The 144179-nt window shown below is 39.7% G+C and overlaps 1 protein-coding gene across 2 annotated transcripts; it reads right to left on the reverse strand.

Moving 5' to 3' along the window:
- Positions 1-24060: 24060 nt before the first annotated feature.
- PPP2R2A (protein phosphatase 2 regulatory subunit Balpha) lies at positions 24061-107967 on the reverse strand. 2 transcript variants are annotated; one of them, XM_040490236.1, is made up of 10 exons: positions 107657-107967; positions 105725-105799; positions 59547-59644; positions 41038-41203; positions 34785-34897; positions 33909-34086; positions 32115-32279; positions 31029-31198; positions 28325-28416; positions 24061-25064 (listed from the first exon to the last, which is right to left on the reverse strand). In XM_040490236.1, exons 1-10 carry the CDS (start codon positions 107661-107663, stop codon positions 24785-24787), a joined length of 1344 nt encoding a protein of 447 aa, XP_040346170.1. In that variant the 5' UTR covers positions 107664-107967; the 3' UTR covers positions 24061-24784. The 2 variants fall into 2 exon arrangements, with proteins under 2 accessions (XP_040346170.1, XP_040346171.1); XM_040490237.1 differs by lacking the exon at positions 107657-107967 and adding an exon at positions 71409-71547.
- Positions 107968-144179: the final 36212 nt, after the last annotated feature.

Here is a 144179-nt window from a genome sequence, read left to right on the forward strand (position 1 = left end):
GTTTTTATGGCTCCATATAAATATTAAAATGAGTTTGTCGATATTCACAAAATAACTTGCTGGGATTTTGATTAGGATTATATTTATTCTATATATTGAATGTATAGATCAAGTTGGGAAGCACTGTATTCTTGACAATACTGTCTTCCCATCCGTCAACATCGAATATCTCTTCATTTAATTTGTTCTTCTTTAGTTTCTTTCATCAGAGTTTTGCAGTTTTCTTCATATAGATCTTGCACATATTTTCCTAGATTGATACCTAAATGTTTCATTATTTTGAGGTGCTAAGAAAGGGTGTTGTGGTTTTAAATTTCAAATTCTTCTTGCTCACTGCTGGTATATAGAAAGTGATGGCCTTTTGTATATTAACCTTGTATCTCGCAATCTTGCTATAACTGCTTCTTAGTTCCAGGAATTTTTTGTGTGGTTATTTTGGATCACCTGCGTAGATGGTTATATCATCTATGAACAAAGACAATTTTATTTTTTCCTTCCCAGTTTATATACCTCTTATTTCCTTTTCTTGCCTGATGTCATTAGCTAGAACTTTCAGTACAATATTGCCTTATACCTGATCTCAGAAGAAAAGCTGCAAGTTTCTCACCATTAAGTATGATATTAGTTGTAGGGTTTGTGCAGATATTCTTTATGGAGCTGAGGATGTTTCCCTCTTTTCTTAGTTTACTGAGTTTTTATCACGCGTCGGTGTTAGATTTGGTCAAATGCTTTTCCTACATTTATTGATATGAGCATGTTATTTTTCTTCTTTAGCTTGTTGATCTTATGGGTTACATTACTTGATTTTCTAATGTGGACAGCCTTGCATTCCTGGGATAAATCCCACTGGTTTATGGTATATAACCCTTTTTATACATTGTTGGCTTTGCTTTGCTAATTTTTTTTTAAGACTCTTGTGTCTATCTTCATAAGAATTATTGGTTTGCAATTTTTTCTAATGTTTTTGTCCAGTTTTGGTATTTGGCGTTTGGTTTTAAGTCATGCTGGCTCATAGAATGAGTTAGGAAGAATTCTCTCTGCTTTTATGTTCTTATAGAGATTCTAGAGAATTGATATGTTTTAAATGCTTCATTTAGTTTACGAGTGAACCCATCTTGGCCTGGACTTTCTCCTTTGGAAGGCTTAATTTAATTTAATTTAACTTTGTTTTGTTTTGTTTTATTTTTTATTTACAGTTTATTTATTTACTTATTTTTTTTTTCAGGAGTAGAATTTAGTGATTCATCACTTACCTATAACAGCCAGTGCTCAACACCTCCCTTCCTCCATCAACCCTCAGGTTGTTCTGTATAATAGAGTCTCGTATGGTTTGTTTCCCTCTCTCTCTTTTTCCCTTTACCATATGTCCATCTATTTTGTTTCTTAAATTCCACAAATGAGTGAAATCATACGGTTTTTGTCTTTCTCTGACTGACTTATTTTGCTTAGCATAATCCACTCTAGCTCCATCAACATTGTTGCAAATGGCAAGATTTCATTCCTTTTGATGGATGAGTAGTATTCCATCGCGCGTGTGTACGCGCTTGCGCGCGCGCACACACACACACACACACACACACACACATACACACCACCTCTTCTTTATCTATTCATCAGTTGATGGACATTTGGGCTATTTCCATAACTTGGCTACTGTTGATAATGCTGCTATATACATCGGGTACATGTACCCCTTCAAATCTGTATTTTTTTGTATCCTGTGGGTAAATACCTAGTAGTGCAATTGCTGGATCATGGGGTAGTTCTACTTTTAACTTTTTGAGGAACCTCCGTACTGTTTTCCAAAATGGTGCACCAGTTTGCCTTCCCATCAGCAGTGCAAGAGTGTTCTGCTTTCTCTGCATTCTTGCTAACACTTATTGTTTCTTGTGTTGTTAATTTCAGCCATTCTGACAGGTATGAGGTGTTATCTCATCATGATTTTGATTTGTGATTCCCTGGTGATGAGTGATAGACATCTTTTCATGTGTCTTGTAGCCATCTGGATGTCTTCTTTGGGAAAATGTCTATTCACGTCTTTTGCCTATTTCTTAACTGGGTTATTTGTTTTTTGGGGTGTTGAGTTTGATAAGTTCTTTATAGATTTTGGATACTAACCCTTTATCAGATATGTCATTTGCAAATATTGTCTCCCATTTTGTAGGCTGCCTTTTAGTTTTGTTGTTTCCTTTGCTGTGCAGAAGCTTTTTATCTTGATGAAGTCCCAATAGTTCATTTTTGCTTTTGTTTCCCTTGCCTCCACTTACATATCTAGTAAGAAGTTGCTGCAGCTGAGGTCAAAGAGGTAGCTAGCTGCCTGCGTTCTCTAGGATTTTGGTGGTTTCCTGTCTCACATTTAGGTCTTTCATCCATTTTGGATTTATTTTTGTGTATGGTGTAATAAAGTGGTCCAGGTTCATTCTTCTGTATTTTGCTGTCCAGTTTTCCCAATACCATTTGTTGTAGGGAAGGCTATTAATTTTAGATTCAATTTCTTTAATAGACATAGGCCTATTCAGATGCTTTATCTTTTCTTGTGTGAGTTTTGGCAGATTGCATCATTCAAGAAATTCATCCATTTCATCTAGATTCTCAAATGTGGGCAGAGAATTGTTCATATTGTCCATTTGATGTCCATGGGCCCTGTGTTAATGTACTCTCTTTCATTTTTGATATTAGTAATTTGTGTCCTCTCTTGTTTTCCTTAATTATCTGGCTAGAGGCTTATTGATTTTATTGATTTTTTTCAACGAACCAGCTATTTGTTTCATTGATTTTCTCTTAATTTCCTGTTTTCAATTTCATTGATTTCTAATTTTTATTATTATTCTTTTGGTATAATTTGGGTTTAATTTGTGCTTCTTTTTCTAGTTTCCAAGGGTAGAAACTTAGATTATTTTTAATCTTTCTTCTTTTCTAATATGTGCACTCAATACTATAAATTTCCCTCCAAGCTCTGCTTTCACTATATACCACAGATTTTGAGAACTTGTATTTTCATTTAGGTCAAATATTTTTAATTTTCTCTCGAGATTTCCTCTTTGACCCATGTGTCATTTAGAAGTGTGTTGTTTAACCTTCAAGTATTTTAGGATATTTCAGCTATCTTTGTTATTAAATTCTAGTTTAATTCCACTATGGTCCAAGAGCAGTCATTATATGATTTCTATTCTTTGAAATTTGTTAAAGTATGTTTTATGGCCTAGAATATGGCCTATCTTGGTGAATGTTCCATAGGAATTTGAGAATAATGTGTATTCTGTTGTTGGATGAAGTAATCTATAGATGTCCATTATAGCCAGTTGATCAATGGTGTTGTTGATTTCTACTCTGTATTCAATGGTTTTCTGCCAACTGGATCTGTCCATTTCTGACACAGGTGTGTTGAAGTCTTCAACTATAATAATGGATACATCTGTTTCTCCCTGAAGCTCTGTTTTTGTCTGATGTTGTTTGGTGCATATATGTTAAAGATTGTTATGTCTTCTTAGAGAATCAATTCCTTTAATACTTACTGTGTAATGTCCCTCTTTATCTCTTAAAACCTCCCTTTTTATGAAGTCTTCTCCGTCCGAAATTAATGTGGCTATTCCCACTTTCTTTGATTTAGAGTTAGCATGGTATATTTTTCTCCATCCCTTTATTTCTAATCTATCTTTGTTTTTATATTTAAAATAAGGTTTTAAAAATCCTTTTTAAAAAAAAGTTTATTTATTTATTTTGAGAGAGAGAGCGAGCACAAGCAGGTGAGGGGCAGAGAGAAGGAGAGACAGAATCCCAAGCAGGCTCCACGCCATCAATGCAGAGTCCGATGTGCGATTCAAACTCACAAACTGTGAGATCGTGACCTGACTGAGATCAAGAGTCAGTCTCTTAACTGACTGAGCCACCCACATGCTCCTAAAATAAGGTTTTTATTTTTTTAGACAACATGTAGTTGGGTCTTGTTTTTTAATCCACTCTGACAGTTGGCACATTTATACCATTTATATTCAAAGTGATTATTGAGGGGTGCCTGTGTGGCTCAGTTGGTTAAGTGTCTGATTTCAACTCAGGTCATGATCTTGTGGTTCGTGAGTTCAAGCCCCGCATTGGGCTCTGTGCTGACAGCTCAGAGCCCAGAGCCTGCTTCAGGTTCTGTGTCTCCCCCACTCGCATTCTGTCTCTCTCTCTCAAAAATAAATACACATCAAAGTGCTTATTAATATAGTTGGATAAATATTTACCATATCTGTTCCCTTTTTCTATTTGTTGTCTTTGTTCTTATTTTTTCTTCCAATCTTTTTCTGCCTTATGTCATTAACATTTTTTTGTTTATTTATTTATTTTGAGAGAGAGAGAGAGAGAGCAGGAGAGAAGCAGAAGGAGATGGAGAGAGAGAATCTCAAGCAGGCTCTGCACTGCCAGCACAGAGCCTGACACGCGGCTTGAACTCATGAACTGTGAGACCATGACCTGAGCCGAAATCAACAGTCAGACACTTAACTGACTGAGCCACCTAGGCTCCCCTCTGCTTTATGTCATTTTAATTATGCATTTAATGTCATTCCATTTTCTCTCCTTTTTTTAGCATATCACTTATACTTTTCTCCCCTTTATTCAGTGATTGCCCTAGAGTTTGCAACGTACACATACAACTAACTTGAGCCTACTTTCAGGTAACACTATGCTATTTCCCAGGTAGTGTAAGCACCGTACAATACCAAAATAATGCTAATTCCTTCATCTCTTCCCTAATATCATTGTTATAATTCATTTTCTTTATATAGAAGCATATATATACATCGTTGCTTTTATTATTATTTCGAACAAACTTATCTGTTAGATCAATTAAACGTAAAAACAGTAACTTTTTATTTTACCTTCAATTATTCCTTCTCCAGTGCTCTTTTTGTCTTTTAGTAGATCTGAATTTTTGACTCACATCATCTTCCTTTTCTCTCAAGAGACATATTTCTTGCAAGGCAGGTCTACCGGGAACAAATGCCCTCAATTTTTGTTTGAGAAAGTTTTTATTTCCTTTTCACTTTTTTTTTAATGTTTATTTATTTTTGAGACAGAGAGAGACAGAGAAAGAACAGGGGAGGGGCAGAGAGAGAGGGAGACACAGAATCTGAAACGGGGTCCAGGCTCTGAGCTGTCAGCACAGAGCTCGACGTGGGGCTCGAACTCACGGACCATGAGATCATGACCTGAGCCGAAGTCGGACGCTTAACCGACTGAGCCACCCAGGCGCCCCTCCTTTTCACTTTTGAAGGATAGTTTCACAGGATACAGAATTCTAGGTTGCTGGGGTTTTTCTCTGAATCTTTGAAATATTTCACGTCACTCTCATGCTTGCATGTTTCTGAGGAGAAGTTTTGTGTTTAGATGTATCTTTGTTCCTCTATATGTAAGGTCCCCCCTCCTCCAGCTTTCTTCAGGATTTTCTTTTATTTACTGTTTTTTGAAAATGAGGTACCCAGGTACAGTTTTTTTTAATTATTTATTTATTATTTGAGAGAGAGAGAGAGAGAGAGAGAGAGAGAGAGAGAGACAGAGCACGAGTGGGGGAGGGGCAGAGAGCGAGGGAGACACAGAATCCAAAGTGGGCTCTGGGCTCCGGGCTGTCAGCACAGAGCCGGTCGCGGGGCTTGAACTCATAAACCGTGAAATCATGACCTGAGCTGAAGTCCAATGCTTAACTGACTGAGCCACACAGGCTCCCCATACTCAGGTATAGTTCTTTGGTATTTATCATACTTGGTGTTCTCTGAACTTCTTGTATCAGTGGTTTGGTGTTTAGCATTAATTTGGAGAAACTCTCAGTCATTATTGTTTCAAATATTTCTTTTATTCCTTCTTCTCTTCCTTCTTATTATGTTATAATCTTGTTATAGGCTGTATGTTTTACACTTTTTATAGTTGTCCCCACAGTTCTTGGATATTGTGTTCTGCTTTTTTCAGTCTTTTGTCTGTTGGCTTTGCAGTTTTGGTGGTTTCTATTAAGATCTTCTCAAGCTCAGAGGTTTTTTTCCCTCAGCTACGTCCAGTCTATTAATAAAGCCATTGAAGGCATTCTCCATTCCTGTTACAGTGTTTTTGGTCTCAAGCATTTCTTTTTGGTTCTTTATGAGCATTTCCATCTCTCTGCTTATATTGCTTGCGTGCTGTCTACTTTATCTATTAGAGCCTTTAGCATATTAATCATAATTGTTTTAAATTCCCAGCCTGAAATTTCCAATATCCCTGCCATATCTGAGGTTGGTTCTGATGTTTGCATTAGTCTTCAAACCATGTTTTTTTGCCTTTTAGTATGTCTTGTAATTTTTCTTTTTTTAACTGAGCATGATGCACTCAGCAAAAGGATTTGCTGTAAATAAGTCTTTAGTAATGTGCTGGTAAAGTGTAGGCAAGGGGAAATATTCTATAGTCCTATGATTAGGTCTCAGTCTCAGTGAGGCTGTGCTTCCAGACTGTAAGCTTCACACGTGATTTTCAATCCCCACTCCCCGTAGGTGAGACAGGATGGCTAGAGTGGGCTGAAATTGGGTATTTTCCTTCTCCCACGTGTAAGTCCAGAAGGGGCTTGAGTAGTTCCCATCCCCCCCCCCCTTCCCTCTAGCCTTCATGTAGAAGACTAGAGTCATCCGGGATTGGGTAGTTTCCTTCCCTGAGGTCAATTAGGCTCTGATTTTAAAAAAAAAAAAAAAAAAAAAAGACAGATATAGGTTTGGTTAAATAGTTTCTCCAGAAGGCAGACCTTGTTAAGAACAGAATGGTCAGGCATATTCTAAAATGGTTCCTCCTGCCCCAACCCCCTTGCTAGGTAGGCACAAGTGGATATTTCTCCCATATTCACTGTGAGAACACGGTAGAAATCCAGGAGGTAAAACTCACATGTGTGAGGACCTCCTAGTGATTGGTTTCCCTGGGGTTTAAACTCTCAGACTGGTCCACACTGAGCCTTCAGCATTTCATCAATTATGGTCAGGTTTTCCTACCCCCAGCATTGGTTCCTGGGAAAGTTTTAGCTCATCAGTTTCTACTCCAGAAAACTATTATTCTCTGTATTTGCCTGCCAGTCTCTCCAATTTGGGGAGCAGCGGTTTGCTCAGTGTCGTCACTTCTCTTGTGGATATAAGAATTGTTGATTTTTCAATTTGTTCAGCTTTGGCTTTATGATACGTATGGAGTGATAACTTCCAAGGTTCTTATGTACTGACCACAAACCATAAGCTGTGGGTTTTTTAAAATTGTTTTTTCTTTCTGTTCCTCAGGTTGGATTTCAGTTGACCTCTTTTCAAGTGTGCTGATTGTTTCTTCCACCTGCTCAAATCTGATGATTCTTTCATTTCAAGTATTGTACTCTCTAGTTCCAGGACTTTTGTTTTGTTCCTTTTTATAATTTGTGCCTCTTTATGATTATTATTATTTTAATGTTTATCAATTTCTGAGAGAGGGAGAGCGTGTGTAAATGGTAGAGGCGCAGAGAAAGAGGGAGGCAGAGGTTCCCAAGCAGGCTTTGCCCTGACAGCAGACAGCCTGACAAGGGGCTCGAACTCAAGAACTGCGAGATCTTGACCTGGGCCGAAGTCGGACACTGAGCCACCCAGGGGGTCCTAATTTGTGTCTTTATTGATATTCGCTATTCATTGAGATATTCTCCTTGTTCCCTTTAGCTCTTCATCTATGGTTTTCTTTAGCTCTCTGAGCATATGTAAAACAGTTTATTTAAAATCTTCATCTAATAAATTCGATGTCTGTGCTTCCTCAGTTTTTGTTAATTTCTTCTGTGAATGGGCCATACATTTTCATTTCTTTATATGTTTCCTAACTTTTGTTGAAAACCGAACATTTTGAATATAACATGGCAACTCTGGAAGTCAGATTTCCCTCCCATTTTAGGTTTTGTTTTGTTGTTAGTTGTGGACTCTAGCTGTGTAGTTTTTTAGTGGCCTTTAAAAATTATTTCTGTCAAGTCCATATTCTCTGTCATGTGAAATTTCTGAAGCCTCTGTTCCTTTAGCTTGAGATCAGTTGGTGTTTTGACAGCGATTTCTTTGAATGTCTAGAACCAACGAAAAAGAAAGAAAAAGAAGAAATGGGAAAAACATCCTCAGTATGTGTTGGGGGACATTCCTTCAGTGCTTTGACGGCCCATTTACAACTCTGAGCCTCTACTTCTTGCTTCTGCTGGGCCTAGAGATTAGCCAGGGGTGACAGTGTAGTGTCTTTCTAAGTCTTTTCTAAAAGTGGAGAGTCATTCTCATTCTGTTATTTAAAAAATTTTTTTTAAATGTTTATTTCTGAGATAGAGAGAGACAGAGTGCGAGTGGGGAGAGTTAGGGAGAGGGAGACACAGAATCTGAAGCAGGCTCCAGGCTCTGAGCTGGCAGCACAGAGCCCAACGTGGGGCTGGAACTCACGAGCTGTGAGATCATGACCTGAGCCGAAGTCAGATGCCCAACTGACTGAGCCACCCAGGCACTCCTTCATGTCTTTTCTAGGCACACATCCTGCCTTGGGCATATGCATGACTTTTTTAGTTCCTCAGTATATGTAGTCACTTATGAATGCCCCAATTAAAAAAAAAAAAAAAAGCCCTCTTCCCACTTTTGGCACATCTGTTGCTTGCTGCAGCTGTAATCTTTTGTCCAGGCAGCAGCAGTTCATTTGCCTTGCAACGATTATAAGTTAATTCTCTCTGTATAGCCATCTTTCTGCCCTGAATGATTTCCACGTCAGGGGAAACAAAGGCACTTTCAGGTAACCCCCACACAGGTTAAAACAGACAAACATATTTCTTCAAAAATACTGTGTGCTTCTCTCTCTCTGAAACTGAGGACCAGGCTCTCACAGTGGGAATGCAGGCTCTGCCATCAACAAGATCACTTCCGTGCCAGGGATGCATGGGGCCAGGGTGAGTAGAAATGCCACAAAGCTTTACTGCCATGTTTTGGTTGCCTTTTTCTAATTTGGTATTCCTTTGAATGCTGAATATTTATTATTATCCAGAGTCCTGAAAATTTTGATTCTGACAGTTTTTACTGGGTTTTCCATTGTTTCTGAAAGCTATTTTTGCTGGGTATAGAATTCAAGGTTTACAAGTTTTTCCCCCCTTTCTTTTCAGTATTTTTAAAATGTTGCTCTGGTGTATTCTTGTTTGCATTATTTCCAATCAGAAATCTGATATCATCCTTTTCTTTGTTTCTCTGTATAATGTTGTCTTTTTTTTTTTCACCGCCTTTAATATTTTCTCTTTATTACTGATTTTCACCCATTTGATTATGAGGCACTTTGATTTAGCTTCCTTTATATTTCCTTTATATTTCATATGTGTGGGGCTTATTAAACATTTTGGAACTCTGTATTTATAATTTTCATCAAATTTGGAAAAATTTCAGCCATGATTTCCTAAAAAAATCTTTTTTTGGTCTCCTGCTCTCTCTCCTTTACTTGTGGATGTTATTTTTTTTTTCAATATATGAAATTTATTGTCAAATTGGTTTCCATACAACACCCAGTGCTCATCCCAAAAGGTGCCCTCCTCAATACCCATCACCCACCCTCCCCTCCCTCCCACCCCCCATCAACCCTCAGTTTGTTCTCAGTTTTTAAGAGTCTCTTATGCTTTGGCTCTCTCCCACTCTAACCTCTTTTTTTTTTCCTTCCCCTCCCCCATGGGTTTCTGTTAAGTTTCTCAGGATCCCCTTGTGGATGCTATTTATCCATATATTAGGTTGTCTATATATGTCCAATATCCATATATTAATGTTGTCTTATAGCTCACTGGTATCTTTTCATTATTTTTTTTATCTTTCCTTTAGAATAATTTCTATTGGTATTATTTCAAGTTCACTAAACTTTTCTTTTGCAATATTTAATCTACCATTAATCTCATCTGGTGTATTCTCATTTCAGACCTTATAGTTTCTAATCCCTAGAAATATGATTTGAATCCATGTTATATCTTCCCTTAATTAAAAAAATTGTTTTTAATGTTTATTTTTGAGAGAGAGAGAGAGTCACAGCATGAGCAGGGGAGGGGCAGAGAGAGAGGGAGACACAGAATCAGAAGCAGGCTCCAGGCTCTGAGCTGTCAGCACAGAGCCCAATGTGGGGCTCGAACCCACAAAGATCATGACCTGAGCCAAAGTTGGACACTTAACCAGCTGAGCCACCCAGGTGCCCCTCTTTTTAACATATAAAATACAGATTCATGGGTGCCTGGCTGGTTCAGTGAAAAGAACATGTGACTCTTGATCTTGGCGTCATGAGTTTGAGCTCTACATTGGGTGTAAAAATTACTTAAAAAAATGAATAAAATACAGGTTTAAAAATTATTTTAATGCACTTTTATCCCCTGTGACTGTTCTTTGTTGACATCGGTTGGTTTTTCTCCTCATTATGGATTGTGTTTTTTCAACTTTGCATTCCTGGTCTTCTTTGACTGGATTTCAGACACTGTGATTTTTGCCATAGTTAGTGCTAGATATTTTTGCATTCCTATACACCTTCATGATCCTTTTTCTGTGATGCCTGTCTTTAGTATCTATCATTTTCTGATCATTTTGCTCTTTTTCTTTCTAAACATCATACTTCTTTTCCTCTGAATATTTTATATTACAGGCAGAACCCTCCCCCTGCCCCAAAGATGTCCAGGTCCTAATCGCTCGAACCTGTGCCTGTGTTATATTACATGGCAAAAGGGACTTTGTGAATGTAATTAAGTCTCTAGATGCACAAACAGGGATATTATCCTGGATGAGCTGAGCTGGGTGGGCTCAATCTGATCACATGAGCACTCAAGAGTAGAGAATTATGTCTCTAAAAAGGGATGAATCAAAAAAGTAAGTTAGAGAGATTCCAAACATTTCAGGATTCAATTTGCTATTTTTGGTGCTAAGATCTAGGCATCCATATGGGGAGAGTCCTCGAGGAGCTTAGGAAGGCCTAAGTTGCACAAGCAAACAAGGACCTGGATTCTCCCAGTAATCTCAGTGTATTTCAAAGATTCTTCCGAGAACCTCCTGAGAAGACCCCAGCCAGCCAACACTATGATTTCATCCTTGTGAGATTTGGAGCAGAGAAATTAGCCAAGGCCACATGGATTTCTGACCTGCACAACTGTGAGATGATAAGTTTGTGTTGTTTTAACCCCCTAAGATTGTGGTGATGTGCTTGGAAGCAATAGAAAAAGAATTTATTCTACATCATGCCTTAATACGATTTATTTAAAAATGAAGAGATCAAAACTGATACATTAAAATAAGAAATGAATGAATTTGAAACGTTTGAACTAATCCCTCTTACTATATATCTTTTCCTTTATATGCTAGTGGTAACATATTACAAAGTTTACTGTTATTCAGAATTTCCACTAAAATATGTGGTCATCCCCTTGATTGTCTTTATGAATAAGACTTTGTATTTAAATATCTAAATATAAAAGAATTATACAGCAAAAGTTGTGTAACTATGAAAGACACAAGTAGAAACTGCATCACTGACTGAAGGGGTGTATAAAAAACTTCTAGACAAAGTAAGAACATGGGTAGAACTATTTAAGAATAAGCTGCCAAAATTACACAACTGTATAATTTCATCATTCTGTGCAACAGTGGCAGACACACAAATTAATTTGGCTTATTCAGTTAATCAATTAAATCTGTTATATTTTGGAGTAGTCACTAGGACAGGATATAAAATTAAAAAAATTTTTATGAATCAAGGACTTCCACTCCCAGCTATCACAGAGTAGCAGGGACTAGACCTATCTTCTGACAATACACAACTAATAAACTGGATCAAATATACAGAACAATAATTTTCAGACACTGCTTAAAGTCCTATTGCACAATTGTATAGGACTTTGAAACATGAGAGAGAGGAAACAAGCAACTCCTGTTATTACCTTGGCTTCCCACTTGAAGGGAGAACTACAACAGGAAAGAGAATGGAAAGCAGAGCAAAGAAGACTTGATGAGGTGACGGTGATATTAACAGAGAGAGGTGAGTCCGGGGAGGTGAAATAACTGGCAGAGTTGGGCAGAGTTCTGAGAGAGAAAGGACCAACGCATGAAAAAGAAATCTGTGCATTGATCCCTTTTATTCTTTGCCTAATCCCAAGCCATGGAAGCAGAGAGTGATACTCTATAAGCTAAGAATGTATGGGAAACTGTAAGCTGAACAATTTCCAGGAATGTAAATTACTCAGGAATAGGATGTATTTAGGTTCTGATAAGACAGACTGAAGCGTTCTCATGGAACACTCAGTAAAGACCCTAGAAAGGTCATGCCTTAGAGTAGATCTAAGTTACCTCTAGAGTAAAAATATTCCAGGCCAGCAATTTCCAGTACAGTTGCTATTAGCTATATGTGGCTGTTGAGTACTTGAAATGTGTCTAGTGGGGCTAGGGAACTGAATTTGTAGTTTTACTTAATTTTAATTCATTTAAATAGTTTACATTGAAACTTAAATAGTCCCATGTGCCTAGGGACTATCATATTGGACAGTGAAGTTCCATGGCCAACCTCATGAACCTTCATAAAGATAAGTCTTGAGGAGACGAAATTGAACTGCAAATAACTGCTTGCCAGAATAAATCCCAACGCTCTTTAAGAGAAGAAAACAAAATGTGAATGTCCAACAAGTATTCAAAACGTCCAAAACCTGATGAAAACAATTAGTAGCTATGCCAAGAAGTAGAAAAAATGTGAGCCATAACTAGGAGGAAAATCAATCAACAGAAACAGATCCACAAGGGACAAAGATGATGGAATGAGTAGACACAGATGTCAAAATAATTGCTATAAATATATCCAGAGATTTTAAGGAAAACCATTAACATACTGAGGAGAAACATGAAAAACCAATAGGACCCTTAGGGATGAAAAAATAAAATTATCTTAAATAACAAATACATTGGATAGGTATTAAGGCCAATCAGATATTGCAGAAGAAATGACATAAACTTGAAGAAAGCAATAGAACCCATTTTTTTTTTTTAATCCAGAGAATAAGGATGAGGAAAGGAAATGAACAGTGACCTAAGGGATTTTATCAGAAAGTCTGACATGTGCATAATTGGAGTCCTAGAAGGAGAGCAGAGGGAAGGACAGAGAAAACCATTAAAGAAATTATTTCTTTGAAGAAAAATTTCCCAACGTGACACAAACTATGGTCTCATGCTTACAAAATCCTCAACAACCCCCAGCAGGTAAAACATGAAGGAAGTCCTACCAAAGCACATCACAATCCCATGGCAAACAAAACAAAAAACACAACAACAACAACAACAACAACAAAACACTGACAAAGAGAAACTCTTAAAAGGAGCAGCAAAAAAACCAAAAAAAACAAAGAAAAAAAAAACGACACCTAACTTACAGGGAGACAAAGAGGAGGATATAACAGACTTCTCACTGGAAACTATGGAACACAGAAAACACTGGAATCTCTTCAAAGTGCTGAGAGTGTATAAAAGTCAAGCTAGAAGCTATATCCGGTGAAAATTTCCCTCGATAAATATGTTACCAAACACCACTTAATCACTGGAAATGCCAACATCAATATAGCTACTGTTTAGTGCCATGGCCTATGCTGGCTACTTTACGTAGATTTACCTCAATTGATCCTCATTATTAGCATCACTTAACCAATGAGGGATCTAAAACTCACATCCGCGGGGTAGCTTGGACAAGGTTATAGAGGACAAATAAAAAGGCGACGATGTATTCATTCAGCCATTCAATAAATACTCTCTGAGTGTTTGTGAACTACCAGGCAGTTGAGGTCCAGGTTACCACAGTTAAGAAGTCAGACAAGGCCTCTGTTTTGTAGCTGCCTGTCTCACCAGCGAGACAGAGAATGATCAAGGGAATGGCAATTCCAGAGAGTAACCAGTGCCATGGAGAAAAGTGGAGGCCTGGGGATTGGTGACCAAGGCACACTGAGGGGGAGCCAACTAGGAGTTAGTCTGGAGAAAGCTCGAGAAGCAGACACTGAACTAAGCCATGCAGGAGGCATGTCCTTGCGTAACGCCCTTTACTCTTGTGGCAACGGAACCTTGGCAGGCCCACGGACAGGGACAGAGGGCCCAAGGGAAGAGTTGAGAAGGATGAAAAGGGAGCAGGAGACAATGACCTCCCATTTAGGGGTCTGTAAACAACAGCAGGCTTTCCTTGGTGGAGAGAAGCAGATTTCAGTGAAGGCCAACTGAATTACCGGGTAAAGCCTGGCTTTTTCCCAACAGACTTGGTAAATGTCCCTTTCCCGGGTTTATCTTTTTTTTTTTTTTTAATGTTTATTTATTTTTGAGAGAGAGAGAGAGAGAGAGAGAGAGAGAGAGAGGGGCAGAGCTCGAGAGGGAAGGGCCAGAGAGAGAGGGAGACACAGAATCCGAATCAGGCTCCAGGCTCCGAGCTGTCAGCACAGAGACCGATGCGGGGCTCGAACCCATGAACCGCGAGATCATGACCCGAGCCGAAGTCGGAAGCTTAACCGACCGAGCCACCCAGGCGCCCCTCCCAGGTTTATCCTAATGACATAAGCCACATGCAGGCGAGATCCTAGTGAGGGGCAAAACACGTGGTCTGGCTGGCCCCACTTTGGAAGAAGGCCTGAGCCGGAGTCTGTAAAGTGTGTTCTCCTGAGGGGAAATTTGCGATTTATATATTGAGTTAAACTGGGTCTGGACGTTAGAGAGTTTGTGCGAACTACATTTACATGTTATTTCCCCCAGTGCCTTTATTCAAAACGAATGAGATAATAAACCAGGTAGAAGAGGGGGGGTCAGACATTTATAATAGCGGCTGAAGTCCCTGTGCCCTTAATATACGCCAGACTTTGTAAGTACTTCATACAGTTGATGTTCTATGTAATTATCTCATGAGTTAGGTGTCTCTATTATTTTATAGGGAAGAAAACTGATACACGTGCAGAGCACCGCACACAAGATGGCAGTGACAGATATGGACTTGAATCCAGACCACTTGAGTGCAACGCACAGACCCACAGCTCCTGGGCTCCCCTTGCATTTTAACACAAACGTGGAAAAAGCGACTCGTGCGTTCGACTCGTAGTCTAGTTTCTCTGCTTCCAAGGCACTGTCTACAAAAATGGCTCTGATTGGGCCACACTCTTCTTTACCCAGATTCACCGAGATCCCACCTGGACCCAAGTTGAGTTCGCCATTTCACTTCCTTCATTTGTGCCGCCATGTTCACTTCCTTCAGAATCTCTCATTATCAGACTTACCACTTTATTTTGGGGCTTATGCCAAGTGCAATCTGTGAGGTTCAATTATTTAACGTTTCTCTTGTAGGAAAAAATGTTTCCTTTCAAGTGCTCAAAAAAAGAAAAAAAAAGTGCTGGCTGTTTGTGTGGTCATCCAAGGAATGCTCTCTCAAATTTCTCCTGTCAAGAGAAAGGTAAGAGCCACAATTATATCACGCAGAAAACGTTTTACCTTGATCTCTGAAATTTCACCCAGTTCTAGAACCTTGTACTTTTACTGCCCGCGGAAAAAATAAGGGCCAAACTTAATATAAATTGGAAAGGAAATGGACATTTTGATCCAAAATTTTGGGAACTGCTTTGGCACCTGAACACTGATATCTAAATTAGGGCCTTAAGCTTGTTTACTTTCTGACAAAGATTTGGCCACAACTTTTCTGGCAGTTTAAAGTAGTGGCCCCAGTTTAATTGTGTGGCCCCAGGCAAGTAACTTTACGAAAATTGGATGAGTTCATTTATGTAACATCTTTAGCACGGGGCGCCTGGGTGGCTCAGTCGGTTAAGCATCTGACTTCGGCTCAGGTCATGATCTCATGGCTCGTGAATTCAAGCCCTGCATTGGGTGAGCTCAAGCCCCGCTTCAGGCTCTGTGGGGACAGTGTGGAGCCTATCAAAGAGGCAGTGTGTATATTACACAAACAAAACAAAACAAAAAACACAGGGGACCGACCGGGAGTAAGAAAAACTGGGTCTGAGCCCAAGCTGACCAGTGGTGAGATTTTGTGCAAGTCACCTCCTCTGAGCCTGATTTCAAGGGCCAAATGGGGAGAGTAATACTCTTTCGCCATTTCAGAAATGTAGTTGGGATCAAGCGAGAATTTTTAAGAGGACTTTAGGGGCGCCTGGGTGGCGCAGTCGGTTAAGCGTCCGACTTCAGCCAGGTCATGATCTCGCGGCCCGGGAGTTCGAGCCCCGCGTCGGGCTCTGGGCTGATGGCTCGGAGCCCGGAGCCTGTTTCCGATTCTGTGTCTCCCTCTCTCTCTGCCCCTCCCCCGTTCATGCTCTGTCTCTCTCTGTCCCCAAAATAAATAAACGTTGAAAAAAAAAATTTTAAAAAGAGGACTAAAGAAGCCACGATATACCCTGCAAAGTATTTTCTTATTATATTGAGTGTTGACTTAGTAGCGTACGCAAGTACAAGTAATTTTGCCCTAATTCTAACGCAGGTGAGGTGCAAACTCAAAGAATCACAGAAGGAAGGGAAGTAACTAGACGTTAGTGGAATGAATGAAAGAGTGCGTGTTGGATGCCATTCTCATCTGATGACCACATAAACTTATCCGCAAGACAGGTCAGCACTTGGCCACCAGTTGAGGGAGTGAAGAAAGGGTAAGAGGAGGAAAACACTTTATAAGAATATTTTTGTAGTCTGGGTCCCTAGTGTGGCATCCCATCACATCCTAACTACCTGTCCTTTGCTGCTTAGGATCACAATTCTATAATCTCATCAGTAGATCTTTTCAGGCATTACTAAGTGAACTGCTGGGCAAAGAGTTTGATCTAGATTAGGGCCAAGAAGCAAAACGTCACCAGCCAAAGTTCAAATTACGGTGCTCCATTCTGCCGACTGCTGGGCAATTCAGAGAACAAAGTAGGAATACATTTCAATTCCCCCACAAGGGACATATATTACAGTTGTCTTTGTAGAGTGACTCACAGCCGTGTGACTCTTGACAGAACAACTTTATATCTGGCCATTTTTCAAATGAGGAGGTTGGCTTAATGAGGTCTGAGGTCCCTTTAAGCAATAAAGTACTTCTTAATTGATGTGTAAATCAAGATTACGCTCATAGGACATATTATTTGGTAATTTGGAGCCAATTCTTTACCAATAATAATTTTAACTACTATAACCTCGATGGAGTTCAGAATTAAGATAAGAAGGACCTTTTGGAGAAGGAGTGACCACCATAGAAATATCACCTTACCTCTTGTCGCCCCACCCCCACTCCACTGGAAGTACCAACAGTACTCTTGACTAAAAGCAGCAAAACCAAGGTAAAACACTGAGAGAGATGAGACCATCTCGTTTAATTTTACGAAGCTGGCCCAATCCTGACAAAATCAGCCACACGCAAGAACAAAAGATCCATGTCCTCTGGTATACAGAAGTGAAATTCCAAAAATACTATTCATCGCTTTAGTAGGGTCAAAGGGAATAAAAATAAACTCAATAGACAGCCACAGTATTTGATGTTATTACATTAAAAAAAAAAAAAACAACAAACTTAGTAAAAATAGGACCAGGGAGATTTTCTTAGCATGGTAAAGAGTATCTCCATCAACAGCCCACATTATACTTAATAACAAACACCAAAGGTATCGCCATGCAGTCCCGAAGAAAACAAACAACTTTGTATCTTTTATTTACCATTATTTTGGAAGTTTCCGCAATTAAAGCAGAAGAGAAAGAGGTCTGAAAATAAAAGGTTTCGCTATTGGAAGATAAATGAAATTATATGGAGACAATAGAATTACACAAAACGCCAAAGAGTCAAGTGACATACAAAGTAGAATTACTTGATGCTCTAGTTAACGGCTACAGGTAAAATATAGTGAAATTAGTAGCTCTCACATGTCATCATTAATAGAAATGAAAATGCAATGAAGAAGTAAAATGATTCATAATAAAAAACATTTTTAGGTGTAAAAGTGAACATAAAAGAACTTTTTCTCATTTTCTAACCCTAAATGAAGGGAAGGACTTTCTAACCATAAATGAAATAGACTCTTTGGTTTGATGACAAAAAAAAGGGAGGAGGAGGAGAAGAGGAGGGGAAAGGGAGGACAGGGACGGGGGAAGGAGGAATAAAAGCAAAAATAAGAAAAACCACAGTGTATGGTATTTTGTTATAGCAGCCTGAGCAGAATAAGATAAACAGAATGTTATGAACAACTCTGCTCATAAATCCGATAACTTAGATGAAATGGACAATCTCCTTGAAAGCCAAAATGCTAAAACTGAAGAAATAATCTGTAGAATTCTATTTAAAAAATTGAATTCAGGGGGCGCCTGGGTGGCGCAGTCGGTTAAGCGTCCGACTTCAGCCAGGTCACGATCTCGCGGTCCGTGAGTTCGAGCCCCGCGTCAGGCTCTGGGCTGATGGCTCGGAGCCTGGAGCCTGTTTCCGATTCTGTGTCTCCCTCTCTCTCTGCCCCTCCCCCGTTAATGCTCTGTCTCTCTCTGTCCCAAAAATAAATAAACGTTGAAAAAAAAATTAAAAAAAAAAATTGAATTCAGATAAAAATCTTCCAATAAGAGGCCCAAATGGCATCCGCGGTGAATACTACCCAACACTTAGGGAAGAAACTATATATGAATTCTACCCACATTCTTCCATAGTATGGGGGAGGAGGGAAACTTATTTTATGAGAGCAACATTACACTGACCAAAATGACATTAAAAGGTAAGGAAACTACAGATCAATATCCCTTATGAACACAGAGGCGAAAATAACAAAATACTAGCAAAAGAATCTAACAATATTCTGGAAATGCAAGGCCGGTCCTTCAACAAAAGACATCGTTTCAGTAGATGCAAAAAAAAAAAAAAAAAAAAAATCTGACAAAATCCAAAATCCATGCGTGATTAACAGATCTCAGAAAACCAGGAATAACACGGAATTTTCTCAGCCTGAAAAAGGCCATTTGCAAAAACCCTACAACTAACCTACTTAATGGTAAACAACACACTTAATGGTAATGGTAAATGAATGCTTGCTCCCTAACATTGGTGACAAGGCAAGGATGTGTCTGAACTGACCTCACCACTCCTTTGACCGTCAACTGGAAGGTCTAACCAGGGCAGCAGGACAAGGAAGAGAAAGAAAAGGCATCTGAAAGGAAAATTAGAAAGACTGTGGAGAAAGAAAACATTTGTTATAAATAATCTGCAGACAACATGGCTCAATAGAAAACTTCTAAAAATCTCCGTAAGTGAATTTGGTAAGATGTCGGGATTACAGGGTCTATATACAAAAATCCATTCTATTTCTAGATGTGAACAATGAACAATTAGATATTGAAAATTGTATAAGTACCAATTCCCCAGCATACATACAAAAAAACCCCATGAACCGGTAACAGTACTATCGTGCAACATCTGTACGCTAAAAACTAAAAACAGTGATAAAAGAACTCTGCAACCTACAGAAAATGGGACAATATGCTGTGTTCACTCAGATTGGAGGACAAATCCTAAAACGTCCACGTTCCCTGAACTGGTCTGTGCGTGCAGTGCCGTTATCATCCAAATCCGAGAGGGTGTTTTTGTTCGCAACAGGCTGGCTCTAAAACGTGTAACGGAAAGGCAAAGGAATTCAAATTGCAACACGTTTTTGAAACAACAAAGTTGATTTTCTGACTTACGGAAAGCGACACGAATCAAGGCAAGGCAGTGTGGATGAGAGCAGATACACTAATGGAACAGTTTAGAAACCGGCTAACACTGTGGCTGATTGTCAGCAAAAGGGTAAAGAAAAAACTTGATCTATCTGTGGTGTATAGGTTTTATACGTACCATATGTAAAAAGTAACTCAAAGGCATCACAGACCTAAATGTAAAAACTTAAAACTGTTAGAGTTCTAAAGAAAAAAAAAAAAATCTGTCACCTTAAGTTGGGCGGGTTTCTTGGATGACACCACAAGCGTAATCCATTAAAGTTGCTAAAGTGGACCTTGTGAAAATTAAGAACTGCTGATGTTCAAAAAGCTCTGTTAAGAGAATGAAGAAAAGACTGGCTCAGAATGGGAGAAAATATTTACAGAGTACATACGTGTCTTGTGTTACAGAAATGAGTTACCTGGCTAGAAATAGGGCAACACAAATTGGTGTACCATTTCTGACTTTTTCAAATTAATAAAACTGAAACATGAGATTTTGTAAGGAAGTGTGAAGATACGGGTAATCCCACACACTAGTGATGGAACTTCCATTTTTGGAAGGTAAATCTGACAACATGTATCGTATCTTAAATATATCCATAGCCTTTAACACAGTAACTGTGTTTCTAGGAATGTATCCTAAAAATCGGACCCATCAATACTTCTATTTGCAAAAATAAAAACAAAATTCAGCCCTCACAACAGGGACCAGTGAAATAAATAGTGGATGATCCACAAATGTGAGGCTTTGCACACAGGGAAATCTCGTATCTGATCTGGGACACTGCTCAGCACAATGTTGAGCAGAGAAATAGGACATTAAACTGTACACGATTCCATTCTCTATGGAAAGAAAAAAAAAGGCAACTATGTTTTCCCTGCATGGTAAGATTACTGGTGGGGTATTTTTCCCTTCTGTACTTTCTGAAAAACATGCATTCAGGGTCTAGAAGGTTTTTGTTTTTTTAAAGAAATGGTGGCCCAGAGTTAAATCAACATAAAACTCCTGGTCTCCTTGTAAATAAGAAAGCGAACATGGCACTTAAGGATCTGATTTTGCAAAGGGGTAGCTAGACTGTGTAGGCTAGGATTGAAACAAAGGAGTGCTCGACTCTTTCGTAATTTCACTTTTGCTGCTTCCTCAGTAAGAAAGGATCACAAAAGACCTCATAAGTGACATGTGGGATCCATTCTCTATCATTGGGCCTGTTAATAAGTACTGCTAGGTCATGTTGAATACTGGTTTTATTTGGACATAAGTATACCTTGGGCTTCCCCTTTATTTGGTTCCCAATTTAGTGTTTGATAATTAAGCTCTTCCAGTATAGGAATATAATTCTCCTGTTAATGAATTCTTAAAAATACCTGGTAAATGCTGTTCAGGACTTAACCATTGCCCCCTAGTGGGAAAGCCCTCAAATAACTTGTTGCTATTCACCTACTACTGAGCAGAAGCATAGAACTTTAAAAGAAACAAGTTTAGTTCTTTGCTAAATTTCTCCTTTTGGAGGCATCTTTGAAGTGCCTTCAGTTTGACAGTTACTGTGCCAAAGAGGAAGTTTTGGTGGGCGTGTCTTAATTCTTACGTAGAGATAGATTAAAAAGTCTGATACCACTATGCAATAAAATGGCAAGGCGACAAAACTAAAGTTATCACCAGCTTAAAAAATTACCTTCGGCATTTAAGAACACCCCCAAGGCTTTGTAAGCTCACCAAGCATTTGATAATACTAAACAGTGAGTGAGGATGTTTTGACTTCATATGCAGTTCTACAAAATGAAGCAGGGTCAGGTTCTAAGGTTTGGGGAAAAGGTGTGTGAAAAACTTTTAGTCACGGTCACACACACACACACACACACACACACCCCTTATCAACCAACTGAATAAATAAGACCCAAAAATAGTAATGTTCTCAAATGCTAAAGTAAATTGACTTGATTCTTGATTACCTAGCATTCACCTTTTCTCTTTTCTAGGCTTGGTTCTGTTCTTCCAGAAGTGATTATCTCCACTTGAATTTAAGTGTGATTTAAAGAAAAAAAAAATGCTGAAGCAGTGTTCTCCAAGAAGGTAATGATTTGTATTTCACTAAAAACACTGATCAGTAGTGTTTAGGTTTCACATATAAATTTTCCAAGACCAAAAAGATATTACTTGAAATAGTTACACACTGCAAGAACCTGTTCTCATACTTCTCATTTTCTTTAGGAGTATCTGTAGCCAGAATCCTCACATTTAAGGTTTATAAAGATCCTCACTAAAAAACAAAAACAGAAACAAACAAAAAAAAAACCCGAAAAACAAAACTTCAATTTGAAATGAGAAAAAAGTGCATGGATGTCTTTTTGGTTTTTTAAATAGGCTCCATGCCCCGTGTGGAACCCAACGTGGGGCTTGAACGCACCCCGCTGAGATCAAGACTTGAGCCGAGATCAAGAGTTGAATGCTTCATCGACTGCCACCCAGGTGCCCGGCATGGAGTCATTTATTCCAAAGGACTAAGGGCTTCACAGAAGACAGTTTAATGTCCAGTAGTTAGTTGTTACATGAACAGCTGTTCACCTAAATACAGAGATTTATAAGATGACTACTGCCCAGCCACTAAAGAGATCAAAGGAGATTAACAGAATGCAAGTTCCTTTTCCTACTGTAATTTTAAAAACAGGTTAAGACAGAAGGGATAGATTATGAATGTTTGTAGGTGTCAATAGAATACAAGCAACTTGACAAGACTAAGTTTATTCTAAGCAAAATTTTTATTAATAAAAAGATTAACCATGACCATATGAGATGAGTGGCTGGGCTTCTAATTTGCTACATCAAATAAGTAAAAATGGATACTTGAGAATATCATTACAATTTGTAATAGCATTCCTTTATGGAGGCATTTTAACTGTAGTAATGTTTCTCTTAAACATAAAAAACTAACCCTTAGTGTCATGAGTGAGAATCATTATAGCTATTGCTGAATCCAAAGAGAATTTCCAAGAGTTGTTTGGTGGTATTAATCTCAAGATCTACACCCAAACTTTAGGGAAACGATCTTCCGCGTAGATCTGGAAAGCTGCCTGATCAGAGACGAGCATCAGTGTTTGATACTGTGGCAGGAGAACATCCCACTCCGAGTCAAGTGTAAAGAATAAATAACAAATTAGGAATGCACCCAAGATCCCCAAATAAGTTAGTAAAAGTGCCATTACTTGAAGAATTTCCAGACATAGAACGTGTTTAAATACAAATTCCAATTTGTTAAGTCCAAAAGATACAGTAATTTTATTACATAAAATTTCTCCTGTGTGCTAAAAATGTTGACTTACAAGACATAATATTCGTATAAGTATAGAGGGAATTACGGTCGAATTGCTTCATCTTTCATTGATGAGAATAGAACCATAGGTAGTGGACATATATATATATATGTGTGTGTATATATATATATATATATATATATATATATATATATATATACACATACACGAAGCACTCAGAGTCCTCTAAAATTCTAGGTTGTCTATTACTGCTCATCCAAAACATCCTAACCATTCTCTAATAATATACATGCCTACTCAATTTATAGTTTTAAAAATAAAGTCCATTTTCTTCTCCATTAAAGCTTCTGCAAGACTGACAAAGGTACATTCTACCCATTAAAAAATAGGAGTACTCTTCATCTTTGGAAAAGGTATCACCACTTAAGGAAAATGTAATCATTTACAGATTACTAAATTTTTATTTGAGGCAGCTGTTGGGAGTCCATTAAGCACTTTCTGAACACTGAACCTTTAAAGTTTGTCTTTAATATTAATACTTTGGAAAACCAAAAATAGAGGAAAAACATATCTATGGCAAAGTACATTTCATTCAGATCTGATAGCAGGAAAATACAAAAAAAATATTTAGTGCAGTGTCAATTTTATCTATGTAAATCACTGGAGGATAGTTTTGTCATGTCTTATGAGTGAATGACAAAAAAAGTTTTAACCTGTTAAGAAAGTTTTTTAAACCTTTAACTTTAGTAAGGCAAAAATGAAATTAAGCACTGTAAAAAGTCTTTAAAAATGAAGTTCTACAAATTTGGTTCCCATTTACAACAATTTCATTAACAGATGAGTTAAGTGTAGATACAATGTATCCAATACTTATAACCACAGTAAAAAAAAAAATCTCTAATAGCAATTTATAGATTGTGAAATCCTTAGTAATACCAATATATATTCAAAACATGTTCATACAGAACCAAGACCCCTTCTTCTCCATGTAAAAGAACACTTGTTAAAAATAGTTAACAAAAATACCAATTAAACAATGGAAACTCATTTCATTTCACTGCGCCCAAAAGTATGACACAAAATATTGGCTTAGAGAGGTAGATTAAAAAAGAAAAAGAAAACCAGATTCTCCATTCTTTGTCACTTTTATTCAGTAGTAGTAGTTTTTTTTTTTCCTTATTTTCGGTGCCAGACACGGCAAGGAGTGATTACAGCCAACTGTTACTTAAAACATTTGTTCGCAACATATACCCCCTTTACCACTGACCCCAAACTGACTCATTTTGTGTGCTTTCGTTCTTTCTTTTTTTAATATACCACCACCAAGACTGGGTGGAGGGGCAGGGGTGAGAGAGACGGAGGGGAAGAGTCCAGGAGGCCAGAAGAGGAGGAATGCTACAAGCCACAGTAAGAATGAGCTGTGTTTAATTTAAAAAAGGGGGAGGGGTGTACCCCACAAATGATACAGTAATGAGGATACACAATTAAATCCCATAAGCATGACTGAAGGCTCTCACTGTGTTTGACGTCATCACAATGGAAGGCATAAAAAGTGGAGGAAATCAATGTTGACACAGTCCAATCTAGTCCATTAGGCAAGATGGTGCAAGAAGTCATTTAAATTAAAAGTGCCCTACCCTTACCTACATGGCTAGCAGACATGGAGAACACCGCGGGGAGAATCCACAGAGATCTCTCCATGTAGCTATAAAAAATGTGTTGTCGAATGGCACACTGTCAAACACTGGAAAGGGGCGCCACAATGGACCTCTCTCGTTTTTAGGTACGAATGCTAGATTCAACTATCTCAACTAAGCAGGAAGTGGGCTCTTCGGCTGGGAATGCCAACCCTAATTCACTTTGTCTTGAAATATATACAGATTGTTTGTAGTAGCTACAGCAATGATATTTTCCTTGGGGTGCCAGGCCGTATGAAGTATTTTCTTGTTGAAGTCTAGGCTGTCAACGCTTATTTCATCTTTCTTTCGCTTGCCACTTGCACAGACTTTGCGTGGCTTCAGAACCGTGCGAGGTTTATTGTTTTCCCGCGACGCTTCTAGGGTTATGTCTCGCTTTGTGTTCCTGTCAAACATTCTGAAGAAGTTATTGTAAGATCCGGTCATGACAACACTGCAAAAGCAAACAAGTGTGCAGTCAAATAAGTGAAAAGAGTTTATTTCCAGTACAACGGTTCAGGGATGAAACCCAGTCCAGTGTGCTCCACAGGAAATAGGGACTTCGAGCACGTCTGGATTCAGGAAGAGGGCTGCTGACACACCAACCCCGAGACCATCCAAACAAACTGGTACTAGTCTGGGGCTAGGGCTAGGGAGCTTGGTTTTCTGTCATCGACTCCTTTTCATGACTACCCAAACCATCACCAACGCGGGAAGCATTCTCAAGGGCAGCTTCTGATTACTAGTACTGACGTCACCTTTGTCGAACAATTTTGCCCCTACAGGCTGTTACGTGACTGACCAAACCTGTAGCTTTCTGAAGTACCAACCGTGGGACCACAGGTTCTGAAACCCCCAAACCGCACGGTATAAAACCGCTCATAAGAAACCAACGCTTTGTTTTGTGATTTAAATGATAAACTAGAGAACTTGTTCCCAGGATGCTGTCTGGCTGGGATCATCCTAGCTTATGAATGGTTTAAGAAATCAGCTTCTGAGAATACTGAGTAGCATATGAAGTTTTTATGAACAGAAAGTCGTTTTGCCTATAACATTAAATACATCTGAAGCACTTTTTTTGACCAATATTTTTAATGGCAGCCGTTTAAAGGATGCCAAATTTTAATCCTACCCAGGGTAGCTCTTTGTCAGCTCAACCTTCCATCCATCACCGCTCAACACTTACTAAGTTTTAAGTATCCCAGTAAGCAAAACCTAAGTTTGAAACCGTTCATTTGGAAAGGGTCTGGTGCTATTATTACTTCCCCCATTCTTCCCACATGGTTTAAATTATTATTGTAAATAAGATCACAGGTTATCAAGGAACTGTTTACCACTTGAAAACAACTCTGAGTATTTGCACATATCGTACGTTACACAGTACTGTCAATTCCCCCAAAGGACATTTGACAGCATTTTAATCAAACTTAAATAGGTGCATATACCTGAAGGTACTAAAACTGTATTTCTTTTAAAAGGATTTATGTAATTTAGACCGGCATCCTTGTATTATTTGAATCTGTGAGGTTTTAATGGATTAGGACACGTAGGTCTATTTAAAAGGTTTCGTTAGGCCAGCATTTCTGTGGTATACCTGCCAAAAATGTGTCACCTGAATCAAGTCCCGAGGAAACATTAGACAACACTCCAACTGAGAAACATCCTATAAAATCACTGGCCTGTTTTTCAAAAATGCCACAGTTGCAGAAGACAAGGAAAACACGAAGAACTACTGTTCCAAATTAAAGAAGACTAAGGAGATAGGACAACTAAATGTTACATATATCTTTGGATTGGCTATTTGATCAGATTTTTTTCCTCTGCTAGGAAGGACGTGACTGAGGAAGGCTGGGGCGGGGGGGGGGGGGGTTAATTTTTTTGAAGTTTATTTTTGAGAGACAGAGAAAGAGAGAGTGCAAGAGCGAGCAGGGGAGGGGTAGAGAGAGAGGGAGCCACAAAACTCAAAGCAGGCTCCAGGCTCTAAGCTGTCAGCACAGAGCCCCACGCATGGCTCGAACCCAAGAACTGTGAGATCATGACCTGAGCTGCAGTCAGAGGCTCAGCTGACTGAGCCACCCATGCGCCCCGAGGCTGGGGAAAGTTTAATGGGCTCTGTGGATTAGACAGGAGGACTGCACCAACGCGAGTTTCTCTGCTTTAGAGGACTGCCCTGCCATCACATGGGAGAAACTATTATGTTTTAGGAATACTTATTAAATTTAAATACTCATCAATTTAAATTTAAGGGCAATGGGGCATGTTTGGAATTTACTCTCAATTGGTTCACAAATAATGTGCGTCTGTTTAAATGTCTTTTTTTTTTTTTTTAGTTTATGTTTGTTTATTTCTTTTGAGAGAGAGAGAGAGAGAGAGAGAGATCCCAAGCAGGCTCTGCACTGTTGGCACAGAGCCCGACGCGGCACTCGAACTCACAAACCGGGGGATTGTGAACGGAGCTGAAATTCAGCATTGGACGCTCAACCAACTGAGCCACCCAGGAGCCCCTACCTGCATGTCTTTAGAGAGAGAGAGAGAAAAAAAGACCCAGCAAAAGAGAATGACCCAGCAAACAGTACCAGGAGAACCTGAGTAAGGGCTAAATAAGATGTGTCACCCTTACAAGTTTTCCGTAAGTTTGAAATCATTTCCAAAAAATTATTTTAAGGTTAAGGGAAATCAACAATTTAAACCGTGTGAGGAAGAACTAGTTGTAGCAGTGTGCCGTATTCTATTCTATCAGTGTCTTCTTTCTCTTCCTACTTGCTAATTTCTCCTTTCCTCTTCTTTTCTTTTTTCGAAACTTCTCGATGCCTCGGGGTTAGTGCATTCAAAGGCAAAGCTTGCTTATTCCTAGTCTAGGTGTACTCTGGTCAGCCTATTACTGGGTGTAATGTTAGAATCAGATAAAAGTACTTTTAAAAGTCATACCAAAGATAAACGATCTAAGTTCTATCATCCTCTTTAACACATTAATACCACGAGACTCAAATTTTATCAAGCTTCACCGATTAAACTAAAAGTACCTCTAATTACCTTGAAGGCAAGTTTAGGTAATCCCCAAATTATGTTTTCTTGTACCATGTTCTGTTCTATTGAAACTAAAACCTGAAAGATTAAGACTTATTTATCCTTGGAAATAATGATACACACATTCATGACATGGTAAAAATGAAGCATACCATGCCAAAGTTGTGGATTATAAAAATCCTAATTACTCATGGTAATATGGTTAAAATTACAGATGATAATTACCACTTCCATGAGATATTAATGTAGTGTCTGGAAAAACTGGTGTGTAGCATTCCAAACGAAATATTCACTGACTAAATATTTCTAAAAACAGTTTCATACTTGATGAACAAACTGAAATTTCACCATTTTAACTAATGACATGTCAAAAAATGTCATTGATCTGGTTCACAAAGGGAAATATTTAAAGACATTTAAGTCATAATTTAAGATCCTGAGACTTCTTTGTGCATTTTCATATTTATTAGTGAAACAGGTTTAATTTTTTTCTGCTGTTACTGCTGTAAGATTACTGAATTTATTTCAAGGAAACTGAAAGAAAATGAAGTCAGGATTTATAATTTGTGTCAATCTAAAAGAAGTTGTATTTTTAGTGAATGTGGCAACCATAGAAGCGAAATAGCAAATTTCTTTCCTCTAATGAAATGCACAATTGAATGAGAAGTTCAAATTAAAATCAATTACCTGTCAGATCCGTTCCAACAACATTCAAATTTGTCAAATATGCAGTCATTTTCATACAGTGAACAAAGTTTACTTCTGAGGTATTCATGAACCTGAGTTTTAAGTACAAATGCATTATTACAGATATATTTATTTACATCTTAATATCTGCTGATTGATATTAGGAAAACAATTTAACTAAATCCTTACTTGTTTTTTTTAAAAAAAGAAATATACAGAGATACATACACACTTTACTTAATCTTATTAAAATTCAATTCTCTTGGTAACAATAAAGGCAATAATTTTATTCTTTTACAAACAAATGAGCCCCTTTCCAAGAACACACATTTTCCCATTGTAGGACAGAGAAAAATACCCTTTGGGGCATGGCAAATGAACACTTTATAGGCCTGACTAATTATTCAGGTAGAGAACATTTGAAAATGGTACAGATAAGAGAATGATAATTAAAGACTATTATTATTATATCTGTAGTTGAATATGTTAACACTTGGTTTTCAATCCATAAATTACTGATAAAGAACTCAGTATTATGTTTTACTTCCTTTTTAAATAACTACTTCCTGGGCATAAATAACTGAAGCCCTATATTGTCATTACATACCCATACTATGCGCAGCATATGCGCCCCTGGTTTGGTGATAAATTACAACTGACCCTTGAACACCATGAGGATTAGGGGTGCTAACCCCATTGCAGTCAAAATCCATATAGAACTTTTGACTCCCCCAAATTTAACTACTAATAGCCTACTCTTGGCTGGGGAAGCCTTACTGATAATATAAAGTTAACATGTATTTTTTTTAATGTTATATGTAATATGTATTATATACTGTATTCTTATAATAAAGTAGGCTAGAGAAAAGAAAATCATAAGGAAGAGAAAATACATTTATGGCACTATACTGTTTTTATAGAAAAACAGTCCACGTGTAAGTGGACCCACGGAGTTCAAACCATGTTGATCAAGGATCAACTTCATATAGTTACTCGAGGTATGCATCACTAAAAAAATTGGTTATTACTTGATATTCCTTATGGAGTATCAAAAACTAATGAAGAGGTACTGGTTTTCTGAAGTATAATTCTGTATTTTACTCACTAGTATCTCACAAGGGTTATAAGCCAGAAAAATCATTAAATCTGGTATTGAAAAAGTATTCTGAGAAATGATGCATTTTTCTCAGTATTAACACCGTTAAATTACAAAGGACATTCCAAAGCTTTTGTTGTGACCAGAGGGAGGGAAAAAGGGGTCTCTATCTTACTGACTTTACTTAGAGGGCCTTATAAAATAAATAATGACAGAAAAGAGCAGGTACCTTCTAAATGCTTAGAATTCTCTATTCTTTACGAAACAACCTTAAGTCATTTTAAGTGTCCATTTCAATTAAGTACAGTGGAATGATTCAGCCATGTCTATGTGACATTAAGCACAAATTTGTTAACACAGAAGAACTGTAACTCATGTAGAGTTAGAAGGCAAAAAATTAATAAGCTCAAAATACCCTTTAGTCACACAGCTCAGAAAGAGGATTATATAAATTCAGTTAAGAGTTGAATCTGCATACATTACATTTGAGTATAACGTGACTCTACTCTGAATCACTAATTCAGCATAAGCAGAAAACCTGCAAATCTGGTAAAACGAGGTAAATCCTAACCATCCAACAAAGTTTTAGAATGCACATATAAGGGTTTCTCACCAAACAATTTTAAGTGTATGAAGTTAAGGTTCAAATCAATTACTCTCTATGGCAATGGGGTGGTGGTGGTGAGGAACCCCAGGAAATAGATTACAATCCTGCAGGTCACACAAATGTAACGTGAAAACAAAGCAGTATGTATTTGCTTTTGCTTCAACATAGCATTTATTTTAAAATTTCAAATACCATTAAGAAGAGTCTTAAGTAGTTTATGTTTGTCAAAGAGGATTAAAAAGTTAGAGAAACGTTGTTCTAATTTTATGGAAGACATATAACATAAAGAAGGTACCGTTTATAAGTTCTCTATTCATACAACTGTGTTAAGTGTTTTCTACACTGTAGCCTAGGGCTTCACCCAGGTTTTCTGCTTGCCCCCCACCCTGTTCCCAGCTGTGCACACCTTCATTCTCTTCTCTAGAAGAGACAGTGGATCAATGGTAGTGGCTGGCTGATGAGAAGAGAATCCAGACCTAACATCCTACAACAGATAGGCAACACCTAGAGCCGTCTGCTGGGCTTTCAAGCCCTTCTCCTTTAGCTTAAGACAACAGTTATCAGCCAAAAGGCAGAACGCCGGTCCACCTGACTGGGCACGCCCAAGTTCAGCTTCAGTTTTAAACTACTACTGTGCACACTCCAACCAGGACATCTCCAGTAAGACTGGCCATTCTCCCCAATCCTCTTCCCCACCTAGACATTAATAGAGAGCTTGCTCTCCCCTCCTCACTTTAAATGTAGACAGGGGTGGGGAAGAAAAGTTGTTACTACTGAACCAAACTGGTAGCAAAATCACACTTTAACTGAATAGACAACACAACCTACAAAAGTATACATAAAATTAACATTAGGCGAAGCAACATACTCAATGGATGTCTGAAGGAAAAAGCCTATGGGCTGACCATGCTGTACTGGGATTAACATGTAGTACAAAATCCACTATAAAGACTTAGAAGTAAACAAGGTATATGCTCATTGAAAGAAAAAACTGCAAATACCTGGTATGTTTCCACAGGCCTGTTTTCCATATTTAAGTCCCAAATTTTGACTGACAAATAGTCTCTAGTCATCATATATCGACCACTATGGCTGAATTTTACATCAGAAATAGAGGAGATGATTTCAGAAAAAAAAGACCTGTTACTGGGATCTTCAGGTTCTTCAAACACTAAAAACAAGCAAAAAAGGGCAAATTGTATAATATTCTGGCTCGGACAAAGCACTTGCTGAGACAACCATTCACAAACTTCCTACAAGTGAGTCAGAGTGACAGGCTAGTATATAGAACTGAAAAACCTCTCTCTGGCTACACGAACATAACCTCCCTGGAGGTTTCTTAGGAGTGATTTAGTGCCGATGTCGAAGACGCCCAAGTACATAGCACACACCCAGAGCCCTACGGCTGGTTTAAGGGAGCTAAGCTCCCCCCAGGGCTTCGGGCTCCAGAGTGCACCAGGTCTGCGGGTTCCGCATCCTCCACAACTGCCTGTACTGCCACCGCAAGAAACACACCGTCCAAATTCATTCCAGAGTCTACTGTTTTAGTGGCCAGGTGAAACTGTTTTGATAAAAGGCACGTACCAAATGAATTTCACATCTACAGTAACATGAAGACAATAATAATGTAAACCCTTAATTTTTTAACCTGGCGCTTTTTCATTTTTTTTGAAACCAAGGAAAGCTCTTCTCAGAAAAGTCTTCTGAGAAAACTCAAAATAGAAAGTGACAAAGGGAGGGCAGGGGGAAAAGAGAGAAGGGAGGGGGGAAGGGAAGGAGGAAAAAAAAACAACGATTACACTTGAATACAGAGTTGAAGAGCCTAACCCCAGGTTCCCAAAAAATCATATTCCATTTAAAAATATATCCACTGGGACATCGATAGACATGCTTCCAGGAGGGAGCTTCCAGTGGAGTAAGCTCCAGAGCCTCGTGTAGAGTCAGGCAGCTTGGCAAAGGGCACGGGAGACCCTGGGCACACAGATTCCCAGACTTATAAACCTACGTAAATGCAGTCACCACATCTGACACTAGTTTCAAAAAACCAGAAAATGTTATCATTTGAAAAAAAGACACAGTAAACTTACGTTTAGAATGCCTATCACAGAGGGCAGAGGCCCTCATGTCACATAAGCGAATAGTTCCTTTACTGCTGCTGTATACAAACGTGTTGCAGCTGTTCGGATGGAATTCTGCTGCTGTGATCACCTCTGTTAGCTCTTCCATATTGGCAGGCTTGATATCCACAATATCTGAATAGCATTTTATTAAGGAATTTCCACTTAGAAAAAAGGGCAAATATAATTTTGCAGTTCTGCAATCTAAAATTCATTCATAAACTTAATTAAGCACAAGTATTAATTCTGAATTGCATTCTACTCCTTAAAGGAGTATAAATCCCAGAGGGATTCTAACGCTTGGGGAAAAATCTTCGAAGAAACCATGGGTGAATTCTATATCCTGTTAGAATGTAGCAGGGCCTTTTTTTCCTGAGTGTGACACAAATCCCAGAAGCCACAAGGAACCGATTGATAAGTTATCTTCCTAAATATTGACAGGAGTTAGTGTACATTCCAAACAAAAGTAAAAAACTTCAAGGGGAACCTATCTGCACCACAAAAATGGAGCTGATGTACCTAACGTAAAAACTAGAAAAGAACAAAAGGAAACATAAGTGGTTGATAAACAGGACTTTTCACTAACGAGACTGGTAAAGGGACCAGACTGGAGGAAAAAGGCTCTTTTATACAATATGGGTAGAGTATAAATTCCAGTAAGGTGTTAATTTTTCAAATGAGGTCTATTTAAAAATACATACAATGATACTTGCGGTAATAACTGCTAACATTTACAAAACCTTAAAAAATAAAAGGAAGACAAACTTAAATATATTTATATACAACCCTAGATTTGTATTCACATAGTATGCTGTGTATGCCAGGTATGTATAGTATCATACACCTGTACAGAAAAATCTCAGAAGGATAATATGAACAATGAGAATGGCGTTGGGAAAGGTATTTCTATTGACTTTATACCACTATTGCATCATGACTTGTATGAATTTTTTTCCAACTCTAGTGAGCATATTTTTATAATTACATTTTTAAAGAATAATACTCCACAAATTTGTTTTTTACAAAAAACTCAACTATTAAAAACATTAATTTTCACAGGGACTGCAACAGTATTTAATATATAGCAAAGCACTTAGCGCTAATTACTGAACTTACTATACGTAATAGTACTTAAAATTCCAAGAATCCTATTTAAAATTTTTTTAATACTTATTTTTGAGAGAAAGAGACAGACAGAGTGTGAGCGGGGGAGGGGCAGAGAGAGAGGGAGACACAGAATCCGAAGCAGGCTCCAGGCTCTGAGCTGTCAGCACAGAATCCGACGAGGGGCTTGAACTCACGAACTGCGAGATCATGACCTGAGCTGAAGTCAGACGCTTAACTGACTGAGCCACCCAGGCACCCCAAACAATCCTATTTTTAAATCAATACATTATGCCCTTTATCAAAGAACTTCCCCCAGTGTTTAATCACTTAAGCACAAAGAAGAAATGCTATAGGGACGCCTGGGTGGCTCAGTTGGTTGAGTGACCAACTCTTGACTTCGGCTCAGGTCATGATTTCACAGTTCATGAGTTTAAGTCCCATGTCAGGCTCTGTGCTGACAGTGCGGAGCCTGCTTAGGATTCTCTCTTCCTGTATCTCTCTCAAAATAACTAAATAAACTTAAAAAAAAAAAGTGGTATAGTAAGAAGCTCCTATAAGCAGAAAAAATAAAAATACATGAAGGAGAGATGAATAAATAACTAGTGGGCACAACATGCCTTCTTTACCGAACACCAAAAAAAGAAACCAAATGGATACTAAAACTCCTGTCTGTAATCTCCAGATGCCAAAGATTAATCCGTAAATCATCTGCAGATAAATATGTTTCATAATCACTATTAATAGAAATTGAGTTGATGTGATATGTATGAGCATTGGCAAATATTCTTCGTGGACTGGCCTCAACCATTAGATCCATGGGCCTAAAGACTGGCACCTGTCAATACATGAAAAACAGTCATTACAAAATGCTCATTTATTTACAATGGCACTTAAGGTTCAGTTCTTTACTCCAGTTTTTGAGGGAACACTACAAATAGCACACAGATTTAGTTTTATACAGCAACTGATATTGATCCTTAAAGTGCTGACATGAGAAGAAAAATAATTTGGTCAATTTACCTTCTTTTTTTTTTTTTTTTTCAACCCTTCTTTTATACTATTAGAATTTGATGTGCGTTCTAGTTCCAATCTTTTGCTTGAAATTTACAAAGCTAAACATTTTCCAGTTGAAATGGCTAAAAAGGAAATTGGCCCAGAGCACCTAATTCTTGGCATTTTTCAGCAGGAACCAGAATATCTGGTCCATTTCTGCTTTTTTGATCTCCAAAGAAAATTAATCTTGAAACTTAAGGTTGTGTTAGCTAACACTCAAACCATGAGAGCAAAAGAGTATGACATACTATAAAACAGTCTTGCATTAGGTCTTGGGTCAGCCCCCGGCACAGAGAGACCTCTATGTGGGACATGGTTGTTTAAAATGGGAGTTTTTAATGTCCTACCTGGTTACAGAATTATTGGGAGGGGGCAGATTACAGTTAATCCTATTCAAGTTCTACTCAGGATCTAGCATATGTAATATGAATACAGAACACTATTTGTCATACCATCATTTTTTCGTTAAGTAGTACTTACTCGTAGTGTAGTGACTGTAGTAGGATCTCTATACCTTCCATCCTCCTCTTTCAAGTTATACCCTTCTGGTCTTTTGTCCCTTTCACTGATTTTCCATAATTTTATTGTTTTATCTGCAGAGAAAAATGAAAAAGTCCTCAAAAAAAGAGTAATACTAATGGAAGAAAAATATATAGGTACATTAAAACATGCTATTTCGGGGCACCTGAGTGGCTCAGGTGGTTGAGTGTCTGAATCTTGGTTTCGGCTCAGGTCGGGCTCTGCACTGACAGCGTGGAGCCTGCGTGGGATTCTCTATTCCTCTTTCTCTGCCCCTCCGCCCACTCAGGCCCGCTCTTTCTCTCTCTCAAAATAAATAAACGTTAAAAACAAATTTCCTATTACCTGATGAATAAAAACACATATTCATAGAAATACAATACAGAAATCACAAATTTATGTTAATGGTACTCATAAAGTACCATTTGATATTAAAATCAAGTCACAGCCAGGTCCTTTATCTTTTAAAAATTATTAAAGCTATGGGGCGCCCGGGTGGCTCAGTCGGTTAAGCATCCAACTTCAGCTCAGGTCATGATCTCACAGTTCATGGGTTCAAGCCCGGCATCGGGCTCTGTGCTCACAGCTCAGAGCCTGGAGCCTGCTTTGGATTCTGTGTCTCCCTCTCTCTGCCCCTCCCCTATCCACACACACTCTCTCTCTCAAAATAAATAAACATTAAAAACATATTTAAAAAAAAAAATTTTTTTTTTTTAACGTTTATTTATTTTTGGGACAGAGAGAGACAGAGCATGAACGGGGGAGGGGCAGAGAGAGAGGGAGACACAGAATCGGAAACAGGCTCCAGGCTCTGAGCCATCAGCCCAGAGCCTGACGCGGGGCTCGAACTCACGGACCGCGAGATCGTGACCTGGCTGAAGTCGGACGCTTAACCGACTGCGCCACCCAGGCGCCCCAAAAACGTATTTTAAAAAGTAATTAAAGCTAGAGGGGAAAAATTATACATCTATATATCTGTGCATGTAAACACATATATGTCTGTACATATATATACAAACACATACATATATTTACTTAATATTTAATTTTTAATAGAGAACAGAGTTAAGAAAGCTTATTATTTAGAATAAAAATGATAAAGGAATATCTATCTCCCTTTGTCCCATACTTCCTAGCAGATCTATCAAAGACTTCCCATGGGTGCCAGGGTGGCTCAGCCAGTTAAGCCCCTGACTTGATTTCTGCTCAGGAGCCTGCTTAGGATTCTCTCTCTCCCTCTGCCTCTCTCCTGTTCACGTGTGTGTGCGTGCACTCTCTCTCTCTCTCTCTCTCAAAAAAAAAAAAAAGAAAAAAAGAAAGGAAAAAAGAAAAAAAAGAAAAGAAAAAGACTCCACAAATTCCTTCACAAGACTGGATGCCTTTGTTTAAATCTATCTTCTCCCTGCTGTACTAGGGATTTAAGTCAAGTTGTTAACAGGACTGAAAAAAAAAAAACCGACCAATTAAAAGCTATGTCCCCAAGTTCTTCAAGACAAAATTCCTAGGTTATCAAGAACATAGAAAATAGTATTTTTTAAATAAATGCTTATTTTAAGTTCAGAGTTACAGTAAAGTTGCAAAGGTAGCACAGAGTGTTTCCATTATACCCTTCACCCAGTTTCTTCTAATGTCAACAACTTATGCAACCATGGTATTTATGCAACATCCTATTTAACCGTTTGTTACAATTAAGAAATTAACATTGTACATTACTATTAGCTTAAACTCCAGACTTTACTCAGATTTCACCAGGTTTTCTACTAAGCCCTTTCTACTCCAGGATCCAAACAACACTGTATTTAGTTGTCAACTTTCCTTGGTCTCTCTGACTTTAACAGTTTCTCAGACTTTCCTGATTTTTCATCTTCCTGACCATTCTGAGAAGTAGTAGTGAGGTACTGTAGAATGTCCCTCAGCTGGGTATGTCGGTTTTCTTTTCTCATCAGACTGGGATCACTGGTTTTCAGGAAGGTACCCGAGGTGAAGTAAGGTACACATGTATACATGATATCAACATGACTTTTCCACTGGTGATGTTAGCTTTACTCACTTGGCTAAGGCAGTATCTGCCAGGTTTCTCCACTGCAGTTACTCTTTCCCCCCTTGTCATACTCTATTCTTTGGAAATGAGTCTCTAAGTCTGGTCCACACTTAGAGAATCAAGTTACAGTTCCTGTAGGGAGGAGCATCCATCCATAGATTTGAAATTCTCCTGTAAGAAGTATCCCCTCTCCCTGCTTATTTATTTGACCAATCATTTATTTAAATCATTATGGGCTCAAGCACGTTTATTTAATACTTCATGTTATAATCCTAAAACTGCATTCATATAAATGTATCACATTCTTAATGGTCCTTTCATAAACAAATGGGTAAAACAACTTAAAAAACAATAGTGTATGGGGGCACTTTATAAAATTCTGTCACATACAGGGGTAGCAGGGACTCTTCTAGCCTCACCACCTCTCTCTGCCTGGTAGGGAAGTGTGTCAGTTACCCCTGTGGATGCCCTTTGCAAAGATGAAGTGTAAACAGAAAAAAATCGCTAATTTTGCTAACTTGTAATCTAATATTGCATCTAAACCCTAGTAATGTTTAGAGTTATCTTGCAGTTAAAAATTCTCTATGTGCTGTGTGTAAAATATATATATACTGTATATAACATATAATATATACTATATATAAATCTTATGTAAAGATTTATATATTTTAGGATATTTTACTTGTTCCCAAATGCATGATATAAATAAGTCAAGCCTAAACTCTTCATTTTTTAAAATTTTATTTATTTATTTATTTATTTATTTATTTATTTTTGAGACAGAGAGAGACAGAGCATGAACGGGGAAGGGTCAGAGAGACGGGGAGACACAGAATCTGAAACAGGCTCCAGGCTCTGAGCTGTCAGCACAGAGCCCGACGCGGGGCTCGAACTCACGGACTGCGAGATTATGACCTGAGCCGAAGTCGGACGCCCAACCGACTGAGCCACCCAGGCGCCCCAAGAAATAAATATTTTAAATATTTTTAAAAGCTTGTTCAGTTTTGAGAGAGAAAGTATACACGCACCTGAGCAGAAATCAAGAGTCATACGCTTAACTGACTAAACCACCCAGAAGCCCCAAGAAATGAAATACTTTAGTAAGTATAACAATTAAAAAAAACCAAAAACGAAATTCCTAAGCTCTACAGTAGTGACTTTTCTAGCTGTAGTTTTTGGCCTACTGGAGGTATGAAACAATAATCAAACTCCATAGAGCTGCATGCAAAATTATTTAAATATATATGCTTTTCTATAAAGAGGATTATTGGATTCCTCAAAGAAATCTGTCTTTTCTAAAAGGTTAAGAACCACTGCTCTTTGGTGGTTCCCTACATTGTCAATACTAATTAGTAAAGGGTGTTCCAGAAATCCCCAAGTCCCAGTGCCCCTCTCACCATAAAAAGAGGGTTGGGAGAGGGAAGACCATGCTACCAAGTTTCCTTTGTGGGAATGCAGCTTTATTATTCAAAAGCTTCTTATTAACAAGCTGTTAAAACACTTATTTACTAGTGAACTCTGTACTGCTCATATATTCAAGACTCATGGCCAACAGGTTAGAGATGGACATTTCTGCAACATGGAAGAATCGAGGAGAATTCAGAGAAAGCGAAACGAGATGAAAGAGAAAAAGAATAAAGTCACTTAAAGAAACATTAAAATGAACTGAAGTTATAAGGAGGGCACTATGAAGTGACTTAAGTAAGAACAATCTGGGGAACACTGGACAGTGTATGATGGGACCATGGCAAAGCAATGCAAAGATGAAAATGAGATTACTTTGGGTCAATCAAAGCTGCGATATTTAGTTCTATTCCCTACCATTCTCCCACAGTAGTTTCTCATCTTTTAGGAGAGTAAAGGCCCATTACAAATGGAGGAGGAGGAGGTATCATTATGCTTAATCTCACACAGACAACAATACCAAATTATATAAAGTTATTACTCAGAGTTGAGATGTTGACGTTCTCCCATGAGTACTTTCTTTTAAAAAGAATAAAGCTTTTCAGATATAGTTTGAGTTCTGCTCCTTCAATCCTTTTCCCATCCCACCACACCCAGACAAAGCAGTGTGTAACATTCCCATACCTGTTTTATCCTTCCACAGTGAGCTCTACTTTTTAGTACAAAAAAATAATGCATCCCCAAATAACTATTAGTACTCTTTAATAATAACGACAAAAGATACCTACAATGCACTGTGCAGTGCCCTTTAAAATAATGACTTTAAAATTTACTCAGTAAACCTATTTGGGAGACACTTGATTCTACAGAAAAATACTACATAGAGTCATATTCCTAAGACCCAAACACTGGAATCCCCAGTATTCTCCCCCTCCACTGAGCTTCTGTAAAGTTTTCTGTCTAGGATGGCTCATCTGATTATACACTGCTTTGCTTATGTCAAATCACAGAGAGTGCATGGAAGACACATGTGGATATCAAGTGAGAACTGAAAGATATTTGAGATTTATTCCATAAATGAACTGAAATGGGATTTGCTTCTGAACAATATTGAAAAGGAGAAGCAGAAGCACCTGAAAAAACAACTGGCTATGAACTGAGAACTGCTGAAGCTGGGTGATGGGTATGCAGGCTCCATTATTCTATTTCAACTTTTACTTTAAAAATCTCCCTTTATAAAAGAATAGTAATTTATCTCATAAGAAGTGAACTGCCATAATTATTAAGAACAAATATCCCAATATATGAGGTATGTATGCCCCAGCACACTTACTTGGGGCATTTACTTCCAAAAGTAGAAACCATATAAATGATATGATCAAGTATTATTTTGACGTGAAACAGCAGTATCTGAAGTGCTGTTGAAATAACTTAGTTTACATCTAAATTTAAAGTGAACCAAGATTAGAAGCCAACATACAACATGAATAAACACATTTCCTTCATCTATAATGCCCTAAGTTATAAGCTTTAAATCATTTTTATTTCTATTTATCTTTCCTTTAATAAGGAGAAGAGAGGCAAATGCAGTTTATGTGAGAAGAGATGGGGTAGAGGGTTTCAACGTGCTGGTTGGGGAGAGCTTTGACGATCCGAAAAGTGGTCACCTAAGAAGCAGCAAACATTTATGGTGTCAGCTAATGGCATCATTTTATGGAATGTATTTCTAAGAACTTGATACAGTGGGTGATAAAGCCTAAATTGGATGAAAGGGTCACTCAGTAATCTCCACCACATCACCCCAGAAGTCTCTTGACTTTATCATCTGCAAATGGGAAAGGACAGTAAGGTCTAGGTACTAAAATCTAATTTCATTAATAGTGCCTTATACAGCCTCAAGAAAGTTTTAATTTCAATTTTTACAGACAATGGCTAACTAGAACCTGGATGTACCCCCCTCAATCACTCTTAACGATTCTCTTCAGACCCAAACCCCTATGGATAAACCAAGTCACAACAACTTATATAAAAAAAATTTAGAAGAACAAAAAGAGATATTCTTAAATTCTGGTAGTCATTACATAATTCTAATTCTTACTTAATAACTTTTCTCGAGCAAACAAAATGGTGTAAGAAGAATCTTCTTCCATCGATGAGGCTTGTTGGGAAGAAGGCAGTATGTCAATTCCAGTTCGTGTCCTTAAAGAACAAGTATCAAGTAGAAAGAGTGCTCTCCCAAAAAGTATCCTGGAATGGAGACCATCCTTTGACAGATTGTGTGTATTTATACTGAAATACTCTTTGGAGAGCTTAGGCACACTTTAATGAGCACTCACTATGCACACTAAGAGTTATCACATTTAGTACTCATAATGATACTGTAACACAGATACTCCTATCTCCAGTTTGCCCATGAGGAAAACCTGACTCAAGTATTATGATCTGCTCAAGGCTACTAAGCCAAGAAGTGGCACAAACGGTACCTGATCTAAATCTAATAGTAAAGTCTTTATTTTTCTTCCCTACAGACTGTGTGTGTACTAAAAGAAAACTGACAGCTAAAGGATCTCTTTCATGGAATTTAGAGAAACTAAAAGAGAATACAAAAGGGAAGACAAAAAAGAATTTACACATTCCGTGTGGGAAAGACATATTTCCAAGTGTCTATTTGCAGAAATCTCTGAATTATTCTACTTTGTAAAGGTGAAAGTATCCTACAGAATAGGTGTACACAGTGGGCATATAAAAGGAAAAAATTTTAACACTTACCATTGGTAGACAATAAAAACTGAGCAGCATTTTTCTGGGGTAACCACCTAATTTTGTTGATCTTTTCTTCTATTTCTAAACTTTTCAAGTAGTCAAACTCTGGTTCATGGCTCTGAAAGGTGCTGTAAACATTATATTCTCCTCTGCTATGAGACTGGATTTTGTTCTAAAATGGAAACAAAAATATTTGGACGATTGTTGAGAAATATTTCAAAAAATAATCAAACATGTAATCAATTCCAACAGACCTTGCAAAATTCTGGTTAATTATCTGCATCTTAAATACAATTGCTTTTCATGTTTAAGGTCTTCAAGGAATAAATAAAACAGCTTCACCAAAAAGGAAAAGCTAAAGACTAATAATTAAGCCCAATATAATTGGAAAAGGGTACGGATCAATCTGATTACTAATTTACTGTTATTTAGCAAATAATAAAGGACTACTGGTAAAAAAAAAAAAAAAAAAATCTAAGCATCCTTAATGAGGGAGCTCATCCAAAAAGGGAAAAGTAAATAAAAGCTTATCAGAATCAGCTGGCTGAGGCACACTTTCTTTCTCTGCCCACTTTAGGGTCAATCCTCAGTTATTTAATATGATGCATTATTTTCCTCCTCCTCTTCCTTTCTCATGCCTGCCTTTAGGTCATTTCACCACTAAAAAACTCATTAAGAGCTCTCATCAATGTCATGGCCACCACAACTCCCACCCCAAGACCACTGTCACATAGCTCTGTTACTAAGTCCACATTCAGCATTAACCAGCAAACCACTCCCCACAAACCCATCAACAATTGTTTACGCTCCTTAAATTAGCCTTCTTATGTTATAAGCCTAGCACACACCGATGATTTATTTCATTTAGTATCAGTGAGTGAATATGGTTTAAGCTACTGGATAAAGAGACTGCTGGTGAACTTCTTTAGTTAACACTAACACCTTAGAAAAAGTCAGAGTTATAACCATGTTCAGAATTTTATCTTTTAACCTATTATCACATGATTAAAAATCTTTCCATCAAAAACACTGAAAGTTTAGTTCAAAGAAGAACCTATGGGAAAATAGTTCACAGGAACGATATTACTGATAGTCAACTATTTTAAGGTAAAACTGAATTATCAAGTGAAATGTTTAAGATTATCTAAAAATGGCTCATTGGTTATTATTCTCCATACAGAAAGCAAACCTTATTGAATCTTTTTTTTTTTTTTAATGAGGACATAGGTCTTCTTTAAAAAAAATTTTTTTTAATGTTTATTTTTTTTAGAGAGAGAGAGAAAGAAAGAGAGAGAGAGACACAGAACCTTAAGCAGCCTCCAGGCTCTGAGCTGTCAGCACAGCAACGCAGGGCTCAAACTCACAAACCACAAGGATCATGACCTGAGCTGAAGTCGGAGTGACTGAGCCACCCAGGCACCCCTTGAATCAACATCTTAAAAGCCTGTTTTGGGTTGTTTTTTTCTGGTAGCTTGATTACCTGGATCGATCATTCATGGTCACAGTTGTCTTTGTACCCTCCAGTAGCAGTATTAATTATTACTGAGTTTGCCAATATTAAGAATGCAGGGCATATGACAAAATATAATCCACATGGGGATTAGAACCTTGATCTCATTACCATAATCTTACACCAAATCAGATAACCCAATCCATTAAATAAGTATATGCTAATATCACTTCAGAAAAAAACATACATCTTCTATCTAAAATTACTGTTTCAAAAGGTTTGTCACGTTACTCTCCAAAAAAACTATCATAGCAATTCAAATTTTTTTTTAATGTTTTATTTTTATTTTTGAGACAGAGAGAGAGAGAGAGAGAGAGAGAGAGAAGAGAGACAGAGCGCATGAGCAGAGGAGGGGCAGAGAGAGGGAGATGCAGAATCTGAAGCAGGCTCCAGGCTCTGAGCTGTCAGCACAGAGCCTGATATGGGGCTCAAACTCACGGACCAGGAGATCATGACCAGAGCTGAAGTCGGACGCTTAACTGACCGAGCCACCCAGGCGCCCCATAGCAATTCAATTTTTAATATGAATGTGCTTTGAACTTGAGCAAGTGAAGTGCACATGTTTCCTACTACCTACAATAGAGAGATTTAATAACACAGATTCTCTACCTTCAAGTAACTTATGTATGTGAAACTTTAGTCAAAAGTAGAAATTAGGGCACCTGGGTCGATCAGTCATGTCCAACTTCGGCACAGGTCATGATCTCGCGGTTCTTGAGCCTGAGCCCCAATCAAAGCAGGAACCTGCTTTGGATTCTCTGTCTCCCCCTCTCTCTGCCCCTCCCCAACTTGTGTGTGTGCGCGCGTGCTCTATCTCTCTCTCAAAAATAAACATTAAAAAGTTATAAAAAAATAATTTTTTTAAAAAGCAGAAATAAGGTCCATTTAATTCAGGTAAGCAATATAGAGAACCAAGGGCAAACACATACACTTCTATATGCAAAAACTGGGTCTCTATGGGTCACAATATATAAAATGATAAGAAAAGCACAAACATAAACATATCTTCTAAAACAGGAAAAAAAACCCCATCATCCTGAAGACTCAGTAATTATTACATGGGTCTAAACATGATTACATGATACAAAAACAAAATCATGGAGATGACTGGCAGTCTTAATGGATTTTAAGAAGCATTTTTTCTTTACAACAGGCAAATAAAAACTACATCACACAAGAAGAAAGTTATGTCTACAAAGTTAAACATGGCAGGCTGGGCTCAAGTCTTAACAACCATATTCCTGAAACTCCACTAAAATTACAGTAAAATAATTTTTTTAATTATTTATTTTGTGTGTGTGTGTGAGAGAGAGAGAGAGAGAGAAAGAGGGAGTGAGTGAGCGAAAGACTATGTGGGCACGCACACGCAAGCAGTGGAGGGGCAGAAAGAGAGGGAGACAGGACTTGAAGTCACAAACCGCCAAGATCATGACCTGAGCTGAAACTGAATGTCTGATGCTTAACGTACTGAGCCACCCAGGTCCCTACATAGAAGAATTTTTAAAGACAAATCAACAAGAACAAAGAATAACAGCAGAGATGACAGCAGCAGTAACACACAGAAGAGGCCATAAAACAGATGCACGCACAGAAACTGACTTAGTGGATTCCAGAGAGCTGAATCTTTAGTGAGCAGTGAGATTTCCCCTAAAACTTGGGGAGGGATGTTTACATTATTATAATGATCATGACTGTGAGCAAGTACGAACTAAGTACTTTGAGCAAATATAAAGAAAACGAAACATAATCCCCCTGTCCTCAACACTGTGACACTTGAACAAGAATGCATCAAAGAATGTCGTTTTAAAAATTAAAAAATTTTAAATTTAAAAATTTAAAGAGTAAAGGGGACTCTTGATTTCGGCTCCTACCCAAGTAGGAAACATGCACTTCACAAAAGATAATATCCAAATGACAAATAAACGCATTAAAAGATGATCAATCAGTGCTAAAAAAAGTATAATATGACATACACAAAATCTCCAAAATATTTGAAAATTTAAAAAGACCGATAATAAAATATTGGCAAAGACGTGAACAACCAGAATTTTCATGTACTGTTCATGAGGATAAAATCGGCAAACCACTTTTTACTGTGCTGTCCACCTCATGACATAGTAATTTCATGCATGACTATGTGGACCAAAAAACATGATCAAGAATGTTCAGCAAAACTAAAAGGCGATAGAATGGGAGAAGATATTTGCAAACAACATATCAGATAAAGGGTTAGTATCCAAAATCTATAAAGAACTCATCAAACTCAACACCCAAAAAACCACAAATAATCCAGCGAAGAAATGGGCAAAAGACGTCATGAACAGACACTTCTCCAAAGAAGACATCCAGATGGTCAACTGACACATGAAAAAATGCTCAACGTTACTCATCATCAGGGAAATACAAATCAAAACCACAATGAGGTACCACCTCACACCAGTCAGAATGGCTAACATTAACAACTCAGGCAACAACAGATGTTGGCAAGGATGTGGAGAAAGAGAAACCCTTTTGCACTATTGGTGGGAATGCAAACTGACAGAGCCACTCTGGAAAACAGTATGGAGGTTCCTCAAAAAATTAAAAATAGAACTACCCTACAACCCAGCAATTGCACTACTAGGTATTTATCCAAGGGATACAGGTGTGCTGCTTCGAAGGGGCACATGCACCCCCATGTTTATAGCAGCACTATCAACAACAGCCAAAGTATGGAAAGAGCCCAAATGTCCACTGATGGATGAATGGATAAAGATGTGGTGTGTGTGTGCGCGTGCGCGCACACACACAAATGGAGTATTACTCGGCAATCAAAAAGAATGAAATCTTGCCATTTGCAACTACATGGTTGGAACTGGAGGGTATTATTATGCTAAGCGAAATTAGAGAAGACAAATATCATAAGACTTCACTCATGAGGACTTTTAAGATACAAAACAGATGGATATAAGGGATGGGAAGCAAACATAACATAAAAACAGGGAGGGGGACAAAACATAAGAGACTCTTAAGTATGGAGAACAAAGAGAGGGTTACAGGAGGGGTTGTGGGAGGGTGGAAGGGCTAAATGAGTAAGGGGCATTAAGGAATCACTCCTGAAACCACTGTTGCACTATATGCTAACTAACTTGGATGTAAATTTAAAAAAATAAATTAAATGAAAATACCAAAAAATAAAAATAGTGCTTGTCAAAATAGTAAAAATCCATCCAAATTAATATTTTTAAAAAATTTTAGATACCAACATAAGTGAATATAACTTATTTATCATATAAAAGCTCATTCGTTATCATTAGTCACATTGTATAGTATGGAGAACAGAAGAGAAAGTCACAAATTCGTATGAGGAATATGGTCTTTCCTATTCCAGGAATCAATCAAAATTATAAAGGAAATCCTGGTCAATGTGGGAGGTTGTAGTCAATAGTTGGATAGAGACAATTTATCCAACTGGTAAAATAGCACTGCTTTAAAAAAAAAAAAAAAGAAAGAAATCTACCAATCAAGCTGTTTGTGAAAAACAAGCCTTCTCTTTGTACTGCTTATAATTCTAAATACTACATCAATTAAGGACAGTAAAATTTCAATTCCTTTCTCTTGATTACTGAAGTGAAAATCAATCTCCAGTAGTGATGAAATTGTTCTGCCCACCTAACTATTCAACACCTTTCACTCTCAAAATAAAAATAAAAATGGCCTTAAATTATACTTTAAAATGTTAATTGGGTGAGTTTTAGGCATCCACCATGCACATTTTCATATTTTTAGTAACGCACTGCTTTTAAAAACCTGTATTTCTAGTAACATTTTAGTTTCTAATGTATCCCTGAGTTGCAGTTATTATGTAACTACTAATCACTCTGCTTAACTAACTTATTCAAGTCCACCTTTTCCTTCCCACCCCTTCCTTATATCACCAACGTCTTAAAACAATTACCTTTTGGAGCATTTTTATTAGTGTCTAATTCCCTCATAATTTTCAATGTGATCTTTGCTATATTTCCAATGTCATTCCTGTGATTGAATAAAATAGCCAGTTTTATTGAAATGTCTATTTTCAGACTCTCTGAGTTGTAAACATCCTCTACATTATTTTCTATAGAACAAATTTGTTCTTTATATAAAGGTGTCTCCAAAAATTTTTTAACAAATTCTGCCTTGATTGCATATAATTATGAAGAAAAAATATCAGACTCATAAGTTCAAATATATATATGGATTTGAGGTTCTTTTTACTGTATTTATGTATTTTCAATAAAGAAAATATGAAAACAAAACAAAAAACCAAACAACAACAAAAAATAACGTTCATAGACGCATTATTCTTTTTTTTTTTCAACGTTTTTATTTATTTATGGGACAGACAGAGACAGAGCATGAACGGGGGAGGGGCAGAGAGAGAGGGAGACACAGAATCGGAAACAGGCTCCAGGCTCCGAGCCATCAGCCCAGAGCCTGACGCGGGGCTTGAACTCACGGACCGTGAGATCGTGACCTGGCTGAAGTCGGACGCATAACCGACTGCGCCACCCAGGCGCCCCCAATAGACGCATTATTCTTAATAGCCACAAACTGAAACAACCAAAATGTTTGCACCTACAACATACCAGATAAATTGTAGTAAAGCAACACAAAAGAACATTCATTACATAGCAATGAACATGAGCAAATTATATACACACAAACGGAGTATTGAGCAAAAAGGCCAGATACACCCTTATTATGATTCCATTTATGGAAGGTTCTAAAAGTACAGATCAAACTCAGTGTTAGAAATCAGGCTTATAAATAGACTTTTCTTTAAGGGGAGAAAGGAGAAATTAATGACTTGGAAGGGGAGTGAGAAGGGTTATGTGGAAGGGTGGAAAGTTCTATTTCTTGACCTAGATGTCTGCTATGTGATAATGTACTAATGCTTTGTATGCTTTTGTGTATTATTTCAATACAGTGTAAAAAAATGTGGCACACAAAAGGTGCAGCCACTTTGAAAACAGTATGTGGGTTCCTCAAAATAGAACTACCCTGTGATTCAGCAGTTGCACTTTTCAGGATATATTTGAAAGAATGAAAACAGGATCTCAAAGAGATTGTTCACAATAGCTATGTGAATAGCAAACTAATAGTAGAAGCAAACTAAATGTCCAGTGATGGATACATGAATAAAGAAAAATGTGACATACAAACACACACGAATATTAGCCTTAAAAAAAGCCTATCTTATGCCACTATATGGATGAACCATGAAGAGATTAAGCTAAGTCAAACAAGCCAGTCAGAAAACGATAAATACTCCATGATTCCACTTACATGAGGTATCTAAAGTAGCCAACTTCATAGAAACAGCAAGTTAGAATGGTGGTTGCCAGGGGCTAGGAGGAGGAAGAGGGTAGGAAGTTGTTGTTCAGCGGGTATAGTGTTTCAGTTATGCAGGATTGGTGGGGGGAGGGCCGCATGGGGGGGTTGTCTAGCAATCTGTTATACAACGTTGTATATATGGTTGGTAATGCTGTATTGCAGACTTGGAAAACGGTTGAGAAGTTCCACCTTATATGATATTTTACCACAGTTAATTAATAATACAGCACACAAAAACAAAATATATATTTATAAGAACACATTTAAATCGTTACCTATAGGGACAGATGAATCTACCTCTATTGTTGTCTATAGGGAAAGGTACATGAAAGCATGTGAGAAGCAGTGTATGTGCACCTGCCTGCCTGCCTATGTGCACAGGTTTGGAGCTCATGAACTCAAGTATGCCCCTGAGGTTTAAACAAACCAAAACAAAATATAAAACCATAATATTCAATGGTGTTAGAACCAACCAACCATTTGGAAAGAAGATTGGAACTTTGTTTCTTATACACAAGTAAACTCCAGAGGGAGCAATTAAATGTTCAAAAATAAACAAAAGCAACAAAAGGTAAGCACAATGGTGAATTTCTATATATTTTAAAGTGAAAAAGAACTTCTTACTATAAAGACAAAAGTAAACAGCAGAGAAAGACTGACAGCTAACAAGATGGCTAGTATAGGCCAGAAAATTATGTATTATATAAGATGTATTATAAAAGGTCCTTAAAAATCACTACGAAAGGGGAGCCTGGGTGGCTCTGTTGGTTGAGCGTCCGATTTCCGCTCAGGTCACAATCTCGTGGTTTGTGGGTTCGAGCTCCGCATCGGGCTCTGTGCTGACCACTTGCTCAGAGACTGGAGCCTGCTTCGGATTCTGTGTCTCCTTCTCTCTCTGCCCCTCCCCCACTTGTGCTCTGTCTCTAAATGTAAAAAACAAAAATTTTTTTTAAATAAAAATAAAAATCACTATAAAAAAATATCAATACCTTTCCTTGAAAGATGACAAAGGTCAAAAGTTAGCAATTTATATAAAACATGGTCAGTAAATATATGTAGAACTGCTCATTATTGTTAGTAATCAAAATTGAAGAATAATGTTTGGTCCTTAGACGAATAAAAAATGTGATAATGACCATTGTTTTAATGATGAGAATATGGTTCAAGTCATATACTGCTGGAAGAAGTATAAATATTCACACAGCTTCTCTGGAGGATAATTTGTCAATACTTATTGAAAGCCTTAAAAAATGTAGATATTCAACAATTCCACTTCAAAAGTATAACCTCATAGAAAACCATGCCTGCAAAGATGTATGAACAACTTAATGCATAAACAACCTCAATATCCATCAAATCAAGTGAATTATGAAATACTATAGAGCCAATTACATTCAACAGCAGATCAGTGTGTCTCAACCATATTAACTTAATCAAGCACAATGCTTCCTGCTACTCGTCTTCTACAGCTCCCACAAGCTCCATGTTCATTTAACTTTTGTCACTAAGTTATAAAAGCAGACTGGACATGTTCTTCCACACTACACATGCACTGCTTTCCACTCAATTATTGCCCAGTTTCTTCACCTCCTTAACTGAAATTAACCTGATCAACATCAACAGATACAAAAACTTATGGAGTCGCATGTGCAACATGATTCTAATTCTGCAAAACAAAAACACCCAGAATGCACACAGACACAGATTGGTCTTTATTCATAAGATGAGATGATTCTGAATGTTTGCTTATGGGGGGGGGGGGAGGGGGGGGGGGCTCCCAAGTAGTCTTTGTGTTGACAAGGGGCTCAGTTCCATCTCACAAACCATGAGATCATGACCTGAGCTGAAATCAAGAGCCGGATGCTTATCAGACTGAGCCACCCAGGTGCCCCTGAGATGGGATGATTTTGGATTTTTATCTTTTTCTTTGTGAAAATGATACAGTTTTCATACTTTTCATGATAAACCTATTAAGAATAATCAAGAATTAAAAACAATCTCTGAAAGAACATCATTTGACATTCTGTAACAGCTAATTCTAAATATAAATAACTGCACTGTGCTTTTACTAATAACTTCCTTCTTTTAAAAGAAACTTTATGGGGGCGCCTGGGTGGCTCAGTTGGTTGAGCGTCCGACTTCAGGTCAGGTCACGATCTCGCGGTCCGCGAGTTCGAGCCCCGCGTCGGGCTATGGGCTGATGGCTCCGAGCCTGGAGCCTGCTTCCGAGTCTGTGTCTCCCTCTCTCTCTGCCCCTCCCCCATTCATGCTGTGTCTCTCTCTGTCTCAAAAATAAATAAACATTAAAAAAAAAAAATTAAAAGAAACTTTATGAAAATGTAGGATTTACTTTGCTCCCTGAACAAAACATAACACATTTTAGAAAAAATTAAAAATGTATTTTACCGTAATCTCATATAAGTGACAATGGATATTTTTTAAGCTGCTAAATAGAACACTAATAAAATTTAGTTAGTGTTTATTAATGATTCTTTAATCTTGTAATATATTTGTAACAAGCAAACATTTGCTTTTTATTTCAAAGTGGTTTAAAGAGTTTGACTCTTGTAGGGTGGCTGGGTGACTCATCGGTTAAGAGTCCAACTTCGGCTCAGGTCGTGATCTCACCGTTTGCAGGTTTAAGCCCTACGTGAGGCTCTGTGCTGACAGCTCAGAGCCTGGAGCCTGTTTCTGATTCTGTCTCTTCCTCTCTCTCTCTGCCCCTACCCTGTTCATGCTGACTCTTGTGTTCTCCCTCTCTCTTAAAAAAGTAAACATTAAAAAACTAAAAGAAAAAAAAAGTTTGAGTCTTGTGAAATGACAGAAATGGTAGAAAACAAAATCAATTCATATCTGATTAACAAACCACTATCAATGCAAATATATGGAACTTTCTAGAATAAAGATAAAACACAATCGATGTAAACAGAAAACAACAACAAAAAAAGAAATTTCTATCACTTTCTGATCACAATGATGGTGGTGGAATATTTCAAGATTTTTCAGCTCCTATTAAATAGTAAGTTGTGCCCCTTCGCTGAATGCCTATTATATACTATACTAAGCAACACACACTTTAGACAACTTAGACTCTTACGGAGTTGGTTTCCTCTCTAAACAAGATTAACAGAGATTGGTCTTTATTCATGAGATGAAATGATTCTGAATGTTTATTTTGAGAGATAGAGAGAGACACAAAATGAATCCCAAGTAGGCTCTGTGATGACACGAGGCTCAGCTCAATCTCACAAACCGTGAGATCATGACCTCAGCCGAAATCAAGAGTTGGACTGCTTAACCAACAGCAGATGGACCCCACATCTTTAATGTCCAATCGATCCACATTATTTAGACACAACATGATATGGCTAAACATACAATGGCCTGCAATCCAAAAAGCCGAATGTTAGTTTCTCAAATTAGGAAACCTGCAACACCCTGTATTCTGACCAAGTTATTTATTTTGAAAAGAGCAAAAGGAGTTATTTGAGAAAGAAACCAACTTCAATAAATTCTGAAACCTGTATATACAATTCAATTACAATATGGAAAAAATAAAAAAGATTAGTTCAACACACTTAAGGTACTGAAAAAGTAAAATACAGTAAAGACTAGATATAACTCTATAAAATAATGTTCTGTCTGATACAGATGCATTTAAAATAGTCATTGTAAAAAGATTATCAGTATGTATGTTGGAATAACCTGCCTGTCAGTTTGGGGGTGGGGAGGGAAGGTAGAGGAGGGGAAGATCTCTAAATTACATAAAGCAGAGTAATAAATTTCAATCAGATATTGAATTGAAATGGGAAAATATGAAATATGGGTAAATGTCTAAATAATTTAGAGGCAGGAAATCAGCAAACACAAACAGAAAAAGTAAACGAAACTTAAAGGCAGCCAATCTACAAAACTGAGAAACACAGCCTCCTGAAAGAACTTACTCTCCTCACAATACATGGCCTATAACAAATCAATTTATTAAATACACCATCAGAAAAACAGGACATAGAGGAAACAATTTTAATTACTGGAAGTATCAAAAGTTTAGGTAAAACTAAAATCCAGTAAAAATACCTTTTTTAATCACCAATTTGTCGATTTTATTTCTTCTCTGTATTTAGAAATTTTTGGTTCAAGTATAAATTCGTAAAGTTTACTGGAAGAGAATTGGCCAATACAACTTAAAAATGCTCACAACCTTAGATCCAGCTACTTAACTTCTAGAAGGTTCTAAAGAAGTAATAGGTGCTTCAAAGTTTCAACTACAAGAATGTTTTTATAGTGTTATTCATAACAGAAAAAGGAAAAAAAAAGATCAGAAAGCAAGAAATAAACAATCTAGGTAATCTCTAACAATAGAGATTACATTAAATAAACTTCAGTACGTCTGTAATGGACTATCATGTAATCATTAAAGATGAGGATTTAGAATCTTTAACATGAAAGGTCTTTACATACAGTATGTGAGGAAAAATAACATACCACCCTAAATATAATCTCATTTTAGAAAGACAAATCTTTAATATACACCAAAAGTGTTGGGTTTTGTTTGGTGGAGTTATAGGTACTTTCTTGCCCCCTGTCCATGTCTCCTAAATTATCTACAGTGAAAATGATGTTTTTAATTAAGAGGGAGAAATTACTTGTGAGAAAAATACAATTAAGAAGTGTTGTATGTGTGAGGTTGAGAAGATGGCAGAGAGAAGAAAAAGTAACTTCTAAAATTCATGGGTATTATTAGTTTCACAGATTTGGATCTGTTTTTTGTTGTTTGGATTCTGGGGGGACAATATAAGAAATATGGACAATTCAAATTTCTGGGCAACAGGTAAAGTGAAAAAATTACTTTAATATGTCAAAAACATCCTTTCAAGATCTCATCCAGTGTTATGAAAAATAACATTTAGAGGAATCCTACTTTGTCTAACAGTTGTTTAGTGACATTCATACTGGTAACGCTTAGCAATCAGAAATGGTACTTTGATACTTCACTTCTGGAAAATACAATTCTTTTGAATTTTGAATTCTTTGAGCTGGAACTTCAAAAGATTAGTAGGTAGGTGACATGTGTTTGACAGCTGGTTGGATAGAAATGTGGACAATAGACGGCTGAACAGGAGAGGTGGCTGGATGAATTCATGAACAAATAGAAATGAGGTATCTAGGGGCGCCTGGGTGGCGCAGTCGGTTAAGCATCCGACTTCAGCTCAGGTCACGATCTCACGGTCCGTGAGTTCGAGCCCCGCGTCGGGCTCTGGGCTGATGGCTCAGAGCCTGGAGCCTGTTTCTGATTCTGTGTCTCCCTCTCTCTCTGCCCCTCCCCCGTTCATGCTCTGTCTCTCTCTGTCTCAAAAATAAATAAATGTTAAAAAAAAATTAAAAAAAAAAAAAAGAAATGAGGTATTTAAACTCTCAATCCAAACTCTAACTTTTCCCTCAAGCCTACCACAGAGAAGACATCATTCGTTAATGGCTACTATTAAAAAGTCAAGATCAAGTATTTTCCCCATTACGATAAAGTAATGAAACTGATTTTCCTGTGTGACTTGTATCACTTAGGCTCATTACTTAGAGAAGTCAGATTTTTTTTCATATGTTAAACAATATGCAGCGTTGTGGATATTCATTCCAATTTATACAGAAATTAACTATTACCAACTTCACTAGCTATGTGATCTTAGAAAAGTTATCTTCTCTAATCTCAATTCATCCATAAATTGGTAATAAATTGAAACACAGGAGGTGTGCACACATCTTCATTATTTTGCTGTGAAGATTAAGTAAGATTTTGCGACTGTGGCAGAGAAACAAGACATGTGGATTCTAGAATTAAGGGTTCATCTCTTTATTAAAGTGTATGACTTTGGATGATTAAACCTATTGTCTGGGACCCCAGTCTTTTTATTGGTAAAAAGAGACTGCTTTACCAGGGGCTGTAAATTTGGGGCCCATATACTACCTATCCATGGATGAAACCCAGGGATTTTGTGAACCTGGATGTGGTGGAAATTTAAATATTTTTTCCTACTAATGTCTAGCTGAAATTCAGCATTTCTTTCATTTATGGATATAGGTGATAAAACACCATATTAGCAGCATCCATCACTTTGTCACTATAGACATGACATGTTTTTAAATCACACCCCAGTTGTTATCCACAAAAACTTTTGTTTTTAATTTTATTTACTTTTTCAATTTTTAAAATATTTTTATGTTTATTTATTTTTGAGAGACAGAGCATGAGTGGGGGAGGGGCAGAGAGAGAGGGAGACACAGAATCCGAAGCAGGCTCCAGGCTCTGAGCTGTCAGCACAGAGCCCAACGCGGGGCTCGAACTCACAAACCGTGAGATCATGACTTGAGCCAAAGTCAGAGAATTGATTGAGCCACCCAGGCACCCCACAAAAAACACTTATTACTCAGTAATAAGTGTTTTTAAAACCACTTTGAAACATATTTTTCAATATAGTTTCCTTCCTAATCCTATGTTATTATATACAATTAAAACATTCTGAGAAGTCCACAGAACTGACCAGGCTACTGACGAAATCCATGACACCAAAGGTTGAGAACCCCTGCAAAAGCTTATAAATTTTAGCACTTAGTTTCTGTGAATGCACCATATACAAATAAAGCTCAATATGGGCAAAACAAATTTCACAGTTATCTCTGGTAGAGGAGGGTAGTAGTAACAGGAAGGACAAAGAAGGCTTCTAAAGTGCCAGTAATATCCCATTTCTTGATCCAGGGAAGAATTACACAAGTGTGTTTGTTTTGTGAAAATTTATAGAACTGTACACTTGTGATTCTGTGCATTTTTCTGTATGTATCATGTGATCTATCTTAAAGGTATTTACATTTAATATATCTTAAATACATTTAAGATCTGTTTAAATGTATTTTTAGATATAAACTTGAAGCTGTATTATGGAGCTTTTATCCTTATCCTGGTACTGGAATGCAGAGAATTTCAATTCGACATTTTCTATCAAATGAGGTCCCCAAAGGACTTTTTAAAAAAGTAAAAGTGGGATCTCAGGCCTCCAGACATTCTGATTTAGTGGGTTTGAGACACAGTCCAGTAATCTGCATTTGAAATGCATGTTCCCAGGCAATTCTAACATTTTATTCTTTGAAAAACACAAAACTTAGATCAAAGAGTGAATGAAAAATGAAGACAGTTAAGCCCGGTAGCTAAGAGAAGAAACCTTATTTTATAGATACTTTGATTTAGAATAAACCACACTGGATTTTCTTGAACTTCTCATGTATTCTTTCTATAATATTCCTGACAGATGGGCATCCAGATCTTGTGTATTTATTTCCATATACAAAAGAAACTAATCAATTCTTCCCACATAAATCCCTAAATATCAAGACTACACAGTCTCTTCTCCTGGCTATACAGACTTGGTTCCTTTGACCATTTCTCACCAACACTGCTAAATTTGCTGTTCTGATTGCTGCTCAGTACATACTATGTAAAGCGAATGCTGCCACATCACCCTAGAAAAGTGGGTTCTCTCTTCACTTAAACATCAAAGTAAATCAACAACCCCTTTGTATGGATGATACCGAATCTGTTAAAAACAAATCTTGTTTTTTTTTTTTTAAGTTTATTTATTTTGAGAGAGAGAAAGAGCAAGTGGGGGAGGGGCAGAGAGAGAGAGACAATCCCAAGCAGGTTCTATACTGTCAGCACAGAGCCCCACGTGGGGCTCAACCTGATGAACCTCATGACCTGAGCCGAATTCAGGAGTTGGATGCTCCACTGACTGAGCCACTTGGGCGCCCTTAACAACATCTTGGTGATTTTGAGCTCCATTCTAGTCTTTCCAAATAATTTACAAAGAAAATACATATTAAACCCCTACCCATTTTTTTTTTTTTTTTTTTAATTGGAGAGGGAGAGAGAGGGAGAGTTGAGAGTGCATGCACACAAAAAGGGGACGGGGAGAGGGAGAGAATTTAAAGAGCAGGCTCCATCCATGCTCAGCATGGAGCCTGACACAGGGGGCTTGATCTCACAACTGTGAGATCATGTCCTTGAGCCGACATCAAGCTTAACAACTGAATCACCCAGATGCCCTAACCCCCTACCCATCTTTTGTGATAAACATGATTTCTAAGATTTCTTCTATATCTTGTTAAGGAGTTTTGGGAATGCCACGTTAAGAACAACCAAAAAATGAGAAAAAGCCTAGAAAGTTACTAGCACTCCTAGAACACAGAAAACAAAGGCTCTATATGATAATCTAGGAAGAAATGTAAAAAAGGAACATCTCCCTTCTCACCTTTCTCCTTAACTGTCCCTTTAAAAAAAAAATCTCCCCCCTACACACACTTTAACCTATATCAGTCAGAAAGCCTCAGAGAAAAGTGAAGGTCTGAGCAATCCAAAGTCAAAAGAAAAATCAGCAATTTCAACAACTGCCGCCCACCTAATTTGAATACCCATAAAACGAAAGATCCTTTACAAAATACAGAACACCAACACCACCTAGTCTAACAGTTACTTGGAATCTCCCAAGAAAAACTATTAATATTTTCATTATCAACAAGAATATATCCCGCCATCTACTTTGTTGTCAAAAGCTATTACATAAAAGTTATGAAAACAGCAAGACTGTTCACCTATTTTAGGACATGCTATAAACATTGGACTGGGTATCAACACTTACTGACCACAGGACAAGTGGAATGCCTCATGGAAATCACCTTACTCTTGGGCCTTAATTTCCCTACGCGACCTGCTTCTATCACAGAGATTCTGTCAAACAGAAAACTATAGGAACGTATTAGTTATAAAAATAGTATTAAATGACAGCAAAAAATGTTTTAGCATCACCAGGGTGAAATATACTCGAACTGAATCACAGCCCTCTAAATGACTGCCCAGTTTCTTTGTGGAACAGATGGACAGGCAGCAAGAGGTACCCGACAGGATGACAGGAAGGGGATCAGCCACACTTGAAGGGTAAAAGAAGTGAGACAGAACGGTGAGTTAAAGGTGTCAGTCTGCCGTGCCAGTCAAGTGAAGTTTAGAAAGGAACCCCGCCGGCCACCCAGTGAGAAGATAAAGCCACGAGAATGCAAATGCCACTGTTTTGTACACGGAGCTGGCATCATTATCAGACACTAAGAAAGGCTCACTGGACAGGCACCAGTGCTCCCTGGAATGTATGTTTAATAGCTGTAACTGTTAGAAGAAGCTGGACTGAAATTCGGAGATCTAAGTTCTAATTCTAGAGCTCTACTATTAAACTAAGCAATACAACCTTTTGATAGAAACCTTTTCTGGGATTATCTAAAAACTAGAAAAAGTTCATCTTTAAGTTCTCTCCCACTTTCCAAACTAGAACACTATTTTACAGATGTAACAGATGTGGATTCATAAAAATCTAATCTAAATATATTAGGTGCTGATATAAAGGTGCCTCTAGACGTAAGGCACAGACATTATCAGTGACGTAGGCAGTGAGTGTCCTGAAGACAGCCCTATACTACACGCTCCATATAAGACAGGGCTTAAAAATGTGGAAAATAAATTAGGTAACAGGCACCAAATTAATATTAACAAGATAAAGTTTTGAAGGAAGAAGTAAATTATTACCTCATCATTATTTAATCCATCGCTTAAAACATACTGATACTTGTACTAAGTAATTCTCAAGATACACTACTAACCTGAGGTTCTAGATAATGCATCTATCTTGAATTCTTAAATGCAGTTAAGAAGGTCAGACACATGAAAAAGGAAGTCCTTTTTTGGTACCAATGATCCTTCTCAAAAAGTCATTTTGCTCATTCCTTGTTATAAGGGTATGTATCTTAAATATTAGCACTTTAGAATCTTCAATGGAATTTCAGAAAAGAATCAAAGGAAACCTATTCCTCAAATCTGGGGCCTTGTTTGCAAATACAAGTAAAACGTTCGAGCAGTTGCAGTAACTCTGTGTTAGATCTTTTATTCCAATTTATCGTATTACTGACGGCCTTCGACTATTCTTTTGAGTACACTTATTAAACCCCTACTAGATTTACTGAAAGCTCCAAACACCTTTCTTTAAAACAAAAGCTAAGTTGTAGACAGTCATTAACATCCAGTAAAAAACCAAAACCAAACAAACAAAAAAACCACTCAAGGGCAGAGAATGCCAGCTCTAACTTCTGAATAACAAAATTACCATTCATATTTTGGTTATCTAAGGTGAAAGGCACCGAAGAATATTAAAAGATGACGCGTCAGAAGTTTTGAGTCCTAGCTGTTAGTTCTGCCACACTAATCAAGTGGTCTGTTAATATCCTAACTTTCTCATTTGTAAATAGAAAGGAAAACTGTAATGATCTAAGGTTCCATTTCAACTCTAAGTATTTCAAGATTCCTATGGTCAAGATTTTAGTTGCTTGAAAATAGGAACAGAAAACTGATTTTGCTTCCCCCCTTCCCATAAGAACAGTCTTTGTCAAGAAAAGCTGGAGTCTTTTCATATTGTCTTCCAACCAAAAATAAATAAATAAATAAAAGGAGACATATTTAGTGTTTGTGCATCTTCTAATCAGACACTATTAATCATTTCTTTTAAAATTAAATTACCTACCTCACTGGGGTGTTGTGAGGATTAATTCATTAGTGTTTGTAAAGCACTTTGAGATCCTCAGGTCAAAGGCGCTATAGAAGTGCAAAGTAGTAGTATTATTACTAGATTCTTTGCTTATTTAAGGAACTTCACAATCCTTTAAAACCTAACTCTCTGTTATGATTTAGACATCTATTTGTAAAACCCTGCAATTTATGCACATTACTTTTAACTCTTTTTGGATATATAAACAGGGATAGGATGTTTCAAAACAGAGGATTTTAAATAATGTCTAACTTTGATCTACGAATGGACAGAGAGAGTAAGGGAAAATCTAGTGTGACAAATTTTAACAGAAAATTTTAGTGAGAAATCTTGTCAATCGGATTTAGAAGTGTGCCTAAGCTGTACCCGAAACAAAACAAAACCCACTTTAATCTCAAGAGTCTGCAATGAGAAATTCCTTTCTTCAAAGAGAAAAGGAAAACAATTTTCAAATCAACTGTGCTTGAAAGGGGTACTGAGCTTATAAATTACATTACATGGGTATACATGCAATTGTCATTTAAAACAGTTTTATTTAAACCACAGTAACAGTATTAGTATGAACTGATGTCAAAATAACTCAACAGCTTTTTCTTTAAACTAGCCTCCCACCCCCAATTACACAAAGCAAACTAAGCATTGAGAAGAGATCAAAGCAATTTTGCTTTATGGGGTTTTAAGAGAAAAAAAAATGAGGGCCAAGGCTTCAAAACCAGTTAAAATCTTGAATTAACACCACTTCCCACTCCTTTCTCTAACCAAATCTAACAAAGCGCTGTGTTTTTATAGTCAAAACAACACACACGCGCACGCGCGCGCGCACACACACACACACACACACACACACACACACACACACAGCTAAGAGAAGCAGAGCCATCTATCCACTGGGATATTCTGCTTGATAAACATTAAGGAAAAAAAAAAAAGTCAAAATCCTCTGATGAAATACTCCAGTGCAATACAAGTTCTAGCCCCCAAAGCAAACTGAAATTTAGATATATTAAACTTTAAACACTTACCTCCTGCTCCTGCTGAAAGATGACGACTCTACCACCTTTATCTCCTGTTGCTAGTAATTCTCCAGAATGATTAAATTCTACTGTAGAAATTATATCTGCTGTATAATTGAAACAAAAACAAAGAAGAGATGATTTTAGTTTTTCTTTCCCAACTTACACAGAACTTAGCATGTTTTCCCTAACACATTCCAGGCCTACAGATGAACCTACCATCAGAAATAAGTAAATCTAAGGTTCTTTCATGAATATTTTAGTTCTCCAAAAACACATTCTCTCTAGAATAAATCAGTATGAATCTACTGTAACAGAAATACAAATTATACTTAAATACTAGTGGTTTACTGGTATTTCACTAAAATCCTGAGTGTAATCAACGATTTGTGAAACATTTTGTAACAGGACCATTAAACATTATAATAATTATCTTGATAATTTTCCTTCTTATATACTTTTGATAAGCTTCTTTATGCGAACCCAAAGGTGGCCTCTGAAACTAAAGCAGATATAACTAAAATGGGGGACATTTTTAAATGTAAAAGTAACTTTAGATGAAATTTTAACAGTCATAAATCAATAAATTCAAATTATGGCCTCTCAAACAAAAGTCTGCAAACAGAACACACACATATCAGGAACACTTTGTGCTATGCACCGTCAATATGCACAGCTCTTCTTGTGGCTCCCAAACACCACACAGGCTACTAGAAGCAGTCCTGTTACACCCGAAGTCAGTGCTAATTTCACAGTAAATTCAAATAAAATTATAGGGTATTTCACTTGCTTATTGACACCAGAGTCATTTTTCTAAGGGAAAAAATCTAAGTTACAGAATTAGGTATTAAGATAAAGCAACTACACTGGAAAAATTCACCACTGTTACTAACAAGTTCTTCACTATAAAGCATTACGCCAAATTAGGAAAGATTTCATCATATGCAATTTAAATAAACTTTTTTTTTTTTTTACAAGAGAAAGGCCATTTTCTGACCTATATTAGCTCACTGTAACAATTTAAGAATGTTGATTTGCTATAATAAAGACACTATACACCTCCAATTTTAAAAATTACTGACCAACGTATCTTTACTAATAACCTGTCCAATACTCCATTTTATAGTTTTCTTTTTAGTGATTTTTCCAAGAACAGCTTGATTTTGGAAAGCTTTCTTTGCTTCCTTCATTGTCTAGGTCCAAGGCACTTTACCTTTTTGGAATACTCTGAGAGCCTACTGAAAGTTACACGTGTCGTGCCAAAAAACTGCATGCTTATGTGCACACAAAAATGTGCATGTAATTTCAGAAGGTGTGGACAGCACCCCACTTCCAGATTAAAAACCTTATGCCAGGGGTGCCTGGGTGGCTCAGTTGGTCGGGCGACCGACTTCGGCTCAGGTCATGATCTCGCAGTTTGTGAGTTCGAGCCCCACATCGGGGTCTATGCTGACGGCTCAGAGCCTGGAGCCTACTTCAGATTCTGTCTCTCCCTCTCCCTACCCCTCCCATGCTCACGCTCTGTGTCTCTGTGTCTCTGAATAATAAATAAATGTTAAAAAAAATTAAAAACAAAAAACAAAAAAAAACACCTTATCTCAGAAGCCCACTGTGGTCAGCGGTATCAGGAGGAAAAAATAAATTTAGTGTTCGTATATGTAACATAAAAGTGTGAAACTGCATATATCAGACTAATCTGTAAAGACAAACATTTATTATTTAAAAAGCCATTCTACTTTGCTCATCAAGATTAAGTGTACTCTTAATCCCCTTCACCTATTTCATCCATTCCCCCACCCACCTCCCCTCTGACATGCTTTAAGTGAGTACCCTCAGTTATTTTTCTTTTTCAACAACATTTTTTACTTGAAGCATACTTAAGAATACAGGGTTCTAAAATATATAAATATATACTTTAAAATATATTTATATATTTTTCTAAATAATTTTTCTAAATATATAGTAATTTTTGTTAATTACTACTGTTGATATATACCATCTGTTAGTTTTCTGGCTGTACCCTGTTTTGTTTATTATACCACTTAGGAAATAGAGAAGTATTTTTTATTTATTTTTGAGAGAGAGAGAGAAAATATGAATATGAATGAATATGAGCAGGGGAGGGGCAGAAAGAGATGGGGAGACAGAATCTGAAGCAGGCTCCAGGCTCTGAACTGTGAGCACAGAGCCCAATGCGGGGCTCGAACTCATGAACTGTGAGATCATGACCTGAGCCGAGGTCAGACGCTGTATTGACTGAGGCACCCAGGCACCCCTCAATTTATAGATATTCTTTAAAAAAAAATTTTTTTTAATGTTTATTTATTTCTAAGACAGAGACAGAGCATGAGTGGAGGAGGGGCAGAGAGAGAGAGGGAGACACAGAATCCAAAGCAGGCTCCAGGCTCCGAGCTGTCAGCACAGAGCCTTTCAAAGCGGGGCTCGAACTCACAAACCATGAGATCATGACCTGAGCCGAAGTCAGTCACTCAACAGACTGAGCCACCCAGGTGCCCCCATTTATAGATATTCTTAATACATTGGTGTCTGTTATTTTTCATCTTGCTAAAAGCCAATGAACTAAGAGAAAATCTGAGAAACAGCCAACCAAGCCACTGCTTAGCTGAACAGTGTAAAGCAACAAACAACAAAAATCAAAGAACAAAAACTTCCTCTTTTAAGGAAGAAAAAAAAGATTATTTCCTATGGCCAATAAAATGTTATTTCACAATGAAAAAACTGTCCATGTTAATCTTTTTATAAGAACATCAGTCAATTGCCCTACTATGCCCGAAGTCAACACAGAGCAATTTTAGGCATAGATCGAATTCCAGGCAACAGCACTTAAAAGGCACAAATTTTTAGTAAGAAAACTTAATATACACAATGTTTTTGACTCGTTAAATCTTATAAAATCAAGGATTAAAATGTATTCTATAAAATGGAATTCTCATTTCTTCCAACCCTTTCCTTTCTTTGTAAACCACTGGCAGCCAGGTTTCATTCTCGGAAGCTGAAATCACTGCTTTCTTCCGGGGGCAGAGTGGTGGTTGGTGGTAGTATGAGTGACAACAGTAGTATTACTGGTCTGTTTCTATTTCACCAGGCACAACATTTGTTACCTGTCTTCCCTATTTCCTAAGTGGTATAATAAACAAAACAGGGTACAGCCAGAAAACTAACAGATGGTATATATCAACAGTAGTAATTAACAAAAATTACTATATATTAGGTGAGCAAATAATTATTAGCTCTGACATGTGGGTGAGGGTGAGAATGAGGGTTAGGAGTTAGTTTCTGCTTCTGGCCATGAGGGAGAGACTAAGACAATCTGGACGCATCCTCTTGCTGGGAAGGACTAGAAAACGGAACAAAAATGTTGTCGGACTGTGAACCCTTAGACAAGAGAAAGAAGTGAGTCATATTTAACGCCCTTTACCTTCTGGACAGGGCAGTCAGACAGACAGAGCAGCAATCTCACTTAGTTGTGGAGACAGAAACTGGGGGTTATGGAAAACAGAAATCAGGAGGAATTTGAAGCAGAGCACAGAGACAGGACACTTGGGTTCTTTAATTGAATCTGAGCATTTGTGGTGACACTCCACAAGGCCTAGAAAAGAACCACTAGAAAGCTTTTGAGGGCTCAGAACTATTAGGGGATCCCTACCAGCTGGAGTAGAGAAACCTCATAATTAATGAAGCACCAAGTAAAGTCTTCAGAAGAGCATCACCTCAGTAAGTGGAACTACATCAACACAAAAGACTGAATTTGTCCTAACAAAGCTAAAAACAGACTTTGAAAGAATCAAATGTATCTCAAGCAACTTAACTATGTGCTAGAACAAAACCCAATACTCAACAATGTAAATTCACAACGTTTGGCATCTAATCCAAAATCACCAGTTATGTAAAACAGCAGCAATATGTGACCCATAACCAGAAGGACCCGAAATGACAAAAATGATGATGGAATTAAGGTCCTATCAGACAAGAACCTTAAAACAACTATTGTAAATATGCTTCAGAACACAGAATGAATTATAAACATGTTGAGAAATGTAAAAGAAAAGACAAGGAACATCTAGAAATGAAAAATACACTACCTGAAATGAAAGATACACTGGGTGGCATTAACCAACTAGATACGGCAGTAGGAAAGATCAAGAACTCAAAGGGCTATTACAGGGGGGAGGAAAAAAAAAAAGCAAAAGCAAAGCAGGAAAAAAGAACAAAGACCTGACTTGTAAGATAATATCAAGTGTTCTACCATGTGGATCACTGCAGTCCCAGAAAAAAAAAAGGTGGAAAATACTGAAAAACAAAATTAAAAAGCCCCCCACCAATATGTAAATGTGAGCATGATGACACTCTATGTAGAATAATCACAATAGATCAGTTATAAGTGCAGACTTATACAGGTATACAATAGTGGTAACTCAAAAAACATCAACAGCCTTGCACTGGTGATGTGACTGGAAAATCATGAAGAATTCTTCGTAAAATTCTAGTATTTCAAAGTACAATGTTCCCTTGATTCACACAGCAAACATCAGTATATACATTAAACCCATGCAAAATAATATGTGATAAATAAAACAGATTTTAGGCTTAGAAAATATTAGTAAGTTTTTTCCAGCACCAAAAGCATTTGGCAGAATATTCTAAGTCATGCAGACCATGGGACGATTTTTTCTTGTTCAAGATTGTCCCGCAAACTGCCAAAGAGCTAGCACACTTGGCCCATGCCTAGTAAATGCCACTAATGCTTCCAACCACTGGTTAAATTAAGTGAAAAGAAATTCAGTATGACAGAGTTTATAATATGTATATAATGATAAAAAGTAAGCTAAAGACGTTAACAGCCATGAGTCTTTCCACATATTTTTACTATATATATTTTAGGGTTTTAGAAATAAAGGAATTGACAAAAATTGTAACTACAGCAGAAGACTGACATCCCTCTCCATGCCTGACAGATCAAAAAAGGGAGAAGGGAAGAAGGGGGAGGGGAGGAGAAAGTATACACACTTGAAAGATCAAACTGATACACACATACAGAGAACTTTATACCAATACAGAAGAACATGTATCTTCCAAAGAGCTATGCAATTAAAAAACTCATACACTGAGCCACAGACAGTCCCTTAAAGAATTCTAATTTCAAATTTAAAGACCACATTCTCAGGGGCGCCTGGGTGGCGCAGTCGGTTAAGCGTTTGACTTCAGCCAGGTCACAATCTCGCGGTCCGTGGGTTCGAGCCCGGCGTCAGGTTCTGGGCTGATGGCTCAGAGCCTGGAGCCTGTTTCCGATTCTGTGTCTCCCTCTCTCTCTGCCCCTCCCCCGTTCATGCTCTGTCTCTCTCTGTCCCAAAAATAAATAAAAACGTTGAAAAAAAAAATTAAAAAAAAAAAAATAAAGACCACATTCTCTAACCACAATAAAATTAGCTAAAGATTAAGAACCACTGATTCTAACTAACCACTTGATAATCTTACAACTCTAAGGCAAAAGATAAAAACCAGTATTGCAATAAAAATATTTAAAAAGATTTACAGGAACCTAAGTATAAAAATATTTGTTTTCTGTTTTTGTTAAAAAAAATAATATAGTGATCATTTTAACCAACTTAAAGAATAAAAAACCTGAAATCCCATCACTAAGAGATAACCGTAGATAATAACTAAACAGTCTTTCAACAAACATGTGCAAACTGTAAAACAGGTATAGATGTATTTATATGATTTGTGTAAGATCTGCAATGGGATTTAAGTCTTTTAATCACACAAACTGCTCTGTAAAAAAAGACAATCATCACTCTTAACCCCATTACTGATAGACTATGATTTTAGTATACATCCTTCCAAAGTTTGTCTATGTGTACCTTACATTCTCAGCACAAAAAAATAAAATCTATTTGTACTGAGAAAGAATGCTGCTTACATTATATCATGGAGATAAAAAAAGATATAAAGCATGTTTGATCCGATTTGTACACAACATAAATGAAACAATCAGAGCATTATGGAATTTGTTTCCAAAGCTCAAGACAGGGAGGGAGACCAGGTTAACATGCCTATAACCATTACCGTAAGAGTTAACATGAAAACCCTGACAACAGATGAATCTCTAAGTCATGAGTTATCACTACACACTATTTGAATGACTAAAATTAAAAAAAAAAAAAAAAAAGATGACAATGCCTGATAAATAAATATCACCTTTCCTCTCTCCCCAATCCTTCACCCCTTCTGTATGTAGTCCATCAGGGGGAAAAAATGTATATTAGATCTCTGGAAGGGTATAAATACATCAGAAGAAGCATAGGTAGATAGATAGATACATAGATAGATAGATAGACAGATAATGAAAGAAAAATGTGACTTTTACAAAATAACTAAAGACAAGTGGCTAAGAAAAATACCTATATTTCCAAAAACAGCTCATACAACATGGGGAAGACAATTCACAGAAGAGCAATACTGGTAAAATATAATAAAATATCCACTCAAATTAATTTTTTTATTTATTTTTGAGAGAGAGAGAGAAAATATGAATATGAATGAATATGAGCAGGGGAGGGGCAGAAAGAGATGGGGAGACAGAATCTGAAGCAGGCTCCAGGCTCTGAGCTGTCAGCACAGAGCCCGATGCGGGGCTCGAACCCACGAACCACTAGATCATGACTTGAGCCAAAGTCTGATGCTTAACCGAGACACCCAGGTGCCCCTCAAATTAATTTTTAAATAACACACCATTTTCTATCTCTTAAACTAGAGGAAAAATATAAATTGCTCTACCTGCACTGCAGAGAAGTATATCTTGTTATTTTGGAAAAACTATTTCATAATTTATACCAACAGCCACAAAGCATTCATTCTCTTGGAACTTCATGTCAGTTCCAGAAATCATCCTACTAAAATAATCCAAAAATTTTATTTTACTTTAAATTTTTTAAATGTCTATTTACTTCTGAGAGAGAGAGAGAGAGAGAGAGAAGAGAGAGAGTGAGCTGGGGAGGGGCAGAGAAAGAGGGAGACACAGAATCCAAAGCAAGTTCCAGGCTCTGAGCTGTCAGCACAGAGCCTGACGCGGGGCTCAAACTCATGGACCGTGATGTGAGATAATGACCTGAGCTGAAGTTGGACACTGAACTGACTTGAGCCACCCAGGCGCACCAATAATCCAAAAAAAAAAAAAAAAAAAAGTATAAAGATGCTCACTGATGTCTAGACCGTTAAAGAACAGAAGAATAAGAATAGAAGGGAAACATCAGATGTTCTTATTCTGCCAATATCTTTTCACATTTTGCTCTAATTTTTCTTTAAATCCTCCTCCCTTTTCACACTTTCCCTTGGCCCTTCATTAACTACTAGGTAAGAACAAGAAGACACCTGGAGATGTAGTCTCAGCTCTGCTATTAATAATTCGACCTCGAGTGGGGCACCCGAGTGGCTCAGTCAGTTAAGTGTCCAACTCTTGATTTTTGGCTCAGGTTATGATCTCAAGGTTTGTGAGAGCGAGCCCCACATCGGGCTCTGCACTGACAGCCCGGAGCCTGCTTGGGGTTGTCTCTCTCTGCTCCTCCCCTGCACCTCCTCTCACTCACTCATTCCCTCAAAATAAATAAATAAACTTAAAAAAAAATAATTCAACCATAAGTTAAGTCAATTGTGAACTTCAAAATTTGCAATGAAATTTCATTTGACAAGAAACACTGAAAGATGATTTCTCTCTTCAGAGAATTTATCTTTCACAGAGCATATATAACACGTATTCATACACTTAATACATTTAGGGGAGGAAGAAAACAGAACGATGGCTGGAGAAAAATAACGTGCTTTTATCAGGAAACTTCAAATATGGAAAATTAAAGACCTGTAAGACAACACGTCTGCAAAAACTGCGTTAACTCCACCCACGACCATGGATCTCTGTCAGGGACCTCACTCTGACAAAAATGGATCTCAGATTTATTTCTTTGTAACCTGGAATTCACAACAATAGTGACTTAATGAAAGTTACTTTCTGTAAGTCATAAGCCAATCAATGTGAAAACAGAATGGGACTGAAGCAATGAAGCATGATTCTGCTCTGCTCAACTCCTGCCACTGCTACAGCAGGAAACTATGGTGCTGGATATGCTCGTATCGTTGGAAACTACTCACTACACTTCTATGAGATAGGGTCTTTCTCACTTTTATACATAAAACTCACAAACTACTTAACTGCAAGTGATGATACATATACACATAGCAGAGAAGTTCTCCATTTTTCAAAACACCTGGGGAGTTTTCAAACATCACTGAACAAAAGCTACACAGCATAAGAATTAACTGAGCTGAATCTTTATTTTCCATAAATTAATTTTAGCCTAATTTTAGATTTACATTAAGAGTTGCAAAGACGGTACGGAGAGCTCCCATACACCTTCACCTTACATTGCTATGGTTTACCTGTCACAAATGAAGAACCAACACTGGAATATTAACTGAACTCCACACTTTATTCAGATTTCAGTCATCTTTCCCTAGTACCTTTTTTTCAGTTCCAGGATCCCATGTAGGGTTCCATATTGTATTTAGTCATCTTGTCTCTAGCTTCCTCCGGTCTGTGACACTTTCTCTTTGGTGGTGACCTTGACAATTTTGAAGAGTAATGGCCAGGTGCTTTACAGCATGTCCCTAAATTTGATATTGTTTTTCTCCTGGCCACACTGCCATTATGGCTTATTGGCAGGAAGATCACAGAGACGAAATGTCATTCTTACTACATCATGCGAAGGTACATCTTATCAATATGACTTATTGATGATAACCTAGATTATCTGGCCATGATGCTGTTTGCCAGGTTTCTCCACTATAAAGTACCCGTCCCCCAGTAAGGTACTCTGGTAGGAAGTCATTAAGCGTAGCCTACATTTAAGGGATGGAGATATTAAGCACTACTGCCTTGAGGAGGAATATCTACATATTCAGAATTCTTCTCTAGGGGAAATTTGTCTTTTCTCTCCCACTTCTTTATTCAGTTATCAGTATGAACTCATATTTATTTATTTCATATTTTGGGTTATAATCATACTATGAAGTTTACTGTATTGTTCAAATTATTCCAGATTTGGCTATTGAGAGCTTTCAGGTTGGCTCCTGGGTCCCTTTGTGGGATGTTCCCATCCTTCTGGGTTTTTTTTTTTTAAGCACTTCAGGAACTTTAAAAAAATGTAACTTTCATATATTCTGAATATTACCACAAATTAAACATGACTTCTAACTTCTTCATTCTATAGTTACATACTAAAGTTTAAGAACTGAACTTTCTCGGTGAGTTCTGAAGAGAAGAATAAACAATACTGGGAACAAAAGGAGTAAACACAGTAAAGGTCAGCACCATAACTAATTCTTATCCATGAAGTATCTGATCCGGAGGAAGATATCTGTGCTGAAACAGATTTCTCATTTGATCAACTGAGGTTCTAAAACTTAAATTGTATGTTAGCTTTCTTAGAAGTTTTAACATATGCCTGGCAACTTGAACCTCAGAATATTAATCTCCTGGTATTCACTGTTCTTTTCTTTTCAGATGTTGGAGAGGTAGGGATGAGAACACAGTGGGTATACTCATCACCTTTATCTCTGCTAAAGTCAAAATGTTCTGGCACACAATAGCACAGAAATTAATTCTCATTTTGATCTGATCTGCTTCAACACTCAGAGCTCCAAGCATGCTAATTTGCGGGTACCTGTGTGGCTCCGTTGGTTAAGCATCCAACTCTTGATTTTGGCTCAGGTCATGATCTCACAGTTGTGAGATCCAGCCTTGCACTGGGCTCTGCCCTGGACATGGAGCCTGCTTAAGATTCTCTCTCTCCCTCTGTCTCTGCGCCTACCCCCATCCCTTAACACACGTACCCTCTCTCTCGGAAAAAAAAAAAAAAAAGTAAATTAAAAGCATGCTATTTTGTCTGGACACAGTCTGTTATCATGATCTTTTCTCCTTTATTAGTTCAATATACCATAACACAGCAAACACTGAATTTTAGGAATGACCCCACAAAGCTATTAAAATATGATTAACCTAAATTTCTTCTCAAAGGCAACTAACTACTCTCCAATGTAAGAAAGTATTTTCCTGGATAACACATCTATAAAATGCTAGTTTCCTGCTGAAGGGGTAGACTAGCTTTAGGTTATTTCCCATTATGATGCTCCTTTATCACTGTTGACCTCTAGAGGGAGCTCAAAGTTTTTGTTACCTTTTCTGAAAGGTCAGGTCCACCCCTTCCACTAAAGTGCTATGTTCAAGACTTAAGAACATTTTATTTCGGCCTAAAAAGCAAGTTAAGTATGTGCCTTCCTTTTAGCAATCCCTTGCTCCTATGAAGTAAGTAAGGCTTGACCTACTCACCTGCTCTTGGGGAAGTGGGCCCCAACCATTTCTTCCTCTCTCCCTTCCAGACCATCCTGAAGTTTTCTTGCCTACTTGGCACTGACTAGGGGTTATTACCGTAACCTGAGAGGCTGAAAGGAGGATGGCTATAAGAACTGGCGCCTAATGTTCCCCCTTGCTGACTTGTTACTTTCAGTGGAGCAGGCCAGTGTGTCGATCTTTCTCATGTCAGGGCACACACAGAATACACTGTTTGTAAGGCACGCTAGTGTAAAGATAAGATTAGGCTGTTCATGTCTGCTCAGGAACTCTAGTCAGCTAAGCGCCCCCCATCCAGCTCAGCATGCACCCCACAGGAACTGAGGGATCACTGTCTTAGCATACCTGTAATACATTCTTGGGGACGTATCTATAAGAAACTTGTGCAGGAAATGAGAAGTCAGACTGGACTTTTCTTCACTTCACCTGCCTGTAAGACCCTGAAGAAGTAACTAAGGCTCTTAAAGATTCAGTTTCCTCATCTTTAAATACCTATCTCACAGAGTAGCTTTGAGGGCTAAACAAGCAACAGATGTAAAGAAATGAACCTTGAATCAGGCACGTGATAGGCAGGAGATGTTGGCTGGGCTTTGGGCTTTGGGCTTTGCTGCACAAAGCAGAAGCAAGCATTGTAACCTTATCTGTTTCTAGGCTATTGAGGCCAATCTAGCTTAGGTAAAGTTCTCCAAATGGTCCAGCAAAGCTCCCTGGAGACTGAGCCTGAAGCCCTAAGTAGTAAAGTGTCATAACTGCCCTGCTTTGCTGCTTCTTTGCATATACAGATACTCTCGACCTAAGACGGGGTTACAGCCCAATAAACCCATCATAAATTGAAGTGCACGTAAATGCACCTAACTTACCCCACATCGTAGCTCAGCCTAGCTTACCTTAAATGTGCTCAGACCATTTACATTAGCCTATAATTGGGCAAAATTATCTAATTCCAAGTCTGTTTTGATAATGTGTTAAATAGCTCATCAAGTTATTGAATAACTATACTGAAAGTGAAAAACAAAATGATTATATGATAGATACGGAATCACTGTTAAGCATATTCGCTGTTTACCCTTGTGATCACATGGCCAACTGGGAGCAAATACCCTACCATCTATTGCTAGCCCAGGAAAAGATCAAAATTCAACATACAGTTTCTATGGAATGCATATTGCCTTCGTACCATCATAAAGCTGAAAAATCGTAGGTCAAACCATCATTAAGTCAGCGACTGTCTGTACACTCAAGAAGCCTCAGGCTGCAGGTTAAGATTCTGTACTCCTAGGTCTCTGGACTAAAATATCACTTTGATTATATTATGATTTTCAACAATAAAGTAAGTGCTAACAGCCTTTTTAAACACCTTTTTTCAACCTCTGACTCAGTGAACAGGAACATGTTATGTGATAGCCTCAAAAAGGACCACTGGCTATTGATGCTCATACAGAACCTACATTGTAATGTTGCCATGAGAGTCAGGGTCCATAGGGTAATTTCCAGAGATGTGTTCTGGAACGAGTCTCCCTTCTTTTTAACTTGTTCCTGGATAATCTGATATCATGTTTGGATAAAATGGAATGGAACCATACCCTCCTGCAACAAAGAACAGAAAGATAAACAGTTGCTAATACATTTACTCTATAGGTGTGATCGTAACAAACAAGCCTTGGTGTATTTATGTTATATATAATGTTAGAATGAAGAACTTGAAACTGACCATTCTAAACCTAAAGTGACCATCTTTATTAGATGTTCACTAACTTTTAAGTGGCTCATAATTCAAACCCACCAACTGTGAGATCTTGACCTGAGCCAAAGTTGAAAAGTGGCTCATAATTCAAACCACAAAGCAAATCACCTCATTAAAGTTGCCTTATCAAAATATGATGCAAATAGTTTCCATGGAGATTATACAGAGCAGTACTGCACAAAGCTTGTGCATCTATGTATGCATGCCTTAAGATATTTTTTTACTAGAATGGGCACCTGGTTATTAGTATCTGCCTAAAATATTTACAAACTAGGATTATTATGGCCATGCTAGAAGAACCAGAAAGCCCTTCACTGTCCATCTGTCTTGGCAGAGTCACACCCAACTCCACTTTGTTTTGACAGGATTCGTCCTGCTCACCTACAAACCCGGTACAAAGGTGAAGCCTATTTACAGAAAGAAGTTAGAGATCATTAAGGTATGTTACAGAAAATTTTACAGACTTTACCCCAATGATTAAAGGGAGCTCACTGTGCCGTTTTAAATACGAGTAATCCAATTAGACGTGCCTTTAGATTATTCGGACTAAAGTGAAGAGAACTGGAAACTGGGAGAAGGGTAAGCAGAGGGAAGTCTGGAGACCAATCTGGAGTCACTCCAGAAATCCGGGTAAGCAATGACAGTGATCTGAGCCAGGACAGTACAGTAACAATATTATCATAAGTAGCAAACATCTAAAATGCACTTATTGTATGTTAGGTATTTAACCCTCACAACAAACCTATAAAGTTGGTTTTATTAATATCACCTGTTCCATTAACTAAACCATGGAGATACAAAGAGGGGACAGAAGTGTACAGATTTTAAAATACATTTATGAAGTATACGATGCAAGGCTTCTCAAGGCTTGATCATTGATAAGGTGTGGAGAGCTAAAGATGAAAGCAAGAAGAATAATGTCCAGGTTCTCATGGTGGTTGAATGTACTTAGTAACATTAATAGACTGATGTTTGCCTTATATCAACTATCCTTTAATAGCGTGTAAATGGCAGGTTTAAGGAAAGAAGTTAACTTCCATTGGTCATGAATGATTTCACCAAAATTCTCAACCAAAAGGAATACATCACATACTATTACAAAAAAAAGACATTTAGTCCAGAAAATTCTTTTTCCCCATCTTTTCCCTTTTTCATCCTTTTTCTCTCAGCTGAGGCAGGTTAGTTTGTTTAAAGTGATACTCCTGAGCAGTGCAAATTATATTTGCACTGCAATTCATGGTCTCTAGTAAACTTTTTAAAATAATTGTAATCATGCTTTTCCAATGATTTGAGATTTTCACATGATTCCATTCTCAAAGACGCAATTTCTTTCATCAATCTCATTGAAAAATAAAGTTCTACATTAAAGGTTTTTCTCCATTTACTTGAACTAAAAATTTATTCCTCTAATTCTGGAAACTGGTGTTTTTTATAAATCTTGTGCACTTGTTGTTTTGCTAATTTTTAGGACGGTCATTTCTTCCACAATATTTGAGTGAGCACCTACCACATGCTAGGCACTCTAGGTCAAGCTAGCATTTCTAGCTGCTGGGGGTACAAGAGTAAATAAATATCCCTGCCTTCATGGAACATACATGCTAGTGACAGAGACGTATTATAAACAAATAAATATAAAATGTATCAGGGCAGTATAAATAGAACAGAAATAAAAATAGAAAAATACAAAGACCAACAAGAGAAGAAAAGTAATGAGGGTGGGGCATTATTTCAGGTAGAGTGGTCAGAGCTTTAAAGCCTCTCTGAGGAGGTAACTTAGGCAGAGACCAAACAGGGAATTAGTCATCCAAACTTGTAAAGGAAAGTATTTCAAGCAGGCAGCCTAAGTAGAAATGTTGCTATATTTGACAAGACTAATTACATAATAAGGTGGTAGAGGAGATGGAGCATTTGGCCGAGGCCAGATATACATACAGCCTCATAGGCCATGGGAGAAGGACTGTGGCTTTGTTTTAAGAATGAGAAGAAGTCCTCGCAGAATTTCTATCTTGTTTTAAAGTGATTATCTGTTGTGCGACTACAGCACAAAATGGGGGGTGGGGGTGGGGAAGGAGAATGGTTCCTAAATTACTGCAGTAGCATGAGCAAAGATGATGATGGTCTGAGCTAAGGTGGTGGCCACAAAGATGGATAGATTCAGAACACATTCTGAAGAGAGCACTGCCAGAATTAGCGGATGGATGGAGGTTCTCAAAGGAGGATTCTAAGGTCTTAGAACCCAACCCAATGGAGGAAAAGCAGTGTCATTTACTGGCAAGAGACACACCAGAAAACAGCAGGTTCTGGTTAAGAAAGGAGCCAAGAATTTCATTTTTATAACTTTAGTATGGATTTCAACCACACATGCAGTAGAAATGTCACACAGGCAGCTAGATAGATTTGAGAGCAGTTTAGGGAAGGAAGGAGAGACACAAATTAAGGCATCATCGGCTAACAGAAGGCATTTAAAGACTAGATATGATTTCCTGGTGAATGGTTACAGAAAACAAGAGGTGTGGCCTGAGGGCTGGGCCTTGAGCTCTCCCGCACCTAGCACTAAGCTGGCTAGTAAAGGACACTGCACAGGGAACTACCAGTAAGGTAGGAAGAGCTTTTGCGGAAGCCAGGCAAAGTGTTTCTAAAAGGAGGCAGGGATGAACTGTGTCCAAAAAGTGTCCAGATCAAGTAAAGTGAGGGCTGAGAAGTAAGCTTGGATTTGGTGGCATGAAGATTCTCTGTGCGATTTCAACAAAAGCGGTTTCAGTGGATTAACTGTCCTTAAAATAAAAGCTGTTTTCTGTGGCTAGCTCTGGAGTTGAGCTGTAGGAGGCTGTAATCATTGCTCTGACACTCTGAAATTTAGCTTATGAAGGACATTGTCTTCAGATCTGCCATGAACGGAGATTTTCCCTTTTATGTATCTTGGGTTATTCTGAGAAACAGAGGGTTAAACAAACAGGTCTCTGAAGCTGATTCATCATGCTTCTGAGTTGCTGACTTCCCAGCTGCCCGGATATACTAAGAGTAGAATTTTTTCAAGAAAAGTACTCGAGTGACACACTTTCAATCATTACAAGCCTGAAAATTGCCATTCTGTTATCCTGCCTATGTAAAGTTTTAGCAATTTAAGATTCTTAGGTTGTAACAGCTTTCTCCTCAGGGTTTTCTAAATGCCACTCCACTATCTTTCAGCACCGTGCTATCCAACAAAACTTTCTACTGTAACAGAAATGTTCTATTTTGCACTGTCCAACACGGTAGCCACTTGCCACGCATAGCTATTGAGCACTTAAACTGAGGAAATGAATTTATTGTATTTTACCTAACGGATTTAACAGCCACACATAGTGCTAGAATACAGAAGACAAATGAAATGCTCATCTGATACCTTTGCAGGTAACTTGTTTCTTGTCAGGATACTTGTACTATTTATTTCTATACCTTAAAGTTTTGAAATCTTTGAAATTCATTAGGCTATTCCTAGGTATGGATCTCATTTATTTTGCTTGGTATGCACTTTAATTATTTGTAGAAGAATATTAAAAGACCCTATCTCATGGGGGTTGTAGAGAATTTCAAGTGAGTTTCAATGTGAAAAATACTTGGTACATAATAAGTGTCCAATAAATGTTAGCTATATATTCCCTGAGCCCTTTTGACCTGTTCTCTCTAGGAAAATTTTTACTGTTTCTCTGACTTTATCTTTTATATGTTTGCTCTGATCTCTCACTCTGAACCTTTATTATAAATTGGATCTACTCTTTGTGTTTCTTATACTTATGCCTATATAATTTTCATCTCATTTTCTCCTCTGAACTGTGGGACTATTTCTAAAGCCCTCTGCTACCACTCCAAAAAGTTAACAGTTAAGAAGCACAAATTTCAGTTAAGAACTCTTTCCTTTTTTTTTTTCTTTTTTTTTTTTTTTGTTCAAGTGTTCAGGAGTCTCCTTGAGAACAGTAATTAGTTGTTTTTTAAATTGCAACATTTTCTCTTGTTTTTTGAAATAAGTCCCTATCACAGGAAATCAACTGCTCACACTGGTCACCTTCTTTTAGACTGAGCCTGTATGTGTCCACCTTTTCATGTGTTCATCTTTATAGAGAAAGGTCTATGTTTATGTAACATTTGGGAATTGTCTTAGGTTAATCAGAAAACATTTAGAACCAAGTTCAATCCTCTAGGGTGGGGGTGTGTGTGTTCACATGGTTACTTCCTGTAGTAGTTTCTCAACTGCTGCCTAACAAATTACCCCAAATTTAGCAGCTTAAAACAACAAACATGTACTCTACTCCCTCTGTTTCTGTGGATCAGGAATCTGAGTGTGGCTTAGCTGGGGGCATCCAGCTCAGGATCTTTCACAAGTCTGCAGTCAATGTGTCAGCCAGGGCCTCTATCATCTTCAAACTGGATGGTGGAAGGATCTGCTTGCAGTTCAAGTTCAAACACGTGACTGCTGGCAATCATCAGGTCTTCACTGACTGTTGGCCAGAAACACCAGCTCCTTGCCTCATAAGCTCCACAGAGAAGCTTACAAAATGGTAGATTGTTTCCCTCAGAGCAAATGAAAGAGGACAGCCCCACATGAAAGCCAAAGCCTTTCTGTAACCTAACCTCAAAAGTTTTGCCATCAAGTTAATCCATTCACTTTTGTCATACTTGGAGAAACCACCAGGTCCAGCCACACTCAAGGTCAGGGGATTAGATAAAAGACATTAATACCAGGAGGCAAGGATCATTGGGGGCAATCTTAGAGGCTGCCCGCCACACTTCCTTGGTCACCATATAGATTCAGCAATAAGTGGTCAAGTCACAGCCCTGCAGGCCAAATAAGGTCGCTTCAGAGCAGGAAGTTTCAACTCTGTGCTTCACAGTTAGTCTCTCTCCTGCAACCATGTGTAGCTAGCCCCTCTTTACGGATATTCTCCTTGGTGAGAAGCATTGAGTCACTTAGTTTTCAATCCTTGCTTCAAAGTACAAAATCTCATACCAATCAACTACCCTATGGACCACCCTTAAATTCTAGCTCAAAATAGGTCTTTCTTCATACCCCAGGATGGCTTCTCAACCACAAAAATGAACACCAAGCTAACCAGAAAGAACTTCCCTCACTATATTTCTTTCTCATTTGTACCTTTTCCTGCCAAAATTCTTTTTAGTTTAGTTATGGCATGCTTCCAGGGTTTCCAAGGAGACTGAACTCTCCCATTATCTTGTTGGTCATTTCGGTGTGTGTCTGTCTGTTTTAACACATGGACTTAGATCATCATCTTCCACCGGAAGTCAACACAGCGGATTTGTTTAAGTAAAGCACTTTACACATTCTTTAAAAGACTCTGTTTTGATAAATAGGACAGGAAATGCCTGTTGGTTTTCCTACCCATGTAATTCAGTTCTATTGTTGGATAAAACAAAGATGTTTTAATCTACATCATCAATCCCCAGGAAACATCCTACTATGGTAATTTAACTAAATTTTGACGATTTCCAAAAAAATGCAATGTCACCAAGCCTAGCACAGGAACACTTTAACAATATACCCATATAATCTTAAAAGGAATCAGACACACAGCTGCTCAGCAGCACAAACTACCACATCACACATGGTTGTAAAGAAGCCCCTACAACTACATGCCAGCAGTAGATACCTTGCACTGCGAAAAGAACCTTACATTAATCAAACACAAACCTTAAGTCAGAACACCAACAGCATTCCAGCATTCTAACTCACAAACCAAAATATCCATTTTTTATTTAACAATGTAAAAAGTTTCGGGGCGCCTGGGTGGCACAGTCGGTTAAGCGTCCGACTTCAGCCAGGTCACAATCTCGCGGTCCGTGGGTTCGAGCCCGGCGTCAGGTTCTGGGCTGATGGCTCAGAGCCTGGAGCCTGTTTCCGATTCTGTGTCTCCCTCTCTCTCTGCCCCTCCCCCGTTCATGCTCTGTCTCTCTCTGTCCCAAAAAAATAAATAAACGTTGAAAAAAAAAATTTTTTTTTAAACAAAAAAACAAAAAAAAAAACAATGTAAAAAGTTTCCCTACCACATTACTCCTTTACCCCATCCACACTCCCCTGGAAATAATTTATTTGCCCTATTTTCTTAGAATCCTAATAAACAGGTTAGGAGAACCAACAAAAACTAAATCAGATGGCAACAAATTTTCTCATCCGATGATATGCTGGTATAGGGTGTACTCTCTCCAGGATAATCAGACTTCAGGTTTCTTGTCCTCTGCTGATGAATATGCAAGAAACAGAATTAAGAAGGGACTTAACACAATGACATTAAGCACAAAAACATACTACTGCACGAGACCTAACCTACACAAGCAGCCAACCTGTACAGACAGGTAGGGCAGAGTGTCCGAGGGATAAACCCTGTATCTGAGCTCTCATCAGATTTCTAGGTGATACGTTCTTAGTCAAAGAAAAGGGATTTTCAAACATCTTAGCACTCTACTTAAGGAATACAATTACTTATAATCTCAGCAAAGTTGCAGAACACAAAATCAACACACACAACTCAACTGTGCTTCTAAACACTAACAATGAACAACCCCAAAAGGAAATCATGTAAACAATTCACTTTATGATAGCATCAAAAAGAATAAAACATTTATGAATAAATTTAGTCAATAAGGTGAAAGACGTATACTGAAAATTATAAAACATTGCTAAAAGAAAATTTAAAAATAAATGGAGGGGAGCCTGGGTGGCACAGTCGGTTAAGCGTCCGACTTCAGCCAGGTCACGATCTCGCGGTCCGTGAGTTCGAGCCCCGCGTAGGGCTCTGGGCTGATGGCTCGGAGCCTGGAGCCTGTTTCCGATTCTGTGTCTCCCTCTCTCTCTGCCCCTCCCCTGTTCATGCTCTGTCTCTCTCTGTCCCAAAAATAAATAAACGTTGAAAAAAAATTAAAAATAAATAAAAATAAAAATAAATGGAAAGACATCCCTTGTTCACGAACTAGAAGATTTACTACTGTCAAGATATCAATACTACCCAAAGTGATCCACAGATTTAATGCAATCCCTATCAATGTCTAGGTCCATTTATTGCAGAAATAGGAAAATCAATCCTAACATTTGGAATCTGAAGGGACCTGAACAGCCAAAACAATCTTGGGCAGGGGGAGGGGGGAGTTGGAGGTTTCACTCTTCCTTATTTCAAAAAACACTACAGAGCTACCATAATCAAAATAGTGTGATACTGACATAAACGCAGATACACAGACCAATGAAACAGCACCCAGAGATAATCACTATTCTATTCTGCCTATGGTCACATGGGCCCCCAAATATGGTCAAATGCTTATTGACAACGTCTTTTCAACACCTGGTGCTAGGAAAACTAGATAACCACATGCAAAAGAATGAAGGTTGACCTCTTATCTTACACCATTTACAAAAATTAACTTAAAATGGATCAAAGACCTAAACATTAGACATAAAATTTTAAGAAAACAGGGAAAAAGGCCTCAGGACATTGGATTTGGCAATGCTTTCTTGACTATGATGCTGAAAAAAGGGTAAACTGAACATCGCCAAAATAAAAGCTTTTCGTGCATCAAAGGACGACACAAAAGTGAAAAGGCAACCCATGGAATGAGAGAAAATATGTGCAAATCATATACCTGACAAGGAATTATATCCGGAATATATATAGAACTCCTGAAACTCATCAATTAAAAAAAAAAATTAAAAATAGGCAAGGGAATTGGAAAAACATTTCTCTTAAAGGAGATATACAAACAGACAAAAATACATAAAAAGATGTGCAACATAACCAGTCATCAGGAAAATATAAATCAAAACCACATCGAGACACCACTTCATATCCGTTACAATGGCTATTATCAAAAACAAAAACCAAAAATAGTGTTGGGGAGAACGTGGAGAAATTAAAACCCATGTACACTGCTGGTGAAAATGTAAAGCAGAACAGCCACTGTGGAACAGTATGGTGCTTCTCAAAAAGTTAAACACAGAATTAGCTTATGATTCAGCAATTGCACTTCTGGCTACAGACCCAAATACTCTAAGGGACTTGAATAGATATTGGAACACCAATGTTGAATAGCAGCATTATTCATGATAGCCAAAAAGTGGGAACAATCCAAATGTGTATCAACAGATCATTGGATAAACAAAGTGGTATTAAATACAATGGAGGAAGGAAACTGACACAGTCTCTAACATGGATAAGCTCTGAGCACTGTTATGGACTGAATGCTGAGTTTTTTTACCTCCTCCATTCTATATTTGTATCTTTTTTCTCCTGCAGTGAGAACCCTAGTTCCCTAATCTGTAGCTATCTTTTGTCAGAATATGAAGGTGAAAACAATCTGGACATTTGATGAAATAAGCCCAGAATTCATGTTGAAATCCTAACCCTCAGTGATATGAGGATGTGGGGCCTTTGTGAGGTGATTAGGTCATAAGGGTAGAGCCCTCATGAATGGGATTAGTGTCATTACATAAGACATCCCAAAAAGCTCTCTCACCCCTTCTGCCATATGAGGACACAGTGAGAGGACAGCCATCTGTGAACCAAGAAAGCCAGCCCTGATCAGATACAGAATCAGCTGGTGCCCTGATTTTGGACTTTCCACAACTGTGAGAAATAAATTGTTTAAGCGACCCAGTCTATGGTAGTTTGTTATGGCAGACGGAACAGATTAAGGTAAGGACATTATGCCATGTGAAATAAACCAGTCAAACACTGGTATATTGAAGACACACACTGTATAATTGCACTTTTATGAGGTACCTAGAGCAATCAAATTCACAGAGACCGAAGTAGAATGGGAGTTGCCAGGAATTGGGAAACAGGAGAATGGAAGTTACTGTTTAATGGGAATGAGTTTCAGTTTGGTAAAATGAAAAAAGTTCTCAGGCACCTGGCTGGCTCAGTTGGAGAAGCATGCAACTCTTGATCTCGCAGTTCTAAATTCGAGCCCCATGTTGGGTGTAGGGATTACTTGACAATAGAATCTTAAAAAAAATTCTGGAGATGGACGAAGGTGATGGTTGCACAATGTGCACATACTTAATGCCAATAAACTGTACACTGAAAATGATTAAAAAACAGTAAGTCTAATGTATATTTTATCACAATAAAAAAAGTTATTTGTTATCCCTCACAAGAAATCTCAGTATAGAGCAATTAAATGCAGGGTTAATCCACTGGTTTATCTCATCAAAGATCCAAATTCTTCATATTCTGACAAAAGATAGCTACAGATTTGGGAACTGAGGTTCTCACTGTAAGAGGAAAAAGATACAAATATAGGCTGGGGGAGGTAAAAAAAAGAACTCTCCGGTATTCAATCTAAATTGGCAGATCTGTAGAAATTAGTATTTTCCTAATTCCATCACAAACTATTTTAGTCATCTGCAACAGTAGGTAGAAAACTCAGGGTCACTCTTGTTTTATCCATAAAGCCATCCCATATTATTTTGTGCATATTCCAGATACCTAATTATTTCATCCATATTTCAAAGGTATCTCTAAAAGATAAAGGCACCATTTTTAATATAAGCAAACACTATCATACCTGGGGAAAAAAGGCAAACAGTACTTCCTTAATATCAAATATCCACGATACTGTATATGTTCAAATTTCTAATTCGTATGTAAGATAATTTTTTAAAACTTTTTTAGCTGTCTGAATTACAATACAGCAAGTTTTACAAACTACAATTGACTGATATATTTTATAAGTCCCTTTTGAAAAAACAAGGTATTATAGTTCATCCTGTACAAACTCAAAAATTAAAAAATGCAAAATCCTTTTAATTTCCTAGCTGTCTAGAAAAAAATGACATTCCAGTAGTAAAGAAAACACTTAGCACCTAAAATGGCTTCTAAATACCATTCCCTATTAAAAGAACCCAAAACTTCTTAGAAAAATATTGATTCCAAGTCTGAGGCAGAAAAGTTACACTCTTGAAACATCTTGTGTCAGGAAAACAGGGAGTGATCAAAGACTAACTTGGGCATGCAATGGGGGCACAGGAGGGACTTGATTGGTCTCTCTCACAGACCAAATTTAGGACCATTTAAGCATCAAAAGGAACAGTGGCACTGACAGATTAGGGGACATTAACAGATTAATACACAGAATAACAAAAGAACCTGTAAGTCCACAATGGTAATAAAAAAGGGAGAGAGTTGGGAGATTAGGAAGTTCTGAGGCACCAATGTAATTACTACCTACCTCAGGTAAGGACCATCAATGAATGCTTATTAATTACAAAAAAAAAAAAAGTTTTTGCTTTGTTTTTTTGAGAGATCTGGCAACCACTACATGATCAAGTGATCAAATTAACAATTTTCAATAATGGGACAAATTTACATGATTCGATGTTCTGCCAAGAATGTTTAACCTGGATTTTATATGAGGAAACAGCAAAATCCAGAAAGTATGGTATTTTAGAAAACAAGCTTTGACTCTTCAAATTTAACAGAATGCTTTGACTGGATCCTGGACTAAAAAAAAAAAAAAAAAAAAAAAAAAATTTAAGGACCGTTTTTGAGCCACTTGCGGAGGTTTAAATATGGACTATATAACAGAGAGCATTTATGTTAAATTTCTTGGGTATGATAATGTTATTGTTTAAGAGAAAGTCTTCTTAAGAGATTAATGCTAAGTTATTTAAGGGTAAAGCATATGCTGCTTCCAACATGTTTTCAAAAGATTTGGGGACAAGAATGCAGGTGTAAGTATGAGAGAAGAGATAAAGCAAACGTGCCAACATGCTTGTAATTGGTGAATATGATTAAATAATAGTTATAGTAGTATTTTTCAACTTCTTTGCGGGCTTAAAAATTTTCAGAATAGAGATGGCCTACTAGGTGGCTCAGTCGATCAAGCGTCTGACTTCGGCTCAGGTCATGATCTCATGGTTTGTGAGTTTGAGCCCTGTGTCAGGCTCTGTGCTGACAGCTCAGAGCCTGGAATCTGCTTCAGATTCTGTGTCTCCTTCACTCTCTGCCCCTCCCCTGCTTGTGCTCTCTCTCTCTCTCTCTCAAAAATAAACAAATGTTAAAAAAAAATTATATATATATTTTTTTCAAAATAAAAAGTTGGGACAAGGGAGAGACAGACTATAGCAGCTCTAGATATATTCTCATACATTACAGCAAAAAAAGAAAAAGAGAGAGAGAGAGAGAAAGAAAGAAAGAAAAAAGAAAAAGAAAAAACAGCAGCTCTCTTTGGGTTTCTTTTTAAAGGGCTGCGAAGCCTTTCAAAGAACCCTACCACCGCTCCACCCGCCCCGCCCCCAGCAAAGAGCTCTTCCTATATCATCGTATAGATCTAATATTATCTGTCTGACCTCATTTTATATTTAGCTTAGCTATAAAACCATGAATCCACCTACAATGACAAAAAATGTCAGAATGGACTTCTCCCACCTAGGCAGCATGTAAACCAAGATCTAAGCTGGCAAGTTCCTGCCAAACCATCACTGAGACAGATCATGTTCCCTATTGTTCTCCCATTTTGTTCTCTACAGTTATGAGTTTCTTGCTCTTTCCCTGTTTTGATGTGCTCATTTGTTTTGTTTCCTAAATCCCACATATGAGTGAAATCATAATGTATTTGTCTTTCTCAAACTGACATTTCACTTAGCATTATACTTCCCAGCTCTACCCATGTTGTTGCAAATGGCAACATATATAACAGGCTATATAATGGCACTCAAAATGGGGGAGGAGGATTCTTGCCTCCTAAAAAGGAGATGTAGGCCTATCCCGGCCAGCATCAAACAAGACACAAGAAAACTAAATTTGAAGCCATTAGTTGTTATCATTCTGTTACTACTCTAGAACCTATGTCATTATGGATTAACCAACATTGTATCTGACAATGAAAGGTGCAGTAACATTTTTATTCTTGAACTTCGTGAAGAAAATGTCTAATATTATGTACAGATGAAGTAGGAAGGAAAGAGCAATGCACTAAGGAGTAAACAGGCCTGAGTAAAAGTTCTAACAATTACTAGCTATAACAGAGACTATCCCTGCAACTGGCCATGCCCCCTTTTCTCCTTTTAGTAAAAAAAAGAAAGGGTCTCCAGGTACCCCTGTCCCTCAGCAAAACCACATAGTGTTTTAAAGAAAATGAGAGGTTAAAGAAAATTAGAAAATTCCTTATTTTAAAAAATTAGAAAATTTCCTAATTCTGACCATGCAGACAAGAGCATACTACAACACCAAGACAGAAGAAACCTGGGATCCTGGAAAATCACTGGCAAAGGCAGCTTATCCACTCTGGACTACTCTCTACCACTGTAGGATTACAGGAGAGAAATTAGCTAATTTGGGGAACCACTGTATGGGTCTTTTATAGCAGCTTGGCCTATAATAAATAATAGCTTGTAGGACTCTGGGCACTTCTCTGGGCCTCATTTTACTGGTTTACAAAACTGGAGAGAATGATTATGAGCGCTATAAATTCTTTAGCATACAGTATTTTCTATTTTAAATAAAAGTGTGTACATTTAGTAAAATTAAAGTCTCAAATATTTAAAAATGGGATGACATGTGAAAACACCTTGTTCAATTTACCTGCCCATTCAAAATATAATTACAAAATGCCCACTAAGTGCCAAATACTGTTATGTACCTGCAACTATTCAAAATGCTAAGAATAAAGTGATAAAACAAAAGTTTATTCCCTTGTGCATGAAACTGAAAATGTGAGAGGAAGCCTACAATATGCAAGTCAACAATAAACAAACAAGATTATTCCAAATAATGGCAAGAGTATTTGAAAAAGAAAAAAAAAGCAGAGAACACAGAGTTATTTAGGGTTAGGAGGGGAATCAGTTAATTTACACAGGGCCACACAAAAGTCTAGGTAAAGTTTATTCCAGATTTAAAAGGGCAAGTCTGAAGCCCTCAGCAAGAACAAGACGGTGTTTGTTCATGGACCACCAAGAAAGCCCAGGTGACTGGAGCTACTAGTGAGCAAGGAAAGAAAGAAAACATCTAAGGCAGGCAGAGGCAGCATGGTACTGGGCCAGCATTCGACTAGATCTCAGGGTCGTTAAGTTGAAACCACAATGGGTGTAGAGATCACTTAAAAATAAAATCTGTAAAACAGAAAAAGTATAAAACTGTTTTATTACTAATATCAGAGGATGAGAGCTCCCCCTGAAAAACAGAGAAAAATTATTACTCTATGTCTGGGCTTCAGGAACAATGGTAATTCCCAACAGAAAATTATGATCTTAGCTGCCCTGCAATCAGTAAGTGACTATAATCTTACATTCTACTTACAAATGTCTTTACTCATAAACATTTTAATTAATTAAAACCAATTTTAGGAGTAGAAATAAAACTTAAACTCATCTGCATCTAATAAAGCTAACACCTCTGATATTTTAAATACATGAATAAATTTCACATATGCACTCACTCAACAAATATTTCATGAGCACCTACTATGTATGCTACACATGGTGGCAAGTGCTTTATTAACAGTAAATAAAGATCCACCCTTTACAGAGCTTAACAGAATATATGTCAAAGTTTTAAAATGATAGTAAAAAATTTTTAAAAATCTCACTGCTTTTGGCTGATTCCTTAATGCCTAAAATTTAGGTTTGAAAGAGCAAGTTAGTGTCTTTTATTTTAACTTGTCATCCTTTGCTGTACTTGAGGGAAAGAATTACACAATATTTTAAAGTTTAGTATATTAAAAACAAATAGTACACAACCTTAGAATTTAGATCTAAGAAAAAATCGTCTGCTTTTATATAGAAAAAAACAAATACAAATTCTGTGAATTCTACTGTTTCATGGTAGACGAAGTGATTACCAAGTGTTCTGGGACATGAAGGAAAATCGTACTATAAACATTTTATTGATACACTTGTTAAACACAGAAATTCAAAACTCATTTCTCTCTCCCCTCTAGATCCCACTAAAATGACAATAAATGAATAAAAAAAAAACAGTTTAAGAGAGTAAGAACAAAGGAACGTTCAGGGAAACAGCCGAAGGAAGACAACAACAAATGTGATGGAAAATGGAAAGCAGGTAACTCACAGAATAAAATAAACTGAAACCTAAGAACGTATGGAAGGAGTTGCCAAGAGAGGCAAGCGGATTCACCCTGCAGACCCTGCAAAGGGTCAAGAAAGGACAACAGTGAGGAATAAGGCTCCAAACAGGACTACCAGTTAAAACATCTGTTTAAGATGCAAGAAGCCCCATTCTCAAAGAACCACTTTAACTTTCTGAACTGGCTGGATCAAAGACGGTAGTTGGGAGCTAAGGCTGATGGTGAAGTACCACACTGAAAACAAGATTAAGTTAGAGGGCACGTAAAACAACGAGCTGCTCAGTCATGTTCTTGGCTCCCAAAATATCCGCAGCCAGGGTTGAATATAAGTACCCCCCCACACACACACCCAACCCCATACAAGCTTCCTTCTGAGACAGGACCCTGGAAGTTCCCTCTCACTGAAACAGTGAGAGTCCCAGGTTTAACACCTTACTGTGAAGCTCACAGCTGACTAGATCTGTCAGTGCTCACGGCGTTTCCAGTCTATTTCTCAGCTCCTCATTCTTAAATGCTATGGACAACCAAGGATTACCAGATAGTGCAATCTGCTGACATAAATAAGAAAAAAGGAACGTGAAAGAAATGGAATGCCAAGATTAGAAAAAATTTAAAACATTAGTCTTCTCAGAGCGCCTCAGTGGCTCAGTCAGTTGGGCCTCTGACTTCGGCTCAGGTCCCAATCTCATGTTTTGTGAGTTCGAGCCCCACATCGGGCTCTGTGCTGACATCTCGAAGCCTGTAGTCAGTTTCGGATTGTGACTCCCTCTCTCTCTGTCCCTCCCCTGCTCGTGTGCTCACTCTCTCTTAAAAATAAACGACCATTAAAAAAAAAAAAAATCAATCTCAAAAAGAAAGGTTGCTGAAAAAGGAACAAAGGAGCTCTTAAAACATAACTGAAAATGTAAAACATCTGTGAAAGAGTTGAAAACAAAATTGACAATTTCTGGAACACAGAACAAAACATAAAGAGAAGAAAAAAATTGGAGGATCGGTGTAAAAAGCCCAAGATCCATATAATAGGAGTTACAGAAAGAACAAATAAAATAGAGAAGGAAAAACCTAAAGGCAAAGAATCCACAAGTTGAAACGGCCCAATGACGACTAGCCCAGTATCAAGGCACATCATCCAAATAGGAAAAAAGAAGAGTAAACAGCATGGCATCAGGCTTCTCAAATGCAGTGACAGACACCAGCAGACAAAAGAAATGCCTTTCAGGGTGTCTGGGTGGTTCAGTCGGTTAAGCATCTGACTCTCGATTTCAGTTCAGGTCACGAGCTCATGGTTCATGAGTCCGGTTCATGAGTTCAAGCTCCACATTAGGCTCCGTGCTGTAAGCTTGGGATTCTCTCTCCCTCTCTTCCGCTCGTGTGCACACACACTCTCAAGATACGTTAAAAAAAAGAAGAAAAAACTCCTTCCGAATTCTGAGGAAAAACTATTTCCAATAACCAGCCCAACTTTGAAGTGGGAAAGTAATGTAAAGACAACTTCTCCAGGCAAGCGAAATCTCCAAGCGTGTACCACCCATGAAATCTTTCTTGTGAAATAGTAGATGGTACGCACCACTAAAATGAGGGAGCAAACCAAAAAAGGAAGTTATGGAATCCAGGAATAAGGAGATCCAACACAGAAGAAGCAAAAGGAATTCCCATGATGGTGAAGTAAAAATAAGAACGAAAGAAAGGACAAGGACAACACCTGTGCAATAAACTTAGAAAAAAGCCAGGCCATATCGAAGGATAGATAGAGCTCAAGGCAAAAGTAAAAGTGATAGAACATCTGATGTCCTTCAATATACTGACAGGAGATTTAGTCACCTGTCAGAAAATCTAAGGTGGTTTCGTGATAGATTCACAGAAAACAAAGCAAATCACTCTAGACTGAAACAACAAAATGGAGAAAACACCAGAAGGTGGGTGTGTATGTACGTTATCTGATTCTTTTGACAATGAAGAAAATCATATTGAAAGGTGCAGAAAGAAAATAGCAGCGACAGACTAAAAACAACAACAAACTAAAATCAAGGTAATTATTAACTCTGGAGAAAAGAGCATAGCAGCACAGGGTATATGGACACAATCATGTCCACTCTTATATGAGGTTCCTATGGCTACTGTAACAAATTAGCACAAATTTGGTGGCTTAACAGCACACTGAAGTTCTGGAAGCCAGAAGCCCAAAACTCAGTTGCACTGGATTCAAGGTACGAGCCTGGCTAGGCTTCTTTCTAGAGACTCAAGGAAGAATTTGGTTTCTCTGCTTTTTAAACTCTGGAGACCACCTGCATTCCTCGGCTTAAGACCCTTCCCCTGTATCTCCAACCTCTTGCTTCTGGTATCACATCTACTACTTCCTCCTTAGATCTTATCTCCCTCTTTTCCTTGCAAGCTTCCTTGTGATTACATTTAGGGCCAGGATAATCTCAAATAACCTCCTTAGATCAAAATCATTAATTTAATCCCATCTCTGCTCCCTCTCCGGTGAAGTAAATTCACTTGTTCTGGGGATTAGGATGTGGGTTTCTTTGAGGGGCAGGGGAGAGCATTACTCAGCCTACCACAACACTGAACACTGGTTTAAACAACAATAATAATGGTATAGCAATATTGAGAAAACAGGAGCAGTAAGAGAGGCAGAACAGAACTCTTAACTACCATTTACTTCTGAGGACATCTAAAATGGATAAACAGCTGCTATGTACTTAGAAATAGGAAAATAAACCAGTTGAAAAGTGTGGGGAAGGGGACTCAAGGTGATTACAGGTTAAAGGGACAGGAAACTGGTTCCTTTTCCTCATAAGCATTTTGAATTTACCAGCTTGTTCAACTATGTACCTGAGCTACACAGATAAAATAAAAATCAACTTAAAATAAAACTAAGATTGGGTGGTTAGGAAGAGAGAAATCCTGATAGGAGACTGAAAAGGTACCTCCAATGTTAACAAAGCAAACAGAAAATCATAAAGAATTCAAAACTTCATCATTTATACCTATTAGAATTTATACTTATTAGAAATCTGTTAGCAGTTATAAAATAACCAATTAAGGCGTTAAAATTTTATTTCCTAAATTCATCTTTTTCACAGCACTAGGGGGCCAATCTATTTAAAAAAGCAAATTACTAGCAAAAGCAAACCTTTATGTATACTAAGATATTGGCCTGAGCTAAACTTGAAATACAAACAAATTCAATCTAACAATTAGGGATGGCTAATGTGCAGTACACTGTGATGCAAGCTGCTCTTTTAACAGCTAGTACAAAGCTCCCCAGGAGGTGTTTATTCATTTATTGAGCAAATGTTAAATGATGTGAGAACAGCACAATGAATCTATTCAGTCAGAAATGCTGAGTAAAATAATTAAGATACTACCGTACCTGTTCTCCCTTCCCCTACAAAAGGCTATAAACCAGCTGCCTTTCCCCTGGAAGTGTAGATGGTACACCAACACACCAGCAACAGCAGCAACATGGCCCTCACTGGAGTGGGTGAGAAATGAAAAATCACAGGCTCCACCCCAGATGTACATGCAGAATCATAATCTGCATTTTAACAAGATTTCGGGGAAATCCATAAGCACAGAAAGCTTGAGAAGTACTAGTATCCGCTAATAAAATTCTTTTGACAAAATAAAACACAGCACAACTTCTGAATAAGGAATCAAAGAGAGAAATAAGGGTGTTCACCGGTACAATAAAATGTGCTTTCTCTTCAGACTCCTGTAAAATTTTTTATGGGATCTACACCTACTCATCAGTCTGCTCAAGGTCTGGTAAAGAATTCAGATCATCATATAACACAACAGAAATAGAGAACATCGCCAAAGAGAGGCGGAAGAAAGGGCTTTTTTTTAAGAGCCTCAGCAGTTAAGGGTCAACACTTTTAATGGGATTTTCCTGAGATCACACTTTCAGGTGCTCCCAAACTCCCATTTCTTACCTGCTAGAGGAAAATGAAACCAGCAGCGAAGGCTGCTTTGGCTCTAGTGCATTCAAAGCCCCACCCCTCAAGTAGAGTATCCAATCACAGGAAAGAAAGAAAGAAAAAAAAAAAAAAAAACAATGGAGAGACTTGAGAACAACAGGAAAATGGAACAAAAAAAAAACCCCTAAAGAATGAGCTTGAACTTCTATTTTAAATTTCTCAAATAGTCAAAGTGCCAGACCCCTGCCTAACCCAAATTCTGATAAAACTAATCTTCCTACTTCTGTCTTTGGATTCCCCAAACTCCTAACTCAACCAAGCTAAAGCTGTATTCATTAATGCAACATATACTTACTGAAAGTGCCTGTATAACCTGCCCCAAATCTCAAAAACAACTAGTTTATCTTGATTTGTGGGCTTGAATAGGCATTTACTCCATTAATTTTTAATGTGTTATTTCTATTAATCATGCAATAAATAACTGCATCAACTAAATTTTCCAAGCAGTAAGTATATGCCAAAACTAAGCACTCCTATACGTTTAATCCTCCAAATAACAAAGCCAGTACTACTAATCATCCCCATTTGCAGATAAGAAAACTAACAAGTAATAGTTCTCAAATGTTTTTTTCTTACCCTCTGCCTTCCATTGCCTGGCAAGAACAAACAAAAAACCACTTCATTTAGAAAAGACTTTCCCATCTACTCTAGACCCAAATTACTTCTTTGAGCTTCCATACAACTTTCACTAGCTATGATGATGGAAGGTGGGGGCGGGGTGGGGGGAAAGTTTACCTATTACAGATGAATACGAAAAGTACCCCCAAAGAACAATAAAGGACAGGAACAGAACCTACATAGTTAAACATGCTCAAACAAATAAGTGGAAAAGATTTTATTGAATGGTATTATTGTGCTAGACGTTGTCAACAGGTTAGGAAATGGGTACTCCTATTCACTGCTGGAGGAAGAGCAAACCAACACCAACTTTCTAGGGCAATTTGGTAATACATTACATAAGCCATAAAAAGTTTGTATGTTTTGACCGGCAGCTCCATTTCTAGAAACATACCCTAAAGTATTAAGATTCTCACAAAGATGTTCATCATAAATTTACAACAGCAAAAACTGTAGAAAACTAAAATGCCCAAATTAAGTACAAGAGCCATTTATCTTTCTAGATGTTAAATAGAAAAAAAGCATTATACAAAACTACACATGTAAAACAAGTTTTTAAAATATATATATTCACAGCAGTAAAAGGACAGATCTACACCAAAATGTTGAGATGTTATCTAAAAATGGTGAGATTATGTGTGATCTTATTATTTTTTTTGTTTACTTTATAGTAGTTCTAAAGTGAGAAGAACCAAGGCTCAACCACTGGCTTCCCCACTTACCACTGTGGCCTTGATCAAGTTACTTTGTCTAATCCTTGATTTCCTCATCTATAAAATAAAAATACCTATCCTCAGAGGCTGGCTGAGAAGACTAAATGATAATGCATGCAAAACAACACTGATAGGCAGTTAGCTAAGTTTCTCGAGCGCTTATTTAAAATACATCAGACATGGGGCGCCTGGGTGGCGCAGTCGGTTAAGCGTCCGACTTCAGCCAGGTCACGATCTCGCAGTCCGTGAGTTCGAGCCCCGCGTCGGGCTCTGGGCTGGTGGCTCGGAGCCTGGAGCCTGTTTCCGATTCTGTGTCTCCCTCTCTCTCTGCCCCTCCCCCGTTCATGCTCTGTCTCTCTCTGTCCCAAAAATAAATAAAAACGTTGAAAAAAAAATTTAAAATACATCAGTTTATGTTTACATTCAGAGAATTATTTTTCCTTAAATAAAAATCCTTATTAATGTTAATAAATTACCACATAACAAGAATTTAATGAAACTGTATTCTCACCAAACTGAGCAGTGTAAAAACCGTCACATTTTGGCATTTGTACAATGTTAACAAAATTTCCAAGAAATTTGGTTGAGAATTAGAGATGGTAGACATAACAAGGAGCTAATGTATTTACCAAATAGTCAAAAAGACACATAAGGAGGGGGGAAAAAAAGACACATTTGGTATTTAGGATCTAGCCTACCAATGTCTAGTTTAGTCCTAATTAAATAATCACCAAAAAAGGATCTAGTCACTACAGACATCATTAGGAACGGTAAGATCTAGATAGAAAAATACTCAAGGTCTAATTTAATGAGGGATAAGACACAGACTTCAGGTATCAATGAACCCAAATTGTTATTTAAAAAAAAATATTTTTTAGTGTTTGTCTTATTTTTGAGAGAGAGAGAGACAGAGTATGAGAAGCAGAGGGGCAGAGACAGAGAGGGAGACACAGAATCTGAGGCAGGCTCCAGGCTCTGAGCTGTCAGCACAGATCCCAACATGGGGCTCAAACTCACAAACAATGAGATCATGACCTGGGTCAAAGTTAGCGCTCAACCGACTGAGCCACCCAGGTGCCCCCCCCCCCATTGTTACTTTTAAAGATTTGGATATGTGAGACATTATTACTTTATTATTAGACATTGTTATTTCACAAATTTTACTCAGCTTTAGAATCTACTGATTGCACATCTAGATGCACATCCCAAATATGTACAATCTTCTCAGCAACTCTTCAGTCTGAAGCTACAGAAACCACATAGGACAGTTAAAAGAAAATGGTAGCTACCTGGCAATTTTTTTGATCCTAAGACAAGGCCTATAAACCTTGCATATCATGGATTTCTGGAACGTATTTTCCCACTTTCAAATCTGAAATGATGAACATGCTCTGTTAAAGTTAACAATTCGCAACTGCGAAACACTTCTGAAACACATAAAAAATTCTGACAGTGTCTCTAGAGACACAGAACCTGGGAGAAGGGGGTTAAGAGGGAGACATACTTTCACTCTGTATCTCTTGCACTGTTTGGACTTACCATTTGTATGTGTAAACTAAAAAGTTTATTTACTATTATTCATTTGTCAGATTCAGTGCACAATTCAGCTTTTTTACTCTATTTACAAAACTGTGCAACCGTCATCACTATCTAATTTCAGAACATTTTCATTACCCCCTTAGAGAAATGCTGTACCCACTGGCGGTCACATCATCCACCAGCGCTACCAACCACTCATCTACTTTCTGTCTCTATAGATTTGCCTCTTCTGGATATTTCATACAAATAGAATCATATAATATGTAGTCTTTTGTGACCAACTTCTTCATCTTAGCATAATGTTTTCAAAGTTCATCCAAGCTGCAGCACCTAACAGCATTTCGTTCCTTTCTATGGCTGCATAATACTCCATTGTATAGATACACCACCTTTGCTTTATGCATAGTCAGTAGATCGACATTTGGTTTGTTTCCACTTTTCTGCTATTATGACTAACGTTGCTATAGACATTGATGTAAAAGTTTTTGTGCACACATGCTTTCAATTCTCTTAAGTATATACCTAGGAACAGAATTACTGGGTTCTATGGTTAAATCTATGTTTAACGTTTTAAGGAATGGCCAAACTGTTAAAATGAAGGTCTTGAAACACACAGGAAAGACGGAAGAAAGAAAAGGCTTATACACTACCATGGACATTTAACTTGGAGAGATCTTCAAAGATACTCATGAGTAAATTCGATTCACAGCTATTTGAAATCACTGAAAGACATATTTATGTCTTAGACTTGAGACAAAGATGATTCTTTCATTTAATTCCAAGAACAACTAAGTATTTGTACTACACATCACCATCTCAACGTCAAAAAGCATGTCAACTGAGGGGTGTCTGGGTGGCTCAGTGTCCGACTCAACTCAGGTCATGATCTCACGGTTTTTGAGTCCAAGCCCTGCGTTGGCCTCTGTGCTAACAAGGTTGGAGCCTGAAGCCTGCTTCAGATTCTGCTTCTCCCGCCCTCCCCCTGCCCCTCCCCCTGCTGGCCTGCATGTGCGCTCACGTGCTGTCTCTCTCTCAAAAATAAACTTTAAAAACAATGCCAACTTAGAAAAGGGAAAATAATTTCTTACATCCCAACATTACCTGTAAATTTTTTACATAGGATTTGCAAAGGATCTCCCAGTAACGTCAACAGGTTAATAATACCAAAAGCCACAAAGTTATGGAAAAGGCTTATTTTAATAATTTTGACCCTCCTAATACACCGGAAGCGATGGACCTGTTCTATTTCCTACACATTCTCTACAGCACTGGGCACTCAATATTACATATTCTTGTTCACTTGTGGATACTAATTAAAGTCTCACCTTAGCTCTCTACCCTTTCCCTATGAGAACAAAATATTTAAATTTGTAATCAAATAGTTATTTTTAAAAACTGAACCACAAAGAAGAAACATGGAAGCCTAAAAAGCAGAACAGTTTTACTGACTCAATCTTAGATTAACGACGCTCAACTCTGAGCTTCAGTGTCCTTGTGTACAAAATGGCAGTGTCTACCTCAAAGGTTGTTGTAAAAAATACAATCTTGATCATTCCTTGTCTACAACCCCAACCTCCAATCATTTAAAGAAAGTATTTCTGGAGCGCCTGGGTGGCTCGGTCAGTTGAGCGACCGACTTCGGCTCAGGCCATGATCTCAAGGTTTGTGAGTCCGAGCCCTGCATAGGGCTCTGTGCTGACAGCTCAGAGCCTGGAGCCTGTTTCGGATTCTCTGTCTCCCTCTCTTCTCTACCCCTCCCCCACTCATGCTCTGTTTCAGAAACAAACATAAAAAACAATTTTAAAGAAAGTATTTCTGTTGTTCCTTCCCACAGAACCCGAGCCATGTATAAAAAGACATCTATAAAAAAAGCACACACTAGCTAAGAGGTGGAAGCAACCTAAATGTCCATCAAGGTATGAATGGATAAACAAAATGTGGTATTTACATACAATGGAGTATTATTAAACCTTAGAAAGGAAGGAAATCTTGTCACGTGCTACAACATGGATGAACTCTGAGGACATGAAGTTAAGCCAGTCACAAAAAGACAAATACTTTTTTGTCTTAGGATGCATTTGTAGGTTATCTAAGGTAGTCAAATTCATAGAAACAGAAAGTAAAATGGTGGATACCAGGGGCAGACAGGAGAATAGGGAAGTGTTAACAGGTCCAGTTTCAGTTTTGCAAGATGAAAAAAATCTAGAGATAGTTTCACAATGATGTGAATAGTTAACACTACTCAAGTGTATGTTTGGGGCGCCTGGGTGGCGCAGTCGGTTAAGCGTCCGACTTCAGCCAGGTCACGATCTCGCGGTCCGTGAGTTCGAGCCCCGCGTCAGGCTCTGGGCTGATGGCTCAGAGCCTGGAGCCTGTTTCCGATTCTGCGTCTCCCTCTCTCTCTGCCCCTCCCCCGTTCATGCTCTGTCTCTCTCTGTCCCAAAAATAAATAAACATTGAAAAAAAAATTAAAAAAAAAAAACACTACTCAAGTGTATGTTTAAAAATCGTTAGTAAGGTAAGCTTTGTTATGTGGTTTTTGTTATCTATTTTTAACAATAAAAATGCATTAAAATTAAAAGTAGCTTTTTATTTTATAGGCTAAAAAATATTCCGTTTGAAGAACTGGTTCTGCTGCTAGAAAAAAATTAATTCTCCTTTTATGTTAAGGGGGAAAAGCCTACCAGTTCCTATAATAACCATTTTTGCATGTTGCATCCCTAGATAAGGAATTATTTATTGCCTACAATAGCTTTTCTCTCTTGAAATAGAGCCTTCCCAATCAACGAGTCAATAAAAATGTACTAACTATTCCCCTTATGTTATCTTAGAAACACATCTATTCCAGACCCACAGAACTCTTACTTTGTGGTAAGCTGGAAAAAAGGAGACGAAAAGGTTCCACTTTCACACAAAGGAGACCTAAAGCTCTACAATGTCAGGTTCTAGAAGTTAAAATTTTTCTGTATCTTTAGAAAATTTAAAAATATTTCTTACCAATCCCTTTTATCTACTTTGGTATCTCTCTTAATACAGGCTAATGAAGAATTTAGATTCCTTCTGAATGAAGTATAGAACAAGCAGCTGGTTCAAAACTCAATATAGTCCTCTAACAGTTTTACCCATGGTTATAGAGACAAGTTTTTGATTAAAAAAAAAAAAGAAATTAAGATGGAAACACACTAAAGTTGTCAAGTCCAGTACCTTAGAGAAGAGTCATCCCTCTAATATCATAGAAGAAACAGTAAGCACTGAAAGGATTCCTAAGAAAGAATACCCTCTTAACAGTCTAAAAGTTATCATTTCCATATAAAATATCCTCAACTCCTCCAAATTTCAGTAGGCATATAACCATAGGCAAAACCTGAATTAAAGCAAAGGTTCTTAAACACAGTCATTGGTCCATGAACCCCCACCCCCGAACTGTATAAAAGATATTATTCAAAGATTTCAGAAGAGAAAATCCCAGTTTTCTCAGAGGAAGTCAACCAAAAGAAACTAAAATTACAAAACTACAACTCCTGGTATAGTGGCTTATAGAAAAGCATTCAATCATGATTTGCCAAGGATTCTACATATGACATTGGCAAAGACCTAGATGACATTTCAATCAACTACTGCTAATATTAACTAAAAAATATATTATAAAAAATTAGTTTTCCTTTTTAATAAACCCAGCATTTGAACATGGAAGAGAAACTGGTGTAGCTAGTTTTAAAAGTCCTAAAGTTCTTTGACAAATGTTCTTTAAAGGGTAGAAAAAGAACTACAAAAGTACTGAAAATACTAAGCAATCAAGAGTTGATACTGAATTCTTAGAATGGGAAATTCAGCATCTATTTTAAAATAGACTTATGTTGTGCTTTCAAGTAAAATTTAAAGAAAACACCATTCCCTCTCTTTAGTAATAGAGTTGGTAAGTAGAAAGTTACCAAGGCAATTTTATGCCTTTCTTCCAAGAAAAAACAATACATCAAACTCCTACATGTTGGGCTCAGAATAAAACACAATGCCAGGGGCACCAACTCATTTCTAATAACCAGGCAGCAACCCAGAAATGGCACCATGCCAGTTTCTGAGGAACTCAGTAATCCTTCATTAAGTATTAATATTAACAGGACCTGAACAGATAGTGGGAAAAGACCTCAAAAACTTTTAAAGCTGAAGTATTTTGGCAAATATGCACTAGGATGTAATCTCTGTAAGGGAGGTTAAGTTTAAAAATACATAATTTTAAAGTCCTAAAGGTATCCTTCCTTCACCAAGATCACCAGATTGAAAGAGCTTAAGCAGATCTAACTTGGTATCCAAAGAACAGCAAGGGAGTAGGCTGAAACAATATCAAGTCACAAGAAAGCTTTTACGGGAAAGCTTTGGATATTTATGCACAAAAGCAGCATATTACTCTGATTACTTACCTAGTGGTCTGTGAGACTCTCTTAAAGCATCAATACAGTGAAATCTACTAACAGACTAAACCAACAACTGTCAGGTATTTCTGGGTGGCAGGATTTCCTTACAATTGAAATCTGAGGGTCCCCAAAGGCCTTTCAAATTTTAAAATATTTATCAATTTAAAAATATTAATGATAAGCCCTACACATTAACAAAAAAACAAAAAAACAAAAAAAAAAAAAAAAGAAAGAGATTTTACTTCCCCTGCTCCCCGAAAAATTAGTGAGAAGAATGGCACTGTTTTTACACTGCTGCAAATCTGGCTTAACAGAAGATGCCTGTTGTCTCTTGATTGTTTCTGCATTCAACACACCACAGTGTGTTGTGTTAGATATATGAAGAAAATCCACGTTCATTCAAGTACGTAGTTGAAAAAGGAGTATTTTAATAGGCTTTTCAGGTAATTATGGTTATCCCTTTGATACTACACCAAAACTGGACAAGCAGTAGTTTCTTAAAGGTTTGTGGAATCTGAAATCATATCAGCTGTCTGTTCCATTAAAATCCAATGCTGTGTCTTGCATTTTTACTCATACATCATTTTTTAACCTCACAAGCATTGGATATTTGCAAAACACTGATTCAGAGTTATACAGAGCTTCCAAATGTTGACACCTTTCATTACATAACATTGAAAAATTGCAGTCACTAATATTACTACTGATCTTATCTGAAAATTCTTTGAGTATTGGGAAGTTATCCAACTCAGGATGGCAGATACATGTCTTCCAATATTCTCATTTGTGCTTGAAAGCTCAAATTTTATCATGGGCAACAGATACTGTCCACTGAGGCAACAAATTCACTGTCCATTTGAGAAAATTTCTGCTGAATATCCAATCTGAATAATCATCACTTATTTGTCCATAGTTATTTCTAACAAAAATAATGTTCCATGAAAGCAGCAGCTAGTTCACCTTAAAACCCAAGTGACTGCACCGATGCTTTTCCTCCAGACAACCGCTGTGCTCTGGTCTGCAGCAGAAGTGCTTTGGTGTACCTTTCATTTTCTCACAAAGAATGTTTAACAGACATGTACTCAAGACTCAGATTTAATAAAATTAGTTTTTACTGCATCATCAAAGACATTCATATGTAAAATTGGCATTTTTAAACTACTGGTACAAGGTGAAGATCACCATGACTACTGGTACCATTTGGTGTCACAGCCTTCATTACACCAAGGCACCGGCAGATTTACCCACATTGCTTTTGTACCACTGCTGCAAATGTCAACACAGTAAAAAAGGCAAGCATCATATTATTATGAAAATAGTTTCCACTTCATAGACCTTCTGAAAGAGTTGAGAAGTTATCAGACCACACTCTAAAATAGCTGCTTTGACAATGGTGTGGACCTCTCTGATCAGAAAAATGCACGTATGTACAAGTATACACACTATGTGACATATGACCTCAGAAGATTTAAAAAGCCCTTATAGCCCACTTATAGAACATCCTAGCTTAAAAATTCCATTAGAAAATCCAGAAAATCTCCAAATTGGATTTAATTACTTCAAAACAACGTCTACTGGACATTACAAACAACTCTGTTAAACAAGTCACATTCCAACAACCTCAAAATACCCTCATTTAAACTAAGAGAAATAGCAAGCTTTTAAATTAAAAAATTACATTACGGACATTAGAAGGGAAATTAAATTTGAAGTTAAGAATCCCAGTTCCATCACCTGCTCAAGGATACACAATTAATCTTCCTAGCCTAGTTTCCTCATCTATAATCTGGAAAAACAACATCTACTTATTTCAGTTTTGGTGAAGATTAATGAAATATATAAAGCAGCTAACATAGTACTTGGCACATAGTGAAGCACCCAATAAATGCTGACCGCTGTGATTAAGATCACCAGGCCATCTCTTCCTCATGCTGATTATGTAGTGATAATAATCAAATTCAATTATTTATAAGAAATGTAATTTAAGTATCACCAAGACTTTCTCTTTACTACTACTAAAAAGGCACTTGTGGACCCTTGGTTACTAAATTGTATTTTCCATTATCACCTAAGGTAAAGAGATTATAGTTGAGGAGATTAGCTAAAACATCTATGTCCAGGGCACTCACTTCCAAATGTCCCCTCTCTGTAAAGAGAGCTTTCCTACTATTCTTCCTTTCTAATCTTACATTCTAATAAACTTTTGCAAAAAAATAACAAAATAAAAAATAAATAAAACATCTATGTCCAACCATTCAATTTTCCTATTAACAACAAAAGAAACTTAAAATACAGCTTATCTTTCCTCTTGCAACTCAACTAAGAAAATACAGATGTGCAAATACATAATATATGGGAATCTTTTTACTGACTTAATAACAAATTCTTTGCTTCAAACAACCTCTCATCATGCTGCTTATTCCACGATTTTCTAGAATTTTAAAATTTAGTTCACTAAGAGTATCAGAACATACCTAAAGTTCAGCTCAGGTCATGATCTCACGGTTTACAAGTTCCAGCCCCACACTGGGCTCTCTGCTGTCAGCTCAGAGCCTGCTTCAGATCCTCTGTCTACCTCTTTCTCTGCCCGCCACCACCCCACCCCCCCAAAATTAAAAACAAAACAAAACAAAAAACAAGGATACTGCCTAATGCTAGATAAATACAATCATTCACATTATTTAATGGGCAAATTTACGCTAAGTGATTTACTGCATGAGCACAAGACTTCTATCAGTAGTAATGTGTGTTAAGGGCAAGAAGGAGTATCATATGTGATACAAGAATGTTAAATAAGGCCTTTCCTACGGGTCATTAGGTTTTGGAATATAGCTTATGTGCCACTATTTTGAAATCCACCCATTTCAGGGTTCTACTATTTTTTCCTACTAATGGCCTTAGTGCCTAAATCTAACATGCATACTACTCTAAGAAACACATAACACAAATGATCTTAAATTGTTTACACTGTATGTAGCATTAGATATATGGAATGGATTTAAAAACATTAAATTTCATGTGGTATCTCAAAAATTGTTTTTCACAATTTTAGTTATATCTTTATTTGGGGAATATTTAGGCTCTACTATTGAATTTTTTCCCCCAAGAACCACTCTGTAAGTCTAAGTCCTACCAAAAGTAAACAGGAAGCCAAGCGTTGAAAAGATGCTATGCCTGTGGATCCAAGTTTCATAAAAACAGGCATCGTGTAATAAACTCATATCCTAAAACAATTTCCTATAAAAAATTAAGAATGTCAAATACGGAAATGAGGAAAATTATACTCGCATTAAAATGATGTATATTTAAAATTACCATTTAATAGTTAACAGTATTAACTATTAAATAATGAAAATTTACATTAAATTAAAGTAACCATCTTGAATGGTTAATAGTCCCATATTTTTAACCAAAAATTACAGACTTCAGATTATCCACATGTATTTGAATGTTTAATATTTCCACAAGTAAAATTTAAGCAAGTAACAGATTACCAGGTATTGCTACTGCAAAAAAAATTAGGAAAAATTCCTTACTGTTTCACTTTAAATGATGATCTTGGTTTTTCTAATTTGTTTAACCAGATTTTAAAAATACAATCAGTGTTTCTATTACTAAATACAGAGGACTAGGAATGGATCAAGTGATGTATACATAGGACAGCATGAGCCATAGGTTGATGATGCCAGGTGATGGGGGTTCAATATATATCTGAATAGTCGTAACAATGTGAACACTAACTTCTTTTTTTTTTAAATGTTTACTTTTGAGAGTGAGACAGGCAGAGCATGAGCAGAAGAGGGGCAGAGAGACAGAGGCAGGCACAGAATCCCAAGCAGGCTCCAGGCTCCAAGCTGTCAGCACAGAGCCAGACGTGGGGCTGGAACCCAGGAGCCGCAAAATCATGACCTGGGCTGAAGTTGGACTCTCAACCAACTGAGCCACCCAGGTGCCCCTGTGAGCACTGACTTCTTAACCCATAATATGTGCTATAACGTTGGGGTATGGGGGTGATAATGACAACAGCTTAATCTTCATCTACTAGAAAGTCAACTGGAAATGTCTAAAACTGATGAGAAATAGAAATATCATTTTATTCACAAAAATTAAGCACTAAGGAATACAACTAGAGGAGTTCAATTTAATTGCCTTCAGAAGGACGAGGGAGGATTAGAGAGTGGGTGAAGGTGGGGATGGCCAGTGTTCACTCTAAACCCTTTTTAGAGTACAGTATTGATTTAAACACACACACACACACACACACACACACACACCCCCACAAACATACACCTTTTTGGGTGAAATCTAACAAACACACACAAATCACAAATCAACAGAAAAATGACCAGGATAATCAGTCAGTACAATCACCACCCAGGTCAAGACACTGTCTCCATGAGGCCCCCCCAGACCCTTTCAAGAACGACTCCCGTCCATCACTTAAAGGTAACCACCACATACTGGCTTTTACAGCAATTATTTTGTAGCTATTCTTCAAAGTTTTACCAGTTTAATATGTGTCTCTAAGGCTATGGTTTAGTGCTGAATATTTTTTGAGCTTTATATTAGTGGAACCAAAGAATATGTATAAATCTCTTCACTTTGGCTGAGGAGAAATTCTTAGTAACCTTTAAGGACAATCCCCCAGTTTTCACATTCTCCAACTCTTCCTTACTTACTGTAAGTGTTCAAATAATAACAGCTAAATCCTTTATAACACGCTTACTATGGGCCAGGTTTCTGTTTTTTGGATATTAACTCATTTAATCAACAAAACAACAGCCTAAGACAGATTTTACTGTGATCTTCATTTTAGAGAGAGGAAAACAGGCACAAAGAAGTGAGTTACCTTGCCCAAGATTACACAGCTAGTAAAGGACTGAGTAGGATTCGAACTATGTAGCCTAGAACTGGTGTCTATGTTACCTATAGTCTCATGAGACAAAGTTGTCAGTGAAGGAAAATTTTCAAGTATAGATAAAATGTTACTACTACTACCACAAAGATTAAAATGAAAACTGCAGGACAGGAGACCATCTGAATGATAGAGATTTTAGTACCTCACCCTTCTCTCTGACAAGAAGCTACACCAAAGGTAAACCACTTAAAGTGCCCAAAAAGACCTATGCACAGAAGAAGTATCCCAAAAAGTGTCTACGTGGGCCAAAGGTCTATAAGAGTATCTGGTCAAACATTAAAATTCTTAGTTCTGCAATGTACATAATGAAAAATTCTAAGCCTTGATTAAGTAGAGACTTCTTTCTAAATTAAGGCCCCCAAAGAGCCCAACATCTCACACAATTTAACTTCGCAGTAATAATGTCGAGCTGCTTCTTTTCTAAAACATCTTTCAGAATTAACTAGACTACAGTATAAAGAACAACAGAAATCATCTAATCCAGTCCTGTCACCTTAAGGCTAAGCTTACTGGAACGCAGAGAAGCACTTATCCCAAGTGACATACACTAGTTTGTCACCAGGATAAAAGCCCAAGGTCTCCTGACTTCTTTCCATTACACAGCTGTAGAACATCAATCCAGTTACAAAGCCTGCTGAGTAAATACCTCTACGATTTCCAGAAGCATGTCTCAATCATCTTTTCACCCCATCTCTTTCCCCTTCAAAGCCTCCTAACACTCACATTCCCTCATTCAACAAATACTCAACACCTACTGTGTGCCAGGCATCGTTCTAAGCACAGAAGTTTGTATAGGACGTTCTGCACAGAGCACAAAGATGCATTAGTCCTGCACTAAGTTTACAGTATAACCGCAGAGGTTTAGGGTAAATTATAAATACAAAGTGCTATAAAGAAAGACTGTAAAAAATATTCCCAAAAAAGGAAGAGAAGTAAAAGAGTTACAAATGTGACTTGAAGGATTCTGATAAGCGATGAAGTATGGGAGGAGTGTCAGGCATTCCAAGGTGGGAAGAGCAAAAACAAAGACCCTAGATAGAGTAAGAGCGCACAAAATTTTTTTGAAGAACAGCATCCACTGAGCTGGATCATGAACTGTATCAGCAATGAACTGAGAGAAATAGGGGTCATACTGGTGACAGGTCTGGTACTCCAGGCTGAAATATTTGAATGTAACCCTGCAGATGCAGTGACCACTGAAGATTTCTGAGGAACATAAAACTGGGATAGCATTTAAGATCAACTGAGAAGCAAAACAAAGGACGAGAAGCAGGAAATTTTAGGAAGTTTAGGAAATTTAGGAAGTTACTGCAACCTGAAAAGAAAGATACTGAGAACCTGAACTAAGCTGAAAGTGGGTATGGAAAGAAGATTAAAGCATTACAGAAGTAAAAATGGTATGCCATGACAGCTAACTGCATGTAGGAGGAAAGACAATTTGGAGCTTTTGATGGTAAAGAACTTCCAATGCATCATTAACAGAAAACAGGCAAGCTGAACTAAATATTTAGCTAGATGTAACCTGTTTACAGATTACGGTCTAAACCAAAGGAGAAAACATATTAATCTTATTTTGGAAAAGCAAATCTTCCCTTAGTAACATAAACATGATACACTATGACATGTAAGCTGCCGTATGCAAAAATCCCCAAATTGACGGAGTATCATTTGAAAACTGGGTGCTTGTTATGCTTAATACACTAGCATACACACACGTGCTAGAGTAAGTCGTATTTTTATTAAAATGTACATACTAAGCCTCAACATGGTAAGATGATGGGGTTGTATGTTAAAGTATTATTTAACAACCTCAAAAGAAAATTATTTGATGAATCAATAGCAAAATACAGCTCCTAAGCATTAGGAGGAGAATTACAACTGATCCCATGATACATAGCACAAACTAGCATTTGATTCAGTTAGGTTAAGTTTGGAACCATCAATTTCTTCTAATTAAATAAAACTCATGTGGTCTTTCTGCCTACCATTTAACAAGTAAACTGCAAGCTCCTTCAGGGCAGGGTTTATGTTCCAGACACCTCTCAGCCCCAGTGCTCAACATTTAGGAAGCCCCCCAACAGATCTTTCATACAAAAATCAATGGCAATCAACAAAAGAAGTTTTCTAGTATACACCACTCTCATAACTTGGTGCATATTACACAACAGCACAGAATGAATGGTCCGATATCCGCTACTATTCAACAGGTAATGGAATCACAAAATGAGTCACATATGGCTCCTCCCTTGAACTTAGGATCTCTCAAGTCAAACACCATAGGCTTCACCAGAAAACCTTGATTTGTACCATTTGTGTGACCATCAGTAACTCTCTTAACTAAAGCGTCTAATTTCTCATCTGAAAAACAGATGAGGACTCATCAGAAATGTGACAGGGCTCTGTAAAGTATCACAAATATAATGGATACCAGTTGGCTCCCCAAAGGACCCACCAAACTGATCAGACACTTCTTTGAGAAAGACATGGGCACATGCAAATCCAAACCCTTCACTGGCTCAATACAAAGTTGTCATCCTATCATCAAAGAAATCCTCAAAACAAACTGCACTGTAGGCAGTAGGTGAGAAACAGAATCTTAATAGGACAATACTGTTTCGAGAAAGATGATTTATAAACTTTCACTAGACAAATTTTTTTAAGTTTATTTATTTTGAGAGTGAGAGAGTGTGTGTGCGTGTGTGAGCATGAAAGGGGCGGGGGGGGGGGGGGGAATCCCAAGCAGGCTCCATGCTCTCAGCGCAGAGCCCCAACACAGGGCTCCATCACACAAACTGTGAGATCACAACCTGAGCCAAAACCAAGAGTCGGACGCTTAAATGAGCCACCCAGGTGCCCCTAGACATTTTTTTTTTAATTAAAAGTACATTTTAATTCGTTTGAATTTTGTTCAAAAATTCCTACTGTAATTCAAGACAGGATACCATTAAAATTCAAACTTTAAATAATATTTCTGAACAATGAAATAACACAAATACTTTATGGGAAATAATGCCTCCAGCACCTAAGACCACCTCAAATGAGTGCAAAACCCTAACGTTTCAAAATGTTAAGCTTTTGAAATACACTAAGAAATTTGGGAGAAGACTTAAATACTTCAACCGATCAAACCCAGCTTCTAACTGCACCAGAATAAGCTCCCAGGAAGCCATGCTATATATCCACAACACTGTTGTTTTCTTATCCACCTAAATTAATCCTTACAAGACAATAAAATGTATCATTTGAGTCAGCATTTCTTCACAGAATGTCAACCAACATCACCCTCTCAAAGTACACAAGTTAAAAAACAAAACAAAACAAAACTAAAAATCTTCCTTCAAAAAAGATATTCATTTTTGAAAAATGTTTCCGAGCTAAATGCTGATACGTATTTCAACACAATTATCTAAAAATGATTTACAAACATGAAAATGCATCATCGTTTATTTATACGAGAAATTTATACAGCCAGGAAACCTTTATGATACAAGCCTTAGATTTTTCTTGTGACGGTTTTAAATACATCATCATCCAGTGCTCCTTTCATTTAATAGAAATAAAAAATAATGATACAAGGCATTAATAAAAAAAAAACCTGAAGACTATTTTCCAGAAAGATGACTTTAAAACTGTTCCTCCATTGCTTATGCAATAAACACAGTATGTTCTTAACCTGGAACAGACTCAGCTGCAAAGAAATCCTTCAGTAATCAAGATTTTGAAGATTCCATATTCAAACTTTGCATTATTAAATGCTTTCTTACCTTCTGCTACGTCATCATCTACTGCTCCTTTCACCTGAGAAAAACACCACTGAATATCATTCCCTCCTCCAGCTCCTGGAAAAAGAAAACATACCAATTAAAACTCAGTTCTGTTCATGTTTACTCTCGTAAACACAGAGATGGTATCCATGGTTGGCATGATACTAATAGCCTAGTACTGCCCACACATACAACCACCAGCCCAGAGCATTAATTCGGAAGGTTAGTCTCCAATAGCTGGCACTGCATTTAAGGAGAGACAGAGATCCCAGGTAAGAGATAATCTAAAGGCCATGTACTACCATTAACATTGCACATGTGTTCAAAACTTCCATTTTCCCTTCCCCTCAAAGACAGTGAAAGCCTTACAGTCACGCAAGACCTACCAGAGAAAAGTAAATACCACCAACTAGACAGTTTTCCTTTAAGCCTACAGAAGGGTTAATAAGGTTAAGCTACCATAAAACACGGAACGAAGAGAAAACTTCAGAAACATTACTGCCCGGGTGAGGAGTAATGATTCGTGTGAACCCAATCACCAGAGCACACACACAGCAAACACAACACTCACCACCCATTTCTTTGCATTTCATTACCAGCACATCACGGGCTCCAGACAGGAAAAGAAACCGAAATAAATGCTCAAGAGCCTGTCAGAGGAAGCTTGTCTTGCCTCCCTCCACCTTATCCCTCAGAGTCCAAAGGACCTTGCAAACAATTTTGCTCGTTTGTCATCATCTTGTGCAAAACAATTTTAATTTCACTTACTCGACAAGGCCAAAGGAGCAACTTGTTTACAGCAAACCCTAAGTCAATCCAACATGTTAACTTTTTTAAAGGTTTGATTATTTAAAGATTATCTAAATATTAGAAAACGCATGGAGAATTGGTTTAGTTCCTCAATGTTTCTATTTCACTTCCAAGCACTAAGAGGGAAATGCCCTGGCTCTATGAAGGAAGAAACTGAATCAAGAACTAGAACTGGTTCTACTAGAAGCAGGAAGATACTCAGCAACATCAAAATGTACAGAGATAATCCTCAAAGCAATCACCTTTTCCTTCCTTCACCATCATTCCTTGCTAAATATTCCAAGCCGGTTTTCTCCATGCATCCTTCCCCCCCCCCCCCCAAGCTTTTACCTAAATCAATCCCCTTGGCTATTTATATCGCTGAACTCCACAACTATTTTAACTAACTCCACGAAACCCTTTTGGGAAAAGGACATCTGCACAAAAACTAACATACAAAACGGAAAGTTTAAATCACATTTTTCATGCAACTTGGTGGATTAACAAGGCCTTGCACTCTTTGGACACGAAGGGTAAGAAACGAAAGGGAGCTGGTTCGAGACAAAAAATAAAGGTTCATGGTCTCAAAAATACATGTATCCACAGTGGGGAAAAAATGCACATAGGTCCCCATTGTATTTTAACTTGTAAGGCACTCTTCCCTCTCAGTACAAAATACATTAGTATAAACACCCAAGAAGGCTTGCAGCAGGAAAAAAAAAAATTGGAATTATATGGAGAAAGATCCGTATAAAAAGCTCGGGGCGGGGGGGGGGGGGGGGGACCCGGGGGCGGCCCCGGGGGGGGGAGCAGAGGTTACACCGGGTCCAAAGGAGTAGGAACAAATCTGCACTCGCCCCCACCCCGCCCCACCCACGCCTTACCCCTCGGCTCGCCAGCACACACCCCACCCCCACCCATGCCAAGGTTCCAGCCCTCATTTAAAAAGCCATTTAGGTATCACTGCCGCCCCTCGCCTCAACAAACCCTCCCCACCCCCACCCCACCCCACTTGACCAATTCCCTGAAATCCAAGGGGCGCCCCGTGGCTCTACGCGAGGCACAGACGGTCGCTAGGGGGTGATGGAGGGAGGAGGAAGGAAGCGGTGCCTTGTCAGTGGACGAGGGTGATTTCTCCTTTACCTGCCATGTTGCGCTGCAAATGGTGACCCTGCTGGGTTCCTCGGGGTCGCCGCTTCCTGAACTCACCCCCCTCACCTGGGGATGGGGGGGTAGGGAGGGCGGATGGCGGCGGATGGCACCTGTGGGGGGAGAGGGCGGGGGTCGGGGAAGAAGGAAGGAGGGGCGGGCAGACCAGTCAGGAGGATGGTGGATTTCACTCTGGGGCTTCCCCGCTCTCTCTCCTTCTCCAGCAGTGGCGGCGGCAGCTACGACAGGGACGGCGGCGGCGGCGGCAGGGGCAGGCGACTCTACTTTCAAAATGGCGCCGGCTGGCCTGGCCAGTGACGTCACCCAGGGGCGGAGCGGCCGGGCCGGGCCCGAGGGGCGGGGCGGGGCGGGGCGGGGCGAGGGCCGGGGCGGAGACCAGAGGGGGCGGGGCGGGGAGCGGCCGGCCCGGCTCCTGGCTCCCGCCCCTTCCTTCTCCGCCTCGCGCTGCGCCGGGGCGGCCTGGCCTTCGCCGCGCCCTGGTGCGCGAGCTGCCGGTCTGGTGTCTTGCCGCGCTCGTTCTCGTTCTGCCCTCTGTCCCTGGCCCAGTCCGCGGTCCCGCGCACATCAGTGGCCCAAACCTTCGTGTCTGTGCATGGATTCCCGGGCTGGCTCAGCCGTGCGGTTACCGTGCTCGCTCGCGGTGGATTCGCGGGATCCTGTGTCTTTGAGCATACTGTGTTTCTACTCAAAATAGTGACACTATGGCCGATGAAATAAAAGACCGGGTGGGGGGGGGGGGGTGTGCAGACTTGCGGCTCGGCCAGGGGAACAGTTCCTGGGTCTGAGAAAGACGCAGCTGGGCTGGTTCCATCTGGGTGAAATAAATTACCTTCTGATGGGCCCCGGCAACTGAGGCAAGAGCCCTTGGCGACTGAAAGCGGTTCAGTGTTTTCTGAACAGAAAACGGAGTTTGCTAGTAGCAGAACATGGCCGAAAAAAGCGGCCCAGGTCTGTCCTGCCGAAAAAGTGGAAGCGGTGGTTGAGGAAAGAACTGGGCCCCGAGGCCAGGCTGCCACATGGTGAGGCCGTGATGAGATGCGGGTAACAATCCTACCTCATAGGATTGTTTCTAAGATTAAGTGATTTAGAATACGTGATAAATGTTTGCTGCTGTTATTATTAGATTTGTATCGAAAGCATCTTCAGTAGTTAAGAGGTATAAGGAAAACGACCAGGAAACACTTGTCATCAGCCAAAAGGAGATGTATATGTACGTCATTGAAAGATGCATTAATGATGCACTCACTATAAACTGGACGCTTTGCAGATCTCCCTTAATCCCCACGATGCTCCAAGGAGACAGATTTCTACTTTGCACGTGAAAAATATCTGTAAAAATATCCAGAATTTGACCTTAAGGCTGAAAGGAGTGGTCAGGCATTGAGAGACCAAGGGGAAGTTTATAATTATTTACACCTTCTCTCCATTATCTCCACTCTCTACCTTGTTCTTGATTTCCAGAACAGTTCAGTTGTAGAATAAGTCTCAAAATGTCTCCACTCAAAAAAGCTGTACCATTGTATTATTATTCCTCCATTGCTATGTTAGTATTTCTCACTTAACCAAAGAACAAACCCAAACTAAAAACCCACCCTGTATTTTCATCTTTCAGCTACCTGTACAAACAGGTACAAAACTTTAATGCACTGTGCTGTATGTACTTCTATTTTGGCTGATTTTGTAAATGCATTTCTCTGCATCTGCCTTTTGTTACTTGTTTTCCTTTTTACGTTCTCTGCCCTTTGTTTAATAATTCAATCCGAGGCTCTCCAGTGAGCCTCAATCAGAACTAAGAGGGAGAGACAAAGAGAGAATGAGGGACTAGACCAATAAACCAGAGGATTGGAACCCCTATACGTAAGCCATTTTCTTCAGTTTTTGTCACGTGTAAGATTGGTATATTCACACTTCCTGAAAAATGATTTGGTCTACATAAATGATCTGTTCTTCTGGGAAGCCGGTAAGGCTTGCCTAGAAACTGAGATAATTACAACAAGTTCATATAGCACTATGTGCTGGGTACTGTTCTAAGAACATTGTATGGAATCTTGGGACAAGCTGAGATGGGTCCAGTAATCAAGGATCAGTGACCCTAAGCAGTAATTTCAGCGGGCCACAAGCTGCCTCCCTTTCTTCTGAATGGCTCTTGGGAAGAGAGGCCCAAATACCTATTAGCCCAAAGACAAGGGTTGCTACTGTAGTAGGGCTCTGTCCCTACCATTTCATGAAAAGGCACCAAGGTCACTAATGATCTTCCAATGGCTCACTTTGGTTTTCTCTTTCTCTGCTTCCCAGCAGCATTTGGAACCACTAACCATCCCATGCTTTTTTGAGACCCTTTTTTTGCGTGTGACAGGATTGGTTTACCTCCAGTCTCTCTATACACCCCTTTCAGGGCGCTAGCTCCTTCTCCCAGACCAGCCTCTAAATGTTAGGACGATATGTCTTCCTGGTCTCTGCCCTGCATATGCTTCTCTGTCCCAGGCAACTTCATCGAGTATTTATAGGTGTAAATACCATGTATATACCAGTCCCTGCCAAATCTACATCTCCAGCGCTGTCCCCACCCTGAAACTGCAGACACACACTTCTACCTGCCTGCTTGACATTTCTACAGATGTCTAATAAGCACTTCAAATAAGCACTGGCAGAACATAAGTCTTGATTCCATGTCTTCTTCATATCTAGGATGATGCTAGTTTTCCCCTGGAGTGTCACCATCTACTCACCACACCCCTGCCTCAACAGTCCCACTTACCCATCTCTCTTTCCTTCCTCAGCCAGCAAAACTCTTTCTGATTCTTTAAAAACCAATTCAGATGTAACTGCCTTCAGAAAGCTTTCTCTGATATGTTCCCTCATTCCCTACCTTCTGAAACAGTTTCGTAAAATCGAATGTACTTCTCTCTTACGAGATCATGTTAAAATTATCTAAATATGTGTCTGTTACTAGACTGAGTCTTTGAGGTAGGAAATATGTCTTATTCATCTCCATATCACCAACCACCTAATTTACTGGATTAACCAATGAATGAATAAATCTCCCTGGCTTGGGAAGGAAACCACTGAAGTGTCGCCTCCTTAAAGCTTACTATGTCGTGGGGTGCCTGGGTGGCTTGGTCGGTTAAGCATCCGACTTTGGCTCAGGTCATGATCTCGCAGTCCGTGAGTTCGAGCCCCGCATCAGGCTCTGTGCTGACAGCTCAGAGCCTGGAGCCTGTTTCAGATTCTGTGTCTCCCTCTCTCTGTGACCCTCCCCCGTCCATGCTCTGTCTCTCTGTCTCAAAAATAAATAAGCGTTTAAAAAAAAAAAAAAAAAAGCTTACTATGTCGTGAATGTTTTCACTCACCCTTCCTGACCCAGGAAATAAAAGGCATTTTACACATTATCTTGGTCATTCGGATCTATATCTGTTAAGCGTGGTTGGTTAAATATGTAAGTTGTTTATAGATAGATTCATCCCAACTACTTCGAACTGGTCCTTTGTCCCTGAATACATATCATCCAAGAGAATCCCATAGGACATCATTCCCTCATCCACATGATCCACACACATTCACGTAAACATTTTTTCACGTAAGCCCCTCACCAGAACTTCAACACCTAACCGTGTGTAAGATGCACAAAATAATAGTTCCCTGCAAAACTGAGTTCAGCCTAGGAACACCAAGAGGAAAACTCTTCCTGGTAAGGCCTCGGAGAATCTGAGTCTCAAAGGTGTTTTGTTTCAAATCTAAGCTGAGAGGTACTAAGGACACCCACAATCTCAAAAAAGAATGGAACTAATGGGATCTTGCAAGCTGGCTTTTTAAAGAATTTTATAGAATGAGGGGAGAATCACTTGAAAGTTGTGTGTTTCCTTGGAGTTAAGATGAATACAAAGTCTCCTCCACACTAAATGAGAAGTTCAGATGCTTCTCTCCTCTAGGCAGTTAGAATTAGGGGTGTCTACACCTGGGTGGCTCAGTTGGTTAAGCATCCGGCTCTTGATTTCGAGTCAGGTCATGGTCTCACAGTTTGTGGGTTTGAGCCTCACACTGGGCTCCACCCTAACGGTGTGCAGAGCCTGCTTGGGATTCTCTTTCTCCCTCTGTCTCTGCCCCTCCCCTGCTGGCATGCCCTCGAATGCTCTCTCACTCTAAAAGTAAATAACTTTAAAAAAATTAAAAAAAGGAGATTATCTCTCTGCCCCTCCCCCTTTCTCTCTTTCTCTCAAAAAAAAAAAAAAAAAAATTAGAGGTATCTAGGAAGGACCATGAACTCAAGGGTAAAAGGAGAGTGATACAATTTAAAATTTTGACAAACTACTTACAGCCATGCTTTCTAACATGGAATATGCTCAAAGGCTTTATAGGGGAAATTATAAGCAGATGTCAGCTTTTTACGTACGTCCTTAATATCTACAAATTTGGCCTACAAGGCAGTTTTCCAAAACCCTGCATAGTCTAGACTGTATTGACAATTCAGGCCACAATGTTCAAGGTATAGTATGCACTATCAAATCATGAAAATATCCTACACTAGCAGGTGTTCAAAAATAACAATAGTGAAGCCACCAGGAGGATTATTATGTAGTCAAATGTTTGTAAAACCAGAGGAAGTTGCTTATGCTTTAGGAACAGGATACAAAATACAGATACAATATGATCACATTTGTACAACAAACATACACAAAATACATAGAGCTGAAAAAGACAGGAAGGAAATGTACTAAGGTGTTCACCAGAAATGTCTCCAGGCAGCGGCAAACTGGCAATTTTTTTTTTCTTCTTTGACATTCGTGTTTCTCCAAATTGTCTATAATCAGTATATATTAAGGGAAAGAATAAACGGAATTTAAAAAGTCCTTTAAAAGTCCACTCTACTGCTGGTATAAGAGCCTGATGATAAAATCTATGTTATAGGTTTTCCACATTAAAGGAAAAGTTGCAGTCCATTATAGCTGTGTTCACAGATATGATTTAATTCATGGTTCAACCATAAAACAGAGAAAGAGTTTCTTTTCGTCTCTTAATAGTGTGAATATTTAAAGATGAAAAAAAGATCTTCGTGAGTAAACTCATGTCACTAACCTTGAGTTTGTAAATTGCAACTGAAAATGTTGTTTTATGCTTTTGTTGGAGATAGTCTATAGATATATAGCTGAATATCTCTTCGATATGAGATGCAAACTCTGTGAAATTAAACATTATCTCTGAAATCTATTTTCAGTATTGCTTATTAGATGATCATAAATGCTCTGCAATGTTGACAAACTATTATCTAAATGGCCTGTTTGTTTGAAGTATAAGTCTACTTCTGTGCTGCCGACTTTTTAGGTGGCATTTGAGTTTAGCTATGACACTAGTATGTGTTTTATGCCCAAATAACAGAAACATATGGACCCAACACGGGAAGGAACTTTAGGGATTAACTAGTTCAATCCTCACGATGGATGAACTCCCTATTCAACAGGCCCTCCAATGTTCATTCAGCCTTTGCTTAAAAATGTCCAATTAATCAAGAACTAAGATCTATTCTGATTTTAGACAGCTATACCCACTAAGTAATTCACCCCTATATTGTATAGAAATGCACTTCCTGGCAACTTTATTCTATAGACCCAGGTTCTCCCATCTGGGACATCTTTAACATGAATATGAAGGTCATCTGGATATTGGAATATAACTATGTCTCCCAAATGTTCTCTTCTCTACAATAATCACTCTAGCTTCCTTAAAGCTTCCTTCCTTGACCCAGCTTTGATCTATGTATCAATACATTATCTCATTCAATATCCTATTCAATATCCTAGACTATTCATACAGTCATGTTTTCCATTTTTTTCCCAAAGGGGGTCATATTTTAAATTTTAAATAAAACAGGCAAACAAGCTTCCAGGTGAATCTGATAGGTAGTCAAATTTGAGAATCACTGATTTAGTATATCCACAGGTTGGACTGACATGCCATAAATCGTCTGATTGAAGTCATCAATAACAAATGTTGAGAGACGGGATACTTAAGCGTACCCACAAGGCAGTGTTTTTCAATCTATTTTCCATGAAATATTAAGTACTCTGTGGGGAAAAAATGATTCTACCAGTCAAAAAAGTTGGGGAACACTAGGTATAAAAGGGTTCTTTACTATGTAATGTTTAAATGTACATTGTGAATACGCAGCAAATGAGATCTAACATGAAACATTCCCCAAGCTTATGGGACAAAAATCATTGAGCCACAAACCAGCATTATCATTCTACAGTTAAGTATTCACTTGAATGGAGAAGGACCTAAACCCACATTTCTCCATATTTTTTTTTCATAAATAAAAAAATATTTCACTGCTCTTCCTTTCTCTTTTTATCTTTCCCTAAAGATGCTCTGATGTTCCTTCGCTCATTGGCAATGGTGTGTTGGAGCCTCTCATATTGTCTCTCAAGAGCTAGTTGTTAAATTTTTAGGAATTTTGTGAGCCGGTTGTTAAAAACCAGACAATATTAAAAAAGAAAAATTGTAAACTGACAATCAAATTATTCATATTATAAACAAAGATAATAAAACACTCATCACTTCCTAATCATCTTGTCATTTTACTATTTTCTATGCTTTGGAGGTTATTTACATCTATTGTACCTGTGGGATAGAAATTGGGCATGATGAAACTATACCTCAGAAAGCAGCAAATGCTAGAAAGTAGCTCACCTCCCCAGACTCCTTAAACCCCTGCCCCGCCCCCCCCCCCCCCGCCAGAAGGCTGGTGATGAGATGTTTATTAGCACATCACCACTCATAGATTCAGTGACTTCCACATAAGTAAATGTCTTTTTCTGTTGTTGAGATGGCAAAACAATGATGTTAGAATAAGTGTAGTCATGACTGATGGCCAACCAACATCAAAAGAAATCTATGCTCACACATAAAGGCTGTTTTTGAGTTGCGATAAAGATCGATCTGGACATGCTAGAAGCTGTTCCATATTCATTTCTCACCACACTGTCAGTTAGGGTTCGCTCCTGTATTTCTTTCCAGAAGTCAGCGAACAACTCTGCCCCGATGTTTGGTAATACACTTCCGGGCTTACGCCGTTGTTTCTGTGCTTTAACCTCATACGTCCAGTATATGAGGTGTATTGTATCTTGCCATCACCCACTGGCTGCTCATTTCTAGCTCAAGGCATTCTGCACCAAGTCATGAGAACCCCTTCGGTGCGAATACTTCTTCCAGGCCTCCTGGCTGGGCATCCTGCATTGTCCTTCGTTATTCCTCGGGACTCATTGACAACAGTGATGAAACAGTACTCCACGAGTCCTTATCACACACCTTTCCTCCTTCACATATATTCTTAGCCTGGAACATTCGACCTGAAATATCAAATCCTTTGATGTGCCTCCACCAGACCTTCTATTCATCAGTTTTGCATTAGCTATTCAGATAAACTATTGGGTGTGAGTATATTCAAGAACCTAGGATTCCTCTCATATTGATGACTGGACCCTGCTCTGCTGTATCCAAGTCTGGTCCATGTTGTTTCCAGGCCCCTCCGAACGAGAAAGAGTTTGTCACTCGGCCATTCAGAAAATAGCCTTCGATATTGACACACACCTCGCAAGGTCTTACCTTAACGCACTTCTGAATTTGAAGCCTGGTCCAACATTGAGTCTGCCTGGGAACCCTGGAAGTCCCTGAAGAGTATGGGGGAAAGTGTATGCGGGTCTTCCTGTGTTCACCTCCCAAATTTTTGAGTGAGCCAAAGGTCTGCTCGTTTCAGTTTTTACCATAATTCAGGCTTCATACCTCATGTTATTATTCATGACAATGAGATCAACAATAGATTTCTGCATTTGGACAGTACGTTAGCTTTATTTATAACGTCGTGTACGTTATCTCAAAGACCTTTACAACATCAATGAGGACATTGGGTTTCTAAGAGGTTAAGGTGTTCGTTATTAAATGCCGGTCGCTTCCTTGAGGTCACCCGGGCTAGTTAGTGGAGAGTCTGGGAGCTAGAAACTAGTTTCTGGCTCTCAATCCACTCAGTATAGTGCTCCTTCCATTTTCCCACGAAACTACTGTTTATCTTGGTCATGTACCTTGACCCAGAGCACTTAGAGGACATAAGTCCTCAAACACACACACTTAAAAAAATTTTTTTTTAAGTTTATTTATTTTTAACAGGGACAGAAAGCGAGCATGAGCTGGGGAGGGGCAGAGAGAGAGAGGGAGACACAGACTCCGAAGCAGGCTCCAGGCTCCAAGCTCCAAGCTATCAGCACAGAGCCTGATGCAGGGCTCAAACTCACAAACCGTGAGATCATGACCTGGGCCGAAGTCGGATGCTTAACCGACTGAGCCACCCAGGCGCCCCCTCAAACACACGCATTTTAAAAACAATCAAACTACAGCTGGCTGGGTAAAAATTCCTTGGGGATGAAACATAGAAACCCATCTATGAAGCCCCCTAAATGTGGCCCGGTATGACCGTATCGCTCCTCCTTAGATAGACTCCTACCCCCGAAAAAGGTTGTGTATGCTTCCGCAAACACTTGAAGACAGCTTTGGAGAAAATTGAAAGCTTAATGAATCAAATCCAGCTCATATTTAATAGACCTGCAAAAACCTCTCTGACATGGTATGTTGGTAGCTTTGCAATAAAAATTTAAATTTAATAACTTCTTGATTTGGAAGGCAATAAAGCTACAACAGAAGTTAAACTTCAAAATTGCTTTCAGCGAGGCAAACAAGATAAGACGCCACTCAGCAAATGCTATTTGAGGCACCCACCTCCATGATTTTAAAAAAAAAAAATTTTTTTAACGTTTATTTATTTTTGAGACAGAGAGAGACAGAGCATGAATGGGGGAGGGTCAGAGAGAGAGAGGGAGACACGGAATCTGAAACAGGCTCCAGGCTCTGAGCTGTCAGCACAGAGCCCATCGTGGGGCTCGAACTCACAGACCAGGAGATCACGACCTGAGCCGAAGTCGGACGCTCAACCGACTGAGCCACCCAGGCGCCCCTCCGTGATTTAACCTCCTCCACCTCAGCCATCCCCATCAAGGTGCAGAAGGAAAAATGTGTGATTCTTTTGAAGGTCACGTGAGAATGCTATTCAGTGTCCCGCCTATGTTCCCTGCCAGAGTCCTTTCCAACCTAAGAAGACTTCTCTCCAACACAGGTATCTACCTCCACAAATAAGCCTGTCTAATCACTGGAGGCTTCATGGTCCCAAACAAATCATCTGAGGGAAAATACAGCTTGTGTTTGAAGAAGGAGGCTCCTAAAAATCAAGACAACATGAGCAGGTAGTGACAGTGCCATCAAAGTTGGGAGACAGGTCCTCAGCTAAAATCCTGTTATATCCAGGAATAAATGGGCTTAAGCTGCATCCACATAGCAAAAGTCTACAGTAACTGCAAACTGAGGGGTACCAGTGGTTGGCAAGCCACTAAGAATTAAGATCATTGTGGGCACCTTGGTGACTCAGTTGAGCGTCTGACTCTTGATTTCAGCTCAGATCATGAGCCCAGGGTGGCGGGATCAAGCCCAGATCCAGCCCAGGTCCACGCTGAGCGTGGAGCCTGCTTGAGATTCTCTCTCCCTCTCTCTCTGCTCCTTTCTCCTGCTTGTGCTATATCCCTCTCTCAAATTAAAATAATGATAATAATTAAGATAATTGAATTAATCAGCTGCTATGTTAAGAAATCGGAAAATGAGGCTACCTCAGCTGAGTGGACATTGGAGTATTGATCACTGAAATCTATGTATTTTATAGGGATTGTATTAACTTGACTGAGTCCTGCTCCTTATTGGTCCCAATGTTGATTAGAAATGGAGTCCTAAAATTTAGCCAACGTCAAGTTTTATAACAGGAATTCACTCTACATCAGTCCAGAGCGATTACAAAGGAGTTTACCAAGTATCTCAGAGTCTGGTAACTACCTTGGACACTTTTAGAAAAAAAAAAAAAAAAAGCAGAAGGTCCAGAAGACATTCGTAGTTAGCCATTTGGAAACCGCATTACTGTCACATAAGGAAATGTACTCTGTTCTTGGAAGGTCCCAACAGTAAATTTTTAACAGGCTAATATAAAAGCAGCACTTACAGAAAACTCACTAGAAATGCCGTTGTCATCACTGACCAATCTGTGGCAGATATTTAAACCCAGCCCTAAGTAAACAGGGCCTAATCGGGAAAGAGGGCCGGCCTGTCTTTCAACAAGCAAAAAGGCACAGAAATCAGAGCATTGCTTTCTCAAAAAGGAAAACCACTGGCGGAAGGAGAAATAGCACTCACCTGAGGGACAACACTATATCTCTGGGAGAGAAGTCAACTCAGAGGCTCCCCTACAAAGGCCAGTTTTCATACAAAGAAACTCTATAAGGAAAGAGGTGGAGAGTGAGGCGTAGGACACACATCTGGGGCCTTATTACCTTTGTAGGAGTGTTCTCTCAAGCGTCCATGTGTTACCCTCCAGGGATGCTAGAATCCAGATGAAAGGATGGAAAGATATAAGGAACAGGATTCAGAACCAGCAAACTTTTCTCTTTTTGAAATGTTTATTTTTGAGAGAGAGAGAGAGAGAGAGAGAGAGAGAGAGAGAGAGAATAAGCGTGAATGGGGGTAGGGGGTCGGAATGGGAGGGGCAGAGAGCGAGGGAGAGAGAGAACCCCAAGCGGTCAGGCTCCATGCTGTCAACACAGAGCCCGACGCGGGGCTCGAACCCACAAACCATGAGATCATGACCTGAGCCGAAATCAAGAGTCAGACGCTTAACTGACTGGGCCACCCGGGAGCCCCAACAAATGAGTTTTAGAGAGGAAAAAAAAAAATTTAGGTTTGCCTGTTGTCCTCTTTTACTCTCAAAAGTGTCTAGGTTTAGATGACAAAGTGGGCGGTCACCGTATTAATGAGCTCTAGCCATTGAAGATGAGAGAGGCCTGGCCATTCAGGAGGCCTGGGCCCATGCCTACCCCACCACGACCAGCTGAGAGACTTCAGGCAGAGACATCACCAACCCGGGTTGCTTTCTCACCTATAAAATGAAAGAAATAACTCTTGAGTATCTCAGTGATCTCTTCTAGCTCTAAAATCATGACTTTGTAGGAACTTTTTTTTTGGCCTACTCAATCCCACCTCCTGGTATTCACCTTATTCCTCACCTCTGCCGATGAAAGGAGCATCACTTTTGAGATGTTTCTGCCTTTTCTCTGGACCTCTCCACTCTTGCAGATTTAACTGAGTCATCTACCTCTTCAAAATCAGCTTGAGGAATTTTTTTGGGCCACCACCTCCTCTCTGTCTTCTGTTCTTTCAGTAAAGCATACCCATGAGGTTGGATGGAGTTTAACGATTCGGGGTAGCTTTTGTTTTTTTCTGCTTCTTGTTCTCCCCCATCATAACCTCTGAGTCAAACGAAATCTTTCTTAAGTGGTAGCTGAACAATACATTTCTCAGTGACATTCTAGATAACGAGGTGAAAGGCAATTATTAGCTTAAAGAGGAAATTGTTATACCCCACACAGAAAAGACACTGGATGTGTCACAGAAAGACACAGAAGATATAGGGGGTTGCAAGCGGCTGGAATACCCAGATTGACAGAATGATTCTCTCAAGTACGGAGGGGCAGAAAAGCAGGATTTCTCAACTTCGGTTTAACATCCAAATTATCTGGGAGCTTTAAATAGTATTGATGCCTTGCTCCTACCCTCCAGAAATTCTGATTTGATTGATCTGGGGTATGGCTTTGGGCACACACTGCGATTCTTAAAAATTCTACATATGATTCCAACATATGGCCAAGGCAGAGAAGCGTTGCAAGAAGAGAAGTTAAAAATAATGACAAAAATAGCTGGATCTCAAGTTTCACCTTATAAAGGTATGGCCCTAGAACTTGGAATCTAAAACGGTCACCATGGAGATGGGCCCCAAAGAATTGTGGAAAGAAGATCCATTCCAGATCTTTCTTTTTCTATCTATCCTATGTCTATAGCAGGGGAATTCTAACTTGGGGTGAATGAGCCCCGTAATACAGCCTGGAAAATATTCTATGCATATGTGAATGTGCCCTCTTCCAAGTGGAGGGCCCACAGTTTTCCTCAGGTTTTTAAAGGGGTCTGTGGCCTAAAATATTAAGAACCACTGCTTTATTGATGGGGGGAGGTCATATGAGATGCTTCAAAGTAAATAGTAAACATCCTTATATTGGTAGAATCGAGGCCCTTTAAGATTATTTCCCATGAATCAGCGCTCCTGGTGCAAAAAAGGTATCACTCCCAATCAAGTGTTGTATTTTTATTAGACCCGACACCCTGATGAAATGGGGTGAACACCACCTGTTCCGTCCCACAACTAGCAACAAATGTGTTGAAAAGATATCACTGCTGCAAAGCAAGTGCTGCTTGTCACCCTCATTCGCATTATTACAGCCCTACGGATGCAAGGTCACAATAGTACAATCGGATACATTAGGATGACCGTACTATAGTTGAGGGAACTGGAGTATGATGCCATAGAATGTGATCAATTTCCATTTATTTACAAAGAGTTTCCAGTCACTTAAAAGCTGCTGCTGAGAACACGACTGCTTCTCCCAATTGCTCACAGGAGACATATCTTTGAAGAAAGGGTGATGGTTACTCCAGACCTTGCAAATGACACGCAGGCTACTTTTGTTTCACGTGCAAGAGTCACCCCCGGTTTTCCTCATCCCTCTGCAGAAAGTCTGAGAGTACAGTCATGAAGCACATGCCATTTTATGCCACCCCCATCAGCTGGCGCCTCTTGAATGATTGCGTGCTCAATACAAGTCCTGCTGGTTACCAAAGGAGCCACGTCTTCCAGGTCGTGCTTGGAGGTGTGCTTCGCAGCCTTGGATCTCAAAGAAGGAAGGGCTTGGATGTCCTGCAGCGTGAGCTTCTGGTCCTTCCAGAGAAATCAGCTCTGTGGCCAAATCCAAAATGTCTATGACTTCCGTTTTGTCACTCCAGCTCCTAAAAATTCCTGAAAAGTGCTATGGGATTTGTGCACTGTCTCTTTCAATTTTTTTCGTCAGCCAGAACCTTGCAGTTTGGCATTTCCCTGTTAAATCCTGAGCTTTCTCGTGCAGCTCAATGGCAAGCACTCATTTTGCCAGTGACTCATTAGAAGCCCTCTCCCTAGCACCCCTGTGGGCAGTGGTGTTGAGGGATATCCCTTCCTCTGTCACCACACAGAACATCCCGGGGGACTATGCGACCAGGTCACTGATCTTGTCTGGCTGTGTTGGTACCAGAAGTCACATAGTGATATAGACAAAGCACAGGGGAACAGCGAGGCAGACATGTGACACCCTTACCATCCCGGAGGGGTTGAACATGTTTCTGCGCCAGAAAAGTTGACTGAATGGCCTAAATGTTGTCAAATGTCACAGGTGGTTTTTTTTTTTTTTCAGTGAGAGTGTCAAAGCCACAAAATTTTTCATCAACATAGGAAAGAAAAACAATGACAAGCTGGTGTAGTTCCACAGATGACTGCCGTGCCTTCATTGACCCATCCTTATTTAGCTGCTAAGAGATGCTAAGGTCTCTGCAGGTCTCCCTTGGACTCTTCCCTCCAGTACGTGGCTTCTTCGCAGATGCCCTGACTACTGAGTGGGAGGGAACTTGATCCAGTTAAAATAGACCTACTTCCCTCCTTCGCCCCAGCCTCCTCATCCCCAATTTGTACCGTTATATAACAGATGAGGACACTCTTTGACTTGGGAGAGAGAGAAAAAATATTTGTGGGGGTATAGAAGTGACCTTTGTCATTTGATTAGCATGTCCCAAATGTTAAGAGGACTATTGGGCCAGCCGGTCAGCATCAGTCTAAAAGGTGCAGTCAACCATCGCTGCAGTATAGTACAGTACTAGAGTTGAACGACCCCAGCCAGGTGAAAATACCAACTCGGTGAAATATTAAATGGGTTCTGCCACCACCAAAGTAGAGTGTGTCCTTGAAGAAATGCAAAACCCTTCCTGGTTTCTGTACCCCTGGTAACTTGAGGATTTTGTGGCACATGCAAAGGTCCAGGGGCAACTACTCAGGTCCTGTCTGAACCCCGAAAGCAGCCAGCTGATGGTGGTCTGAATAATGGACGTTTACCTGAAACAACTTATCTGAAGTTTGAAACTATGCTCTCTGCCTCCAAAGATGTTGTCTGGTTCAGAAAATCAGAAAAAAAAAATACATGTCATAAATTGCTTATTTTAAACAGAAAGACATATGCAATATGTATTTCTTTCTTTAAAAAAAAATGTGTCTCAGGGCACCTGGGTGGCTCAGTGGGTTAAGCGTCCAACTCCGGCTCAGGTCATGATCTCGCAGTTGGTGGGTTCGAGCCCTGCATTGGGCTCTGTGCTGACAGCTCAGAGCCTGGAGCCTGCTTCGGATTCTGTGTCTCCCTCACTCTCTACCCCTCCCCCACTTGCTTGCATGCGCGCGCGCTCTCTCTCTCTCTCTCTCTCTCTCTCTGTCAAAAATAAACATCAAAAAAAAACCCCAAAAGCGTTCCTCTCTAACTCCTCTGAACACAAAATCAAGCTCTATATATTCTCCTTATATCAGCCCAGCAAACTCCTCTGATGATCTGCATGCAGTCTTTTGAAACAGTCAAAATGATGTACCAAATCATACTACATGAGAACTGTTAGAAATATCTAACATAGTGAGGCCTGGGTTTTGTCCAGAATCATCTGGAAAGTCTTCTTTTTTTTTTTTTTTTTTTTTTTAAAGCTACAAATGTATAGATCCTATCTCAGACCTACTGAATCGTTCAGCAGGGGAGTCCAGGCATCTGTGTCTTTTAAAATCCCAGTGCAATTCTGCTGTGGCCCATTGGAGAACCAGGATTTGAGAACTGCTAATTTAGTCCACTGACCCCCCCTTGAACCAGCCTCATACAGATGAAGAAAGTGCAACCCAGGAAGGTCCCAGGGCAATCACTCAACACACGTTTAGGAGAGCCTGCTATGTGCCAGGCACGATTCCACGTGCAGAGGCTACATCAGTGAACAGAACAGGAAAAAAATCTACTAGTTTAATGGCTTATTCAAAGTAATTGATTAAAGTTATTATGCACCCACAACGTAGTTTGTTAAGCTATGTTCTGGAAATACAAAGATACAAGAAGCATTGTCCCTGCCTTCAAGAAGCTTATAGACTCTTGAGAGACAAGTATGGAGCCAGGTGATTATAACATAATAAGAACAAACCTAGGGGCGCCTGGGTGGCTCAGTCGGTTAGGCGTCCCACTTCGGCTCAGGTCATGATCTCACAGTTTGTGAGTTCAAGCCCTGCATCGGGCTCTGTGCTGACAGCTCAGAGCCTGGAGCCTGCTTCGGATTCTGTGTCTCCCTCTCTCTCTCTCTGCGCCTCCCCTGCTTGTGCTCTGTCTCTCTCTCTCTCTCTCTCAAAATAAAATAAAATAAAATAAAATAAAATAAACATTAAAAAATTAAAAAAAGAAAAAAAAGGAAAATCCTACAAAGTGGAGATACATACCAGGCAGGACAAAACCCTATGGGAATAGGGAGGTCTAGAGGTTATTTTTGCCTGTGATGCTTTTAACTTCACTCTCTATTCTTATGTAGTTTTATTGTTTAGTCAGTACAGCATTTAGTTAGTCATTTGGGAGCCGCTAATAAGATGTTCGCCTGGAATGCTGATTTATGTTTTCGGTGTGACTGACAAAATGAGGCCTACATGATTAAACTACACTATAACTGCATAAAATTAAGTGCTATGCTGGTAAGGTACTGATAAAAAGTGCTATTAAAGGGTAAGCAAATAGTACTGTGGGTTGGACCGGTGAGGGGGGGTGTCTAAGATGGGTGGGGTAGGGAAATGAACTTTGCATATTTACAACACTCCAAGCCCTTCACACCTGCTACCTTATTAAATCCTCACAAGAACCTTCAAGGCAGTTATTATTACCAGCCCTTCCTCCTTTTATAGAGGAAGATACAGAGGTTCAGAGAGGCCGCATAACTTGCCCAAGGTCACACAGCTGGCACTCAAATTCAGTCCTCAATACCAACCTCAGGATTCTCCCACTTCACCGCCCAAGGGCCCCACACTTGGCCGGGTGCAGGGTGCAGACTCAGACCCGTTTTTGGAAACGCTAAGTGCTACCCTCTGCACTTGATTATTCGTGGGGTGGTGCCCTGGAAAGGAACACGAACCATGCACGGTTGTCCGGAACCTCTCAGCACGGAGCTCGCCTGGGTGTTCTGGTCATCACCCAGGGTTCATTCAGCCAGAGGAAAGCATTGTTTGAGGAGCCAGGCGCCCACGATGGATGGATGGCCGGGGGGAGATAAGATTGCTGACGATGGCTGCGAGGCTGCAGCAGGGGCCTGCTCCATTCAAGCAGGAAAATGTGTCACTTCCTCCTGGCTCCTATATCATTTCTCCGCGGGGGAGGAGGGGGGGAGGGACCCGCGCCTTGAAAGAATTTAGAATGGGTCCGGGCGGGGTGAGGGGAAGGCCAGTTGGAGTGGAAGGGTAGGATTTAACCGGCTCTGGCTACACCCTATTTAAAAGCCCCAGCATATTTTTACTTCTTGGCTCATTTTCAGCCTACCCTTCTGTGTCCTCATTCTTTTTTTAATTCAGTGCTGGAATCTCAGCGCATTTGCTCCTCCCCCACCTCCTCATATGCAAAATCTCACTCCTCAATCTTCGCTGCATCTATTTTCCTGCAAAGCTGAAACATTTAGAACAGGCTGAATGCTCTTCCCCTCTACAGAGCCCCACCCAATAGAAATGTACACACACAATAGAAATGTACACACACACACACACACACACACACACACCGCACCTAGCGCCTGATTCCCACAGGCGACTTATTTTAAAGAGTCCTGGCTTCGCTCACGGCCGCACTCAGCCACTTCTCTCTCCCTGTCCCATTGGAAAAGTCATGAAAGGAAGGAGAAAGTGGGGTTAATGCTACACCAGTCTGAGTTGGTGAGGGAGCAGCAGTACAGCCGGTCCCCGACTTGCCATGGTTCGACTTCGCATCTTCCCACTGTACGTATTCCACACGTAGAAACCATACTTCGAATTTTGAATTTGGATCTTTTCCCGGGCTAGCAACGTGCCACACGATCGTGTCTCGTGATGCGGAGCCGTGGCAGCGAGCCCCAGCTCGCAGTCAGCCTCGCCATCGCGAGGGCCAACTACCCGGGTACTCGGAACCCTTCTGCACCCATAGAGCCGTTCTGTTCTTCACTTCCGGGACGGTGTTCAATCCATCCCACGAGCCGATCAACAGTCTGTTACCAAACGGGCTTGGCGTGAGCCGCTTTTGCCCGGCTGCAGGCTCGTGTCCGTGTTCTGAGCACGTGTCAGGTCAGCTCGGCTGGGCGGTGCCGGTCGGTAGGTTGGGAGCGTTAAATGCATTTCGACCTCGCGGTGTTTTCAACTTAACGATGGGGTTTCCCCGGGACGTAACTGCATCCCAGGTCGAGAAAGATTTGCGACTTAGAAATGGAAGAGCTTATTGTGCTCTTAAGCACTTCCTTTCTGCAGCTGAGAAAACTGGGCCCCCACACAGTTGGAAGACTTACTCCAAGTGCCCCACAGCTGGTTAGGGGCAGAACCCAGGCCGTGACCTGAGCGCCCTCGGTGGACAGGGCAGTGTCATGCAGACGGGGCCAGAGGTGGCGGCCTCACACAGGCGTCTCCAGTGCCCGCAGCTCTTCTTCGCTCTTTTGTAATCCACCACGTGTGCATAATTGCACCACTAGGGCTTCCGTGGCATTTAAGGACCTTCTCGGGGACCCCCCCCCCCCCTTAACTCACTTCTTCCCTCAAACATCCCAGAAAGCTGGCCTTGCCGCTCAGATGCACGGCGAGTGTCACGGGCAGCAACTCCGCTCACCTCTCCGGCTCTAAAGCCACCTAGACTTTCGCAACCACCGGCTTCCCTATTTGCCTCGTTCCTTATTTGGAAACAGCTGAGCTTTCCCCAAAACATGTCGGGACAGTCCTAATTGGCAAGGTGTGTGTCAACACTTCTAAACTCACCGGCCAACTCACATTGTTCGCCTTTCAAAGTGGTTCCGGGGGAGAAGCCGGCTCCCTTCCCTAGCCCTCGCTCTCGATGCCACACACGCCCAACCCACGGGATCAGAAGGGCTTGTGCGGGGAGAATTTCCTGTTCTGCTGACTCATCTCCTGCAATGACACGGAAGGCAAGATTAGATTTTCTTTTCCAGCTTTTAAAGGGAAATGGGAGTCTTGCAAGGTCAGGTCTCTTGGAGATGAGATGATGCGCCAGCAACGCCTGGCACGTAACTACATGAGCGGCGAGTGTATTTCTGGTGGCCCGAGAGCCCACGCAGAGCGGTGCGGATGGGGTGCAAGGCTGGGTGGGGGTGGAGCACAGCCAAGGGGGCTCTGAGCTGGGTCTTGGAGGGAGGCTATTGGCCAGGAGGGCAGTTTGAAGGGGGCAGGCCCCGATTTCACTTGCCGAGTGGGTAACAATGCAGCAGTCAGACTTAGAATCCCATATGCTTTCTGACTGAGAACAAAGGCATTCCGTTTCTGGCCAAACCTAAATCGAGGGAAGGATGATTCAGCTCAGTGTAGGAAACAGCCGGAAATCCGTCAATAGCATTTACATTTGGGAGGTGATAGAGCCAGATTTCTGCCACACGAGATTGGAATTAAGGGAAAAAAGGGACCTGGGTAAGATTTGTGCATTTCAATGTATGTACATTTTACTTAAAAAAGTATACGTATAGGGGCGCCTGGGTGGCGCAGTCGGTTGAGCGTCCGACTTCAGCCAGGTCACGATCTCGCGGTCCGTGAGTTCGAGCCCCGCGTCGGGCTCTGGGCTGATGGCTCAGAGCCTGGAGCCTGCTTCCGATTCTGTGTCTCCCTCTCTCTCTGCCCCTCCCCCGTTCATGCTCTGTCTCTCTCTGTCCCCAAAATAAATAAACGTTGAAAAAAAATTTAAAAAAAAAATAAAAAAAAGTATACGTATAAATAATGGAATAGGGGGTGGGAATGATAGAACATGGGAGTCCATTATGATATTCTATTTACTTTATAAATGTCTGAATTTTTCATAATAAAAACATGTTAAACACTTGGATCCCATGTTTGGCTCTAATTTTCAATGTTTCCTTATGCTCTTTATTTCTGTACTTCAGAATCTTCCTTTGTAGTATAGGGATACCCGAATGTGTCACTTCTTGGTTCATGGGTGTTTGGAGTATTTGTGCAATCACGAAAGTCCTTTGTAAATTATAATGTCCTACTGAAATGTGGTGGTTAGAGACAGCTCATGATCACTTAATCATAATAAAGAAAATATAGACACCTAAGGGGCACCTGGGTGGCTCAGTCGGTTGATTTCGGCTCAGGTCACCATCCCACAGTTCGTGGGTTCAAGCCGTGGAGACTGCTTAGGATTCTCTCTCCCTCTCTTCCCCTCCTGCACTCATGCTCGCACTCTCTCTCTTAAAGAAATAAACGTAAAAAAGATAATATAGACACATAAAAAAAAAATTCAAGCCATACAAAGGGTATGACATTGAAAGGGTCCCTCTCCCAGTACTCTCCTCCACAAGCAATTCACTGTTGTCACAGGAATTCTATGGGTATGAAATTTCACGGTAAGTAACTTGAAACTTCTAGGCCAAAGGAGTCTCAGACTTTAGAAAAGATTCACTGAGGTGGAACGCAGAACTCCAGGTTTCTCTTTTCCTTTTAAAATTTTATTTTGGGGGCGCCTGGGTGGCGCAGTCGGTTAAGCGTCCGACTTCAGCCCGGTCACGATCTCGCGGTCCGGGAGTTCGAGCCCCGCGTCAGGCTCTGGGCTGATGGCTCGGAGCCTGGAGCCTGTTTCCGATTCTGTGTCTCCCTCTCTCTCTGCCCCTCCCCCGTTCATGCTCTGTCTCTCTCTGTCCCAAAAATAAATAAAAACGTTGAAAAAAAAATTAAAAAAAAATAAATAAAATAAAATTTTATTTGGAAAAAGAGAGAGCATGCGCCAGCAGGGGAGGAGCAGAGAGAGGGGGGGACAGAGGACCCGAGCAGGCTCCCTGCCTACAGCAGACAACCTGGTACAGGGCTCGAACTCCACAAGCCACGAGATCATGACGTGAGCTTACGTCAGAGGCTTAACCAACTGAGCCACCCAAGCCTACCTGGAACTCCATGTTTCTAACCAGCCTTTTAAGGGCACAAGAATCCCCTAAAGAGATTCTTTAGAGATGCAGATTCTAGTCAGTACATCTGGGGTGGGACCCAAGATTCTGCATTCTAACTGGCTCTCACATGCTGCTGTTCCAGGATCACACTCTGTAGGTTTCTACTCTGCCTAGAAAACTCCTTAGGTTTATTTCCAGCACTTGCTGCAAGGCGGTAAAGCATATAGAATTTTAAGAATGAAAGCAATATTGAAAAATACCCATACATAGACAGACAAACATGCCTTCTAAAAAAAAAAGCAACTCAAACCTGTATCTCTTTGGTCCCGAGCACCAATGAACATCCCCTCAAAGAGGGCATGTTGTAATTTCATTTCTTCTGGGCTCTAGAATCTGGAGCAAAAATAAAATCCTCTGTGCCACCCAGCGGGTGCCTCCCAGGGGTAAAATCATAGCTTTGTGCTGAATGACAGCCCCCCATTTTATCACTTCGCTGCCCTTTGCTGATGACGACTGATCTCAGAGGATCTTTTGAGCTTTTACTCTCAGCTTTTTGTGAACTGAAACTGAACTACAACGTGAGGTTTATAATTTTGGGCCCCTTGCAAGGAGAGAAGAGGTTCGTTTGGCAGACATGGTAACTAACGTTTTGGGAAATATTACGAACTGCACCTTTTTAAATATTTGGAATAACGCTTAGGAAGTAGTCTAAATCGGACGGCAGTGGCATAAAAATTACTCTGAGCTGAAGACATCTGACCATCAACAGATCCAGAAAGAAGCTTTGTCTGACTGCCCGCCCTCCCACCTTCACACATGTATCTGACTAAAAGCGGAAACTCCCCGGAATGAGATTGTCATAATTCCCCCTCTTCTGGGCAGTTTGACTCCCAGGAAGGATATCTAGAATGAAATGATCATAAATCCCCTCTCCAGGGAAGATTCAGGCCCCAAAGAAGATAAAGAAGACCGCTCTCACACTTGCATAAATAAACATTATCGCAGACTATCTTATCTCCCTTTTTTTTTTTTTTTCCTACTAAGAGCCCATTTGTTTTTCCTAAAGAAACCATTCGTTTTTCCCCTAGGAGCTTTCTTTGACCCATTCCTTTCCCCTTGTTAAGTTAGGTACATAAACCCTCAGTTTAGTTTGGTTTCTTTGTGAGCTCTCAAATACCTATGTAAAGAAACATCATCTTTTCTCCTGCCAATCTGGCTTTTGGCAATTTAATTCACAGGCACCTCATACGACCCCTAAGAGGGTAGAGGAAAAGTTTTTCCTCTGTGACACCTATATCACTGACACATGATAGAAAATTCTTGATGGAGAACATGTATTACTTCATTTCTATTTCAAAATTTTCTTAAATTAAGGTAAAATGCACGTAACGTAAAAGTTACCGTCACAATCAATTTTAAGAGTGTAACGCAGTATTATTAAGTATATTCACATTGTTGTGCAACCAATCTCCAGAGCATTTTCATCTTGCAAAACTGAAACTCTGTATCCATTAAACAACAACCTCCCCTCCCCCCCCCCCCCCCCCCCGCCAGCCTCTGGGATCTCCCGTTCCACTTTCTGTGTCCATGAATTTGACTACTCTGGATTTTGCCTTTTTTTGTGTGTGAGTGGTTTCTTTCACTTTGCGTAATGTTCTCAAGGTTCATCCATCTATTTGAATTTTTTAAACAAAACGGATATCCATTCACAGAGATGTACCAGAGTGACACTTCCAAGAAGTTTCCTATTGTCAGATTTTATTTTCGTAGGGATAAGTCTTAACTTCCGTGTGTGCGTGTGTGCGCGCGCGCGTGTGTGTGTGTGTGTGTGTGTGTGCGTGCCTTGTGCCTGTATGGCTTGTTTTATATTTCCAGCCAAGACTGGTACTTCACCATCTGAAGGGCTTTAAGTGATTCATGTCATTTTACCTCACACTATTTCTGTTAAGTCATGAAGCCAAAATAAATAGACATTTCAGGAACAGTAAGTCGTTGGTTGAAAGTCAGACTCGAGGGCTGTTCTGTTTATGGCCCGATTGGCTGTAGTACCGTTCTAGGGAGATAAGTCTCGGTTGTAATCTCCGAGTGGGTCAGCTTTCTGGTGGCATGTGTGTTCTAGGGTGACAGCACCCATCTAGCCCCCACGACCCTCTTGATTCACAAGGGGACGCGTAACCATAGGAGGGCTACCTATAAAATTAGTCAAGGCCATGTCCTGTGGGCTTTGGGACAGTGGCATCATCTCCACAAATAAGGACACATTCGTGTCCCTGGCTTTCTCCCAAATATCCCTCAATTTCTGCCAGGAGGGACTGAGAGAAATGAGGCTCCACCTTCCTGGAAATTGCTTTATTTTTATCATTCTGAATGCTGATCCTCTGAGGAGGCAAGGCCAGCGGTCCCCCAGAGGGGACTGTAATGGAGAATGGTGGGAGAGGACGGAACTAAATCCTGGCCCTGGGGCTGCCGCTCATGCTCCTGATGGAAACCCACTGGGGGCTGTACCCCCGTGCCTGGGACATGTTGGGCACACGGTAGACACCCAACAACTACATAGTAAGAGTGAATTTTCCCACGTGACCTTGGACAAACCAGTTAACCTCCCTCGTCTTCAGTTTTCTTTCTGTCAAATGAAATAACGGGGTGCAATGCGTTCTGTCTTTCCTCTCAGCGTGAGTATTCTCTTATTTGAGGAAGAACTTTCCAAATTTCACTGTTATCACTTCTATGTCAGCATGTTCAGGGTAGGGATAAATTCCAAGAGAACGGTTTTAAAAATTTCTCTTCCCAGGGGCGCCTGGGTGGCGCAGTTGGTTAAGCGTCCGGCTTCAGCCAGGTCACGATCTCGCGGTCCGTGAGTTCGAGCCCCGCGTCGGGCTCTGGGCTGATGGCTCGGAGTCTGGAGCCTGTTTCCGATTCTGTGTCTCCCTCTCTCTCTGCCCCTCCTCCGTTCATGCTCTGTCTCTCTCTGTCCCAAAAATAAATAAAAACGTTGAAAAAAATTTAAAAAAAATAAAAAAAAAATAAAAATTTCTCTTCCCAGGGAAATAACATTGGTTTTCTCCTTAGGGTAGCACTTAAGAGTTGAGCACTTAACAGTTGGGTGGGGAAGAGGAGCAGAAGTTTGGACACTAGTTATCAACCTAGCCTGAGTCTATAGATGATTGCTTGTCACTGCCAGAGGTCATCTTTTGGGACATCGAGAATATTGTGTTAAGAAAGACACTTAGGAGGTCCTGTGTGGCTCAGTTGGTTGAGCCTCTGACTCTTGATTTTGGCTCAAGTCATGATCCCAGGGTCATGGGCTCAAGCCTGGCATCAGGCTCTGCAATGAGCATGGAGCCTGCTTAAGATGATCTCTCCCTCTCTCTCTCGCTCTCTCTCTCTCTCTCTGAAAAAAAAAAAAAAAAGAGATGGATGTTCTCTTTTTCCTTTGAAAGGTTCTAATTTAAAACTCTCATCATGAATGAGAGGAATCAATAATCCAACTATCCAAGTAATCCAAATTACCCAACAAGCATGACATACGATTATATGCATTTGGAAAAACACCATGACTTTTTACAGTTTATTAAATCTATCAGTTATTCAGGACTTTGATGTGTGCTTAAAGCAATTTGCTTTCAAAGGAAGCAAAAAAAAGAGGAAGTCTGTGATAGGCAAAGTTTTCTAGATTGTTCTGTGAAATGCTGGGTAACTTACCATCCTGCTGCCATCTAATGGGACAATGAGACAGCCTGTTGTGATCGTAGTTTACAGGGATATTTTCAGTATGGGCAGGTTCGGTATAAAATGAAAGTATAAGAGTGGCTTTGCTCAAAGTGATGCTATTTTCACTCCTGGTGAAGAGTGTGTACTTCTTACCAGACCCTGAGGAAGATATAATGAAGCTGGGAGTAAAGCCACTTGGGAGCCCTGATTTGAACACTATCATTCTCTGTTTAATTATCAAGCGATTTCATTATTTAAGAGCCACCGAAGGAGGCACACAATTTTGTCGGAAACATAGTCAAGACGCTTGGCACAGAGCCCACGCCTGGGGGAGGAAGTCAGTGACTGGGATACTGGAGTCGGGGTTGAGAAATAGAAACTTCGTTTTTATAATAGACGTTTTATATTTGAAAAATTTAAAAACCATGTGCATATAGCACATTTTCCACTCTCACAAAGGGCGGTACCTCATTACTCAAGCTGTCAGGATAAAGTGTGGTACAAACACATGGGCCAAATTGTCCACAGGCTAACATGTTATAAAAGCATAACAAAATGGTACAGAAAAGTTGAAAAAAACATCATGGCACGGTGAAACAAAAGGTTCAAATAGCCCTCAAGAGGGACTCTACTCCTGTCTAGTTTGCTCATCACAACAGGTTATTTCTCTTTTTCGGTCCCCAAATGCCCCATGGGATAAGAGGGGGGTTTGTCTAGGTCACTGGTGCTCAATCTCGGCTGTATAGTCGAAAACTAGTTTTGAAAAATTGTGCTGTTTTGGGGCACTTGGGTGGCTTAGTCGGTTGAGCGTCCCACGTAGGCTGGCTCAGGTCACGATCTCACGGTTTGTGAGTTTGAGCCCCATATCCGGCTTGCTGCTGTCAGCGCACAGCCCACTTCGAATCCTCTGCCCCCCCTCTCTCTCTGCCCCTCCCCAGCTCATGCTCTCTTTCTCAAAAAATAAATAAAAAACGTTAAAAAAAAAAAAAAGCGCTGTTTGGATCCCACTCCTGATGGATTCTGAGGTAATTGGCCTCAAGACACTGGCCCATCAGTGTTTCTCAACTTTGTGTTTTCGTTATTTCTCCCCTAAGATCCTTTTTTTTTTTTTTAATTTTTTTTCAACGTTTATTTATTTTTGGGACAGAGAGAGACAGAGCATGAACGGGGGAGGGGCAGAGAGAGAGGGAGACACAGAATCGGAAACAGGCTCCAGGCTCTGAGCCATCAGCCCAGAGCCCGATGTGGGCCCGAACCCACCGTCCGCGAGATCGTGACCTGGCTGAAGTCGGACGCTTAACCGACTGTGCCACCCAGGCGCCCCCGCTAAGATCCTTTTTAAAGATGGATTTTCCTCGTTACCCTCTGCCATAAAAATGTACCACCACCTGATATGCCGTGTGTATGTTTACGCGCTGTATGCGCATCTGCACTCTGTGCATAAAAGAGTCAGGTGGGTTTTTTTGCTCATGTTGTGAATTTACGTCCTACGTGAACTTTGAGTCCCCTTATAAATTTGAGAATTATATAACTCTCTAAACTGAACTTATCTGAAGTAACAGAAACGAGAAAGGGGCTACGCACTCCACGCATATTCCGACACCGTCTCTGATATTCAGGCGTACAAAACCCACATGGGTGTCCGTGCCCTGGTGGGTTGGACAAGACTTAGTAGGTCAAGACGTTCCATTCAGTGAAGGGAGCAGACGGGGGGGGGGGGGGCAAGTGCAGACAAATACCAAGAAGATTCCCACCCTCCCCCCGTGGGAAATTTCTTGACCGCCATAGCTAGGCATGGGGGGTGGGACTGCCTCCCACAGGGGTGATCTGCCCACGCTGGGAGTGGTCGAACGCAGGTCAGGTATGAAAGCAAATCCCAGAATTTGCTGGGAATTTGAGCCAAATAACCTTGAAGGGCCCCTTTAAACACGACTCGATGGCCGAAACAAGAGTGAGTAACTGGAATAAATGATAAAGCAGTCTCCCCTCCCAGGACTTCCCCAGTAGATGGATGTGTGTTAGGTCGTACTAACCACCTCCATTGGCACTGGTGTTATTTGTAAACTCTCTGGGGTCCTCCCACTCGTAAAAGGGGTTTAAGAGACAAATACCAGTGATAGTACTTAGTGAATGTGGAATGACTTGCAGAAAAATGTTTTACATTAAGCCCTTTCATTCTGAGGGAATCATTTACATGCAGGCTGGACCCCCCTGCAACAGCATTTGTTTCCTTTAACCACAACAACAAAAGGCTCAGATGAGCCTAAAACTTCCGTGGATGTGTAGATACAGAGAGTCCTTATTTTATTTTATTTTATTTTATTTTATTTTATTTTATTTTATTTTATTTTATTATTTTTTAATGTTTTTATTTATTTTTGAGAGAGACAGAGACAGAATGCAAGTGGGTTAGGGGCAGAGAGAGGGAGACACAGAATCCGAAGCAGGCTCCAGGCTCCGAGCCATCAGCACAGAGCCCAATGTGGGGCTCGAACCCACAGAGCTGTGAGATCATGACCTGAGCCAAAGTCAGGCGCTCAACCGACTGAGCCACCTAGGCTCCCCGAGAGTCCTAATTTTAAATATCAGCCTTGGGGCCCCTGGTGGCTCAGTTGGTTGGGTGTCTGATTCTTGATTTCGGCTCAGGTCATGATCCCAGGGTCGTGGGATCGAGCCCAGTGTTGGGCTCCATGTTGAGCATGGAGCCTGCTTAGGATTCTCTCTCTCTCTCTCTCTCTCTCTCTCTCTCTCTCTGTCCCTCCCCCTCTTTCTCTTTCTTTCTTTCTTTCTTGAGAGAGAGTTCAAGCAGGGGAGGGAGGGAGAGAGAATCTAAAGCAGGCTCCATGCCATCAGCACAGAGCCTGATGCGGGGCTCGAACCCACGAACCGCGAGATCACGACTGAGCCACCAGGTGCCCCCCCTCTCAAAAAAAAAAAAAAATCAGGCTTGATCTGAGGTGCTTACGATGCCATCATTTGAGGACATTGACCCTGAATGCTGGGGCTTCCTTTCCCTCTGGCCAGAGGGCAGTTCCAAATTCCTCACCTCACTTTCATTTGAATGCACCTGCGAAAACTCTTTTGGTCTAAATTTGAAGATTCAGGGTCAAAGGAGAGAGTGGGAAGTAGAGGGAGATGTCAACCTCAAAAATAAAAAAAAATAGCAAATAAAAAAAGTAATGATAACACTGGAAACTCAGGTTGGCCTGGGTGCCATCGAGGGTCTCCCAACACAGTTGGTAAATCCGAGCATTTTGAGGAAAAGCTAAGTGATAATACAAGGTGTTATCAAAGAGGAAGTACAGATAATAAGGAATTTAGAGGTGGGAGTGCTCCCTGAGATCTGGTGTCAGAGACACCGAGGGATGTTGGGGGTGGAAATATCTGCATATATAAAAGGCAGGAATAAAAGCCAGCTGGAGATTGAAAAGGAACAAAGTAAGTTGGGTTAAACTATTCAAGAGAAAGTTGGAAGTTTCTACTCTTAAGTCTGGTTCTTCAAGCCCCTGCCTCTGGAGCTGTTCTTCTGCCTGGTGGTACAAGTCCAGAAGAAGATGATGTGGTATAAAGGCACCTGGGCACCTTTTATGGCCTCCAGATGGAGATGGAAAGAACTCCCGTGCTCAAAATGAGTCATTAGCGACTTGCTGGTGGACATAACCCAGGACACGCAGCAGTTCTTGGGGCTAAATGTGACGGGGCAACCGGGTGCATCTCCTCTGGCAATGATGTAAACACCTCACTGCGGAGGACCCCATGTTCACTGGTCCGGCACAATGATGGGGAAGCCCGTCTGGGCAGAACATATGTAACCTACGGAATCAAGAATTGCATTCCTGACGTGGCATGGAAAGATATGGACTATGCCATCCAGGAGGCTTTTCAAGTATGGAGTGACGTGACCCCCTGCAATTCAGACAGATTAGCCCCGGTGAGGCTGACATTAGGATACATTTCACACAAGGAGCTCACACAAGGGGCTCCAATCCTTTGATGGCAGAGGTGGACCCATCAAGCTTATGGAGCCCGAGCTGGCATTCGAGAAGCCTTGCGTTTCGGTGAGGCTGAAATCTAGGTTAAACACACCAAAGGCATAAACATGTTTACTGCTGTTGTTCATGAGCTTGGCCATTCCAAAGATCCAAAGGCTATCGTGTTCTCCCTCTACAGTTACGTTGACTTTAACATATTTTCTCCTCCCTACAGATGACATCTGTGACGTCCAGTCTTTGTAAGGAGACTCAGAAAAGCACCAAGCTATGTCGCATCCTTACACTAGGGGACCAACCACCTGTGGCCCCCATTTCAATGTTGTTCCTATCACTGAAGTTGGAGGAAAAAATTTTTTCTTTAAGGATGGGCCCTTTAGTGGAAGTTTCCTGAGCTATAAAGCCACTTATGAAATTGGAACCAGGAGTCAAGTTTTTCTTTTTAAAGATGACAAGTACTGGTTAATCAGTGGTTTAGAACCACAGCCAAACTATGCCAAGAGCACATCCACTTCCTTCCTTCCACTTCAGCCCTTCCTCCTTGTGCAGAAACAACACGGGAGGTGAGACGAGAGGAGACAATTTGGGGACCTTGGTTACTCCATCTTGATTACTGAGGCATTTCTGGGAATTGGATCTATTCCAAAGGATACAACTGTTTCTTCCTAGGATATAATCACCTTGAATATGACAGGCTGTCCAAGCATGTCACCCAAAGGCTGGGAAGTGATTGCGGGTTTGGTTGTTGGGAATGGTGTAACTAATAGTGTGTCAACTGACTTCAGCTTATGACATATTTACTGCACGTAAGAGCTTTGTGCCTAACATGCCTTTATATTGTGGTATCTTCAAATAATAAGGTAATATTTATAGAGAGATCACGGATTACTGGTTATGAAAATATAAACTGAAATATCTGTAACATTTTTCAATTTTGGACACCCCCCCCCTTAGGATATAGTCTCTTCATTTTCAATTTTTCCTGTTCAGTTTGAAAATAGAGACCATCAAAGGCCAAGAGGATACCTTTTGGAGAATACTTAGTAAGCTGATTTTTAAAAACCTTTGGACAGAGAAATTACAACTGTTCCTCTCTTGCTTGCCCAAAATTAAGAAATGGCATTTGAATGACCATTACATTTTCAGCAGGGGCATCATTTTATTTATTTGTTTGTTTATTTATTTTGGAACTTTAAAAAAAAGTGTTTTATTAATTTATTTTCAGAGAGAGACAGAGCATGAATGGAGGAGGGACAGAGAGAGACACACACAGAATCTGAGGCAGGCTCCAGGCTCTGAGCCATCAGCACAGAGTCTGACGTGGGGTTCGATCCCACGGACCGCGAGATCATGACCTGAGCCGAAACCAAGAGTCTGATGCTTAACCGACTAAGCCACCCAGGCATCCCATTCTGGATTTTCTGAATATTACATATACAGTATACATAAATTAAAACTTTGAGAGAAAGCAAAAACCCCACTGGATCAGCGTTCTGTTTGGATCCCCTAATCCTGTCAACATCCCCTTGACTTTGGCCCGTTTGGATTCCCAGTTCATCCCTGGGCCTATTGTAGTCTCAGCCCCCCAATGATCAGCTTTGACCTTTGCCGGCAGACGGCTCCCGGTGAGGTACTCCCAGGATACACTTCCACAACTATGTCACCGGTGAGGCAGTGGCAGGATGCGACTGGATTTTGGCCTTGTGGGTAGGTTAAGGCTTAGGCAAGTGTGATGATCAGAGTAGGGCATTTCATGCAGGGGTAGTGATCTGAAGAACGATGAAGAATGGAAAATGTGAAAGGCATGGGGGGGAGGGGCTGTGTGTTGGTCAGCTCCCCTGGAACAGATGGTTTGCAGCAGGGAACATGGAAGAAAGGCTGCGAAGGGAGCTCAGAGTTCTACAGATGGAAACTTCTAGATGCCAAGCCGAGGATTGAACTCAAAGACCTTAAGGCCCCCAAAGTTCAACAGAATTGACTCTCAAGCTCTGGCTACTGTAAAGAAAGTTCCTTGTCTTGGCTGCGGGATCTTTTTGCCCAGTTTTGTAGTCGGATGCTTTGGGAAGGAAAGGAACACAAATCTGGTCTGTTTTCTCCCTTCTCTGCTAATGTGTGAGGCAAGGCCACATTTCACCAAGTTTAGAGAATCATAGACTTAGGGAGAGAAAGGGCCTTCAAGTCTTTATACACCACACCCTCATCCAATGTTTAAAGACCTACAACATCAACAGCAGGGCATCGGGCCCACGCCCAGTGCTGGGTGGCTCCCGACTTCTCAGAGCAAAGTAGACATTCATCCATCTCAGTGAGTTCAACCTCCCCTGGGTTACACAGATCACCTCGCATCCCTTTCCCCCACGGAGTACCCCCAGGGTTCCTCTCTTCCCTTCCCCTCGCCTTTCTAGCTTGACCATCCCCAAGTCTTTACGTTTCTGACGTGACATGACTTTGGGTGTCCTCTCATTCTCGTTCTCTGTCCTTGCAATTTCTTTCTGGGTAAGGAATAATGTTTTGGGGTGCCTGGGTGACTCTGTCGGTGAAGCTGGCTCTTGATTTCAGCTCAGGTCATGATCTCTTGGCTTCGTGAGTTCGAGCCTTGAATTGGGCTCCTTGCACTGACAGCACGTAGTCTGCTTGGGATTCTCTCTCTTTCTCTCTCTTTCTGCCCATCCTTGTTCGTGCTCTATCTCTGTCTCTCTCTTTCTTTTTTTAATTTTTTTTTTTCAATGTTTATTTATTTTTGGGACAGAGAAAGACAGAGCATGAACGGGGGAGGGGCAGAGAGAGAGGGAGACACAGAATCGGAAACAGGCTCCAAGCTCTGAGCCATCAGCCCAGAGCCTGACGCGGGGCTCGAACTCACGGACCGCGAGATCGTGACCTGGCTGAAGTCGGACGCTTCACCGACTGCGCCACCCAGGCGCCCCTCTGTCTCTCTCTTTCAAAATAAATAAACTTCTAAAAAAACTTAAAAAAAAAGAATAATGTTTTATGGTTAAGGACTGAAGGAAGCATTTATATAGTTCTTTTATTTTAAATCTTGTGAGTTGTAATATACACAACATAAAATCCACCCATTGTAATTTCCAGCACTTTCATTCTCCAAAGGTTCCTTTGTGCCAATGTGATCAATTTGCACAATCAATCCAATCCCCATTCCCAGCCCCAGCCCTAGGCAACTGATCTGCTGTTCATCTCTACAGTTTGGGTTTTTTTTTTTTAAGGGTTGCTTTTTATATAAAAATTTTTTTTTTTCTATCAGCCATCCAAGAGCCTATGAAACAGCTTTGTATCACAGAACATTCCTTGAAGACAGTCTTTTGTGTGTGTGTGTGTGAGTTTTTGCCTAGAGATGAAGACAGGGTTAATAAAAAGTCATGAATGATTGTTCCAGAGTAGGTTATTATATAGTTTATCTTCCCAATCACTAAAGACTCATCCAAAGAGTATCACCAGAAGCTCTCCCAAACTATCCCCTGGAGCTACGGTCCAAATATAGAGTACTGAATGGACTATGGATCCACCCAGGGTGGCCCTTCATACGGTTTTGATGCTTCGCCTGGGGTCATGGGATGAGGCCTGAATAGAGCACCACGAGCCCTGGCTCTGCTCTCCTCGATCCTTGGTCTTCCAGACTCTCCAAGCTCTAGCCTGCCATTATTTGTATCCTCTGTCCAGCAAGGACAACCTGAATCCAACCTGTCCCCCAACCTGAATCCAACCCACTCTTTGAGATCCAGCCCAGGTCTCTGTGGCCTTCACTGACCACACCCTGGAAGATCCTGCTGTGTTCAAACACCTCACAGTTCAGTTGCTTATGACACTGCCCATGACCATAAATGGCTTCGGAGTGTGACCTTGCCATTCAACCTCCCTCACAGATCCCACAGCCTTAGACAAATGGGCTTTCCTGACCCCTGACTCCTGATTTCTCCCTCCTGCGAGCCCCTCTAGGTCTTTGAACTTCTGCCTTATTTCATAGGCCTTTGAGTGCTTCATTATGTGGCCAGTGTCCTGTGGACAGTAGTTTACTCATCTTCAAGTCCCCCTTCGGGGCCTGACAGAGTGCCTTGTGCGTAGTAATAACAGTAAAATAACAACCACCGACATGTGCATATCACCTTGCAATGTCAGAAGAGCTTTTGTATCTATTCTGCGACCTGACCCCAGGGCAATCCTGTGATGAAAGTATGATTATCACACTCCTCTTACAGACCAGACATCTGTGCCCAGGGTCCTCGCTTCCGAGATACTCTGAAGCAAAGTGCCAGCGCTCTGCGACACCTCCCTACGGCGCAATAAATCTTTGTTGAATTGATTTAGTGCTACTTGGTTGGCCACGTCGATAAAGATTAGGGTACAAGAAGTAAGGAGCAGGGTTGGGCTGTTCTCTGTTGTAGCCTTTGTTGCTGTTCACGTATTCATTATATATTAATCCATTTACTCATTCAACGGACAAGTACAGAGGGCCAACTTCGGGCCGGTGCCAGGCAGTGGCTAAGCATTGGGAATGCACAGAAAAATTGCCCTCAGGTTGCTCGCCGTGAGAGCACACACAGGTAACCCAAAAATCGAAACATGAAAATACATAGTGTTAGGACCGTGGGAGCCTGGGGTGGGGGGCGGGGGGGGGGGCTGGAGGTCAAGTTGGGGATGTCAGCCAAGGCATCTCCGGAACTGAGTCTTAAAAGGCAGGCAGGAGTTAGCCAGGGTTTTCAAGAGAGGGCAGAGGACGTCCCAGCTGGATGAACAACAACCCTGCACCTGTGGGAAGGTGGGGTGGCTGGTGGGGGTCGGATTTGCTCCAGGTCAAACGCAAGTGTTAGTAGAACAGGAGCCAGTGGAGGCCAGGGGCTAAAAGCTTCGATGTCAGATGCACCTCGATTTTAAGCCCACCTCTGTCATCGATTAGCTGTGTGACTGCGAACAAGCCACTTAAGTTCTTCCTTTCCTTAACCGCGACGTAGATAAAAGTCCTCGCCCATAGACTGTTGTGCGGACCGTAAGCGCGGCGCCTGGCACACGGGGAGGGCCCAATAAATGAGAGAAGACGAGCTTTCTCAGAAGATTGTTTTTGCCCTTTTGTGGCGTCATTAAGAGATGGAATCAGGGGCGCCTGGGTGGCGCAGTTGGTTAAGCGCCACCGACTTCAGCCAGGTCACGATCTCGCGGTCTGTGAGTTCGAGCCCCGCATCAGGCTCTGGGCTGATGGCTCAGAGCCTGGAGCCTGTTTCCGATTCTGTGTCTCCCTCTCTCTCTGCTCCTCCCCCGTTCATGCTCTGTCTCTCTCTGTCCCAAAAATAAATAAACGTTGAAAAAAAAAATTAAAAAAAAAAAAAAGAGATGGAATCAGCGAGAGACGCCACGACCTGCCCCTATGCCCCCTCTGAGAACTACTGCTCCCCTACCTCTGCCTGGAAGAGCCCACGGTAGCAAAGAGATGGGGAAGGGAGGTGGCAGAGAGAATCAAGGCTCAGACACACAGGACGCTGAACCAAGATCCAAGCTATTACACCGAGAGCAAGAACACACGAAGCGGGAGATTTTAGGGGAAACAAAAGAATAGATCGAATTCAACAGCAAAATGTTCCTTTTCCACTGAGTTTCGGGAACGTTGCTGTTAAGTCTCTCTGCGGACGAGAAAACTGAGGCCGGGCTTCTAGGATTTGGGACCTCGGCTCCCCTTGTGGGTTTTCTCCTGGATAGGTTTATTATTCCCAGTTTGCACCACACTGTGCAAACATACAGCGTCTCATCTAAATCTCACAAGCCATGAGGTCAAGCTGTCACGACAACCGGCCGGCTTCATTTCGTAGGTGAAGAAACCAGAAAGCCAACTGCTCTGAGTTGAAAGGGACAAAGATCATCCCTGATTTACAGCTCCCTATAAAAATATCCCAGGGTGCCTGGGTGGCTCAGTTGGTGAAGCGACTGACTCTGGGTTTCAGCTCAGGCCATGATCTCACAGTTCGTGGGTTTGAGCCCTCGCCTCTGGCTCTGAGCTGACAGCGTGGAGCCTGCTTGGATTCTCTCTCTCCTTCTCTCTCTCGTTCTCTGCCCCTCCCCTGCTCATGCTCTCTCTGTCTCTCTCTCAAAATAAATAAATAAACTTTAAACAAATGAAAATAAAAGTATACCTCAGCTAGGTACACCCAACAGAGTACATGGGCCAAATTCCTACCCAGGGAAAATTCTTTGACTCAGAACAAGGAGGGCCAGAAGAAATCAAGCATGTCCCTACCTATCATTCATTGCTGGGTTTATGGCTCTTTTTTTTTTTTTTTAACTCTCTTGAGTTTATTGCTCTTTAAACACATCTGCTACCGAAGGCTGCAGGAGAGTAAACATACCATGTCCCGGAAGTACCCGGAGATCACCGAGGTCAGCGCTTGACCACAAGTATGTGAGCTTGAAAAAGCCTGTCTTGATCAGAAAGATCGAAAGTGAGGTCCACTCCGGCAGGTCTTTGGTGTGGTTTTTTGGGCTTCAATTTGTATCTGTGGAAACGGTTTTTTCCTCGATTTATTGAGAGGCAATTGACACGTGACGTTGCGTACGTGACGTTCCGTATACAATACGATGGTGGCTTGAGATACGAACACGTGGCAACATGTTTATCTCAATAAGGTTCGTTATCTTCACCCTCGCATAACTAGCATTTTGTTGTTGTTCATGGTAAGAACCTGAAAGCTCTACCCTCACAGTAACTTTCAAGCGTACGATACAAAGTATTTTTAAAAGAGTAATTTATGGCTAAAACGGTGTAGGTGAGCCCCTGAGATACGGTCCTAGAGACGCCCTGTGAAAGTCTGTGCCAGAAGCAGGTAAAGTAGGAGCTTTGTAAGTAAACACGGTGTTTTTATTTCCGTGGCCCGTATTGCGTGTGATATTCAGTGCCTTCCGGAGCATCCTACGTGTTTGTCTCATAGAATCCTTACAGTAAATCTATACGGTGAGGATTTTTTCTCTCCATTTACAGATAAGGAAACTAAGGCCCAGAGAGGTTATGACTTCTCCAATGTCCTAGAACGGACGTGTGGCAGCAGTGACCTTGAAAACGGGTCTGTTTCTCAAAGCCAACGCCGTGCTCTTTCGTCTCCATTCATGATCTCTCAAGGAATTTAGCCCTTGATTAGAAACTTTGTGTTACTCTTCTATTGTTCTTTTTTTTTTTTTTTTTCTGTCTTACATTCCACCTCTTCGTCACCACAAAGCATACTGACTCATTTTCAAAAGATGAGGGGCGTCTGGGTGGCTCAGTCACGTAAGCGTCTGACTTCGGCTCAGGTCATGATCTCATGGTCCATGAGTCCGAGCCCCGCGTGGGGCTCTGTGCTGGCAGCTCAGAGCCTGGAGCCCGCTTCGGATTCTGTGTCTCCCTCTCTCTCTGCCCCTCCCCCGCTTGCGATCTGTTCCTCTGTCTCTCAAAAATCAAACATTAAAAAAACACGAAACCAACTTTCATGGAGAAGGCACTATTTGGCAATCACTAGGCTAGGTCTTTTCTGTGTGGTAGTTTATGAGATCGCTGTTATTTCTATCCCTTGGTTTGCCTAGGTCACTGTCAGCCATCCCGAATGAAAAAGAAGTACATCAAGAACAAATAGAAGCCAAGCGCTTCCACGTTCTTCCCCAAAGTAACCGATACTTTTTAAATGTCTATTTATTGGGAAAGAAAGAGAGAGCACGAGTGGAGAAGGGGCAGAGAGAAAATTCCAAGCAGGTTCATATGGTCAGCGTAGAGCCTGACGTGGGGGCTCAAAATCACAAACTGCGAGACCATGACCTGTGCGGAAACCAAGCATCGGACGCTTAGCAGACTGAACGCCCGCGCCAGCCCCCCAAAGTAACCAATTTTAATGCATTCGCAGGTACTGTTTCAGATGTGTTTTCTTAGCATTAAAAATGTGTGTTGAAGACAGACCCAAAAGCATCGTGTTCCTCCCATTGACAGATGAAGGAAGAGACTAAAAGGGGAGGGGCAATTGTCCAGGCTGGAACTGTAGGCAAATGATAGAGCCGGGATCCCGAGTCAGGTCTTGGAATGCCCGGCCCCTGGCTCCGTAATCTCAACCCAGGAACCACATGGAACATAACTCCTGGGCCCGAAGCCTGCTTAACTCTAGCACATATTACGTGGTGTCAGATAAACTGCTTAGGATTCCTTGTGGACTTTGGTTCGTCTCTTTGAGAAAAGAAGGTAAATATGCCTTCACCTTCCTTCAACCACGAGAGAGAGAGAGAGAAGCAAATCATGTCTACAGCACATGCTGAGCTCCTAGGAAGAAAGGCACCACTTGGACGCAGAGGGCAGGGGGTGGGAACACACTGTGCTTTCCCGCACACATGTCTACGCAGCCTCCCTTGGAGAGGTACAGCCCTTGTTCTAGGGTTTCTACCCGGCTGACTCATCCTGTGACCTTGAGAACGGCCCCGGGCTCTCTGCACCTTTGTTTCACACTCCACTGCACACCGGGGCTAACGCTACTTTCTACAGGAACTGAACACACAAGTCCTCACAGCATGTTCCTGCATAGCTGGGACCCAGCATCTGCGTGAGGCACGTGAGGTGACCGGGGAACCGTGCACTTCACCTTTAGACAAAGGCACCCGTGGAAAAAGAGAACCCACGT

The sequence above is a fragment of the Herpailurus yagouaroundi genome, unplaced genomic scaffold (genome assembly GCF_014898765.1).
Source record: "Herpailurus yagouaroundi ecotype Mexico unplaced genomic scaffold, PumYag 181, whole genome shotgun sequence".
NCBI classification, from domain to species: domain Eukaryota; kingdom Metazoa; phylum Chordata; class Mammalia; order Carnivora; family Felidae; genus Herpailurus; species Herpailurus yagouaroundi.

What these genes read in the sequence shown, in the direction of transcription:
- PPP2R2A (XM_040490236.1), bottom strand. An exon ending in GTTTTTATTGTCTACCAATG is followed by an intron (nt 34,898 to 41,037) that starts GTAAGTGTTAAA and finishes TTTTCTCTGCAG; the next exon opens with ATAAAACAATAAAATTATGG. An exon ending in TGTTGGAACGGATCTGACAG is followed by an intron (nt 25,065 to 28,324) that starts GTAATTGATTTT and finishes TTGCTTTTGCAG; the next exon opens with TGTTGTCATGACCGGATCTT.